This window comes from Cryptomeria japonica, chromosome 3 (genome assembly GCF_030272615.1).
Source record: "Cryptomeria japonica chromosome 3, Sugi_1.0, whole genome shotgun sequence".
NCBI classification, from domain to species: domain Eukaryota; kingdom Viridiplantae; phylum Streptophyta; class Pinopsida; order Cupressales; family Cupressaceae; genus Cryptomeria; species Cryptomeria japonica.
Genome location: NC_081407.1, coordinates 646,232,789 through 646,376,967, shown reverse-complemented (window position 1 = coordinate 646,376,967; position 144,179 = coordinate 646,232,789). Strand labels below are relative to the sequence as shown.

Genomic DNA, 144,179 nt, shown 5'->3' with positions numbered 1-144,179 from the left:
GCTAACCTGCATGACATATGCGCTAGCCTATTGTGCAAAAGCGCTGATTTTCTGACAAAAGCGCTAACCTGCATGACATATGCGCTAACCTATTGTGCAAAAGCACTAACCTACAATGCAAAAGCGCTATCAAAATTGGCATATGCATGAATCTACATTACAAATATGTTAATTTTATTTTTTTGCCAGATTTTTAAAGGTATATGTGAGGTCCAACCCCATGGTGGGTGCCAAAATGTGTGAGCTTGAATTTCATCCTTAGAATATTACCTGTAATAAGTTAGTTTCATAAAATACAATGGAAATGCATACAAAAAATCCAAAATCCACCAATTGTGTCCTAACTCCACTATTCCTGGTTGCAGATGGTGTGCTCTCAGACAATGCATTGTTGGCTTCCAAGATGGTATGTGAAGAATGGACTGATAACTTGTAGTTAACTGATAGTATGATATGCAAAGCTACATGATTATGCTAAATGATACTATATGATAATATTGCTAAAATGATATTTGTTATTTGCTAATTGCTTCAAAAACTCACGGATGCACAAGATTGGCTTGAAAACTATTTTTGAAGACTCACTCTCTCAACTGAAGCTCTTGATTTTATAGACCTTGAGAGGATTAGATGTTGTGGCTTAGATCAATGGTCTTGATCAGATTTACAATTTTGAATGGCTATGAGCAAAGGTGAAGGTTGAGAGAAAGGGGGAAGGAGAAGACAAGTGTCATTCATCTCACCTTGACTCGGTTGCTGACTGAGGGAATCTAGGGATGGTTGGAGGAAATTTAGGCATGAGAGGACAAGTGGACTCAAGTCCTTCCTAAGATGTAGGGGGTGTTGGAGAGAATATAGGAAATGGTTATGAAATATGTGTACGTACACAATTTCATTAATTTTGGAAGTTGAGGATTAATCATGAATTTATATTTAAGGAATATTAATTTCCTTAGCCACATGTTTGATGAGTTGGCAAAGGGAAGATGAAGTGGATATGGAGGGTGAGTTGGAAAAGGGATTTAAATAATTTAGAGATTATTTAATATTTCAGAGTATGGGATAGGAGAATAACCATTAAATATTGGATATTTAATTGTTTGGAGGAGATAATTAAATATTAGATATTTAATTAACTTGATTAGAAGGAATAATTAAATATTAGATATTTAATTAACTAGAGGAATAGGATAGATGAATTAATTAATAAAATATTAATTAATAGAAAGATATGAAAATGAATTAAATTAATTAATCTTTTCAAATTAACTATTTAATAGAAGAATATTTATTAAATAAATATAAAATATTTATTTAATTGCTCATAGCCAATTTTAGGTGCATACACATCCTTCCTTAAACAACAAGACATGATGACACATCTTTTGGCAAGAAGACTCATTGGTTTTTCGACTGCTAATAGTACTTTTGTCTTTTACTTATTTATATCACGTTCCTATGCTACTCAAGGATATCCACAAGTGATTAGAGTGGCCAGGATGGTTCCTGATATCTTTTTCTTTGGTTTATGTTTGCAAATTGTTCCAATGAAGTTCCGGTGCAAATACTAATGGTGTCTACTTGGGAAGTTCATAAAGCTACAAGATCCTATGCAAAAATACAAATTCATGGATCACTATAGCTTATTGACTACTAAGTATACCTCGACCATTAGTATGTGAACCAGAATGGAGGAGAATATTCCTTGTCTATAATTTAGCTGTTTACAGGTATACAAGATCAATACCAAATAATCCCAATGATTAAAGAAAACATAATGAAAAGCACAAGATCCATCCATTTCATTTCATCTAAACATATCCTATCGTTGCATTCCATCCATCCATCCATAAGTCCATATCACTACATATCATTCATACATCATAGTTATGACAATGGATAACTCTATTTTGATCCTCTTTCATACGAATGGGTACTAGTTCCTCCATACCTTCTATCTAACATTGACTCCCCCCCTTGACCCTTCCTATCTAGGTCATTATAATTGCATACCTTGCATCATTCCCCATCAAAACCGATCAAGCCAAGTACTCTAAATCGAGGTTGCCTATAGGTCCTCTTGTAAGCAAAGCAAGTTATTGTGCCTGCCTTTTAAACCCAACTGTCAATTGGTCAACCAATCAAACACAATCAAACCAAACAATTACATCAATTGTCTAAAGTCTTCATGAGTAATTTGACTCAAATACCTTGACTTCATCAGGAAATTGAATCAATTGTTTTAAGTCTCAACAGGTCACTTTGACTCAATTACTCCGACTTTATCTTGTTCGGCAAACAACTGACATGAATTGTCATGCTATGACTAACATTGGGGAAATTCATACAATTTCACTAGACTACCCAAACAATTGCACCAAGACCATATTGATCAATTGTATAGCATCAACCAAAGGCACCACAAAACATTGCATTTACACCGTCTTTTGTGCATGACCTAAAGGTACTTATCGACTTACCTTTATCTACTCTCTATTCACTCCCAACTTATCCTTTCTTCTCTACCACTCGCCTCCATTCAATCCCAAATCCTCTATTTTATCATCCCTCCAATTCTTACTATTTTTTTCGTGAGATCGCCTAATTTTTTTTCAAAATTTTGGCCCATCTCTCAAGGTGGCATACCACCTACTAAACTAACACTTCCCTAGGGCATTTCCCATGCCTATTTGTTTTTCTTTGAAACGACGCAATAAATTGCACCGTCTCGAAGAGGGGCAAATGTAGATACATAAATCTGTCCACTTAATTAAATAAATATTTTAATATTTATTTAATTATTTTACTAACATTCATCTATTAATTAAATTCACATTTAATTAATTCACTTAGCTTATACTCTTCTATTTAATTAAATGAATTTTATAATTTATTTAATTTAATTCACTAGTTATATTTAACTATTAGTTAAATAAATAAGCCTATTTATTTAATTAATCATATCCCCCTTCTTCTAATTTAAATAAATTAAGATTTATTTAAATAAATCCAAAATTCACATGCACTTTAAATAAATAAACATTTATTTAAATCCCCTTTATCCTTCACCCACTTGCATTTTCCAAAAAGGCAAGTTGCACACACATTTAAATAAATGAATATTTAAATCCCCATCCACTTGCATTCTCCTACAAATGCAAGTTGCACCACTATTTAAAATAAATAAACATTTATTTAAATCTCCTTTATCCTTCACCCACTTGCATTTTCCTATAAAGGTAAGTTGCACCACTATTTTAAATAAATAAATTATTTATTATTTTTTTTAAATCCTATTTATCCTCACCCACTTGCATTTTCCTACAATACCCACTTGTTCACTAATTTTCTTATAAACCCTTCTATAATGGTCTAATCACTTCCTAATGGGTTGCACATCCCTAAACTTGGGGCTAAGGAAGTGATCATTTTTCAAGCATTTATTGCTCTTACAAAGTCTTCTCCCCTTCAACACACTAACTCGCATGGGCTTGTCCCCTTGACCATGGGTAAACCTTGCACAAGAATTTACCCATTGGATAATAGCTTTATCATTGGACAAAGCTTTTATCCCATAACTTAACCACATGAGATTACCCTAATGTCTCTTCAAGCATTTAATCCCTCTTCGCTCTCCTCTCAAGCCCTCTCATGATGCCACTTCTGGAATGGGGATCATGCCTCTCTCATGCAATCCTAGCCACTCAATTGTCCATTTTGTTATAAAAGGAACCCTCACCCTCATTCAAAAAAGAAAGCATTATAGCATAGTTATTATAGAGAAATAGAGCTTTCTCATTAGCATTTCATAGCAATACTATAACTTGCACTTGCATAGTTATAGTTCATTTTCAACCACTTCCATCCTCCATTTGACATCCATAGCTATGTGCTAAAACTAAGAGTTATATTCAAGCAGGTTTTGGGTCTTGGAGAGGAGAAGAACAAGGGAGAGAAAACAAGGCAAGCAATGGGAGCATCATGAGGGGATCTTTCTTCCTTCTTCTACATTCCAATCTTCTATTTCTTGTCTTCATTCTTTTTTGGTATTCTTGTTTTGATTTTAAAGTTTATTGTATGCTTATTTGGTTGAAAGATAACTCTAACCTTGAACTTGTTTGTATATATATAATTGCACAAGCACATATATACTTATATATTTGCGCTCCATATTACATGCATGTGTAATCATATTTTGTTTAAAATAACTTGCAATTAAATTACAAATAAAATATTTATATTTCCATTCTTTATTAAACTTATTTTAGTGACAACTTTAGTCATTTTTATGATTTCTTTAATAAAGAGGAAAAACCCTAACCTTCAACCGACAACCTAAAATCATTCGATTAGGCATCTAGTCATGACTCCTCAACCTAAGTAAAACTCCAAAAAACTATTACTTACTGGTTCAAGGTCTCAGATGCAATTTGACTCTCATTCACTTACCTCCTATAGTTGATTATACTTTCCCTCCCTCCTTAGAGGATGATGAATCTCCTACAACCACTAGGTCATAGAAAATGTAGTTTTTTTTTTAAATCTTATCACAACACTAACATTTGCATACATTGATAAAAATTAACTCATATGTCATAATGATTAAAAACCAAATCATTTAACATCTGCATTGTGAATCACTATTCAACAATATAAAGTAACAAGCATCAGTGTATTTAAACATCGTCAAAATAATCAAAGCACAAGTGGGAGGTAACAACAATCCATGATAAACTACCCCCTGAAGTGACAAACAATTGAACAAACACAATCACAAAACAAGCAAAACATTGAGATTAACAAATCACGCAACAACAAACAAATCTATCAACCTAGTCATTAATCAAACTAATCACATGTCTAATCAAACAAACATCAATCATATCAACTATCAGTTGTCTTATACAGAAGATGGTACACTTAAAAACAAATAGGTCAGTCTTATATGGGGCATCCCACTTTTGAAACTAGACGTCATTACCATAACACCAATAATAAATGATAACAAAAGATTAGTTTGGTTGTTGACTCATTTGGTCAAGTGAGTCTTATCTTTTATTGATTTATCTTAGATCATGTTCATATGCTACCCAAGGATGTCCACAAGTGACTAGAGGAGCTAAGATGGTTCATGATTTTGATTTTCTTTCATTTTCTATTTGTGGTATGTTTTCATGAAGTTATGGGGCAAAAGTGTTTTAGATAACTGTATTGGCATATTCATTTCAACAAACATCATATGGAAACCAAAGGTCATGGATCAATATGCTTTTGACTGTCGCACATACCTCAAACTTTAACACATGAGCCCTAGAATGGATGAAAATATTCCTTGTCTGCAATATGTTTGTCAATGCAATGGGAAATAGTCAACACCTTGGTTATTTATACCATGGTGTCAACACCTCTAGTTGTCATATAATAAGGCTCAATGATAATATTGTCATAGACTAGTGAAAGCACAATACAAATTCAAGGCTAAATCAATCAAAATTTGCTCCATAAACCCATTCTTCCATAGATTGACTTGTAGCATCATAAATTGTCACTACACCTCATATTTTTGCCCCTACTTTAGCATGTCTCCCTCTCATCTCCTATCTAGGTCCGTTCAGTGCCTTAAATCCTGGAATGATGCCATATGCACCTACCAAATGACTATCTGGAGGGGTGTCTTCCTCTCTAGGCCTAAATTTTGGTCACTGATTGAGGAGAACTAGGGCGCTAGTGCCCTGGTCCCCCTTAATGGGGCCCATTTTTCAATTGGAGGATGGGACCTATCTCTCTACAGGAAATGAAATTGGTGGCTCTATATGACCATTGGAGGTTATCCTAATTGGCAAATTGACCTAGTATCCCCTATATAAATATATTTGATCAACTTAATTTCATCCAAGCATCATAAGTATCCATCTACATTTGATCTAAGGTATATGTGAAGTGTTCATCAAGCATTTTTTAGAGATCTTCAAGGTTACATACTCTTCATTCAACCATTGTAGAGAAAAATTACATCATTCATATGCAAGCATGTGTGTATGATTAGGGTTTTGTCATGTTCATGTCATTTCATACAACATATGTGATTACATTCAAGAAGCAAAGCATCATTATTAGTCATGGCAGATCTGAGGTATATCTTTCCATTGTTTATTTCAAGTATTTGCAATATTTGATTCAAGGTTAATTCCTAAACCGAGGTAAGTCAAACCCTTATTCCCAACCTATTTCCCTTCTCTAGTGTGCACAGGAATAGGTACAAAGTTGTGATCTTCAAGATTGGCTTTATTTACAATGACGAACTAATCCCCCATTGGAGTGTGAAAAGTGCAGAGGACCAGAGTGACCACCATCCCACTCCCAAAAAATCAAGAGCTCCTTCTAGGAACATGTTTGAATAATCTTATATTCCTCAAATCTAGATTTGTGGCTCAATCCGATGACTTTATCTCACTACTTGTGCATAATTACTTTAATTCTAGTGCCCTACTTTCAACATCTTCAACAATTCAATTCAACTCAAGGGAAAGAAGAGGCACACTTAAAACCCCTTGGAATTAGATCAGAATCTAGATCTATGTAATTCCTATCTTTTCCTAATGTAATTGGTCCCTAAGTATAATTAGTGGTTTTACTACATCTAGTGGTGGAAACCCTAATTTTCACCACATTACATGACTATTCTTCACTTTTCACTAATTCGTTCATCTTCCTAATAGTTATTCAATCTATCCCTCTAGTCATTTCAATATAGTACTCCGACACACAAAAATAAGTGCATCGTGCATCCACAAATATATTAGAGCCTATCATAGAATATAGTAATCATAGGCATTCCATATAATTTGCATTGCATTTTATACATATATGCATCTGAAAGATACAAAAACATATGTCAAATGTCATTTTGCACACATAATCATTTATGCATTAGGGAAGCATATATAAGCACCATAGGCATCAATGCATATAGTCATAGGTCATAAGTACACAACATTAAGTAATGAGCATTAACATATCATAACATCATATAAAACATCATAAATGGCATACATGTAGTAATTATATCAAGGACATCTATCATTAGGTCCTCATATCATAAACTACATAAGTAGAAACAATTATACACATAGGCATCATAGGCATCAATTCTTGTTGAGAGTCAATGATGATTAATATTTCTTGTAAACAAATGACTCTCAACAAGACATAGGTTTGGATCACGACATTCATCTCTAAGAGTAAAACTTTCCACTGAAACACTAACTTACTGAAATAATTAAGAAAGACTACTTTGATTCAGAGTTGGTTACTGAAAATGTATATAACAAGACCAGTGGATTATCTATTGGAATAGAGTCACATATCTAATATATTTGATACAAGTTCTACACATGATTCTGGATACATATGCCTTACAAATGCATCCCATTATCATACACATAAATAATACCTATCAAATCACCCAATCCTCCCAAAGCTATTGTAATACATAATCAGTATTTAATTTCTTCCTTAAAGAAAACCCAATTAATGCATCACATATTTACGATAAATTCGTAAAGGCAATTTCATTTGTCCTTAATAAATGAGATCATATAACAAAGGAGAATAAAATGGGAGACATTCTATAATAATGCCTTCATTAATTTTCTATGCCTGTAATAGTGCACTTCACCAGAATTAGACTCTATCAAACTTAGTAACTAAGAACATTCTATTTAATCACTATGTCCATACAAAACATTTCAGAACCCTTGCAAAATGACCTTGAATTCCCTTTTATAGAAATAAGGGAGCAACAGATCTTCAGGTTGATTTGCCACTTGTCACTTTTTTAAAACAACTGAATATGCCAAAGACATCTTTAAAGACTCAAAATTTTAGCACCTACAAGAGAAGAAAAAATAACCAAACTAACTAATCATTTATGATTTGATTCTTCATAACAAGGAAATCAGCACTAGGCAACTAATGATCAAAAGAAACAAGTGGAATGACAACAGAAAATAGAAGAAAGAAATAGTCGCTTAAGAATGAGAGAACATATGACCGGTCAAACCTATTACTTGAAGGAGAAATATATTTCTTTGATTCCTATGATATCTAGTGATCGCTGATTTGGGAAGGTCTTCTTTTGTTTATCCAATTGTTCTTTTGAGTTAATCATTCCTTTATGGCATGAGGTCAAATCCTTCAATTGTTTTAACAACACAATATGTTTCATGCCAAGTGTGCACTTTAAAACTCATGGGCCAATCAAATTGCTTGATAACGTTCATCCTATTAGGAGATTCCTTGTATTTGCCATCCACTATCAATTTCACATATGTGATGAATTTCACATATACAACATTTGTTGAAATGAATTTATCAATAGTGGTATAATAAATAGGTTCAATGAGGTAATCTCCATCCCCATTCTTTGAATAATTACATCAATAATAGCTTCATATTCTTGTTTCCCATCCTGGAAAGGTTTTAACTCTGAGTTTTCATTAAACATAGTGGGTATGGTCTAGTGTTGCAATTCCTCAAACACTCTCATATTTTCTTTCATCACCTTTTCCTTACCTTCAAGATAGTGAATTTCATTAACTATCAAACCATAGGTTTTGCACATGCTTACAATTTGTTGAGGGCTTTTGAAATATATTGAGCAACTACCCCAAGATTGTGAATCTTTGGTCCCAATAGTCTCCAAGTTTCATGAATTTATTTTAATTATTTTAAAGAATTATCAAGATGAGTTACTCCATCAGAGAGAATAAGAAAGGATCTATATACTTCCTCGGATTTTTCCAGAATAAACTTCAAAAGATGAGAAAGTGTTCCCCTTACTACTATTATTACCTTTTCTTTTTCCATCACATTTACTTGGACCACTTCATCCTCTGCCATCTTTAACTGTTGTTGCACATCCTACAACTCCCTTTTCAAATCATTCAACTCCTCTAATGTAGAGGAAGACTCACCTTGTTGAGTTATAACTAGAGATTCAAAAGATCTAGCTGCTAGAGCTTTCTTTAACCGCGCATTTTCTACAAGGGCCTTTGTATAATATGCATGTATCTCCATACATTCTCTCCAAAGGGTAATGAGTTCATTTTGTTGCTATTTTGTTGCATCTCTGGTTAGCATGGTTGGGTGTAGTGTGATTGTGGCAACTTAACTGCAGTTGTATCATGTAATGTATTGATTATAGCATCGTCCCTCCCCTTTTCTTCTACTCCAATGAGCAATTGAGGTCTATCAGTATTCAAGGCTCTTACCCATTGAGAAAGTTCTTTAAGAGTAGGGTGGTAACAAGACCTTGTAAAACTTCCATCTTTGTCAAATTAAAAGACAAAAAGTTGGTCCTTATAATGACTTATTTGATCCAACAAAAATACATCCTCCAAATTCCAACTAGGAATCAATAACATCCCACTCTCTTTCACAATTTTCCTTGCTTCACTTGGGGTAATAAGATCTAAGTTAATGTCTCTCAAAGTTGCATTCTCTAGAATTCCTTCTTTGGGTCCCTTCACCTTCAACCATTATGCTTTATATTCTAGCAACTTGATGAAATTGTCATCTAGCATGATAGCATGGGCAAAAATGGCACTTGTTCATCTTCACATTCATCAATGGGAATTTCCCTATTGATATCTACTACATGATTAAGTTCCTCACTTGCACCTTCATTCCTTAGGGGTGACAATAGTGATTGCTCCACTTCATAAACATTCAATTTCCCAATGACACTTGCAGCCTCACTTGTCTCTCCCCTTGGAGCATATTCTTCACGTTGCACTGATGGTGGCCTTATATCTTCAACCCCTGTTTGTACCTCAACAAGTGAATTATCCATTGATCCCTCAATTAATGGTCCTTGGGCAACTTCATTTGAACATAAAAGGGGGGCTTGAATGTCTTTCCTTATCTCTTCTTCATCAAACTCATACTTTTCTTCATATATAGTTTTAAAAAAAATCAACATAGTTTCTATTCTTTTCACCTCTTTTCTTTTTTTATTATAAAACTTTTCAAAGTGAAGATATCTTTTCCTCATCTCATCTTCAATCTTGAGCAAGATAGCCCACTTTTTCCTTCTTTGAACAACAAACGTAGTGTTAATACAATTTCTTATCACATCTTCATTGTAATATATATCATGTACAAACTGACCATTGTTTATATGTTTATCCTTAAGCCATTCCATGAAACCTTCGAAATCATGATTTCTTTGGCTCCCAAATCTCAAAGAATATCTTACAATGATATAATTCTGTAATTTTTCAAAGACTTTGTCACCAATAGAAAAGTCACCAAACCTGGTTAACCATGGAAGAAAATATCCTTTCCTCTGACCAAACATATGCATCTTTTACATCCAAAGGAACTGCCACATAAATTCAAGGAAAGCTAACCTTGGGGAAACATATATTGGTAGTTGATGAGGTGGTTGTGGGCACCCATATACTCTAATTGGAGTGAAATTGGAGAATAAAAACTAATAACCAAAATTAAATCTACCAGCATCATCCATCCTTCTATCTTTTGGCGTCAAGAAATCCATAACTTTTGTTGGTATCCTATCCATTTCATACCCCATCCAATGTATAGCCTGATGAATAAATGATGAACAGTTAGTACCAAACCGGCACTGAGGGAGGGGTCATGAATCAGTACAAACAAAAATCACTCTTCCTTAACCGGTTTGACTGCAAACAATGCACTTGACTGGCAATCACTAACACTGGCCTAAACCAAATTACTACTAGTTAAACACAGTGAGACTGTGAAGGACGTAAACCGGTAACACTTGGCTTTCCACACAATCTAACATCTTATTTCCACTTCACCCATATGCATACACTGGTATTCTACAATCATAAATATAATAACCTACTAGTTCAACATGATTTACCACTTGACAGAAAATAACAAAGCATCACATGAAAAGACATCACACATGACACACATATTTTTCACGTGGAAACCCAACTGGGAAAAACCACAGTGGTTATGAATACCCACAAGTTGTTCTTTGAACCCTTTTGAAGTCCACTCTGTTAGGAGCTTGGTTCGGTTAAAGATTGCTACAATAGGTTTTATTAGGAACCGATCCTGCTAGGGATCACCTAGTTAAGGGATGGCTAAATACCCGGTTAAGGGTTAAACCTTGTTAAAGGTTACCTTGTTAGAGGATTTCAAGAAATCAATGATTTTGAGTCACCCTATTAAAGGATTTATAGCAAGCTGGTTAAAGCTACCCTGTTAAGGGATTTTCCAACTGTTGAAGTGGTTAGAGATCAACAGGTATTACAATGATCTAGTAACAACACTCAAAGCCAATGCAGATCCACTTCAGTTCCTTCCTTCTACAATCACACTCTGCAGGTATCTATTCACTTATCTGGTCTGGAAAGAATCACGTATCTTTGCTCTTAGATACACACACAACATTTGCCAACAACTTCAACATGAAAAGAAGCATCGACCTTATAGGAAACAGATAGGTCGGTAGCATAAACCCTAAACCCTAAACATTTAGGTTAAGCAATTTAGTTGGTTCAATCCTGACCATTGAACACTTTGCATTGAATACAACAGTCTTGAACAGATCTCAAGATGTTCTCCATCATTCCTTTTTCACTGCTTCTTGGAGGCTGATAACCCATCACACGTTCTCCACCATTTACAAAGACTTTGCACATTCCTGAGGTAGATAGGATCAATCTCCTTCATGCAAGATCCTTCACGCGCACAAGGCTGACATGGCAACATAATTTGTTATTCATTACAATGCTAACTCATCGCATGTCATCAGTTGAATCACACAGGCTTGGAACACTTCAACCGGAAATCCTGAAGCTAAGACTACCAACCAGTAGTCATACCATATGAAGCCTTCATACAAAACATTCCATATACCGGTTCACATTCCAACATACCGGTTCACTTGGATAGACATACCGCTTCACTTTTTCACATATACCAGTTTACTACATCATACCGGTTCTTTTCACTTTTTCACATATACCAGTTTACTACATCATACCAGTTCTTTTGCAAGTTGCTTACTTCAATATATCGGTTCACTCTTCGGCATATTGACATCAATGACAATCATACAATATCAGCATGTCATCAAACTCTGCACATATGCCAACAATCTCCCCCTTTGGCATTGATGGAAATATACAAAGATATCTCTTCGCTTCACATCTTCTCTCCCAATACTGTAGATATTATACAAAGATATCTCTCTACTTCACATCTTCTCTCCCAATACTACAAATATCTTCTCCGCTTCACATCTTCTCCCCCTCTGATAACAATGCCAGAGTGAAGGCATATACATCTATGTTCTACTATGTTGCTCCCACTGAGGAGTAGCATCCTTCAACACACCAATCCTGAAAAAAGATATATCGATGTAACACCTGACTGATGTGGAGCACACACCTTTAGTTGACCTCTTGAAGGGGCAACACCCCTAATTCACCTCTCAAATAGGTAAAAGTAGCCTTTAGTAGAGGCTTGGTGAATATGTATGCTAACTTTTCCTTACTGGAAACATGTTCCAATGCAACCTCCTTGTTCTGAACCTTTCCCCTCAAGAAATGATACTTGAGCTCAAAGTGCTTAGTTCTAGCATGTAAAACCGGATTCTTGGAGATGTTAATTGCACTTGTATTGTCACAAAATATACTTACCAGTTTAGATACAGGAACTTTGAAGCCATTTAATACATGCTTCATCCAGATGGTTTGGGTGCAGTCCATAAAAGTTGCAACATACTCTACTTTTGTTGTAGACTCAGAGATACAACTCTGCTTTTTACTCATCCATGAGACCAGTCTACCACCGAGAAAGAATGCACCATCGGTTGTGCTCTTTCGGTCTTCCACATTACCAGCCCAATCAACATCTGTAAACACTCTTAGGTTGAAATAATTACTTTATGGATACCACAATCCATAATCAATAGTTCCCTTCAGATATCTAAGAATCTGCTTGACTGCAACCAAGTGGGATTCTCTTGGGATTTTCTGGAACCGTGCAGTAATGCCCACTACATGTGCAATGTCTGGTCTGCTATGTACTACATAATGCAACTTACCAATCATTGATCAATATTCCTTCTCATTTACCAATGCTAAGTTGTCCTCTTTTGATAATTTACAACCGATCACCATTGGTGTACTAACCGGTTTGCTATCTTCCATGCCAAAGGACTTCAATACCTCTTTGACATACTTGGACTGAGTGATAAAGATTCCATCTTTCATTTGTTGAATCTGTAGTCTAATGAAGAGCTTAATCTCCCCTATGAGTTACGTCTCAAATTTCTTCTTCATTTCATTTGCAAAGTCATGACTCATCTTGTCATCTCCACCAAAGATTATGTCATCAACAAATACTTCACAGATTAGAATTTGATCATCTTCTGATTTCAAGTAGATATTGCTATCTTCACTTGTTCTTTCAAATCCAATTATCACAAGATGGGAGTGCAAGCATTCATACCATGCTCTAGGTGTCTGCTTTAGTCCATACAAGGCTTTATGTAGCCTACACACCATGTCATTGTCTTCTGATAGAGAAAACCCATATGGTTTCTCTATATACACCTCCTCTTCAAGTACTCCATTTAGGAATTCAGATTCTACATCCATTTGATATACTTTGAATCCCTTAAAGGCTGCATATGCAAGAAGCATACGAACTCCTTCCAATTTGGCTACAGGAGCAAAGGTTTCTCCATAGTCTTCTCCTTCTTCTTGGGCATATCCTTTACACACCAGTCTGGATTTATTTCTTACCACTGTGCCATCTTCATTCAGCTTATTTCTGAAAACCCATTTGGTGCAAATGACATTTTTATACTTCGGTCTGGGTACCAAAGACCATGTACCATTCTTTTCTATCTAGTCAAGTTCCTCTTCCATTGCTTGATCCAGTCTTCATCTTTATGTGCCTCTTTAAATAATTTAGGCTCAAATTCAGAGATCATACAAGAATTTTCTCTGACCTTTCTTCTTGTAAGAATTTTTGCATCCTTATCTCCTATGATCTGCCTTGGATCATGATTCAACTTAACATACCTAGGGATGATCTTGACAGATTCCTCTTGCTTTTCTTCATCATCCTCATCTTCAGCATCTACTGGTGTAGGAACACATTTACTGGTACTGGGCTATTTTGCAACCGGTTCCTAGAAGGTTACTACTAGTTCATCTCCTACTTGCTCATTGTCAGTTTTCTCAGGTTTCTCAAAGGTTTCATCAACTCTAACATTGATGCTTTCAACAATTCTCTGATTCCTATTGTTAAAACACTTGAGAGCTTTACTCTTGGTGGAATACCCTAGGAATATTCCCTCATCACATTAAGCATCAAACTTGCTCTGATGTTCACTCCTCTTGATATAGCATTTGCTACCAAACACTCTAAAGTAGCTTACCACTAGTGTCTTACCGGTCCAATACTCATAAGGTGTTTTATCCTTACCCTTTTTGATGAGTACCTGGTTCATTGTGTAGACTACAGTGCTCACCGCTTCTCTCCAAAAGGTGTGAGCAACCTTCCCTTGGATCAACATAGTTCTAGCTGCTTCAACCACAATCCAGTTGTTCCTCTTTGTTAAGCCATTCTGCTGTGGAGTCTGGGGGCAGATAGTTGCATCTTGATGCCATTCTCTTCGCAGTATTTGTTGAATTCATCGGAAGTGAATTCTCCACCTTGATCAGCTCAAGGCATTTGATTCTTTTACCACTTTCTCTTTCTACCAGTGCTTTGAAGGCTTTGAACTTTCCAAAGGCTTCAGACTTGTCCTTCAAGAATGTGACCCACATCATTCTTGAGCAATCATCAGTAAGAATCATAAAATACCTATCTCCCTTCACACTCCTAGTTTTCATAGGACCACACAAATCAGTATGCACAAGATCAAGTGAATTGTCTGTAGTGAAAGATTTACCTTTGAAGGTTGAGGAAGACATTTTCCCTAGTTGACACTCTCTGCACAAAGGATTTTTTGGTTTGTTCAGCATAGGAAATCCTCTAACTGCCCTGATCTTACTAGCCTTCACTATGTTATCAAAATTTACATGGCAGAGTCTCCTATGCCGTATCTAGCGATCATCAAACTTAGCCATAAGACATGTACTGATATTTGCATTCAGTTGAAATAGGTTTCCTTTGGTCTACATACTGGTGGCCATCAGTTCACCATTCTTTCCTTTGATTTTGCACACTCCCTTTTTGAATTCCAGAGTGAGTCCATTGTCATTTAGCTAAGCAACACTCAAAAGGTTGTGTCTGAGACCTTCTACCCAATACACATTATCAGCACTGCTTTTTCCATTCAGAGAGATAGACCCTCTGCCTTTTACCATACATGGTGCATCATTGCCAAAACGGACCACACTACCATCATACTCTTCCAGAGATAGAAACTTACTCCGGTCACCAATCATATGGTGAGAACACCCACTGTCAATGATCCACTCATTGGAATTATCAAAGTGGGAGACAAGAGCCTTCTTGTCTGACACATCTTCCTTGACTGCCACAAACACAATATCTTCACTTTCTTCATCTTCTGATTCCTCATCAGTGACACCTTCATCAACTGCTACAAAATAGTTTCTCCGATTTCCTTATTGAACTTCTTGAACCTCTTCGGTTTGTCCTTGTTATCACCATTAGGGCAGTTTACAACAATGTGTCCTATCTGGTTACAAGAAAAGAATTTCAAAGGAAGCTTACCTCTGTATTTACCAGTTCCCTTAGGAAGTCTCTTGGCAAGAAGAGCTTCAAATTCCATCAGGATCTCCTCATCATCCATTTCTCTGGTTTGTCTTGGTTTACAACTGGTACTTGCTTCTTTTCCCTTTCTGGATGGTGCAGTAGATGCTCTAAAGGTTGATCCAGTCTTCTGAATACTACCATCATAATTATTTAGCTCATAGGCTGTCAACTTTGTAATGATGGAGTCCAGGGATACCTTTGTCTTGTCTACAGACCTCAACTCCTGAAGAGCAGCAACCCTTATTGCATAGACCGATAATATGGATCTCAAAACTTTGCTGACAATAGTGGAATCTTCTATTTTACCACCTGCACTCTTGATATCTCCTACCACCATTTTGATTCTTATTCCATATTGTTGAATTGTCTCTCCTTCAACCATCTGCATGTCTTCAAACTTTCCCCTAAGACTTTCTTCCTTAGCTTTCTTTACATGCTCATTGTCGCCATAGATATTCTCAAGTACATCCCATACTTCTTTGGGATTCTCTTTATCCTAAACATCAATAAACTCAATGTCAGATAAACTGCTGATTAGGGCTTCCATGACTTGTCCATTCTCTTGAATCTCTCTCTTTTGATCATCGGTGAGAGTACCAGTAGGGATTACATAAGCATTCTTAATATAGTTCCAGTGTTGAGCACCCATGCTTCTGATGTATATCTTCATTTTGTCCTTCCATATTTTAAAGTTATCTTTGTTGAACTTTGGACCTTCCCTCTTCATCATTAGACTAGGATCTTTCCCTCAAGTGGTTAAGCTTACAAAACAGAGGACCTAGAGGACGCTCTGATACCAATTGATGAATAAATGATGAATGGTTAGTACCAAACCGGTACTGAGAGGGGGGGTGGGTGAATCGGTACAAACAAAAATCACTCTTCCTTAATCGGTTTGACTGCAAATAGTGCACTTGACTGACAATCACTAACATCGGTCTAAACCAGATTACTACCGGTTAAACACAGTGAGATGGTGAAGGACCTAAACCGGTAACACTTGGCTTTGCACACAATCTAACATCTTATTTCCACTTCACCCATACGTATACACTGGTATTCTACAATCAGAAATATAATAACCTGCTAGTTCAACATGATTTACCACTTGACAGAAAATAACAAAGCATCACATGAAAAGACATCACACATGACATACATATTTTTCACGTGGAAACCCAATTGGGAAAAATCACGGTGGGGATGAATACCCACAAGTTGTTCTTTGAACCCTTTTGAAGTCCGCTCTGTTAGGAGTCTGGTTTGGTTAAAGACTATTACAATAGGTTTTGTTAGGAACCAATCCTGCTAGGGATCACCCGGTTAAGGGACGCCTAAATACCCGATTAAGGGTTAAACCCTGTTAAAGGTTACCTTGTTAGAGGATTTCAAGAACTCAATGATTTTGAGTCACCCTGTTAAAGGATTTACAACAAGTTGGTTAAAGCTACCCTATTAAGGGATTTTCCAACTGTTGAAGTGGTTAGAGATCAACAAGTATTACAGTGATCTGGTAGCAACACTCAATGCCAATGCAGATCCGCTTCATTTCCTTCCTTCTGCAGGTATCTATTCACTTATCTGGTCTGGCAAGAATCACGTATCTCTGCTCTTAGATACACACACAACATTTACCAACAACTTCAATATGAAAAGCAACATCGACCTTATAGGAAACAGATAGGTCGGTAGCATAAACCCTAAACCCTAAACATTTAGGTTAAGCAATTCAGTCAGTTCAATCCTGACCATTGAACACTTTGCATTGAATACAACAGTCTTGAACAGATCTCAAGATGTTCTCCATCATTCGTTTTTCACTGCTTCTTGGAGGTTGATAACCCATCACGCATTCTCCACCATTTACAAAGACTTCACACATTCCTGAGGTAGATAGGATCAATCTCCTTGATGAAAGATGCTTCACGCGCACAAGGCTAAAATGGCAACACAATCTGTTCTTCATTACAATGCTAACTCATTGCACAACGCCATCGGTTGAATCACACAGGCTTGGAACACTTCAACCGGAAATCTTGAAGCTAAGACTACCAACCGATAGTCATACCATATGAAGCCTTGATACAAAACATTCCATATACCAGTTCACATTCCAACATATCAGTTCACTTGGATAGACATATCGCTTCACTTTTTCACATATACCAGTTATTACATCATACCGGTTCTTTTCACTTTTTCACATATACCGGTTTACTACATCATACCGGTTCTTTTGCAAGTTGCTTACTTCAATATATCGGTTCACTCTTCAGCATATTGACATTAATGACAATCATACAATATCATCATGTCATCAAACTCTGCACATAAGCCAACATAGCCCTCATTACAAAGTGGATGAAATATCACATAATCTGCCACATTTGATCTCTTGTCCCAAATGTAACACCATCTCTAAATTGGGTACTACATGCCTTGGTTGTCATAGAATTTTAACTGAAGCTCTCCACTCCATTCATATTTATGTTGGAATAAAACAAGGTGACACAACAAAGGAAACTGCTTGAACCTAATTTCCCTAGGGTTTTGCACAACTCTCAACAGTCCCTCATGAATCGTCTAGAAATGTATGATAACAATTATATTCCAAATTGACATATTAATGATGAGTTCTCATGGCCATTAACATCATCTAGACGGGGATTTTATCTTCAGCATCTAGTTCCAATATTTGGCATAGAGCAAAATATGTTTTGACAAAGTATTGCTCAAATTTATTAACAGATAAGGGCTCATTCTCAAATGGTGGAACATAAAGAGTATTAAATTGCCAATCCTTGGGCCTAAAAAGAGGTACCTCTCTTTCTTTGTCTATTCTCATCTTCCTCTTGTAATCTACTTCAAATCAAATTTCAACTTGTCCTGACCTAGTTAAGCCAAAATAGTTAATGATTGACATCTCACTTATATCCACCAAGACATGACCTTCTACATCTCTTATTGTCCTTGAAGTTGAGTCATACTTGGTTGCCAAATATATAATAAGATCCACTTCAATAAAAATAACAAGTACAATAAGCCTGGCCATATTTAAAGTCCATAAATTATACTTGGGAACAACCTCATCCTTATTTCTGTAAAAATATGAGAATATTTTCTACCCCCTCTCGGGGATATATGCATCCCCATAGTGCAAACATGCGTCTTTGAGATCATCACTATCTCTGTTGGTCATGGTGGACATAGGGAGCACATCCAAAAGATCTTGACATAGAGTTCCCCTTTTGCTTGCAGGAGCTTGCGGGGCTTCCACATTTACTTTAGGCCTTTGAGCATGCTCCTTTGACCTTTCCATAGAGACTTCATGCTCATCATTCAAAGTTTCTACAACTTGTTCTTCTTCAATAGGTTTCACCTCTTTCTTCTTCCTAGGAGCTCTAGGATTTTTCTCCTTAGGTGTAGATGTCTCCCCTACCTCTACTCTTCTCTTCTTGGGGATTTTTGGTTTTGTAACCTCAACCTACGTGACATTTTTCAACCCTAGTACCTTTTGATTGCTTCGGTTCTTCTTGAATTATTATCACAGGAGGTGCTACTAGAGGTGTTTCTATTTTCTCTTTGACCTTATATTTCTTCTTACCCACAAAGGACTCTCCTTTCTTCAACATTTTACTAAATGCTCACTAGGGTTCCTAAAATCTTTTCTCAAGTCTACACAATTCTAACCCTTAATTATGAAAATGCAACTTTATTCTTTTGAGAAAATAAAAGAAGGCCTCAATTTTACTTACTCCTCAATTTCTCTAGCTATTGCAGAAATTTTACGTTCTTTGATACTTTATGCTCACGATTTCCTTTTTTCTCATTCCAAGCTTCAATTTCTTTTAGACTCCAGAAAGCAAAGTGAGAAATGTCATTTCAAAATTAGAATTTATTTCCTTGCAATTGGCACCAAAATCCTGTCTCTTCAGCATTAATGGCAAACGACTCCAATAGGCAACAAATAGTCATGCACAACTTCAGAATCTAGTTGTCGATATGCGCCACTTCATCAAATCCAATGGTAAAACCATCTTCGACTTCCACTGTGGATATCGATCTGGCACCTTTTGAATTACCTAAGAGGTAATTCGACATACCCGCACTACACATTCTCCTAGTTGCACTAACCTCGCGAGAATGCAGGGTCCTTTTAGTTCACTTTTCTTCACCCCCCGCACACCTGCACACTGCTTGATCCTTTTCACTAGACTTGCGCAGGAGTGCGGAGTCAGCATCTGCTAATGTGTTTTCTCTCCGCAAACTCGCACACTTAACTTGACAACAAATTGATACACTGTGGGGTAGCGGGGTCAATATTTCCTTCGGTGCCTTATTTTCCCTTTGTTTCCTACATACCTGCTTTGTTAACAAAGAAAACAGTTGACAACATCGTGGGGGTGTGGGGCACAATGCTTCAAGCCCTTTAAAACCAAACCATACCCAACAAAGTCGCATTGTAGTGATGTGAGAATTATTCGGACACATCACAGAATAAACAAGATGGACTCATAAAGCATGCCATTAACCATGTGAGGAATTTCAATCATAATAATGGGTCAAGGGGTTGTGTTATGCAACTTGGAAAATAAAGCTAAACCCTAGGAAAAGAAACATAACCCATCGGTAAAAGGCCCCAAAGAATATAGAGGGGGTCGGTTGCAAAATATGATCATAAACCCATGAAATGGACTTCCTTAGAAAATATAACTGGCTAAATAGGTCAATGGAAAAATAGAACAAAGGGTCAACCCTAGGCGCACAAGGCTTGAACACTTAGCCAATAAGTGCTACACTTTGAAAGACCTATCAAGGATGATTTTTTTTTGAGGAAAGTACAAAATTAATAGTCCTAACATCGTCATCAAACTATCTCTCTCTCCTATCCAAGCATTGTGCTCTCCTATCCATGCAACCCTATCAATTGCTTGCTCAACCTCTAATGCAGTAACCTTTTCCTATAACTCTGAAAACCTTGTCAATTGCTTGCTCAACCTCTAATGCAATAACCTTTTCCCATAACTTTGCAATTAGGTCCCTTTGAGTTCAAACCTATGCCCTCAAAACTTGGGGATTCAAAATATCCTCCACATCCTCATCAAGGCGTCTACACATTTGCCTCATAATTACCATCATCCCTATCACATCTAGAGTCACTAGAACTGGACTCATCTAAACTAGACCCGTTTGAACTGCTCTCATCAAATCTCTCATCCTTATAGCTCTCCTCTACATCTATAAACACATCTTTCACTGCGGACACTGCATCAAAAATTGGAATAGGGATAGCAATGCCTCACCCCCCCATCTCCACTACCTATATCTCCCCCACCAACAAGACCCGCATCATCACCTTTTCTCCCCAAGTCTCTAGCCCTCTCTCAACCGTTACCCCTACCTCTACCATGGCTTTGTCCTTGAACCCTATCTTGTCTCTATTGTTAGCCCACAGCAACTTGTATAGAAACAATTGGATCTACCAAAGTAGGCCTATGAATGGCCCACCATGTGTCATACTGCAGAGTTGTACCTATGTCAATTATAACTAAACTCCAAGCCCACTAAACTAGTCTCAAATGGTCAAAATCAACATACGCTACCTAAGGATCAATTACTATTTCCCACTCATTGAACTCTAGAGTAGATTGAGAAAAATAAGCAGTACCATCTGACACTCCTTGTTGCTTCCCAAACTATCGTAATATTTGGCTAGGTAATTGAATGTCAATGACCCTATGGCTTTGTACTATGTGGCCTATAAGATATCATTATTGTCAACAATAAGAAAGGTGTTGTGCATCATCATCCCATCCTAGTAGTCCTTGGAAGGCCTCCATGTGAAATGTTGCAATATGCCAAGCTTATGTCACCAACATAGTGTGTGTCCTACCTACCTCTATGTAACACCCCTAGAATACATGTTAAAATATGGCATTCATTCCTTAAACTATCTGTCAACAATCAGCTGACACATTGTTATGTACTCCCTTGCCCATATTTATAATAGCGTGAAGCCAAAGTTAATAAACTGTGCACCCATGTAGGCTATTAAATGTAACTAATAATTGAGCATAGCCAAAATGCAGGAACCCCAAGCTTATGCAATGTTGTCATATATCATGTCCTCTAACACCCAACCCCAACCCATTAGAAACCCATGACCTTGTTTATTAGGAGCCAAGATACTTGGCATGACAACGTTGAGTACAATTATATACTTGTCATACATGTCAACCATGGTGCCCCACTGGATCTTAGAATAGTCGTCGATGCCTAAATCCACCATCTCACACTTGAATAATCTATAGAGAGCCACTATTCCTAAATGATGCTCATATGTACCTTAGCACCATGAATCAGAATCTAGAGAATTTGTCAGACATCCTCAAGTGTCATTGATACCTCTCCTGTGAGAAAATGAAAGAGCTCTAGTCTTGGAATGCCATTGCTCAACAAGGGCAATAATCAAACCTCAGTTTGCCCTAATCTCAGGCATGAAGCACACATGATAAAGGTCAACAACATGTAAGTACTTTCGCTTAGAGTCATCTAATTGATAATGTAGTGATAAATAGTTAGGCCTACTCTCATGAGTGCTCAGCACTAGAGGGGTCATCAGAATTCAAAACATGCAATATGTCAAGGTATGACTTTCAATCGACCCTTATTGACCTATAAATTGACTAAATGCCTAGTTGACCTATCATTTAAAACCCTAAAAAGTAATTGTGACACTTATAAGAAAATGTCTAACACTTTTCAGTCACATAACATGAACAAAAATTGTAATATAGTTATAATAGATGCAGTATACTAATATCAAATGTGTAGCACATTTTTCATATGTGAAACATTTATGATAATAAACGTGGTCAAACAGTCATATGTGGTACACATCAATTGTGGCACATAATCTACAATTGTGGGACACAATCCCTAATTGCATACAATGTGCATGCAAATGTGGATTAGATAATTTTTAATGTTTCTAGATCCTACCAATTAACATGCACGAAATGTGATGAATTGACAAGATAGTTTTGATCACTTACCTCGTCACCTATACCAACTGCCCTCCTGAACGTCCAAACTCATTTCACACAATGGCGCTCATGTCTGATGTCTACCATAGCTCCACGATGATAACTCAAGTGCTCACCAAGCTCTCCAAGATCACAATGCACAAATAACCCAAATGAAGCCCCAATTTTCTATTTACATGCTAAATTTTCCCTACAGGGGACGATACATGCATTGGTTGGAGTCCCTTTTGGCTCTTGAACCTCATAAAATGACCCTACAAACCCCGTTTTCTCAAGTAGAGCATATTTTTAGAATCCTGATCATGCTATCAACAAATTGAACCTCAAATAAATAAAAAATTCTGAAATTTGCAAGCAGTGCCACAATACCTCTTCATCATTTGGGCAAAATTTTAACAATTTTTCTTTGAAACAACACTAAAAAATCACATTATCTCAAAGATTAGCAAAATGTAGACACCTAAAATTGACCTAGTGCTTACGACGCAAAACTTTACTTTCTTCTTAATTAATTAAATAATTTTAATCATTTAATTAATCTAACTTTCTTCAAATTTGAATTCAAAATCAAAATCTCCCTCTAATCCCATAATTAAATAATTTATAATTAATTAATTATCTAACTTTCCTCTAATCTTAATTAATTAATTTTATCATTATTTAATTAATCTTCTCTTATCCATTTAAAATTAAATAATCTTTATTATTTAATTAAATATCAATTTATATTCCCCTTCTCATAATTAAATATTTATTCTAAATTATTTAATTTACTAATTATGTCCTCTACAATTAAATAAGTTCTTTAATTTATTTAATTCATTTTTCAAGAATTAATTTTCTCCTAAATAAATAAAATATTTATTCTCCTACAACACATGTTTAAAATGGCTAATTATTCCCTTTTCTTAACTGCCACTGACTCTGAGTTCAACTCACAATCACCTTTTTTTATTGAATCAATCAATCCACCTCGCTCCCAATCAATTCAGTTGACAGTCTAGTCATGTCCTTTGACAAATCAATCAATCCAGTTGACAAGTCAATCAATTCTAGTTGTATGAGAAATCATCTCTCAATTAGCTTGTCTCAACAATCCTCCACCATTGATCTTTCAATCTTAACCATTCATTGAAATTCCAAAAATCTATAAAAGAAACCTAAATCTCCTATCAAAACAACCATAACCTTTGAATTCTTGTGCTATCACGCTATAGAAAAAGGTGTTACAATTTCGAGAGCAACCATCATATACAACACGAGAAGGAGAAGACCAATATGGAGGCACTTGCATGAATACAACATTTTGGTTTGCATTTAGTTAATTGATTTATTGCTTTTGTTGAATTTGATTGCTTCCTCTATTGATTGCATTTGATAATTTAGTAATAGATTTGGGTTTGTGGTTACTCTTATAGTCTATTATGGTATTTCCCAATTTTCAATGTGCAAACTAGATATTTTGGGGGTATGGTCTATTATTTATATGTGCTTTATTTGTTTGTTGTCCCCTTAACAGACCCACCAAGGTCAAACACCAAATGATGTGTAGGGGCATCCTCCTTATGTCTCTTGGTTATCCCATGATGTGAACCACCATGGGTATCAAATTCCTTGTGAGTGCTAGGAAATCCTTTTGTTTTTGTTTTCTTGTGAGTTAGTATATGCATTAGGTACACCATTACCTTGGTCTTTATACCCTAGTGCACAACATTTATAATTTTATTAAACTAAGGTTTCTCTTCACACATCAACATGAAAAATATATTCAAAATCTTCCAACCATTCCCTAAGCCTTATTTTTTATTGAATCCACATTCACATTATCATCTATATTTGTCATCGTCATCACCCCATTCATAATCATGCATCTATTTATTTATTTTTCTTCCATTATATTCCGTCTTTGACTTTATTTTTCTTCACATTTCTTCTCATTGAGAGGTACTTGTACAATTATTTCTTTCGTAACGTCTATAGAGGGCATCATCTATCACCTAATCTTTCATTATTGCTTCCACCCGATTGGGGCATATTACCACTTTCTTCATCTCTTCTAATCTATTCTTCTTAGCTACTTTTCTTTTCATTGAAACAATCCTACTTGAACATTGTTTCAAAGAGGGGCAAAATGTAGACACTAAAATAATTCTTATTATGATATTATTACTCTTCATTAGTATTTATTAAATTTATTTCTCATTTTTTTAAAAATCATTATCTTAAAATTTCATATTATTTGATCTAAGTGAGCTAAATTCACTCCTTTACTTAAATAAGTAAAAATGAATCGTCGCATTATCCATCAAATATTTAAATAAAATATACTAGTTCTACTTAATATTCTCACTCATCTATTCAATAAATCATTAAATTCTCAGAATCCACCTCATTAATTTAAGTAATCAACTAAAATTAGCTATCTCATTTATCTAATTAGTTCTCCCAATAAATATAACTAGCAATTACACCTTGGTGTGCAATGGGTACGCCAAATAGGTTGGAAGGTCAATTAGAAAATATGGTCTATTTTTTGCATACATTTGTGCAATACATGAGGACCATAGAAAGAGAGAGAGGGGGGGGACAAAAATAGAGAGAGGGTAGAGGATAATTATAAATATTTAGAAAGATGGAGTGGTAGGGAGAGAGATGAAGGGAGAGGTAAGATGATATATAGATAGGGGAGAGAGATACAGATAGAGATAGAGATAGAGAGGGAGAGGGAGAGGGAGAGGGAGAGATAAATGCATGGAGAGGAGAAAAAGATACATGTATTTATTTATTTGATTGACTTATATTTCTCATATCATATGACTCTTTAGAAGGACCAATTATCTTCCTACCATAGTAATGGCGAAGAAGAAATGTATCTAAGTGACAATAGTTTGCATGAAATTGTTGGTTCTAAGAATTATTATTACAATCACATTAGGACATTGATCAACTAAATGCACTTTGTAGACATAGATGATTAAGATAACTTTAATTGTTTTACATGACTAAAAATGTCTATCAATTTTAGATCCTAAATATCCTACATATAATAGATTAATAAAAAAATAATCATATACGTATTTATTAACAATATTCATCACTAATAATATGAAAGAATACAATCAATTGCATGTTTGATCCTTCTTTCCTAAACACTATCATGTTGAATTCAAGGTCAAATATGATAAAAATAAATAAAAAATTTAAAGTATGCCTTTGCTTGTTCTTTAAAATATACATTATAATATATTGAATAAATACTAAGATTTACATATTTATACTCATTATTATACACTATAAATTTGGATGCAAAAGTAGTGTAGAGTCAAGATAAAGTATGTGTTGTACAACCTTCATTGTAGGAAGAAAGGATGAATTACTTCGATCAAACATAAAAATGCAAATTAAATTATGTTTGACCATCCGGCCAAAGAATTATTCTAAAAAAAATATTAAACATAAATAAAATTATATTACGGGTTCATCCTATAGTGTCCCCGCAAAGCAAATATTTTTTACTGGAAAAGAAAATCATGATGAAGGAGAAGGAAGCAACGAGCCCACAAATCACATTGACGAAAAAAGGGTTGAAAGTGATGACGTGAGTAACAGATTTTTTAAAAAGTGACGACGAAACTGGATAGTCAAAATTCTCTTGATCGTCTTGCTTGCCTCTCTTTTGTTCATTGATTTGCAAAATCAACTCATCCATCTTAGCTAATGCAACTTTTTCAGCATAAATAGTCAAATCCTTCATGCAATAACATAACTCCTTTATATAATCAATTAACCCCTTCATGCAATCACTTTACTCTTTCATGCAATCAATCAACTCACCCATATATTTTTTGTGTAATCAAATAACTCGTAACTCATTCATTGATTCAATTGATTAATAATAATTAATTTAATTAAAAAATAAAATAATTAGCAACTCCTCCATGTTTACCACTTCTCCTCGTCACATACATTAATCATGGATCAAACTCATGATATAAGATCAAATCTAAACCATCCATTCTCTTCCCAAAAATATATGTTCATATTCAATGTAATGCCCCGCCAAGAAACCCCGAAGGGATAAAGCTAAAACACAAGAATAGAGTGCAATACTTTTTTTTTTAAAGTTAAACACAACATTAAGATACAACGAGATATCAAAATTCAGATTACATAGCGGAAGACATCAACTAACACCTAAAGGGTTTCCCAACATGATTACTTAATTCCATATTTCACTTAACTCACACTAATAAATCCAATAAGCTGATTATCTTATAACGAAATAATTCTTAAACAAGGATAATTTCTTTCAGTAAGATGAAAATATAGATCACAAGATAAGGTTCATCCATTAAGATTTATTCATACCTTTCGTTCATACTTTTCATTAGAATTTCAGTCAAGCATCTAATTTAATAACACACTTGAATTTCATCATAAACTAATGAGATCTTTCCATGCATACTTAATTTCCTTAACAATAACTGAATATATTCCATTATTATAATCTACATTCTTTCATGATCCAATTTACTGTATTTTAAAGACGATTGCATACATGCATCTACGATAAATTTCATATTATCCACTTTATACATCCTAACATAACGTCATCCATACATGCTAAAACTGAAAAAGGAAACATAAGAGCATAAGCATCACATAACACCAAATTGATATCGGAGTTCACCCCTAGAGGGCTACATCTTTGGGTTTGTTCAACTGCAAGACCCCTCTGATAATTAAATAAGTTAAGAATACATGAGGTTCTCATCATTTAGAATCCTACCATCAAGGCGAAACATAACCAATATACAAACGACCACGTCGGTCAATAAATACATAAATGATCCCTGAATAGAAAAGGATCCTATCTGAACATAATAGAAGCAAATACAATGGTCCACTGGAGCATCCGCAAAACTAAGTCATTGCAACCCAAGATCTAGCATGATATTAGGTTCTCACAAGGGCATAAGCAACAGGACGACTACACAAAAGTGCTCCTATCAAGACAATACAACAACACACTAGCGAATGTAGGGGACAAGTGTCATCACACAACCTGGTATGGTTACCAAGGCAGGTCTTCGTAGGTTCCAGCCCCATTCACTGGGTTACCCTGGCAACCTAATCCGAACCTCCGGCCATCCAAGCCTCATGTGGACCCACACATCCTTTCATGAAGACAAGGACAATGGTTTGCCATCTCAAGCCTTCTCACTGCATGTCGAGTCTATACTAGCACTCATTCCATGTGTGAGGCACAATTATCTTACTTAGTGATTCATTGACAATACTCTAATATACTATTAGGTTATCACTTATTAGACACACTTTCGATGGGTTACCCAGCAACCACTTTGGGCGCGGCCCCCAATCGAAAGCCACTTTCCCATATGACACTAGACTACACTCAAACGAACTCAAAAACCAAGGAATACACATGGTCAAGCATATAGAGTTCAAAATGGAGGAATCAACCATTTGGTCAAACACGACTTCAGAAGAGGTGCACTGACTGACGGTACTCTAACTAGAGACCTAACCAACTATGGTCAACCATAATTCATCATTCGACACCCACATAAAGGATATGACCAATTACAACACTACCACTAAACAACAGTCAAACTCGAGACCGAGGACTGAAACACGTACCCAAATCCACCATAGGACAGGGTCCAATCAACAAATCAAGGTTTGCCATTATTTTAAGCAAAAGCGAATACAAGAATTAAACTTGCAAAGGCAATAACCGAAAAAGACAATATTTTCCCATATTGATTTAAACATAAAAGTCGATCAAGTTTTCTAAATGAGCTAAGTTAGATTGCAGTTATCTACCTCATCTAGGTACATGTTGTTCTTGGTTTTCTAATTCACTAAGCTCGATGCATCCAAACATAACATAATTGCATCATTACGAGTTTTTAAACCAAGTTCACATGAATATAATTAAATAAACGTTAACCAACTAAATATGATATTTAATCTTCAATTAAAACATCATTGTCATACTGGTTCGAAAATAATTTTCTCCAAGTTCATATATCCAGAACCATGTTAAACTATACAGATCAAAGAAACATATACATATAAGGAACTCAAATAAAGATAGTTTGTTCCCAACTTAACAATTATTTCCTTACACATATATAGAGAAATACCAAAATTAACTATTAATTAATATATATTTATCAATCCGCGATTAATAAAATATAACAAATTAATAATTAATAACAAAATTAGCAATACATGTATTTAATTAGAAAAATATGCATTAATAATAAAATGAAATGTGAATATTAATTAATGTATATTTACCATTATACAATTAATTAACATCAAATAGATCATAATTATTAATTAACGCCAAATTAATCGTAATTAAAACTTTATTGAAAAAAATTAACATTTAAAAATAATATTTAACTTTTATATATATATTTTTTTTGTGATAAAAAATAAAGTGAAGGGGGGAGGGTACCCACGTGCGCCCCCCCTTGGTAGCTCATGCTGCTTATGGTAGCGCTGCTACCAAAAGGTAGCAGTCCACTACCAATGGTAGCGTTGTAGTTCGCTACCATTGGTAGCGCTGCTAGGTAGCGGCCGCTACCTTTGGTAGTGACTACCTCCCGCGTGGATGGGGTTATGCCCCTCCACGTGGATTATTATATTTATTTATTTTACTGTTAAAAAATAAAAAATGCATACACAACAAAATACATTATCTCCCAGAGACTTAAAAATAATTAATTTTTTTCCAACAAACATGGGTATTCTCCTATTTGCAATTTCAAAATACCCAGATCTAGGAAAGGGAAAATTTCTTCCAAAATCAACACCATATTGGCATAATAAGATTTATTTACACATATTTAAACCACAAATCTGCCAAACCCCAATCTAAATTTCAAATTAAAACTTATCAGGGAACCTTTAATGGAGATTTTAACAAAGTTTATTGGGGACAACCAAAATTCAATCTGGAGATTGGAAAGGAAGCAATGAGAATTTAATTTCAAAATTTCATCTACAACTTCTTTCATTTTCCCCAAATAAATGAGATTTTCAACAACACAACCAGATTTCTTCCAAAAAAAAAAAAAATTCTGATAAACAAAGTAACCAAAAATATAAACCAGAATCTTACCTCATATAGCAATCCTGGAAAAGATTTAGTGAGGAGCCCAACCTGCAGGCTCAAGAAATTTCTCCTCCTCCAAAACCCCCAAATTTTTGGATAAAAACAACCTCCCATATTTTTCCAAAAGCCTAGGTTAAATGGAAAAGGTTTGACCAAAATTTTATTTTTGGAATTAAAATATTTTATTTAAAATAAATCACAAAAATCATTCTTTTCAACAATTCAATACATTTAACTTGCTTTTAAATTTAAAATTGATTTTCTCAAATAACTGAAATTAACCTTTCTATTTCAAAAAGCCAACAAGATAAAATTAACTCTATTTCAATTAAATTTAAATCTTTCTTTTTCAACAGCATAAACACAATAAATTTAATATTTAAATTTAACCATTTAATTGAATTTACTACCAACCTGATTTGAGCAATTCAATTAACAATTAATCACATAAAAGGAACCTATTTAACTTAGTCCCCAAAATACTAATGCGTAAACACACATTAAATCCAACTAGATAATAAGGATTAAATACTCAATTTAACCACACACAAACACGCAACCCAAGAAAGCCACACGGGTAGACAACCTGCATACCCAACAAAAGGGAATACCGATGACGACTGACGACGCTCACTTGAGCACGACTATGGTCAAACGAGGGTCTTACGACCACCTAATCCAACTCTAAGGATTAAAGAGGTACACTCAAACTTGCGAATTCAGGTGGAGACGAACCTCGCACCCATGCGGTACTTTACTTGAAATCTCTTGCAACCAAGAGTCATACATGCATACATATATAAACTTAATGAAAGCATTAGCCCGAGATAATAACACAAAATAGAAGAACTAATAAACTTGCATACAAAACATCTGACTATAATATTATATTATGATAAACTAACCAAGGTCAAACCGAGATTAAAAATTGATTAGGGCAGGAGTACTACATTCAAACCCATCTTTTTAATTGACAACGTTCAAGGAAAACTTATGCTATCAAATAAATAATCAACAAATGCTAACATTATGCTAGCAAAGAGAGAGCACCCACATATCAACATCACCAAGAGCACATCTATTTGATGCTCTATTAAAGGTTTGTATATATTAGAGTAATATTTTTTGAATGTTGATTTTGATGCTTATTATTTTATTCTAGTTTTGCATGCATATGGTCAACTTTAGGCAAATATTCATCAACGAAACCATGAGAATACAAAGGATTGTCATCATTATCATTGTTAAATATGTCATCAATAGGTCATAAAATAAGGCAATAGATATAGGACTTTCACTACTAGTAAAAGGAATTTAAAAACCACAAAAAAAATCACTATGATAGTCATCATGCATACATGGTCCTAGCAAGAACATATCACAAAGGGGCTCACCAACATGAAAAATATCATAAACTATGTCACTAAGATCCTCTAAGAAACATGTAGCAAGAGAAAAATGTATATGAGAATCCATATATGCAAGATGTGAACAATCATGGGATGTATAAATAATAGACTTACTAGTTACAATAACATCACATAAAATGAAATTTATAGATGCATAGAGGAAAGGTAGGGCTACATCACTAACCATCACATTAGGGGAACAATCATCATGAATCACATATACAAATGAGCCAACTATGAAAATCCATATAAGCAACATTAAACACAAAATAAATATCACCAAAAAGAAAATGATCATCATGCACAAACAAAGGAATATCATTGAATCAGTCTCAACAACATCATGAATAGGAAATGACTATGTGGCCTTATTACATTATCGAATCATCCATCAAACAAATGAAGCAACACATGTGAAAGATAAAATGAGTAATACATATCACACAAGGAGTCATCATGTAGTAGTTGATAATGAAGGTGAAACTGTACTGCAATAAATTCTTCTAAAAGTATATGCAAATATAAAATTAATGTATAATGATGATTATCATATGATAAATATTATGTGATTGCAAAATAAAAAATAAGATATAAATCAACTAACCATAGATAAAATATGATTTATGTGGAGAAACCCTTTCTAGAAAAAAAAAACTTCACTTGAGAAAGAGGAAAAATATGTATTATTCTTGAAAGGATAAATAAAACCAAACACTAGCCCTTTATACTCACAACACCTTAATACCTATAAAACAATCTTATAAAACTACTATCTCTTTACTCTAGTTTTTCTAGAAAAAGGAGATCCAATACCATAAATAAATTCCTAAAAAAATGTACCATCAAAACCATGGGAAAATGTGAAAGTTCTCACATCCAAAATAAAAAGGCACTTCTAATGATAGTATAATAACTCCCAATGAACCATGAATAGAAGAAATGACCTTACCAATAGTAAACAACATCTTTGACTTGTAACTCCTACATAATGGCCCATATTTGAAGGTGGCGTTCAAAATCATCATCAAACATGTGGGACTCACTAATAATATTCAAGCTACTCCACAATCAAATATCATGCCCAAATTCAGATATTTTTTAAAAAGAGTTTGTTAATCACCATTTCCAACTCCAACTCCTACTTGTGTCCTATGTGTCCAACGAAATATTCTAAGAGTGTTGGAAACACATGAATAATGCATATAATTGCAAGGTAAATGGCACCTTAGTCATAACACTATCCCACTTGACATTATACATTACAAATATGTTCATAGGTAAAATAAGTACAATTAAGTAAAAGTGTCAAGTTCCATGACCTTCTTACACCAAGAGAACTTAGTTGTGGTCACTAGAGAAGGTTGGTAAGTGAATCTGTGGCATTCTCCAAATTTTCAACCTTGTCTAATAAAACCTTACCATCCTCAATGATTTCTCATTAACAGTGATATTGGACATAAAAATTCTTAGATGAGCATGATACGTAGTATTTTAGCCAAAAATAACACATTGAATGTTACATTTGATCTTAAAAATCATGTAATTAAAACCAACACTTTTGCTTAGTCATTGTAACCAAAGTAACTCCTTAGAGGCATGTGTAGCAACCATATAATTTTCTTTTGTACCGAAGAAAAATATTGTGGGATAACTTTTACTCATTCAAATCACTACACATCCAAAAAAGAGAAAACATGGCCATTAGTGGACCTTTGACTATTCAAGTCACCTACCCAATTTGCATCAACAAATCTACATATGTCTAATGAATTATCCATATAATGAATATAATTATGATACAAATATTAACAAAAAGTTCAACATAAATATCTAAATACCCTTTTAATGAAATTACAATGCTCTCTACCAAGGTTCAACACAAATCTACTAAAAAATACCATTGCTTAGGAAATAGTTGGTCTAGTGCAAACCATTGTATGTATCAAACTACAAACATCGCTACCATTAGAAATTCCATCAAAATCATCATCATATTTAGGACACATATCTAATCTGGGCTTAGTACCAATTGAAAAAGGAATGCTCACTAGCTTACATTCATGTATATTAAATCATCATAAAATAGTATCCACATACTTTGATTCAACTAAAGCTTTCTATGTGTTTAATACTTGCTAATCTCCATCCCAAGAATATATTTATGAGCCTCCAAGTCCTTCATGCCAAATGTGCCATAAAGTTAAGTTTGGAGATCCCTAATCATCACATTATGTTACCCACAAAAATACCATCCACATACAAGATAACAATCAATATTTTATCATCAATAATTTATATAAATATAATGATCTTCCTCACTCCAAATAAAATCCAATTTTAACGAAAATATATCAAAATTTTAGTACAACATCTTTGGTGATTATTTTAGACCATACAACAAGTAGTTCAAACTACAAACCAATCATTCATTTTATTTGATAACAAAACCATTAGGTTTTCACTTATAAATCTCCTTCTTAATAGACCCACATAAGAAAGTAGTTTTAACATCTATTTTCTCAATTTCAAAATCACAAGCTACTATAATTGATAAAAAGAATCTACTGGAAGATAACCTAGAAACACGAGAGAAAATTTTGCCAAAATTAATTCCCTCTCTTTGGGAGTAGCCCTTGGCCACTAGTCTAGCCTTATACCACTCTAACTAACCATTTACACTAAATTTATTTTTATACATCCACTTGCAATCAATGAGGTTTCCTCCCTCAGGAAAAATAATAAGATACCAAAGCTATCATCTTCTCCTACATAGCTTTAATCCAAGACTCATTGTCTTCTAAAGAGAGAGCCTCCTTGAAATATCTAGGTTCATTTTCAATACTCAATAAAGCAAATACATAATAGGAATCTAGTGGGATATACTTGTTAATTGGATTATGTTTCCTTATAGACCTTCTCAAGGTAGGAGTAATAAGCTCTTCCTATTCTTCAATGTGCTTATCATAGAGATCATAATATGAATTCCTTCAACCCTCCTCTTATTCTCCATCTCGTGATCCATCTAATTGTTCTTCCACGTGTGCATCTTCCTACTTTTCAATTATTGTTTCAAAGTGAACTATTTTTGTTCTTTCTTTTTCATTTAGTTTTTTTTCACTTGAATACACTCTTAACTCCTTCAAAATCACATCTCTTAGAAAAAACCATTTTTTTGGTTAGATGATGTCAATGTATAACATTTAACATTCTCATTGTAACCAATGAAGATTCATTAATGAGCTTTTGGATTTCATTTAGATGAATTTTATTGAGGCACATGAACATAAGACTTGGGAACATATCCTTAAATATAAAAATGAAGTATTTTTACATGTCCACGCTTCATAAGGATGTTTATCAATAAGAGATAAACAAGGATATTTACTAATCAAATAGTAATTAATACATATAACCTCTACTCAAAAGCACCAATCCAGCTTTATACCACTTAGCATATTTCTGGCTCTTTCCATTAAGGTTGAGTTCATCCTTTATACTACCCCATTTTATTTGGGAGTATAAGGTGTTGCATTCTATTGAATAATAGTTGTATGCTAACATAATTCATAAAATTCTCAAGCATGATATTCTCCATCGTTATTAGATCTCAACACCCTTATCTTATAATATATTTTCTTTAGAATAAGGCTTTGAATTATTTAGACTTGGTGAAAAATCATATTTAAAACACATGAAAAAGTTTAGGTGTATGTATCTAGAGACATTATTAATGAATTTAACATAATATCAAGATTTACCCATAGAATCAACATCCACTAAACCAAACATATTAAAATGAATAATTTATAATAATCTCTTAGCTCTATTGCTTCCAACAAAAAATGAAGATCTATTTTTCTTTTTAAACACACAATTCTCATAAAAATCATTTTTACCAACAAAATGTTAAAAAAAAAATGCAAACCAAACTTATATTAATGATGATATTTAGACCTTATTCATAGATATGACCCAAACCACGATACACATCATACATGTATTTTTAGTTGTAGTTTCATTGGAAAAATTACAAGAAGTGGAGGCATTAAAATCTTAATCAAAGTCCCAATTTGAGATCCTCTAGTAATCACCATATTATCTCTTAGTAACTTGCAAACAAACTTGCCAAATATCACATGCACACTAAAATAATTTAACTTAAATATAAAAATGTTCTCACAAGACCTTAAATATGCAAAATATGATCAAGGATTTTAACCCTTTTATCATTAAAACACATATATATCATTCACCAACAATCTATTTGGTATTGTTCTCTCCAAGGATAACCTCCCCTCCATCATAAGCTATATATGTGGAAAACCACTCCTTGTGAGGAGTCATATGATAGGAGCATAAGCCCAGCATCATCTTTTATAGTGTTAGTAAAAATAAATAAATCATCATTGTTATTATCATTAGATGACTTCTTTGTTAAGGAATTTGGACTATTTTTCTTATTTTTGCATTCCTTCTTTACATGACCCCTTTTTACCATAGTTTTAATATTTTTCTCTTCACTAATATTATAGAACACCCTTTAGATTTTGATCTATCCTTCTTATCCCCTTTAGGCTCTCTTTTTTGTTGGACCTTCCTTATATATGCAAATCATCTTTCTAGTATTCATTCCTAGATATTTTTCTCAATTCCTTTAAACAAAAAGTATCAATAATATTGTCCATTTTTAGCTTTACACCACTATCAAAATCGGCAACAATTATTTTTTTCCACTTGTATCATGTCACAACCCTCCTTTATCACCTTTGGATTTAAAATACAAACTCTGTTATATTTTTTGATAAACTATTTAAATGATTGAATGAATATTATAAAAGGATGAAATAATAAAACACACACACACACACATGGAAAATATACATTTTTCTTAATTATTTATTTAGTTTTCCTCATCCAATTATGGCACATGTTGTAGGAAGAATAAGAAGCTTCTAGAGGATTCTCCACCACCTTGCATGTAACTCCTCCCACTAAGTCTAATCAATTTGCATGAAGTCCAAAATTGGGAAAGAATCTCCTTTTTTTTTTAATTAAAATTATAGATAGTGGAATAGAGGGATTTTTCTTATAAATGATATGCAAGTTTTCAAAGATGGGAGTTGGTTAGTCCATAGAGAAATTCTTCTCTCAAGAAATTCTTTTTGTAGTCATATTTCATTTTTGAAAATAGCTAAGATTGCTTTGGAGGATTTCTTTCAAGTTTGAAGGATCAAGGGAGGCTAATTGAAGGATTCATAGGGGATTCTACATCAATTGCAAGCATCCAGGTTCTTTTTATTTAGTTTTATTTTATTTTGAATCATGCATTTTGTTCTTGCTGCGAATTAGTATTAGATCAATTGTTTCAATTTCTTGATAGGAATTAGATCAATTTGTTTTTCTTGATAAGAATTAGATCAATTTCTTGCTGAAGAACTAGATTAGATCCATCTTTATTTCCTCCCTCTAAATTCATCTCTTTGGTTTTTCGAATAGAAATCTGAATCTCATCCTTTAAATAGATTTTCGCTGTGATTATTTCCTCTGTGATATTATCATATGATTCCATTATCTAGTTCTATATCTCTTTGTAAAAATTAGTTGAAATGAAAGGATAGATTTTCGCTTTGATTATTTCCTTTGTGATATTCTCATTTGATTCCATTATCTAGTTATATATTTCTCTATAAAAATTAGTTGAAATGAAAGGATAGATTTGGCTGCGAATAATCCTCTGTGATATTCTCATTCGATTTCATTATCTGGTTATATAAATTCTCTGTGAAAATTAGTTGAAATTAAGGATAGATTTCACTGCGATTATTTCCTCTTTGATTACTCTAAATTTCTCTTTGTAATTATTTTAAATCTCTGTGATTATTTTTAATCTCTATGAATATTTCCTCTATGGTTATTCTAAACTCCCTCCCTTTGATTATTTTTGAATCTCCCTGTGAGTTGAACAAAGACCTCACTGTGAATATTAGATGAATAAATCCTCCTGTGAACATTGGAAATGAATCCTGGAAATAAACAATTTCCTTGTGAAGTCTAGAAATAAACTCCCTCCCTGTGATGGTTGGATAAAGCTCTCTCTCTCTCCCTCTGTAAATGATAAACACCTGTTTACTATGATAATCAATTAAAAAAAATACTATTATTTGATCATCTATTTTTTTTCTTACTTTTATAAATAAATCTCTTTTTTTTTTTTTCTTTTAAGGAAATATGAAACCATATATATATATTGATGTCACATTATAAATATAATAAACTGCATTAAATGTCAACATATATTAATGTTCGGCTCGGACTTCGAAAACGTTCAAAGGCATGTAGGGCGGCCGTATTGAAACCGCCGGGGGTAGCGATACCCCCCACTACCCTATGGTCACTGTAAGTGGCCGCAGGGGAGTGGAGGGGACCACGAGGCCCCCTCAACCCTGCGGGCCTACACATGCAGGACCATAGGGGGGTGATGGGACCGGTGGTCCCCACTCCCCCCCATTTGCAAACAAAACATTAATTCGTTATTTATTTATTTTGTTTTGTAAATAGTTTTTTTTTATCTTTTAATTTGTAAATTAGAAATTTTTAGTAATTACTTTGAGATTGAAGTTAATTGCTTAGATTTTTTTTTAATTTTTAATTGTTAAACTTAGAAATATTAAATTCCTTCCTTAGTATAAATTTTAGGAAAGTATATAAATATCGGGGATTATTCATGATTAAAGTATCCTCGGAAAATTTTATATTAGTAAATTATAATGGACCAATTCTTTAACTAGAATCATTCATTCCATATAAGATCCATTCGACACTTAGTTGGCCTTTAGCAACTAATTCACATTAATATAATTTGAATCGAATGCCTAAATTAATCACTATTTTTTGATTGCTTAATTATGCACGCAAGTTACACTATTCTTATATCATGCAAATTTCTTATAGATTAACTACATTTATTTGACGATATCATGCAAGTACACATGTAATTATTAATATGCAAGTTTTTCATAACCAAGTTATATTTCAAGTTATGGTTTTATTCTACGTAATTCATCAAGTAGTTATTTCAATCAATTAGAAATTATGCTTGTTCAATTAGTAATTGTTTTCAAGCATGATGTTTTCATAGCTTCTTAGTTAGAAAACTAAATAAAGGAAGATGGAAACCTAAACCTAGTAGCGTTCTGTATATACGGTGCCTCTGGGTCACGCTTACAGGTAATGTCGCTGTGTTGAACTACTGCACTTAATGCCTAATAAAGCTACATCAACGACGTTTGTGGCATCGTCCCTATAAATCGTCAGGGAGTAATAAGGGACACTTGGAAGTTAAAATCCAAGGGGCGGGTAATCCCCCTTGGATCGATAATCTAATAAGATAATTTTTAAATGATTTTTCATCCGTTGAGAGAAACCATAGTAAACCCCTTTTAGGGTTGGATAAGTAAAATGCTTTTATGAAATTAGTTTTTAATCTTGAAGGGGTATTGGTGATTGACAATTTGGCCAAGGGTGACGCTCATGATAGGTGTTAGGATGTAGTTGTTAGGCCACAAACAATAGGCCATCTTGAGCCTTTGTTTAAGTGCTACCATCGTGGGTAGCAACCACAGAGAAACTGTCTAGGACATTGACCCTAGAAAGGGTTGCGTACCCACTAATCAGTTTACATCAAACCATAGAATAGAAAATAGAACTACATACTTTACGCCTTGATCCCGTGCCGAAGCGGGTATGTAGGCAGTCTTGGGACGGAGTTGTCCCTCGTACTCAGGTGTTCGTGGGTGGGGTCTAGGCTTGGTAAAGGAAGGATTGACTAAGAATCCTATTTTGAAAGATAAAGATAATTAAATTGGAAAAAGTAATTCAATGCATACTCGGAAGGAATCCCGTATGGATTTGCTTGACTTCTTGAGGCTTTAAGCCAAATTCTGAGGCAAAATTCAAGCTTGTATTATGTTATTTAATTACTCCTAAGGACAGCGACCTCGGTGCACTTCTGTTAGAAGAGTGTAGTACTTAGTGAGTGGCTCAGGACCCGAATGGTCCCGATGAGTCTAAGTCTCTGGCCAGAGCACCTCCTATCATGATTGGATAGATGCCTACCTCGTATGGGTAGATGCCTATCCCGTATTGGATAGATGAAATCTTATGTCTCGTATGGACAAATGCCTAGCCTGTATGGTTTGATGCTCATCCCGGATGGATGAATGCCTGATCCAAATGGATGGATTCCCAGAGTATGCAATTGAATCAAACATAATGATTAAATTAAACACAAAAAAAAGAATACTCAATTTTGTTGAATTAATTATGGTGGGTTATTACATATCAGCTGAAGAATAAAGAAATAAAATGAATCTATCTTCCTCTTCCAACTTAATAACTAAATAACAAGTTAGCTTAAAATCAAATTCAAAACGTAAAATTACAACCTTTCATATCTAATGAATCTAATGATCTTTTGAGATATATTTTATTTATAAAACTTTTAGTTTGGTAGATATCACCCATCCTCTTCTATAAATTATGTGGTAGAATTCTCAATGATATTTAAGAGATCAAAATCTATAAGGCAAAACCTTATAGTTCATTATGTCTTCTTGTTTAATTTTGATCAATTTTCATTAGACATATTAGATAGACTTTTTTTTTGTGAAATAGTAACAATCAACCTCTTTCTTCAAGGAGATATTTCATCTTCAACTTTCACATTTTATATCATATATTGGAGGTAGAAGCTATGGTTTTAATCCTTTCCTCAAATTTACAAAACCATGTAATATAAAAACTCCCATTATAACAAAAAAACTTTCAACATTTAATAAAATTTGTCCCTTTTTATGCAAAACTATTAGCTTTGATACTAAGTGTTTATAATCAAGGAGAAACTATTAAAATAAAATCTTTTGAAAGTGTATGCAAATATAAATTTTATTTAAAAAGGATTATTGTTGTCACAAAAGTTTTCACCCTTGTTGAACACTAGTGCTCAATAACCTTGTGAAGCATCATGGAAACAACCTCCAAGTGTGGGACCTTGTGCATGTGAGGTTGAGTCTCCAGAGAAGGCTGACTTCCTTATCAATCAGGGTGTGGTGTTGGACCAACCCAACATCTATAAAACCTATTCTAATGATCTAGAGGGGAAAAGGGGAGAAAGAATGATGAAAGGGAAAAGAGGTGATACACCTAGATTGAAATATGTTTCTTCCCCTACTTGTGAATGCACAAGACATAAATAAACCACCCAAAGATATACACAAATATCAATCTTAACAAGTATCTTCAAGAGAAAATAGGAAGGTTATAACCTAACTGAATGTTGAGAGGGACTGAGAGATATCCACAAACAACATATGTAGGCAATGATTAACACTTGAACTAAAATTTGAAGACAAAAGAAAGAAAGATTGCCAAATAAGAGGTGAGAAAAACACACAATGTATTCGACAACTAAGAGAAGGTAAGACAAATGATTTATTAACATGAAGGCAAGGCGATTTATAGTTGCAGAAAACATAGAAATTCTACAAGAGAAAAGGGAGAAGAACCCTTAGAAATAGCTACAAAATTTGCCTTTATAGATCAGGCATAACTTAGATGGAACACTAGGTTCAGAAACCCTAACCAACTAGGGTTAGGTTACAAAAAAGAGAGGATTAGATCAAATAGATTGATTTGATGGTTGTGTGTCTGAAAAAATTACCCAGAACTAGGAAAGAGAAACAATCCCTTAAAAAGGGGATAATCCTACTAAGAATAGTGTCTGATTGTCCTCTACTAGGCACAAAAAGTCTTCAGTCTATAATAAATGAGCATGGGCGGCCTGAGAAAAGCGTCTACAAAGTCACAGTGGAGTAATGGTGGTCGTCCTTTGGCCCTTTGAAAGTGGTTGAGATAGATCGGATTTGATTTGGTTAGCCAATGGGGTCAGAAACTGATTTTCAACCCATTAAGTCGACAACCACTACTAAGAAGTTGTTTGAATTCCAACGATCATCTCAAGTCTAAATTTAAGCCACTTGATCATCATCCTTGTGCGCAGGTGGATGGTCATGATTGCGCCTTGAAATGAGCGGGTCCCACTAGCCAAACAACCCATTGCAGTATCACAGCCAAGGGTGGGACCCAATTCCTAATCACTGCAAAAAAGAGATAACAACCCTCTTCCTCTTTACCACATCACTCGTCACCGCATCATGCGAAAGTGGAATAGTCACATTGTTCCTGTCTGTAGGGAAAAAGTGATAACCACCTACCAAGCGATAACAACTTATAACTCCCGCCAACATCACTCATCGCCATGTCGCACGAAAGTAGAACAGTCGCAGCAGGGAAAAAAAGTGGAAGTTCTTGACCAACGCGACATAACGATAAAAAAACTCCCACCAGCCGGTAGTGGGTGAAAGGGGTCGGTCCTGTTATGAAGAAGGGACCCTCCAGCCGACAAACTTTAAGTGAAATGACTACCCGTACTGGTCAACAAAGGAAAAGAATAAGACCAAAAAAGGTTAAGGCAAAATCCTTAAGGGTTTAAGGTTTTAGGCCTTAGGGGTTTTAACAGGGTTTTTAGCTAGTGAAGATATCTCAGATTGGTTGTCTGCATGGCTAAGGTTGACAAAAAAATGGTCAAAAATCCTGGCAACTCAGAGGATATGGCAAGCTTGCTTGGGACATGTTTAGTAGCCTGTGAGATCCATTGGACAAAAAGTCAAGATTAAAAATAATAATAAACCTCTACTCCTGCAACCTACAAAAATTAAAATCTTACCATTCTAGGGAAGAATGGTCTATACTCGTGCACTTCTTGGAAAACAAAAGAACCTAAACTAACTATGTACATTATTAAAATTAAGAGGCAATAGATGTCTTTGCCTCTATCAAAGATAAACCTTATGAAGGAGCTGATCTCCCTCATACTATGGTCACAATCACCACCTGGCTGCAACAATTGAAGTCTCCTGATGCATACATCAGATCATGCATGTTGCTCATGTGGTGGAAGAAAACTTCACCATTCACTTTGATATTGTAAGGGATCCACAAAAAATAAGCCTCCGAGGCACATGGAGGTGTGTCAAGTGAAGGCACAACATCATAGGGGAAATATTCAAGAGGTAGGTCAGTATCAAAAGAACTAACCCCTATAGAAGAGAACTTAGAAACCTCTTCACACAAGGGAGATTCACTACTATCACAACTGTCTTTCTCTTGATATGAATTGAAACAAAAGGAAAAGGCCTCAAACTCACATGAGGATGGAAAGCATTCCATACCTCCTTCTTGATCTACATAAGGGAGATCCTCAGGAAAATCAAAATCACATGTGTTGACAACCAACTTATCAACACAAATTCAGGCTTATGAGACACCTCACAAGAAGATCTAAAATCTTCAGGTTGTCTCTTTATTTTTGTCTCTTCTTCTTGGCAACTAACTGCAATAACCTTAGGTTCATGGCATGACCCATCTGCCATGCCATCTACTGCAAAAACATCACCCCCCGCGGCCTCACCAACATTAGCTTGCTGCTCCAAAGCAACCACCAGGGAAGGTGTAGATATATCCTTCTCCACATGATCAATGAAGAAAGGAAGACAATCGAATGAGAGGACTAGGCCCTCCTCCTCATTGTTAACCTTATCTTGCCCGATGGCCTAAAGCAACTGATCATCCTCTCTTTCCAAAGGTGTCAAAATACTATCAAGGTTGGAGCAAAAATTCTCAATGATACCTTGGAAATTTGTGCCTTGATCCTCTTGATTTGGAACCTAATGTTCCTCATCTATAGCCACCTCTACCTCATGTTGTAGATCTAATTTATCATTTTAAACTTCATGCACAATCATAACAACATGTTAAAGATCTATCTTTGTCTCTTCAAACATCTCTTCTTGTCGTTCTACAACCTGATGGTCTTGAGAAATTACAACTTGTGCAGTCTGAGAATCATGCAAAGGCATGTACTTCTAAAACTTGGGAAGGCATATTGATTAGCTTCCTCCTTTATAGGCTTATCAAGAATATAAGGATCTGGTTAGGCTTCTTGAATGGGCTCCTCATAAGGATGTACTTGCTCAAGAGCAAGCTCTTGAAATGAGGGAGGACTCCTAAAACTTGGGCTCCTCATAAGGATGTACTTGCTCAAGAGCAAGCTCTTGAAATGAGGGAGGACTCCTAAAACTTGGAATTTTAGACCTCTGAGATGCATAAGAACCACCTTGTCTAAAACTTGGAACTTTAAATTTGGGGCTCTCTTTCCTTGCAAGTGACAACTTCATCTCAACCTCTTTTGTAGTGATGTATTGTTTGAGACTCTCCCCAAACTATCTCTTTTGCATTTCACATTACTGATCTTGAAGATAAGCTTGACAATCTCCCTGCTGCAAATCCCACGGTTGTTGCTATCTTGGGGCCTCCAAATCAATTTGTTGTTGCTGAGCCTGATAAAATATCTCATCCTACTGTTGAAGTTGAGCCTGATAGGCCATCTCCTCCTTGAAATCATCCATTAGCAGTCTCAAGCCTAGAATCATATTTTTGAGCTCTGCAATTTGTGCTTTTTCATCATTCTGAGGTTGATTAGGCTGCCAAGAAGGTCGAGCAGGGGTGGGTGGGTCATAAGCATTAGGAAAATACCCATCTACTGCTAGAGAAAAGTTGTTGGGGTTAAAGCTAGGAGCAGTCCTAGTTTGGTCTTGCTGGTAAGCAGGGGAAAAATGGCTTGCATTCTCATAGAATGGGGGTGAATAGAAGTTACATCCATGATATGAACTCATTTTAAAGCATTTGAAAGAAATAGATCTTGTTTAACGAAATGCTTAAAAGGGGAAACAAATATCCCCAATCAAAGATAGACAACATACCATAGATTCACCAAATGATTGCAAAGTTGCCAAGTGCTTGAAAGATGCTGCCTCCAAAGGCTTGATGAATTGAAGAACACACCAAATCTTCAGTTGGTTTGGGCTTAGGACTGCTTAACCAATATATTTCTTCTTAGATTCACTAGGTATGTAAAATGTTGCCTCCAAAGGCAAAACTTGCTGACAGACACCAACTATCAGTAATTTAGTAAGAAAAATTGAACTAGAGATAATTCAACTTGTCCCACCGGACATGCCAGATACTATTGTCACAAAAGTTTGCACCCTTGTTGAACACTAGTGCTCAACAACCTTGTGAAACATGGAAACAATCTCCAAGTGTGGGACCTTGCGCATGTGAGGTTGAGTCTTTGGAGAAGGCTAACTTCCTTATCAATTAGGGTGCGGTGTTGGACCAACCCAACACCCATAAAACCTATTCTAATGATCTAGAGGGGAAAAGGGGAGAAAGAATGCTGAAAGGGAAAAGAGGTGATGAACCTAGATTGAAATATGTTTCTTCCCTTGCCTATGAATACACAAGGCATCAATAAACCACCCAAAGATATATACACAAATCTCAATCTTAACAAGTACCTTCAAGAGAAAACAAGAAGGTTAGAACCTAACTGAATGTTGAGAGGGACTAAGAGATATCCAAAGACAACATATGCAGGCAATGAAAAACACAAACTAAAATATGAAGACAAAAGAAAGAAAGATTTCCAAATAAGAGGTGAGAAAATCACACAGTGTATTCGACAATTGAGAGAAGGTAAGACAGATAATTTATTAACATGAAGGCAATGCGATTTACAACTGCAAAAAACATATAAATTTTGTAAGAGAAAAGGGATAAGAACCCTTAGAAAGAGCTACAAAATTTGCCTTTATAGATCATGCATAACTCATATGTAACACTAGGTTCATAAACCCCAACCAACTACGGTTAGGTTACAAAAAAGAGAGGATCAAATCAGACAACTTGATTTGATGGTTGCATGTCTAAAACAATCACCTAGAACTTGGAAAGAGAAATAATCCCTGAAAAATGAGAGAATCCCTGCAAGAATAGTGTTTGATTATCCTTTGTCAGGCCTAAAAGTCTTCAATCTGTAATAAATGAGCATGGGTGGCGAAAGAGAAGTACTTGCAGAGTCGCGGTGGAGTAATGGCGGTCGTCCCTCGACCCTCTGAAAGTGGTTGAGATAGATTAGATTTGATTTGGTTAGCCGACAGGGTCAGAAACTGATTTTTGACCCATTAAGCTGACAACCACTACTGGGCAGTTGTTTTAATTCCAAGGATCATCTCAAGTTTAAATTCGGGTCACTCGATCATCATCCTTGTGCACAGGTGGATGGTCATGATTGTGCCTTAAAAATGAGCTGGTCCCAGAGCCAAACAACTCATCGCAGTATCGCAGCCGAGGGTGGGACTCAATTCCTTATCGCTGTGAAACAACGATAACAACCCTCTTCCTCCAAGACACATCGCTCATCACCGCATCACATGAAAGTGGAACAGTCACATTGTTCCTATCTATGGGGAAAGAGTGATAACGACCTACCAAGCGATAACAAATTATAACTCCCGCTAGCATCGCTCATTGCCATGTCGCGCGAAAGTAGAATAGTCACAATAGGGAAAAAAAGTGGAAGTTCCCGACCAACGCGACATAGCGATAAAAAGAACTCCTGCCAGCCGGTAGTGGGTGAAAGGGGCTAGTCCTGTTATGAAGAAGGGACCCTCAAGCTGGTAAAATTTAAGTGAAATGATCGCCTGTGTTGGTCAACAAAGGAAAAGAATAAGGCCAAAAAAGGTTAAGGCAAAAGCCTTAAGGGTTTAGAGTTTTAGGCTTTAGGGGTATTAATAGGGTTTTTAGCCAGTGAAGATATCTCAGATTGGTTATTTGCATGACTAAGCTTGACACAAAAATGGTCAACAATTACCATTTGATAAATATAATGTGATCGAAAAATTAGTAATAAGAGATAAATCAACAAACCATAGATAACATAAGGTTTACACGAAGAAAGTATTTTAAAAAAATCCACACAAGAAAGGGGACAAGTATGCATTAATCTTCAAAGGAAAGATACAACCACACACTAATGTTGTGAACTCTGACAATAATCTACCAACACCTATGTACCTATGAAACAATCTCATAAAATTACTATCCCATGCCTCCAATTTATAGAAAAGAAAGAGAGGAATACCACAAATAGTTCCCAACAAATCAAACCATGGAAAAATGTAAAACTCTCACATTAAAAATATCAAAGCACTTCCAAGAATAGTAAATGTAAATCCCAATGAGCCATGAACAACAAAAAAACCTTTGTATTAATTTAATAAATGCTATCTTTGTCTTGTAACTCTAAAATGATCATATCACAAGGCAAACATCTAAAACTATCACCCAACTCATATGGGACCCACTAATAACACTTTAGATGATCCACTACTCAATTCTCATGCTCCAGTTGAGAGCTTTGCTAAATATAAATTTTACTCGTGAACTTCACCTTCTTCATGAATGCATATGACAACTAATATCAATATTTTGAAAGAATCTAAATTATAAATTAATTCTTAGTTACACCTTATATGTCCAAGGATACATTCCAAGAGCATTAGAAACACATTAATAGTACATAATAATCCTATGTAGATGACACTTTAATCCTAAATATTTAATTGCCATGTCATGAAGAAAAGTGCTCAAAGGTAAAACATTATGGTGCTAATCAATATCACCATTCACAAGAAAATTATGATCTAGATGAAGCTCATAAATAAGTGAAGTGAGTATATTTAAAAGAGAAACATGACTTAATGACTAACTTTATGAAGAAGGAAATATCACAAGCATGATGAAATCTCTCCATAGAAAATACATCCCCATCCATAAGACATGAATACATGAAAACATCGAGAATGGAAGGATGAAATAACATAAAATATAGAAACACATCAAATTAGTATTGCATGCATGAATATAGGTCAAAGGCAAAAGTCTATGAGAATTCGTGAAAGATGATCTTTCAATAAGGAACAATCCAAGGGTGGGAGGGTAGAGATCAACTAGATATCAAAAATGAAAAAATGAACCCTGAAGAAAAAAATGATATGAAAAAGGTCTAAGATTTGAAAAAAAATCAACATGTACTCAAATCTAAAACATAAAATTAGTAATAAAGCCCCAAGTTTTAAACTAGGTAAGATAAGGTAAGGATCAAATATATATCACACCACAAAAGTCCAAGCCCTAACATCAAAATTAAATCTGAAATAAAAAATATACAATGAAAAAAGTTTAGATTATAAGATCTTGTGTGTTTGATTCCCATAAGGGTTACCAAGATGCATAAAAAAATAACACTCTATACAAATATATCTCAAGATAAATTAATTAATCTACAACGAATAACAATCTAATCTAGGATAAAGAGTTGAGATTGATAAATGTACATACCTAAAATATAAATAAGTAAAAAAGTATTTGGTTTTTCAGATAAATGATATCGTAGTAGATGTTGCAAATTGATTTACCAATATGTCAAAATTCGAACAAATTAAACAAATGCCTCTAGATTGAGAAAAAATATGGTTTCCTACTTTGGTTCATTTTCTTGAATGTGAAACTAGACCTTGTGTGCAAATTTGAATTTGGTTTAGTGATTTAAATTTCAATTATTTAGATTTATGAAATGTGTTGTCTTTGATGTCTACACTCATGTTTGTCAAGAGGTGGTGTTAGTAAACACAATCTATTGTTTGTTACACAAGGAGTGTTCCTCTTTGGTTATACTCCTATCACTAAATCAATGGTATGAAACAATGATCAAAGATAACAAATGATCCTGCAACATACACAAGTGCTAATGTAATATTGATCTCATGTTTTTATGAAGATGAAATGTATAATAAAGCTCTCTAATGATTTTTAGATATGTAAAAGTGAATTATAGTTTGTTCTTGAATACAACAACATAACACACAAGTTAACACTTTTACATCCAAATCAACTCATAATAGATAATTGATAGTTAACTCTACCCAAATTTAAATTTAACTTTTTCAAATTCAAGAATCATTTTACACTTACCAAGTCAACATAAAATAAATCTATATTCATAGATTTGACACATATAAACAAAAGAAACTAAAAGTTAAAGTAGTCCATCAAAATATATGAATCAAATTAGATAAAAATAAACTATATTATTATTTTTTAAAGGAGGATTTTATATCATCAAAAAAGAACTTTTCGCTATTCAACATGGAAGTATGAGCAATTGAGAGCCAAGGACTAAAGGGTATCCATTTTATCACATTCATTAAAGATGTGATCTAGCCTCATCTATCATGACACTAGGCCTCCCAATCAACGCGTGATAGAACTCATTAGAACAATTCAACTTCGTCATTATATTTTTTTATTTTTTATTTTTTTTTAAATTACAAGAATTGGGTATAGCACCCCTATAAATTGCAGTGCGCTAGGTAAACTTTTTAACGTGACCGGTGACGTTGGTACTATAAGAGTTGAGAAAATACAACACCACAGGAGCCTAAAGATCTTCTGCAAGCCGAATAACCTGTTACAAGGAGAAGCAATGAAGCAAAATCTGAAGAACATACAAAACACAGAGAATATGCTCAAAAAGAGAGAGCTCAATATTCACAAAAATATGTAATGTTATTCTTACAATGAAAAGAAAGAACTCAACCTTTAATAGGTCAAGAAACCCTAAAAAGGGAAAACCTAGGTTTGCACATAATAATTAATTAAAACAATTAATTATATGCACCTAAAGTTAGCTTAAGTGTAATAGAGATAAAGGGAACTTAAATAATTAAACAAAGAATGTTTAATTAATCAAGTAAATACCCGAATACTCTAACACCCCCCCTTAAGCTAGACTTAGGGAGAAGCTAAAACCTAGAACAGCTAATGAAAGCAATAAAGATGGGTCCCGGCAACAAGGTCTGATCAGGTACCCAAATACAATGAAATCTCTATGAACTGGAGAAATAGAGAAAACCACATGGGAACAAAACTCTACTCCAAAAAGAGATGGAAAAAAATATCACTGAAGCATGAAGACCCTGCAAACTTTGTCGAAGAATAACTGTTGATCTGAAGAACATCCACTGAACTAGAACATGACCAGGTAGAGAAGACTGTAATCTGCATGAGTGCCCTCAAATGACACTACTCGAATCAGGAGGCAAACAAGGCAAAACAACTGAAATCGAAGATACAGATGGCATGAGAAACCAAAGCCTGAAGAGCTGATCAATCGAACCACGGAAGCATTAGAACCAACAGGATAAACCTCCCCATAATGCGGAAGTAGGAGAGGGACAGGAACACTGAAAAGGACAGCCAAAAACAACTGCATGACGAAGAACCAAGAACATCAAAGGTGCTGAGACACATCATCATGAGGTGAATGTCATGGAAGGAACACTCACTTGACAAAGGAAGATGGCAAACAAAGGCAAACATCAACCCCCTCATGGCACTTGATCAACAGTGCATGTACAACAAGACACAAGATATGCAAGATTCCAAGTAAACAATGCATGATGGCACTTTATCTCAGTGCGTTTGCATAATTACAAACTACAATGATAAGAAGACTGGAAATAGAAATGAGAACCAAAACAGAGACACCCTACTCAGAAAAGAGATCCCAGGACCTGAAACAACCACGATATCCACCAGAGTGCTGAAAAGAAAAAAACTGAATAAAATATGCATGGAGAAGAATCTGGAAAAAAAACTCATTTTTCTGGAAAGGACACAAAACACGCTTTCCGAAAATATAAAGTTTTCGAAAAACGGAGGTTGGATGCTCATTCTACGTCTCCCGGAGTGCAAAAAAGAGACCTCACTTTGACTGTAAAAAAAACACAGTCAAACAGCAAAATTGGAATAAAGTACCAACACCATGAGGTCGGCCTCGGAACCATCTTTCCGACGCCTATTCGTTCACCAAAATCCGACTCCGTATGCCCAAGATAGGGCCAAAAAACCAAACACCCCCTTAAAAGGCCCCAAAAAGGGGTCTGGTGGCCTGTTGGTGGTCCGGTGGCCAGGGAGCAGAGATCCGGTGGCGCACCGGTGGCAGTCGGAAAAAAACTGCGGCCGGGGAGCGGACGGAGCCGGGCTGCCGGCAGTGCTGGTAGGCAGCGGCCGGAAGGTGAGCGGCGGCCGGGCGGTGACTGGCCGGCGGCGGCAGCGCAGGGAGGCGAAGACGGCGGACCTAGCCGGTGGGGGGCCGGAGCGGCGATATGCGGTGGCCGGAGGGGGCAGTTTGCGGGCGGCGGGAGACTCGCCGGCGGAGGAAGATCGTGGGCGGCGGGAGCCGGAGGAACAGCGGCGACGTCCGGAAAAGGACGAAGGGGCCGCCGGCGGGGGCCGCAGGGGCCGGACTGACAGGTCTGACAAGCCTGTCAGTCCGGTACCCTGCGGTACCCACAAACCCCAAAAAAAAACTTTCCCAAAAATTTTTTTTTTCTTAAAAAGAAACAAATCTCCCCTTTTTTTTTTTCACCTTTTTTTTTTCAAAAGAAAATTTCGGCCTGCATGCCGTAAAAAGGCAAATTTTTATTTTTATTTTTTTATTTTTTTTCTCGATCTGCGTGCTAGGGCCATACGGCTTAGATCTGAGAAAAAAATTGCTCCCAGAGGCTCAGGAATCAAAATAGGTCAAATTTTATATGACCATAGGGGTTTTCGGGCCTTCTGAGCACGATGGTGAGGTCCGTTTAGGCCCAAAGTGCTCAGAAAAAAAGCTCAAACCCTAGGTACACAAAAAAAATTCCTGAAACCCCAGATCTACTTCCAAAGCCAAAAATCTCAAAACAAGAACAGGCAGCTGCAGATCTACCGCTCTGATACCATATAAGAGTTGAGAAAATACAACACCACAGGAGCCTAAAGATCTTCTGCAAGCCGAATAACCTGTTACAAGGAGAAGCAATGAAGCAAAATCTGAAGAACATACAAAACACAGAGAATATGCTCAAAAAGAAAGAGCTCAATATTCACAAAAATATGTAATGTTATTCTTACAATGAAAAGAAAGAACTCAACCTTTAATAGGTCAAGAAACCCTAAAAAGGGAAAACCTAGGTTTGCACATAATAATTAATTAAAACAATTAATTATATGCACCTAAAGTTAGCTTAAGTGTAATAGAGATAAAGGGAACTTAAATAATTAAACAAAGAATGCTTAATTAATCAAGTAAATACCCGAATACTCTAACAGGTACGACACGTCCTTTGGTACCATGGGGGTTGGGGCAGACTAGACCTCGTGACCTCATGCTTTACCACTGGAAGCTCTCGCCAATCGAACTAGACCACAACCTAACTTGACCATTACATTAAAAACCCATTAACTTATTTATTTATTTATAATATTTGAATCAATTTTATTGAGCCGATAGGCTCTTTGTATGGGGTTTTTTTACCCGGAAAAGTGTTAGTATCTCAGTAAATTCCCGCTAGTCACATTTTTTGGCCACCGTTTTCTTTGGTGAGCAACTTGTGTTGCATTGGTGTACGGCGGAGGCCATTGCTGTCAAATCCTTCGTGTCAGTGGGCTTATGCAGCCCGATTTGGGCCCACACCCCACCTCTCTCTCTCTCTCTCTCTCTCTCGCCGCATTTAATAAATTTTTAATTATATTTTTCAAAATTTTTAATATATTTTTTCTATATTATTTTTTAAATATATATATTTTTAATTGTATTTATACTTATTTTTATTATTTAATGTATTCTATTTATATTGTAATTTTTTATTTTTTTAATATATCTTAAATTTTATATATTTTATTTATATTTTACTTAATAAATTTTTCAAAAATTACTTTAATAATTTTTTTTTAATTTTTTAATTTTTAATATATTTTTATATAATGTACAATATTTATATTATATTTTTTATTTTTCAATATATCTTTATAGTTAATATTTATGTTAAAATATTGAATATTATTTTTAAATTTAAATTATTAATCTTTGGTTGTCATTTTATTGTCATTTATTTTAATATTAAATATATATTTAATTTTAATTTAAAAAATAGAATTAAATATAAAATATTAAACATGATGTTAATTTAAAATGTAAAATTTAATAAACTATATTAAACTTTAATATACTTTAAAGTTTAACATCATAATATAATTTAAATATTATAATTTAAAGTTTCATATTTAATATATAAAGTTATAAAACTTTATAAAATCTGAACTGATTTGGAGCTGATGTTGATATCTCTTTGGCCCTGTAGATTGTAACTTTTTGTTGAAAATTAATATATCTAAAATTACTGATAAAAAAAAAAAACTTTATAAAATCTATTATTAGGTATGTTTATAAACTTTATAAATAATAAAACTTTATGCACTTTTAATTTATACACTTATAATTCAAAAGTGTATAAAGTTTATTATTATAAGTGAATAAAATTTATTATAATTTAAAAGTGAATAAATTTAATAAATCAATAAGCTTTCACTTCAAGGTGAAACAAAGTTTATTATAATTCAAAAGTGAATAAACTTTAAAGTATATAATGGTTATATTATAATAAACTTTATGCACTTTTGAATTATATGTGTACAAAGTTAATTATACTATAAAGTATAGAAAAAATATAATTTAAATTATAATACATAATTAAATGCAGAATATATAGTTATTTATGAATTATATAATATAATTTAAAAATTAATATATAAAAAATTATATTAAATATTCAATTTTATATTATATTACATTATATAAAAATAAATTATATCTCAATATTTAATATTTATGTTTATTCATTTTATAAGAAAAATTAAAAAAAAAATTAAAAACAAAAAAAAAATAATATAAATGAAATATATGACATCAAAATATATGACAGGTTTTAGGTAATTCTATTTTCACCTAAACCCTGCAACCAAAAATAGATGCACAACAACAAAGAGAATTCCCATGCCTTTCTTAAATGTAAAAAGTATGAAATCATTGTAAAGGCAATTGCTCATTAGAGTTTCACCCAAATCTTCCACACCCACATCAATAATTCCCAATTTGTTAACCTCTCCATGTCTCCTACAGGTGCTATTTAACTTATCTTAACAAATTCATTATACCGTTTTCTTTGTGCATTTGTTTTTATTTTCTTTTGTAAATTTTGGTAATGTTGAATTAGTTATTTAGTTTTTTATTTTTATTTGTTATTGTATACAAGAAATTCCTTGAAAGAATTTTTTTTAAATTTTTTACATAGAATTATTCATGTTGCTTAGTCTATTCTTGTCACATGAACTATGCAACAAAGATGCAAATATAACCCTATCTCGTAGAAAACCTTGTGTGGACATTTTGTGCTTCAATTTGAGAACCAATTGTGATTATTTCCTGACACAAAGACCTATGATAATTATATTATAGTTGCACAACCTTACAATCTCTATCATCATGCAAAATTGTGCTTTTTAAGGCTTTGCTAAATGTTGTTGTGTATGTTTAGGATTTGTCAAGTATCACCAATAGTGCTCTTACAGATCACTTGTAGATAACATGTAATGATGGAAACCCCCTTATTTTAAGGGGGTGCCAAACCCTTATTAATTAAGGATTGTCCAATACGCTTCTCTCTTTCACTGATTTTTTTACCACCACTGTTTTTTTTTTACCTCCGTCATGACTTTTTGTATTTCTCCCATCCACATTGGAGATCAACTTTCCTTGCTGTGTAGCTATATTTCTTTGGTCTGTTTCTATTTCAAACTATATTTTCTTTTTTGCCTTTCCACACATTTGTCACTAATTTCTTCTAACCTGAACAACAACTTATGTTTCCTTCACAAGTTTCACGCTATGGGCTCCTTTTACATTTTCAGACTTTAGCATTATATTGAGTGATTGGTTGAAACATAACAAAGCTTTTCGGTTGACACCCAATTTGGTAGATAAGGAATATAATTTACATTGATGAAATTGTTCATTGAGATCTAGATAATAGATCAACAATTCGGCGAAAGGATTCCAATGTTACCAAACCCAACTATTCATTGACATTCTGAATCACAATTTCCAAAACATGGAAGCAAATTGTATATGTTGGGTTCTAGAAAATGTGTTGGCCTCACACTCATTGAAAGTCATCATTCTCACAATCAAACCACAACCAAGATTTCTTTAAAAAAAGTCTAACCAATACCATTTTTCAAACAAATTGAGATGCTTATAACCCAAACCATTTTTCAAACAAATAGATTGCAAAATCTGTCCATTTGCAATGGGTGATTCTTTGGAATTCTCAGAATTGCTTGGCTTGTGCATTCCAAATAGACATTGCACGCTTTGATATAGACAAACAAGTTATTACGTTAAGATTTTTGTGGTCTACCAGCAATCAATCACAATTGTACTGTTTGAATTTTTTTCCAATAAATTCATCAAGTGATTGTCATCACCAAGAGCAAACCATGTTCTTATAAATCTATTGTGCAGTGATACTTTCTATGCATATCATCTGAATCTATATTAAGCAGGGAATATGTACATACTTGAAATTTGACTGCTATCTTCTCAACAATGAATTAGATTTTGAGATATAGTAGAAGTATTGGTGACAGTAAGTCACTAAATCTCAACCTTTATGAAATATATACATACAAAATCCCACTGATGTTGGAACTACAGTTTGAAGATCTCATTAAAAACCATTGCTGTTGAAGCACAATTCTTCATTTTTTGTTGCCCAAATCTTGTTTATGAGTGCTCACTATTGATTAATATGCATACAATTTAGAAATATGATATTTATTTATGATTGCTTATATATATGCCAAAATATAAGACTCTCTAGATATGTTTTGCTTAAATGTTCAACCGTATGCTACTAGATCTTGACGACTAATTACTCTTTCCAAATATTGGAAGTTTTGATATCACATTGCCTATAAAAAACTGCATAATAATGGATGCTATATATAAATTCACTTGTGAACATCCCGCTTTTGCATTGTTAAATGATATTATGTCAATTTAACAAATCTATTTGCAGATCACACTGTTCATCCATTTTCAACAGCATATGAATTTTGAAGACTAACAAATCTAACTGTGAGTTGTGCAGCTGTAGTGCATACCTATTCAGAAACCACCTAATTGTGGATGATACTTTTTAGTGTTCTACATTTTTTTATCAATGTTATTTTGTCAATAAATACACAATAATTGGAATTGACAATTGATATTTGTGTTCATTTTTGAAAAATGTTTTGTTAATGTTAATTGTTATTATATATTTTGTTTTCGTAAAATTCAAAAGCTTTTCATTGTATGTTACCATATCACTTCCCATGCCCTTAGTCTTGCATACTTGACCGCCTATCGGCTTCCCGTTACACGAAAATAAATCATGCAACCGCTAGTCTTAAAGAGTGTCAACGGCTAGTCTTAAAGAGTGTCAATTGCACGATGAGAAAATTGTAAGAAAATTAAAAAAGTGTACGTATCCTAATCCAAAAGAACCTTGTAAAAAGAAAACTGAGAAAATTGTAAGAAAATTAAAAAAGTGTACGTATCCTAATCCAAAAGAACCTTGTAAAAAGAAAACTGAGAAAATTGTAAGAAAATTAAAAAAGTGTACGTATCCTAATCCAAAAGAACCTTGTAAAAAGAAAACTTTCTCTTGGACCGAATGGAACCGAATCCCCTTTGAGAAAAAAGAAAAATGCTCCTCCATTTACTTTTCTAGGTTTTTCCTGCTTATTCTTTCTTCTCTCAGGAATGTAATTTGGAAACGGAGGTATTTCCCAATCTGATAAATAATTTTTGTTAGGCACTTTGAATTGAATTAAACTGAAAAATGATGGGGGAATCGAAGCCCGAAGGCGAAGTGTTCCTTTCCCAATCTGATCTCTCCCCTCATGGAGAGAAATATGATGAAGGAAACAAAGAAGAAGATACGATACTTGACCTCACAAGCTGTCAGCTCCACGATTTAGAGGAGGTTGAACTTCCGGTGCAGTTGACAGAAATAGATTTCAGTGCAAACAGGCTCAAGCTCTTGGATGACAGAATAGCTCACCTTACACGCCTGAAAAAACTTAGTTTGAGGCAGAATCTTTTTACCGATGATGCCCTTCAACGCCTGTCTCAATGGCCAGCTATCTACGCCCTTCAGGTCTGCAATTCATAACTCTTATGTTTATCTACTTGAAGTGTGCAACTCATAATAAGTATGAATTTTACCAAATTCAAAAAACAAAAAAAAAAAAAAAAACAAAAAAAAAAAAACGATTTCTTATTTTTTCTTTTATCACGCCGTGGAAAAATTACTGATTATTTTTCATTTTGATTTTTCTTTGATAAATTTAATGTACGGGGAGTCCCTGTGATACAAACGGGTATCTCTTTCCTCAAATTGACTAAGGACTTGTATCTGGCCTTGTTGAATGTGATTTGTTACATATGGGGCATTTCTCCTGTCAATTACACCTAGGTCTCGTATTTGACTTTGTTGGGTTATGCCAGACCAGGTAGCTTACCCATATTGAAGATTCATCGTATGTCCATACTAGCATACAATGTTTTTAGGATATTTAAACTTGGGTGTTCAAAATACGAGCTCTGATGATTTACTACTTGAGCTCAACCCTTTGAGCAAATACTCTTCTTTTCTTTCATCATGTTGAAAGGACTGAAATTTTGTATAATGGAAAGCTTCTAATGATTTCCCACTCGTGCTAATCCCCTTGAACCTATAGGCTTTATTTTTCTTTCATGACATAGACAGAATTGGAAGGACTGACAATGGAAGTTATGCTGCTGATTTCATCTTGACTAAACCCATTCCAAAAGAGGACAATTATTGGTATCTTTGTAATCCATAAAATCCCTATATATTATAAGTGGCTTCTATATTGCTTCATCATTAGAGACGACAGAGGACATATGTTATGGGGAGGCTCTGTCAAACTGCTGATCGGTACAAACAATGAGGCGGAATATGCCGCCCTGTTCAAAGGACTGACATTGTGCAAACAGGAGGGACTTTTGAACTTGGAAATAGAAGGTGACACACTAAATGTAGTACGAGCAATCTCATCAGGTATATCACCTAGCTGGAAGATGAAAATTTGGACAGAAGGCATTAGAGAGATTTTAGCAGGCTTTGAGTACGATATAAGGCATGTTTTGTAGAAGATTTATAGCTGCGATAGAGATCTAAGATAATATCTAACTCCTCCTCTCCACCGTGGAGTCTCTTCACTTTCCTGTTGGTGACTCTACCTCTCCACCATGGAGTCTCTTCACTTCTTTGCCGGTGACTCTTCATGTCTATGTGGCTGACGGTGACTCTTCATGTCCATATGGCTGTCGGTGAAGATGTAACTGTTGGTGTCTCTTCTTCTTCCTTCGTGGTGTATCTTCACTTGCAATTCCGATTCTTTATATTCATTGCTCTTCTTCTTCGGCAGATGGATAGATATATATTGCTGGCTTCTCTCGTTTGTCTGCAGCAAGTTGAAAATATTGTGCATGTGTAGTCTGGCAGATCAGTTATATTACATGTTTTCTGTGTTCACAGTTTTCAGACTTATGAGATGAGTCTTTTGAGATGTATCATTTTGACTTCATTGTCAAGATTGATTTGTGGAGAATCAAACTTATCTTATTGTGATTGATAGTAATCTGAAACTATCATTAGTTGTATTCATTTTCAGAGATATAATAAAGTTCATTTTTGAGTGGGCTGGGTTTTTCACCCTCAGGTGGAGGGTTTTCCCAGGATAAATTCTGTGTATCTTGTTTCAGATTTCTGTGTTGCTAAAACATTAACATGGTATCAGAGCCAGGTTCCTTCTATAGAGCCTAACCGCTTGAAGGTAGATCCTGTCTTCAGAGGGAGTCTGACATATCGTTAGAAGTAACCTTGGACAAAGAGGTCAGAAGATTGATTTCAGCTTCAGAGGGAGCTTGGCATTTCAACTTCAGAGGGAGCTTGTCATTTAAGTTTCAAAGAGAGCCTGACATTTCAGCTTCAGAGGGAGCCATGTCATCATGAAAATTTGGTTAATGCATTTTTCTCTGTGATGGAGAAATTTGAGGTGAAAGCCCTTGTGAATGATTTCTTCTCTGCGAGAGAAGTTCGAGGTGAAATCCCTTGTTAATGAGTTCTTCTTGCGAGAGAAGTTCGAGGTGAAATCCCTTGGTTAATGAGTTCTTCTTTGAGAGGGAAGTTCGAGGTGAAATCCCTTGTTCCATCCTCTAGGAGTAGCCATGGTGGAAGTCATGTGTGTGACTTCATGACTTTATTTTCTGTTTTTTTGATTCACCCTCTAGGAGTAGCTATGGTGAATATTGTTATGCTCAGATAACATTTTTTATTTGAGAAAATCTGTGATGAGATTTTTTTTGTTGACATTCTTTTGGTTGCAGCTATGTGTACTTGTCATGTGATGACATTTTGAAGATCTCTCTTTTCCTAAGAGGGAGTGTTGAAGATTTATAGTTGCGATAGAGATCTAAGGTAATATCTAACTCCTCCTCTCCACCTTGGAGTCTCTTCACTTTCCTGTCGGTGACTCTACCTCTCCACCATGGAGTCTCTTCACTTGCAATTCTGATTCTTTATATTCATTGCTCTTCTTCTTTGGCAAATGGATAGATATATATTGCTGGCTTCTCTCGTTTGTTTGTAGCAAGTTGAGAATATTGTGCATGTGTAGTCTAGCTAATCCGTTATATTATATATTTTCTGTGTTCCTAGTTTTCAGACTTATGAGATGAGTCTTTGAGATGTATCATTTTGATTTCATTGTCAAGATTGATTTGTGGAGAATCAAACTTATCTTATTGTGATTGATAGTAATTTGAAACTATCATCAGTTGTTTTCATTTTTAGAGATATAATAAAGTTCATTTTTGAGTGGGTTGGGTTTTTCACCCTCAGGTGGAGGGTTTTCCTAGGATAAATTTTGTGTATCTTGTTTCAGATTTCTGTGTTGCTAAAACATTAACAGTGTTTAGAGAAGCGAATACAAAAGTAGATTTTTATCTAAATATGCAGTCGATCAAGATGAGGATTCTATTGTATCGAAGAATCCTGAGGCGTGGGCCGGTTTGATAGTAAATTCTGACTTGAGTGCAGAAAGAGTAGGAGATCCGTAAGGAAAGCAGACAACATCCCACGACACAGGCAAGCCAGATAGGATTGAGTTGGGATACGCTTAGAGATTCCTATCTTCATAGAGGGAGAGCTGAAATGGTGGTGGAGTATTGGGGAAGAGTGCAGGACCCCGCTGTTAAAAAGGGAGGGATTAGCCGATTTCACCTTACTAGAGAATATGGCTAAGCAATTCATCAAGATCATAGATGTTGAATGTGAGTGTGGTCAGGAGTCCATCATAGTGCAATTGAAGGAAGTGTTCATGTTTGAAGGGGATGTTGCAGAGCAGGCAATCAGAGACATCATCGGAACAAAAAATCGGGAAGGGGAGCATTGCCACAACGAAGAACTGCTGGAGCTCTTCGTGTATACTTTGGCAAGGATAACAACAACAGGTTATAAGGAAAATGGTGGCCCTCGATTTGGTGAACCTTGCGATCTCAGCCTTGGAGGATCTTAATCCCACAACCTATGAAGGCTTAGTTGCAGATGCTTTTGTCATTGAAGAGGTGATCAAGGATGGAGTCAAGGTGGACACCATCAAAGTGTTGAGGGATGGGATCATGAGCAATAATCTGAAAACCTACAAATATGTGATGTCTGAAAATGGGAGCATGTTCTCATCTGATCAGATAGAGAGATCACAGGAGTTCATATAGGCCATTAGAGTCTTGCTCTTCTCTCTGTGTGTTTGAATGTAACTTTTTTTCTCTGGAATTAATGGTAGATAGCTACCCCTAGGTAGCAATTTGCATAAAATAGAATAAAATAAAATAAGTGGCTTCTATATAAATAATCTGCAGAGTAGAAAATTGCATCTCCCTTTCCAATTCCACCTACACTTTTGTAGCCACTTTAGTGTCCATTCCCCTAGCATTTGAGTAGGCTCATTTCAGCCCTTGCATCAGCCTTTTCCCTCTTAGGATGCTTTGGACACCTTTTCGGCAGCTATCCTTTTGCTTCTGTTTCATGTTAGTCGCGCATTTCTCTTGTCGCTTGTCGTTTTTTAGTGTGATTTGTCCTGACACTAGCGCGCTGTGTGGACGTCCGCGTGTCACGCATTCTTCCCACAACATCTTAACGTTCAAATGTCGATTATGCGCATTTTGGCACTTGTCACCTATCTTGGTTGGTGGAAACGGTTTGGAATCTTCTAAATGGCTCGGCAGCCCTCTTTTTCCCTCCTCTCTTTTAAAGCCATCTTTCCTCACCATTCAAGCTCTCTTGGTTCTTCAAGCAATCTCTCTAGATTTTGGACACAATCTCTCTCTTGGTTCTTCAAGCAATCTCTCTAGATTTTGGACACAATCTCTCTCTTGGTTCTTCAAGCAATCTCTCTTGTTCTCTTGGCTCTCACAACTTTCTCTTGCTCTCTCTCTCTCTCTCTCTCTCTCTCTCTCTATCTTGCTACAACAATCTCTAGGTTGCTACAACACTCTCAAGCTTTCACAATGATCTTTTGCAACTCTCTTGGCTTTCTCAAGCCTATTTGGTAATATCTATTAAGTTATCTTGTCTTTGAGTATCTTGGGGATTCATCACATCCCTCATCTATCAAATCATTTATCTTTTCTATTTACATTTTGATCTATCTCTCTATCTGGCTGTTGTGGAGGTGGAAACACCAAAATAGGAACTTGATTGAGGCAAGTCTCCAAATAGCCCCAAACATTTTCCCTCTTTTGTATGTGTGCAGGTTTCTTAAAGATTCATCCGCACAGAGGTTTGCTGTATTATTGATTTTGTTCCTCTCATTCAATCCCTATAATCTTGTTATTTATTTTATTATTTTATCGCTATGTTTGTTGTTATGTGTCTAACTCCTAGGTTTTGTAGGTCATTTGAAATATATAGTTGGGTTTTCTCTATTTTTTGAGTTTTCTATTCGCGGTTCGTATGAGACTACAGCGCGCCGCGCTGGTGTCCTTGACCGAGATGCTTAGACTTAGAACTAATACTCTTTGTATTTGCTCTTTCAATTTCTCTAATCAGATATCTTCACCAGTTTCACTAGTTGGAAATATCTGAATGTATGTTGTGAAATTGGCTCTCAAGGGAACATAGTTTCTTCCCTTTGCAGGGTCACTTTTGCACCATTACATAAACCTAGCACGTTTATGCTCTATATGTTGAGCCAAAGTCCTCCAAATATTGTTTACAACAACTTTTTGTAGTTCCATGGTAGGGAGGTATTATGAGAATCTCACACAACATGAGGCATGATAAGAACAAATTGTCATGGATGATAAACACATGTTCTAAAACATTCATATCCAAAATATTTCATTAGACAGATTTTATCCATGATTGATGCAAAACTCATACCACTAATACTCTGGAGGTGTGCTCTAGTGGTGGCTAGTTGTGTGCATTGAATGTATATTAGCTATGCTTCCCCAAGTTTCAGGGATGGGGAGAGTAGGGGATGATTGAATGTGTTTCCGGTACAAGGGTACTTTTGAGCCATTTTTTAGGGGATGACAAGGGATGGTTGTTTAAAAATAGGGAAAATTTAAAAATATAGAAAATTTTCAAATATTCATATTATAACATTGATAAAGCATTCATTACAAACATTACAGAAGCTTAACACATAACATTAGACTTGAATTTAGATTTCACATGAGAATTAACAAACAAATTAACAAAATTCAAATGCTTTCATTGTCAATATGCATACATATTAGATAAAAATTATAACAAAATGCCCAAAGGCTCCAAGTTTCAATTGTGAAATGACATAAACATAGAAAATATATGGCTATCCCTAATTGGTAGTTGCAATTGGTAGGTTTAAAATAAAATCAAAGTTCGAGTCTGAGTCATTGTCAGTATAGGAGGCTACCTTAGGCAATGGAACCACAACCAATCCCCCCTATATAGCATCTTTGGGATTGACATCCCTATGAAGGCTGGTGTTGTGATGTTTTCACACATCGTCCCATTGCAAATGGAGACCCCCACTTTTTTTTTTCTTCTTAGCTTACTGTTTTGTTTTACTTGTCTTTATCTTGGCAATAGTCATAGTTTTTACCTTTTGCTGGTGAGAAGCATATGTCTTGTTGCTTCGGGTTAGAGTTGTTGATCAACCTTTGGAATGTCTTAGGGGTTTAATGCCTTGTCTTTAGGGTGTAATCAAGTCAAGAACTCAACTCTCGAGTCAAGAATTCGTGAACAAACATCAGGTTTAAGGATTGATAGAAAAGATGTCAAGAAAATTGAGTTGAAATATTGTGAGAATGAAAGAAAATTCAAGGAATGTGACATCTTGACAAGGAAAATTCCTTGTTTCCAACCTTGACAGGATAGGAAATTAGAGAAGACTGTGAAAATCCTAGTGCAAAAATCAAGTGCAACAATAAAGTTGTCAAATGTTGCAAAATGTTGTCAAAATTGTCAAGTCCAAGAAATGTTGCCCACATTGTCAAAGGAGTTGTCAAGGAAGGTGAAGTTTGGAAAAATGTTAAGTTTGAAAAGGTGAGGAAATCCACTTTTAGATCATGGAATGTAACTTAAATTCCTCTCCATGATGATTCATCACTCAAAGATTTTCTTTATTTAGTGAAAATCCATTCATAATTCCATTTCAGGACGAAGATTTCCATTTCAATGCGCTTAAATTTCCACTCCTAAGTGGAAATCCGACCTAAATTCCTGGTCTAAACACACAACATGAATGTGAATAGTCCAAAACCGTGAGCACAATAGCCTAGTAGGAACATAAGGCCTGTGAGCATACTCACCTAGTGAGCATCTGGAGCACAAGGTGCTTGGCATGAATGGTAATATCATCAATGTGAAGGTTCAAACCTGCAAGCACATTCAATCAATGAGGGCACAAAGCCCGTGATCACAATAGCCCAACAAAGATTTGAACCTTGGTGGCAACAACAATGCTACAACTTAATTGTCACACTATGGGATGAACCTTGTCTATGAGTTCAATTTTTATCTTTTATGAACAACTTAGTTTTATGAGTACTTTGGTTTACAATAGCGTGCACCATTGCATTTCAAAGGGCTGAAAAACCTATAAAGTGACTATGAATTTAAAAAAATGGAGCAATTGACAATTTTTTTTTAAGTTCAAGCACATAGGTTGTTATTGTACAATTTGTGTTAGTAGGTATGTAAAATTGTTTAATTGTAAAACTTTATTTAGTTTTAAAAAAAGAAAAATATAATTTTTAATGAAAAAAATCTTTAAGACTTACCGGTATTTGTTTAAAAGTGTGTGCCTTTAATATAAGGTACTTGTTATCGTAGTGCCCCTCGCCTACCATACATGCATAGTTAGTATTGCACCTATTCAACTTTGCCATATCATCAAGCATTGACATTGTTGTTGACATCATCATTTTGCCTTGCACAAATAGACTTGGTTTCATAAAGTTTTTCCATTTTGAGTGCCAACTTTAGAGGCCCTTAAATTTTTGATATGGGGGTATATTTTCAAGCACTTTTTATGAAATGGGCTAGAATTTATGTGGCTTTGTAGTGATGTAGTCGGTTTATGTTCACAATGCCTAGTTTATCTATAACCTCAATTTCTTAGATACTTAGTTGTACTATTCTCGCTTTTGCAACTTCAAATGTCTTGATCATTCTCACATAGATTTCAATCAATAAACTATTTTTTTTTGGGAAATTGTAGATTTTTTGTGTACTACACAATGATGCCATTTTTTTAATCTGGTTTTGCATCAATATTATACTATCAACTTTGTCTCTTCTGAAATTGTAAATGAAGTAATTTAACCACTTTGGATTAAAGTGCCATAAACTATACTTAATAAGGGTGTCTTAATTGAGCTAATTGAGGGGATATTGATACAAAACACAAATATAAAGTGCCATCATATGTACTTGTCTCGTGGGGCTTATAAGTCTCAGATTTTTAAGGATTTAAAACTTGTTTCATGCACTCTTCAATAAATAAACCATTAATTTTTAATAACAATATCAAATAGAAGCTAATTTGAATGTGGAGTTTACAAAATTTAATTTGAACTGTTTGGAATATAAGTAGATTGGAGTCTGGACTACAAATTGAGCTTCATTGTCTTCAAAATAATAATCATAGATGGCACACAAGGAAATAATTTCTTCTTGAGAAGTTATGGATGCCAACTTGTCACAACCTCTAGGAATAGTTTGGTCACACACTTCGCAAAATGAAGTCTTTGCAGACCACATGTATAAACACTCGAAAATTATAATAACAATCTTAAGGCCTAAGGGACTATGTAAAGTTACCTCTCTGTATTTTTCACTTTTGCTTTTGCGATTGGGTAAATAACGTAAACGAATAGCTATCAATCATAGTAATATTGTTTCAAGGCTATACATAGGCCACTGTAGTAGGATAGGATCTTGTCTCGAAGAATCCTTAATTATTCTGCCACATCTTGCAACTCCTGGATAATCTCTAGCACTGACTGGTGAACATTTGTTGTCACCAATGTCAAAGGAGTGTTTGAGATGTGATAGAGGAGATTGCAGATTGTGAGGAGCTCACTATGAGGTCAAATCTGCATGTAATTGTATAGCCACAATTTTCATAATATCTATGTTTGAGCATTTGAATTCTAGAAGAAAAGTGTCAAGTTGTAGTATTAGTTTTTGCATGACTGTAATGTCATCTTGCATTCATTCCTAGTGTTGAAGGTGATTTGGAAGTCTCTGAGGTTTGTTTCTCAAATAGTGTGTTTTTCATTGGCAGAGTGTTATACTCCACATTCTACCTTTTGATCTGTGGTTTGGAAGGAGAGTATGCCTACACTTGTTCTATCAGATTCTAGAGTTTCTGGAGTTGATCTTTTATGGTTAGAGAATTTGAAGTGACAGAGTGGTTATTGTGTTAGTTATTCAAGTGGGTTGCTGTTCCGGTTTGATGCACTAGATGTTTGTAATGTGTGCTCATAGGAGGTAGCGTGTGGATGACCATTGGGACTAGATAAGGCTACATTGGGAACCACATGGTATGTGCTTTCTTATGGAGTAGCATGTGGGCTATTAGACCTGGCCTATTACATATTTGGTTAAGGGTTATGTTTGTGGTCGACTTGCAAATGCAATAATCTTTATTTTAGGCCGACATGTGGATGTAATTGTAATTTTAATGCACACATATAGTGATCTAGGATCTGTCCTGGAATGTTGGAAAGCTATGTAATTTGGGCTTTGATGTAATAATCCAATGTGTTTGATGTGCAAATTTGAGGGTGATACCATGTGAGTTGCATTCCAATCATTGTGTCGTTTCATTAGAAGACCATATGCAGCGTGGGAGAGTGCTCTGAAGGTTGATTAGATCAAGTGCAAGCTGAGTTTTCAGTTTGAAGGTCGGCAATTTAGATCTCTGTATTTCGGTGGGATTGGTGTCTCACCAGCTGAGTTGGTGCTTAGATCTTGGAAGAGGGGATTGGTGTCTTTTGTAGGTTGGTGTCTGCAAATGTAATAGGGGATTGGTGCCTATTTTATATTGTAAGTGATTCATATTTTTGTGAGGTATGGATTTGGGCAGTAGACCCAAGTAGCTATTCTCACCGTGGTTTTTCCTTTCTAGGTTTCCACGTAAATTTGGTGTTTATTTGTGTGAATGTGTGTTCATGTTCTTTTTTTTATTATATGCTGCTAGTAGATGTTTTTAATGGTGAATCTGGATGTGATGTTTGGAGAAGTTATTAATAGTAATTAATGTATAATCTAGTTGGAATTGGCATATACTGGTACCATTGATCTAGAATGTTATAGACTTCCTTGATTATCATTCTATATTATGTCTATCACAACATGTATTTCTTGGTGGTACAATTGAGGAAATACCATGATCCATTGTTGCAGTTGGTGGTAATGGAGTACATTCATATTACTCGGTAGATGAAAGCTGGAGAGTTGCTCTTCTTATCTATATGAACAAGGAACATGGATTGAGAATATTGGAAGCTTTCAGAGGTCTACAAACCATATGTTCCTATTGACACCTTTTTCTAAAGAATTTAATAGATTGTGTCTTCAATCAATTGACGTAGGAGATAATGTTGTCGCAATTTTGACAATTTGCAAGAAAATTTTGTAAAAGGTCCTACATCTGCACTGTGGGGCAAAGATATTCAAGGAGGGGGGATTGTTGTGACCATAGTAGCAAAAATGTTTTGGGGAAAAAAATGGATTTGAAAAAAAAAAAAAAAAATGTTGAAAAAGAGAAAAAACTACTTGTTTTTGAAATTTAAAGGCATTTTCATAACATCTAGATATAAGGAGCAAATAAAGTAGAGAGTTTAGCCCATGAGTTGTCTGAATAATTTTGTTTTCTAAAATAGCAGAATCCAGTCTAGCATGTAAGCTTTGCTACTTAATGATTCTTGGGTAAGTTCTATATGAAGTTGATAAAGTTATTGCTAAGTTAACAATAAAACAGTTCACCAAATGATATGTGAGTAAACCTCTAGTCTTGTTGTATGATGTGGGTGGATGGTAAATTGTTACTAACAACACTGCATTCTAAATTATTATTAATATCTAAAGAATGTTTAATCATATACTTAATGATTCTTTGGTAAGTTCTGTAGGAAGTTGATAATGTTATTGTTAAGTTAACAATAAAACAGTTCACCAAATGATATGCGAGTAAAACTCTAGTCTTGTTGTATGATGTGGGTGGATGGTGAAATGTTACTAACAACACTACATTCCAAATTATTATTAACATCAAAAGAATGTTTAATCATAGAGATTGCACTATCATAACAAACTTTGGAAACTTTGAAAACTTATTAAGACCTCAAAACAACTACAATAAACATGTTTGCGTCCCAGTAGGATAAAAGGAAAAAACAATTTATCACTAACTTAAAAAAATATATCATCCAAATAAAAATATAATCAATCGATAAAAGAGAAGCTGTTTCTCATAACAGGTAAAGTCAAATGGGCACGAATTGTGCATTTTCAAAAATTCTAGATACAAAACCAATTCAAACTCAAAAGCTTTGCTAGTAAATCAAACCTTCAAATTTAGTCAAAGTATAGACTCATTGTCATGCCCCCGCCAATCTAACAAATTGTATAGACTTGTGATTTTTCGTTGTCTTAGTAAATACAAGTTGCAATCTGTAAACCTGGAAAAGAGCTAGGGCCGACCTAGTCAAGAGAATACCCTAGCCATTCAAACCAAGGCCGACTAGGGTAATAAATGATAAACAACAATTTATACTCAAGGGCAACCCCTCTTGATTTGGGCGTCCAATTTAGAAGGTAAATTAAATCAATTTTTGGGCCAACCCTATCACGGTGCCCAAGTTTGTGTTAAAAAAAGGATTTAAAAATAAATAAATTAAAAGGAGGTTGACTTGGTTGAAATGCCACCTCTCTTGGGTGAAGTTGTGCTTGTGTGGGGTATTTAAGAAGGTAGATTGGTGGAGTTAGAGGGAAGAAATTATGGAATATTATTCCCATTTTTAGAGCAGACCTTAGGGCAGGCCCGAGGTGCATTTATGATAAGATTTTAAGGTGAATTATTGTAGATCTATAAGCAGAAAATATTGAAGATTACAAACAGATTTAAAGAAGCAAGTAACCAAGATAGGACATCGAAGAGGATCAGAAATTCTCATAAAGTGATCAGATTAGATCTGAACCCGTGATACTCTAATTCCTTGTGGTATGCAGAAATAATTGTTTAAGACACACACACACACACACACACACATAGATGCATGAATTCTTATATATAATATACATATATCTCTCCACTTAACACCATGAATAAAAGACATAGGTAGTAATATGATTTCCAATTTGCAACAATCAATCGTGGCAGGGTGAGGAAGGGAATGCAAGGAGGGGGAACGACTATAGATTCCTCACCAGGCACACCACCTCTTATGACATGGTGAAAGGCCACATGAGGCCAAGAGGGATAGGGTGTCCGCTCTTGGGCCTAGGGTAGAGGATCACTTTGGGGCACTGTTGTGTGTTGCACACTCTCCCTGTCGCCGACAGGGTCCCCCTTCCCTTTTTTTTGAGCCTTTTGTCCTCGCCCTGTTGAGTTTCACGCAGAGCATCTCGCGTCCTTTTGAGCGAGTCCGCGACTGGTCCTTGAAGTGATGATGTTGAAAGAAAAGAGCCGATGATTCCATTTGGGCTAGTCTAGCCCTCAGGCACAATGCCAAGAGTTTGTTCAAAAATGTGAAATCGCCTTCGATAGGCGTATGGTGATAGAAGTTGGCGAAGCCCACCAAGCAAAGAGCAGTGCGTTTGAAGGTCGCACGAGGACCCAAAGTCGCCGTTTTTCTTCTCATAAATTGGGCCCTTGTACCTGTTGATGTTATTGTAGCTTCGGTCGGTATCCTTCTTAGGTCTTTACGAAGTTTATGGGATTTGAATGAAGGATGATTTTCGCCTGCTGGTGAAGGAGTGAATTTCCTGGCCAAAATGCCAAGGCTAACAAAACTTGCCCAAGTGCCCAAGCTTGCGGTTCTCGAGGAGAAAGTTAAAATCGCCAAAATCGCTCTAGGAGTAAAATTTTGGACTTTCAGGCCAAATTGAGAGAAATTTCAAAATTTGTTAAGATCGCCATATGGGCCAAGGGTCTGAAAATGCCTTTAAATTCACAAAACCTCCAAAACGTCCGAAATTGCGAAACTGGCAAAAACTGGTCCTAGGTCCAAAATCTCACTTAAGTTGCCAAAATTGCCTTATGGGCCGAATTTTGGACCCAGAGGCCAAAATTTTAAAAAGGTTAAAAAGTTGCCAAAACCACCTAGGGGGCCGAATTTCGGACCTTGGGTCAAATTCTCAAAAAATTCAAAAGTTAACAAAACTGGCAAAAGGTCCGAAAATGCCTTTAAATTTGCAAAAGACCCCCAAAGGTCCGAAATTCACTTAAGTCATCTAATTTCGGACCCTGGGCCTGAAATTCGAAAATATGATAAGTTTGCAAAATATGCCCAATGGTCCGAAATTTGGATAAGTTGCTAAAATCGTGAAAAGCTCCAAAATTTGCAAAAACGTCTAAAACTCTGAAAATCTTTCAAATCGCAAAAATGCGCTTAAGGTCCAAATTTGTTTTGAAGTTGAAAAAGGGGCCATAAGGTCCAAAAATTACCTTTCAGTTTGCAAAAACTCCCCCAAGCTCCGAATTTTGGATAAATCGCAAAAACGTCTAAAACTCTGAAAATTCTTTAAACTTGCGAAAGGCGCCTTAGGGTCCAAAGTTCGTATAACTCGCAAAGGGCGTTAAATGGTTCGAAGTTTATCTAAAATGGCAAAAACGTTAAAAAATCCGAGAGGGCAAAGGTCTGAAGTTCGCACTTAGGGTTTGGAAAACGCAGTTTAAGTTCGCAAAACCTCCATAGCTTTGAAGTTCACAAGCTAAAGGGAAGGACGCGAAGAAGCAAGGGTGAAGTTTGCAAAGCAGCGCCATAGCTCCGAAGTTCGCCATAAATCCTCAAAATTGCAATGCATAGGGCAAATAAGGAATTCGAATTTGTAAAACCCCTCCATATTGCCGAATTTAGCGTAAGGGAGGATCACGTTCGATTTTGAAAGGGGAGCCAGAGAGTATAAATTGCATTCTAGGTAAAACGTCGACACAAACCATTCCAATCATTCAAGTTCAGATTACCAATTGCCCAAGGTAAAAATCGCTTAGTCTAAAATGACAAATTCTTTTCAAACAACAATCGCGAAAATTTGAATTGAAGGATAACCGTTGAAATTCCAAAATTTGCAGAACTATCCATTCGTCTTTACGCAGCAAGGTCGGGCAATTTCTCGCCATCCATTTTCATCAGGTAAGTACGCTTTGTCTTTCTTAATCGTCTGAAATATTTATAAATTGGATGCATGCCTGTGCAAGACTGATTAAAATGCTTAAGTCTTCAAAATTCGCATTTTTTTTCCGATTATTAAAGCATCTTTCAAAGTAGTCGAAAATTAGAATTTGCTCCTAAGGTTTAACTAGAAATTGCATTTTCAAACTTAAGAGAATTTTTCGAGCTTTGTCCCTTTTGAAAATTAATCCAAAATGCTTAAGTATAAATTCGCAATCGAAAGTGTCATGAGTAAGTGTTTTGCTCAATCAAGCTCTTAGCTAGCAATATCACTCTGTTTCCAATCTAAATTTCGAATTAATCCTTGAATGCTGGAGTGTTCTCTATCTAACCTGCCTCACTTCTTTTGTATCACCTCGTAATCCGTGTCCCACTGTGCAGGATAAATGCCTAAATTGGCGGTAGAATCATCAAAGACGCCCGCTACAGCCGAGACATCGCGAGCATCCAAATCAGATATCCCACACAAAGTTGAAAGGATGAAGAATCAGTATCAAAGAGGAGGATTGAGGGAGTCAAAAGTTCAGAGCATCTGGGACAATGTCGGTGATACCGACCTAGGCCATATTGACATCTAGGACTTCAGGAATCAGGTCTTCTCCCCTAACGCATATGGCAACCCTAGACAGATGGTGGAAAGTGGCATCGCCCAATCGGCGGGATTTCCTCCAGCAGTACAAAACTATGAGTTAGTGGTAGAGGCTACCTGGCATTATCAGCCAGGGTCCAAATTAGTGCTCCTCGAGAATATGACTCTCGCCAACTTCACTCCCGAGGCCATTGGCGATGCATTCGACATTCCCTTCCCAAACAACCCCATGGCCACGACTATAGATGAAGCACAGGGGGCATATGATATGAATCCGGCCAGATGCAAAACACTGATCAATGAAGAGTGGTACAAGGAGAGAAGGCTTCCAAGTGCCAGAATTGGGAAAAAGACCCCCAGGAGTGACTTTCACAACGAGCATGGGGATATGGTCACATTACTTAGCCGGGTTATGGGACTTCCTAAATCCAACTACTTTGAGGAGTGGATGTTTTATTTCACAGAGCAAGTCTTTGCTGGGAAGTCCAAGTTCGACTGGGCCCAGATTATAAGCGACAACATCCATACTCAGCTGATAGAGCTTGAAACAAAGAAATACTTCACTATGACCTCTTACTTGGTCTACATGGTCGCCAAGAACCAGCCGCTGCCAGGTTTGATAATGAAAGGTGAAATCGGGAATTGGCCTGGTCAGGTAAAGGTTTATGATTGTTACCCACAGCTGCACTACCAAGATATAGCTTAGAGAGAAAAGAGCAGCCCAGCTTATGCAGTTGGCCAATATGAGCGCGTCAATGACGCCTTCACAATGCGCCTGGTCAGGCTAATGCAGGGAGGATTACACATAAGGCTCTCAGAGCAAGCTACTATTCTAGTACAGAGATACGGGGCTTGGTTCATCCAGTTCCCAAGGTTCTCCTATATCCGAATAGCGGGCTTTGACGGTGCCCCTCTCCGACTTCCACGGTACCCAACCAACATAGTAGTTCTCATGGAGGTCGCAAGGCAGTCACGTTCGGTCAACATCTTACTCAGAGAAAGCAAGCAGGCTGGATTCGCGTTCCCCATGATCATAGGCAACCAGGACGTCCATCTGAAGACCTCCACCCTAGCAGAGGAATCCCTCGTAGAGCTGGCCTCCTATGGCCTACAAGAGCATTTTTCGAGAAGATATTTCGATCACGGCAATCTGGCAAAGAGAGCCTATGGCAGGCGGTACAGAGCAAAGGAATCAGTTGAAGACTATTGGAAAAATTGCTCTGATGACTACGAAGTCCAGAGACGTGAATATTCTAGGCTGAGTGCGCAGCAAATGCGGCTCTTTGAATATTGCCTGGTCCCAGATCAACTCATAGATTCAGGGAATTGCCTCCAAGTCCGGGAATTTGAGGCAGCAAGGCATCTTTTGCCAGGCGTTGATTGGTCCTAGGACCCGATCACTGATTTTGAGGCAGTCATGGCAGCCCCAGCAAGATATACAGACCAATGGTTACATTAGCAGATTGAGAGGCTAATTCATGAGGGAGTCCAGTTCACTTACCATCTAATGGGCAGCCTCGATTCTCAGTCTTCCGAAGATGAAGGAACGTCCAATGCACCCAGGGAAGAAATCGAGAAACCTGAGAAGAGAAAAAAGGCTAAGGCTTGCAGAGGGACTTGAACGTCCAAGAGAACAAGAAGGGAAAAGATTCCTATAAGAAGACCAGAGGTCACTTCATCGTCAAAGGACCCTAGTTCATCCGACGATGTAGTAGAATTAGATTATATACCTGCTTCGCCTTCTCAAAGTGACATTGATGCATTTGGAACTGATGATCCTCCCGCACCTGACATGTTAGAAGCTGAGCTAAGGGCCATTGAATCAACCCAACCGGTTAACCAAACAGAGGAAGGAGAGATTCCATCCATTCAAGAGATCGAAGTCAATGAACCCACCCAACAGAGCCGCCATGAACTGCTGCTCCATAATACAACCAAAGATGACTCTACCGTTGAAGGAGAGCAAAGGGCAGAGGAGACCCACGAGCTCGAAAGGACTGAAGAGCAACCATCACACGAAGGTGCCAGACAACTGTTCAGTGAAATGGGAGAAAGTTCAGCTGCAAGTAAGGAACTTGGCACCTCCTCCACCCCTCCGGTAACATAACAACTGCAAATCTGTGATGAGTCGGCTGAAAACCTCAAAGAACAGAATGCAAACTTAACCATATCATCAGCCCAAACAGTGCCTCAAGAATGGTTAATTGCCAGAGCCCAGCGTAAGGCCGCCACCAAACCACCTATCGACCTCGAGGACATATTCTCACGCATAGATCAAGCTAAAGCTAAGGGGAAGAAGAAGCCCAAGGCGTATTCCAGAATGACTAAAGATGAGCAAAGGAACCGTACCCTCCACATTGCCGCCCCGCCTGTAGACAAGCTAGCAGATCAGATTACACTGGCAGATTATAGCATCACGACTGTCCCTATTGGATGAGCCACTAAGGAGCAAGAAAAAGAAGAATTCAAGGATTCAGTGCAGAACATACTCAGGCAACTTGAAGAGATAACAACTGAGAAGGATATGTATCGGGCCCGTGCTGAACAGGCCGAAGGGTACATCGATCAACTCCTAAGACCATTACACAATGCCTCCGAATCCCACATTCCCCCGACAACATTGGCACAGAGGACCACAACAGAATTTGAAGGAGTACGGGACACCGCGAGGGCTGTCAATTTATGGATACAAGGCATCAGAAAAAGGGGAGAACGAATCCTTGAGGAAGTGAAGGAAATGGCTCACCACCGAGAAACCACTTTGGTTAAGTTATTAGAGGTAAAGAGGGAATCCCTCCACATCCAGGAAGTGGCTGCCACTACTCTTCCCCTCATGAACGCTCTTTTCTGGACCCATGCACAGATTCCTACATTACCCACCATCCTAGATCCTCATAACATCAACACTCTTAAGGAATGGTACTGGACTATCAACATGAAGAATGATGCGAAGGAAATCATCGATAGAGAACACAATGCATGCGAGGTAATTCTGAAAACCATGCAGGAACTTGGCAAGATAATCCTTTGATCAATGGTTTCGGGATGGGTAAATGACCAATCCGATGAAGTGATACCGCCAGACTGGGAGGAAAGATTGGGAACAAATAAGGTCACTTATTCCACTAAGGACCTAGGCTTTGCCGGTCAATTCCACTCAGACATGTTGTGCTTTGAGCGTAATCATTCCTGTTGGCAAGATGGTCTAAAGCAGGTAGACCAATACTCGAAGGCATGCAATATAAAATTTGCCATCCTCCAATGCCTCCATTCAGTCTGCTTTTCAAATTATGTATCAGGTTCCAAGAGTATGTTCGTGAGGAACGTGCAGTAGGTCGAGATCTCTGGCGAGAATATTTGCATGAAGAAAGTCAATTTTTGATAAAAGGATTTGAAACTGGAAAATAAAAATTGCTTTCCTAAAAATGCACTTTTTTCCTTTTTAAATTTTGAAAAGTGCACTTTTGGCCAAAAGGGTCATATTTGACTTTCAAGTCAACTAAAATGTAAAACTTTATGAATGCACCTTTTTGGATAATTTTGGATGAGTTTTAATTATCCTTTTTGGGTAGTTATTACTCATTTTGGGGTGGTTGTTGATATTTGCCTCCCATTTATGGGTATGGGCAGCCATGTTTTATGGATGAATCTGGGCCACTTGTTTAGATTAGATCTGGGCCATTCATCCAATTTTGGAGCCTATTTAAAGGGGACAAGTTTCCCTTGTTTTAGAAGAAGTTCTTGAATTGTTGCAAAAGCTTTGACGAAATTTACAGGATTTAATGCAAAGTTAAGACTGTTTCCAAATTTCCTTGTGAGTGCATGGTCTCCTCCTTCATTAATTTAGAAATTTTTCAGTTATGTTTATTTCCTTTATAAAGCATTCTCAAACAAACATCCGATAGAATCCTCGCAGTTCACACCATTGGGGAATGGCTGATTGCCTTTCTCTCTGCATGGTTAAACTGAACCTTTTATATGCTCAGTTCGGTTATTGAATACTCACTATGAATGTAAAAGTTCTGATGTTGTAGTTGATAACATGAAAATCCTATTTTCCTTTGAAGATTGCACTAGATTTATGCAAACATTGTGCTTAAGTAGCTGGTGATGCTTAGTCTAGTTATTTGGAGGTGCCCGTCTGTTTGCTGAATCTGCTATCTTAGTTAGAATTTACATTTCATGTATCTCTCTCTCCCTATCCTTCCCTCCTTTTTCCCTTTTTTTATCAAGAGAATCCGCAGTCCCATTGAAAACAGTATCAACTCAATTGAAATCATTTGACAAGAAAGATCATAAAGATTCTAGGGAACTAATCTATCAATCACCCATCTCACCGTAAGTCCCCCTTGTGTTTCCAGCATAAACACATCAAACCACTAAGAAATCTCGCAGTCAAGACCTGACAAACAAAACCTTGAGGTTATCCCCTTTGATCAAACGTAGAAAACAGCACTAGGGATTTCCTTATCTCAAGAGAGGATAGGATACTCAGCTGGTTTATTCTATTCTGTGTTGGCCGTATGGAGTTTGCAGCAATGCGATTCCAGACACGTCAACAGGCACCCTATTGCATTTTCTCCTTCAATCTCTACACTGATTGATTGTTGAAATGAACTCAAGGGAGTCTCAATTATAAGAGGGTGAAGAAGGATGGCATGATGAGGGAGAATGGCTGTGGATGCCTCACCGGGTATGCCACCTCATATGAGATGGCAAAAAACTACATGAGGCGAAGAGGGATGGGATATCTGCTCTTGGGCCTAGGGTAGAAGATCACTTTGGGCACCCTATTATGTCAACTTATCCAGGCTCCGTTATGATTGAACCCAAACAATGAATTAGAGAGGATACATGACTAAGATAATTATGAATATATGATTAAGATAATGTTCCTAACCCTAGTAGGAAAGATCGATTTTAGATCTAATATGATTGCAGGGTCTAAATTAGGATCTAATTGGTAAATGATATCTCTATTTCATTTCTTACTTTACTTGGAATTGTGATTTTTGGGCAAAAGGTATATTTCTTACTTTGACACAATGAGGATCTTCAAATAAAATCAGATTGGCAGTGGTGGACAACAATTCCATGTAGCATATACATGGAGCTGTTCCTTCACTTTGATTGGGCTTTCCTGGAGTAGCAGCATGCATATTGCATTACAATAAAGCTCAATATAGAGTATCAAAATGAGACAATGTAATGTCCCCATTTGGGATTTGCCTTTAATTTAGTCCTGACACAATAATTTCAATTTAATATGAGAATTGTAATACATTTATAATTGTAATTTACTAATTTATTAATTCTGAAGGCAATAATATTTGACTTACGAATCTAAAACTAATTTGGGAGATTTAACTTATCTTGATAGTGTAATATTCCCTTATGTACCCTTTAGGTATTGAGACCAACTTCTTATAATTTCAATCGACAAGAGACTACTTCTAGTAAGACTAATATACTAAATGAATCTGGTTAGTAACCATATACTTATTGCAATCCTCTGCTTATTAAGGCAATGGTAAACAATAATGGACATGTTCTTTGGACTGCATGATTATCCTGATACCCAAAGGCCTTGGACATTAATAACAAAAAAATAAATATCAGATAAGGAAACTTATTCAACCGAGCTGGATGTCTTTCAAGGTGTAAGAACCAGGGAATATCATTATCAACATATTGATTAAGTACGTATACACTTTGCTCTTCCTGATATCTTCTTATTATGAATGCAATCTTAACTATTCTGAAGGATATATACATAAATATGCTGACTGCTGTTTCTGACATTGCTTAATGTATATGCGAAGGGTATTTGCTTCAGTCTGAAAATATAAGCTGTTTCAGCAATTAGTGTGGACACTGTCACTACCCAGTGGTTCCTTCTTAACATACGCTAAAGACCTTATTGAATGGCAGAGTCACTGCCTCTAGCAATGTCATAGGACTACTTAAAATATTTTTTTCTTAATCCTTCCATATTTGATATCTTTTGATGATGTAATTTTAATTATTTTTCTATTATCTGATTTTCCTTTATTCTCCCAACATATCACTAAAAACACAATGTTACTGCCAGTGACTTAATAACAGTTCTGGTCTGATCTGATCAATGGATGTATTTGTACTTAATGCAATGATCACATGCTGTATCTGTAATGTCCCCTTCTCAGGCGTAATGTTTCAGTTGACCGATGGCCTATTTCGGAGACCCTTAGGCTACTCAATGGGTGAAATTAGGGTTTCCAATTTTGGAGTTTGTTGTTGCTCATGAATTAGAGTTTGGATCGCGGATTCTTTCTAGGTTTTCAAAGGGCTTCGCAGTGGTATGTCCGGCTTTGCGTTCCGAGCACTTTTTGGAATTTACTATTTTTAGTAAATTCTATTTCTGGCAGTGGTCCTGATTATTTCGACATAGTTGGTTCTCTTCTTCAGTTGGTTCAGTTGGCTTTGTCACTTTTGGCCTTGGGATGTTTTTGGAGAGATAAGTTCATTTCATTTAAATAATGTTATGTTTTAATGTTATATTTTAAAGTTGACCCCTTGGCCTAGCTTCATCACTTCAAGTTGTTTTAAAAGGTGGTCTTCAAGGGTGGATGCATCATGGAAGGGATTTAATATTTCCTAAGGTCTAAAATCTTGCTTATGAAAAGGGGTGCCAACTTTATGAAGATAAGCGAATTAAAATAAAGGTTAATTAAACTTTTAAAAGTGGCGCCATCTCTTGGAGGAAAATTAAAATGTGAAATTAGGGCGCACTTTCTAGAAGCCTCTAGAGATCCCTTGTTAAGCTTATAAATGGAGGCCTCTTCCCTTCATTTGGCATCTTATGTCTATTGTAATGTTACTCTGCCGGAATGGTATTGGGGTTGCTTCGAGGAATGAATGCCTCCTAGCCTTGGCATTGCTTCTTGCTTGAAAGATAGCAACTAGTGGTGATTTAGTGTAGTTGTGAGAGTTTGTAGTGGGGATTGCATTGTAGCTTGAGTTGTGCTTGAAGTTCAGTTATTTGCATTTCATTTCATTTTCGGAAGTCGCGGTTAGCAAGGCAGATTTGTAGTTTCACTCATATATTTCAAAATAAAAACGTATTCATTCTGGGTATTGCATATTTTCTCTTGTTTTGGCTGGGTGCTCCTTTGTGCAAATTTGCAGATTCTAATATGAAGTGTTTTATTTTATAGAGAAGAATCACCATTCTTGCCTGGCGTCACTGCTGGGAATTGCCCTGGGGTTTGTGATAAATAATCTGTTGGGTTAATGTCTGATTTCTTGGTATTGGTTGGGTCGCATCCTTCATAGGAAGCCATTGCGTTTGGTTTTGGGTCATTCGGACTAGTATTGAGAGAGTAATGAGCATTTTAGTGATTCCATGTGTTGCTGATTAAGCATTTCACGTGCAGGTCTGTCATAAATCAGAATATTAAGATTGATCCTTGAGTAGAATTTCTTGGACTTATCATTTTTGTTAAGCCCGGGAGAGCCTTCTATATTGTTACAGCATTGTATAGTCTTAATCCTATGATCTTGGCAAGCATTTACTATCATATTGTAAGCTAAACAGTAGTACTGGCAGCATTTCTTCTCATTTTCATTTCACACTTGTTATTTACATTTAATTCCATTTCTAAGTTCTTAGCATCTCCGCCATATGGTAGCTCCATTCCCACCCTGGGTTTGAAAGCACATGCTTGGTGTCGAGTTTTCCTTTCAGCAGTTGTAATTGTAAAGATCCTCTGACCATATGTTAGTCCATCTTGGGCACATTCTTGGTTAGAGTTGCTTTCAGCATGCACCAAGATCCTCTGACCATATGTTAGTCCATCTTGGGCACATTCTTGGTTAGAGTTATTTTCAGAATGCTTTAAGACCCTCTGACCATATGCTCACGCCTTGCCCAACCCGGGATCTTGGTGTACATTCTTGGTTAGAGTTGTTTTCTGCATCGTTTTGGTTTAAGTGCTAACCCTAACGGATGTGTGTTGCATTACTCTTTGTAATTGAAAAATTGAAAAAAATTGGTCTTGGATATTTTAGTATCAAGTAGTGGGCAATGTAAATATATGCTGAGATATAATGTGATATTGCTTTTAGCAATATGGATTGCAGTCTCTGCTATGATTACTTAACCCATGCAATGTTTGATCCGTATTACTGCCTTCCACCTGACCATTTCCCTCTTTGAATAATCCGTAACCCTCAAAAGTCAATGCTCCCGTCAATAATCCAATACTGGGATGTATATGTCATAATACCTCCATGAAGAAATGGTTTGGTATCATCTCTGTAAGTTGATTCTCCTATCCATTCTTGTTGTCAATCCTTCCCTTCCTGTTATATATTCCAAAGCTAAAGGATCGCACCTTATTAATGGATGTCCTTCATGACAAATCATGCCTTTTGGTCTATTGATTTGGTAACTTGTGAGACTGCAGTTAATTAATGATACCACAACAATTCGGTTCATAGTTGTTGACTTGGAAAATTATTATTGATAACTCTTTATTTGGCAAGACACTATTTATTAATACCGATCGACTAAATCTTGTCCTCACCTTATATCGATTAATCGTAAAAGTCTCTATATCTTAATTGATATTTATCAATACTCCTGACTTTGCTGTCAGGGAGACTTTGATTGCTTTTCTGACTGCTGCTGAATTTGTCCGATTCTTTCCTTGAATTGGTTTTCCCTTCATTTTTGCTATTTTGTAATGTCTATAATAATATTGATTTATTCTTATTTGAATATTTTCAGAATATTAATTAAATAGTATTAATGAATATCAAGTACTTAGTAATTTCAATTAATCTTTCTTTAATAAATATCATATTAATTAATAATAGTTACTTCATCTAGGTTTTATATATATAATGATCAGGGAGGGGACATGACATACAAAGCATGGAAATGCATTTCATACAATAATAACAGAGTTGCTGGGGAAGCCAACCATTCTCATTGGGTCCACAAAAAGGTGGGATTTCCCAGAAATATCCCCACACCAGGGAACACCCAGGACATTCCCTAAAAAGCAATTGGGACTGGTAGGCAAGGTTCTGTCCACGTCCCCGTGTGAAAAATGTTTTATCCCTGAAATGTTAGGTAAACCCCAGAGATGCATCCTTGAGGCACACTGGTTACAAGTACATCAATTTATTATACAAAAGTGGCAAATCAAGATAATGAACCATTGGATAGTTGAAACGGTTTAACTTGCATTATAGGCATGCAGGCAGCAATGGTGAAGGATGGTGATGATTGATGCCAATCTGTAGGCTGATTACTGGCACTAGGTTACCATGGGGATTAGCCAAAACATCAATATTGTAGATTGTAACTGATGTTGCAGGGTTGACTTTGGCACCAGGTGTGCATTGATGTGGTTGACAGAAGAATGGATCATAGCACAAATGTGAAGATCAATCCAAGGAGTGCAATGTTAAGGTCTGTACAAAGAGTTTAAGATTAAATTTGGATCAAAGATGTGCAAGAGTTGTTAAATAGAATCAGCAAAGACATCACTCAGATGCCAATGCAGATGTTGACTTGAGGATTGCTAAAAGTGAAATGTTATCTCATACAGCTAGGTACATAACAATATTACGTGTAAGTTGTAACATGCACACTGTACACGATGCCTACTAAAAAATATTATAGAAGACTTGAAAATGACGAAGTGTTTGCAAGAGGTCCTTACCCTCCTTAGTTGAAGATCAGTGTTGATAAATGAAATTTTGTAGGCTGAAACGGCTTGGAATCAATCTACACTTGAAGAGAACAACTACCTTCTCCAGCAATCAAGAAACACATTTCTCTGCCCAAGAAATTTGACGGATGGCTGAGAAATGGCCACTTGTCTTAAGAATTAGGCAACAGTGGGGAATGTGTTACTTGCCTGTATAGATTTTGAGCAATTAAAAAATAAATTATTGCCATGAATTTTTAAAGGTTTAATGCTTTGTTACTAGTTTGATTAAAAAATGATTCTGATCTTAACTTTAGTACTTACTTGGCTCAGATCCCCTGTGGATACCAACAAGGGCTTGCAAGTTGGACTTCTGTTCATCAGTGTATGTTGTAGAGCTTACCCAAGTGAACGTGTGTCTATCTGCAGAATCCAGGCAAAGCATGGTGCCTAAATTGGTTTTTAAAATTTTAAATTTTGACTTCATAGGTTGACTATTCAACCAAAAAATTCTATCCTAAACCAAAAGTTGACCTTAAAACACAAAAACAAACTCACTTTTTGAAAATAAAAAATACAAACCAAATACACTTGCTGAACTTCCATCCTTAACAAACTCACTTTACCTCATTTTGAAAATAAAAAACACAAACTAAATACGCTTGCTGAACTTCCATTGTTGCTTGTCATTTCACTAAAGAAGACAAACTGATTTTGTTACTTTGGAATTGTTTTGACATGATATAGTAGGATCCAAGTGGTGGAGGATATATTTAGGGTTGTAGGGATGTAGAGTCAAATATAAAAGTTCATATAGCTGGGTGAAAGCACATTTGTGTGGTATCCTTTGCATGCGCACCAAAGCTTGTCTGTGCAAGAAGGATGCATCTGTGCCAAGTTTGAGTGTTGGAATATATTAGAGAGTAGGAGCTAGTAGATAAAGTAGTTGCCCTTAGAACAAGTTATCTTTTGGCAAAGAGAAGATCAAGTAGGTCCCTTATTTCCCAATATCTTTGTGTTGCTGAAGTTGTGGTAGGGAGCCACCCATTTTTAGCCACACATGAACCTACTACAAATAAGAGAACAAAGGGGCCATTGGAAAAGACATTCCAAATAGAATCTTGAGAGATTGCTTACACATTGCAAGATGTGTTTGCAAATTGTTTGAATTCCAATGTTGTTTGGTCACCATATTGGCAAGAATGGTGAGGATAAACCTAGATGATTCTTGGTGGGATTAGGTGGAATATGTTATTAATTTCACCAAGCCCATCATGAGTATGATCCATTCTATTGACATGGATAAGCCATGCTCAGATAGATATATGAGGGGATCAAATCAACGATTGAAAAGATGAAGATGATTATAAATGAAAACAAGTAAGATCTTGAAAACACTTTCTTCAAATAAGAGGACATACTTCTTGTTAGACTGTTGGATCAAAATGACCACCCCATTGCATCTTCTTGCCTTCACATTAGCTCCAAGATGCTATAGCACCAAGATCCTTTCTTTGCCTGGGAGGGTTGCACTACACAAGGATGTGGAAGTTTGGAAAGGGGTTCAAGGTAGTGTTTGCTATACTCCTCCCAAATCTTGATTTTGAAGATGTGCTATGAGTGAGTTTGTTGATTTTGTACAAAGCAATGATCAAAATATTTCTTTTCATTTTTTTTATTTTTCTCAAGTTTGCAGTTTCATTTTTATTTTAGAACTTTATCTGTTTAACTTTGCCTCAATAGGCTGCTAGCTCTTCATTTGAGTGGAATTGGAAAACATACTCCATCGACTCAGTAGAGTGCAATTGATTGACTTAAAAAAAGTGAGAGGAGATTATTTATGTGCATTCCATCTTGCACCCACTGTCACACAATCAAAATTATTACAAGGGGAAAATAGGTTGTGTCATGCCCCGGCCTATTAACAATCCCTTACCCGTCTTCAAGCAGGAAACAGATAACACATAAATCAAAAGATACCATTGATCAGAAAATCATCTCATTTATGAGACTTCGCAATTTTCTGCATGGATTAATATGTTCAGTCAGTAATTATCTTCATAAGGAAGCAGCGATGATTCCTAAAACCTCCTCGATGCAAAGTAAGACTACAATCCGAAGGCAAGATGGCATGGCAACGAAGTTACTAAGGCATGATTAAGAATTATGTTACATGTCACTAATAAGCATTTTGAGGAGGTGCAATCACAGCAGCTAGCATTAGTTAAGAAGACAAAGGATATGGTCAAGAGTCGTCACTTTTTGAAAGATGATGTCCATGAGAAAGGTCATAACCTTCCACCCAAATGGAGGGGTATATAAACAGCGTATCGAACACTAAAGAAGGCATCAGAGAAGAGGATCAGGGATCAGGCGAATTAATCTGAGAAAAACAGATTGGGAACAAGAACAGATCTGTTATGGAATAGTCAGATTAAGGCATAAAGCCCTTGAACATTGTTCAAGTGATCTGGTATGAATGACATATATATGCAGCCTAATGATATTATGTCATTATATAATTATATATGGAATCTAAAAACAACCATGATAGGGATAAGCGAGGGAATACAAGGAGGGGAAACAATTACGAGATCCTCTTCTAAGCACACCACCTCATGGTGGTGACTGATAGTCCCATGAGGCCAAGGGGGTGCAAGGAGTGCCCCGCGCTTGGGCTTAGAAGGGAAGGATGTCCTGGACACCCTATTGTAATTTCGCTTCAAATCCCAACCATGGTTGACTATTGGATTAAGGGACCCCAATCATAGGGAGGAGAATAAGGGTGGCAAGAAGAAGGGAAACGCTTATAGGATTCCTCACTAGGTACACCCCCTCATATGGATGGCAAGGGCCACATGGGGCCAAGAGGGATGGTATATCCGCTCTTGGGCCTAGGGTAAGGGATTGTTTTAGGCACCCTGCCATGCCTCCTTACCCTAACTCTCCTACAATTGAATTCTATTAATGAATTAGATATATCTTATGATTAAGTTAATTTTCCTAACCCTAGTTTTTTTTAAATCTATTCCATTTCTTGTTTTACTTGGAATTGCGATTTTAGGGCAAAAACCAGGGCATTTACAAAAGGGGACATTACATTGAGGGATGTAAAGCCAAAGCTAATTGACTTGGATGCTTCTGCTGCTCAACAATTTTCATTTTTTGAGAAGTCAAATAGTTAGCATGCTTTTAGTGCAAGTGCCAATGGCAGTTCTAATCGTCCTACATAATCTAATGTTGTTGATGATGACGATCTCTATGAAAATCCATGACACTAATTTCTGATTTAATTATTTTAATATTGAGCAATAAATATCTATCATGAAGTTAAAGTTTGATGAGTTGACATAAAAATATTAAATTTAATTTATATGGTAGTTTTGTTCATTATATGTATGCTATCTGGTTTTCTGAACATAATTCCTTTTTTTAGGCTGCAAATAAGTATATATTGATGATTCATATGTTTTCTGTATGAATGTGTCCCGAGAAAGCCCAACTTGGGTTATGTCAGTGTAAGTTCCTAACCCAAGTTGAACATTAATTTAGGTTTAAGATTTTTTTTCTTTATTGTTTTTAATTGTTCCTGAAATAAAATCTTTCTGAAGTTTCAAAATTACTAATCTTGATCATCAAATTCCAGAAAAATAGTAAAGGATAAGGCCTTTAGAGTATTTTCATTACAATACTTTTCCGGAACACAGATCATCAAGATAGGATTAGAAATGTCTGTAAGCCGGAAAATTAGTAAATTAGACTTTTTAAAATAAAACAATAGTATTAAGTTATAACTACGGGGTAGTTGGTTGTTTGACGGTTGATGACCTAGCCAACCGCAAACTCTTTATATGTAAGCTTGTAGCACATTTGGAGGTACGTTCGGGTGGAGATTAATATGATATACATCTGTGTTACATTTGATATATTTCCGCATACTGTATTGTGTGTTGTTGGTTCCATGACTGTGTTCTATTATGCCATGGTGTTGTAATTCGGATCTCAATGCTCTGTATACTTATAATTCAATCCACTTAGGCTACTAACATTTTGGCGCCGTTGCCTAAGTCGACTCCGGAGGTCTCAGGAGGGAGGGCTGGTGGGATGGAAGCATAATGGGTCGTCCGTTCGACCAAAGCATCCTGGTAACAGACAGTGACGTAGAGGATAATATGGAAGTAACTAGGGAGGATCAGTTGACACAAGACTTGATTCATGCGTGGGACGTTTCCATGGACCGGTACGCATAGCGAGAAGCGGTACTAAGTGCTGTCTCGGCTGGTACGGTACGGGCGGAACTCAACTTGAACCAGGCGGTACATGATCTCCTGGGTAGTCTTCCACGGTTGTTGGCACGTGTACTCCTAGAACTTGACGAGGAATGAGAAACCGTACGAAGGGAGCAACGTAGGTAGCAAGTGCTCCAACAGTACAAAGAAAGGAATCGAAGGGAAGAAGAGCAGAGGGACTCAACACGGTGGCGCAACCCCTGTAGTTCCAGTAATTAATGCCAAACACACTCAACAAAGATCGAAGATGACAATCCTGGGAGGAGCAAGAAGGGAGCCAAGAAGACATAGTGAGGAGATCCCTGCGCATCCAAGAGCAATTGGAGAGGCGCCTGAAACTCTATCGGATAGTTGAAGGAGGGAGCCCGACAGAAGGTTCTGAGCAACATACACAAGAGTGGGACAGGAGTCACAACAACCCGCAGGCAATAGCGAGTAGTGATAATTGGGAGCAAACAACCGCACCAATCGAGTCATTCAACAATCCCCAGAGTAACCCAAGGAGTACGAGAAAGATGGCACATAACCCTGAAAAGCAGAAACTCCCCAGATTCAATGGAGTAGGATCAGAGGATCCCACCCGTCACTGTAAAACTCGCGTCACCATATGGCAGGCCAATGGCGAGGATGATGAGGACTACTGGCTGAAAGCATTCCCAGCCACCCTCCGTGGGATTGCCATTGACTGGTACACGGACCTGCCCACTACTTCAAAGGATACTTGGAAAAATCTTACTAAGGCGTTCTAGGAGGAGTTTCGGTTACTTCGGGATGATGACGAGATCGTAGCAGAAATATGCAACACCAAACAGGGCAAGAGTGAGACGGTAAGGTCCTACTACCGCAGGCTGAAAGAATTGATTGGAAAAATGGACAATACCCCAGCCGATGGTTTGAAGAAGTGATGGTTCATCGAGGGACTGAACCCATCCCTGTGAAGAAAGATGAAGGTAGTACCCCCATCTACTTTCATGGACGCGTACATAGAGCCATGGACATTAAAAGCGAGAACAAGACGTCGAAGGGTAAGAAGCACACAAGTGATGAAGATAGTAGTGATGGAGAAAGCGAGGAGGAATCTAGGATGATACAAGCACTCTGGAAGGATATGAGGCGAATGATGCGGGAAATGCGGACTCAGAAGGAAGAAAGTAGGGAGGGCATGGAAGTCTGGTGCACAGAGTGCAAACTGGAAGGGCACACAAAAACCAATTGCCCGAAGAAAGCCTTCTACGATATCTGTCACGTGTTGGGACATTCCATTAAAGAATGCCCCTATAACCTGAAGGCAAGGAGCGCCTAGGTACTCTACATGCAAAAACAAGCAACACCACCAACTACACCTTAAAAGAACACAAACTCAGATGCCTCACTAGGCAGCTATAGGAATAGTTGGAGGGGGAGTAACAACAATAGCAATAATAATACCCCATGCGGTCACATCCAATATGATGCAAAAGGCAGACCAATGATACAATGCCGAAGGTGCAATGAATGGGGACATTTTGCACGCGACTGCCAGAGTGGTGTTGGACAAGGAGGGCTACTTTGCAAATGGTGTGGGCCAGGCAACCACGAGGATGCAGAGTGCCCAAGATAGAAGGGCGTGAACATGCTAGAGGTAGCTCGGCCAGAACCAAAAGTACTGGCCATTACCCGATCTCATACAAGGAAACTAACGTACCTTGACCCAGGTACAGAAAAGGAAAGACTGAAGGGGGCACAAAAGGAAGTAGAATGGGAAATGAGTGAGGAACGATGGAAGACAGTATCCAACAAACCCACCAACACCATACGAGCTGCCTCTGAAGCAACCATAATGAAGCAGCTGCTACAAACCACCGTGTCGGTCCGAGTAGCGAACTTGTTGCAGACACTGCCACAACTGCGGATAGCCATAACTCAGGCGGAGGGGACCAGAAAGGAGGAAAATACACCAGGCGACAAGGAGGAAGTAGAAGAAACAAACCATTCTAAGGAGGCCGTTGACCCCATGTTGATGACAGTAGGTGTGGGCAGAACACCAACAGTAGTAGAAATGGAAATCATGGGCTACGAACTCACCAATACGATTGTGGATGGAGGATCAGCAGTAAATGTGTTACCGGAGGAGACATGGAAGGCCTTGGGGAAACCAACACTATGGCCACCCGCATTCCACCTGGTAGGAGCAGACCAGCATGGAATAAAACCAATTGGCACACTCATGGGACAAAAGGTAACCATTGGAACCCAACAGTTCTTTCTGGATTTTATGGTTATATCTTTAGAAAGGAAGGGATATGATGCACTCTTGGGAAGAGGATGGCTCATCATGGCCAAAGTATTGGAAGAAAAACACTCTCTCAATCGAAAGTGAAGGGAAAAAATATATTATCGATCTTTGGAACCAAGTAGTGAGTCAGGAAGTGGCTTCAAACTCTGGGTCTGAGAAAGATGCACCGGGGGAGGATGGTGAGATGGAACTTGATAAAGAGGGAGTACTCCGCTTAGTGAATTGCTCAGAGGACGAGACAAGTTCTATCAATGGGCTATTCCACTGGCAGATGGAGGATTACAAAATCTTCCACCCAGAGTGTAATGTGTTGGAGATCCTTGAGATTGAGGAAGACAATACCTACCTGCCACAATTTGCCGAGTACCAGGAAGGGGAGGCACGGGTAGATGGGGCCCCGGCTCATCAATTTGGAGAAAATGAGGTCGTACAATATGTGGAACCAGAGGTACGACAAGCCAACCTTGGGGAAGAAAAGGACCCAAAAGTAATACTAGTGGGGGATGATTGGGACCCCGTACTGAAGGCAGCAGCATTTAAAATATTCCTTGAATATAAAGATGTGTTCGCTTGGACATATAAGGATTTGAAAGGGGTACCTCCAAAACTATGCGTACATCGCATACCATTAATACCAAGGGCCAGGCCGGTACGGAAACGCCCCTACCGCATGAACAAGAATTATGCGGTGAAGGTGCAAGAGGAAATAGAAAAGATGTTAGAGGCCGAAATCATATTCCGGGTACAAACCAGTGAATGGGTCTCACCCATTGTGATTTCGCTCAAGAAAGAAGGGAACCAGATCCGTATCTGTGTAGACTTCAGATGTTTAAATGCTGTAACTATCAAGGATACGTTTCTAATACCTTTCATTGATAGTATACTAGAGGAAGTGGCGGGGCACGAAATTTATTCCTTCATGGATGGCTTTTCGGGCTACAACCAAATCAGCATAGCAGAAGAAGACAAACTGAAAACCACATTTACTGTGGAGGATGGAGTTTACGCATACAACCGGATGCCATTTGGACTATGCAACGCCCCAGCCACATTCCAGAGAATCATACTGCATATCTTCGACAAGATGGCAACTGGAAATTTTAAAGCATTCCTTGATGATTGGTCAGTATACAGCAAGAAGAAGGATCATTTGAAAATATTGGGGGAGTGCATAGAAAGGTGTTGTCGAGCACGACTTGCCCTCAATCCAAAGAAATGTCGGTTTCTTGTTCCACAAGGAAGGTTACTTGGCCATATAGTCTACAAAGCAGAGTTGAAGACTGACCCAAATAAGGTAAGAGTCATCATTGAAATGGAAAACCCAATGGATGTTACAAGAGTAAAATCCTTCCTTGGCCATGTGGGGTACTATTGGCGGTTCATTAAGGGATTTGCTGAGGTCTCTCTTTCGCTGGAAAAACTCACGAGGAAGGGGGAGCCATTTGTATGGCACAGAGAGCAAGAAGAAGCCTTCAAGGAACTCAAATCCAGACTTGTAAGTGCATCCATCTTAATATACCCAAATTGGGACAATAAATTTCGTGTGCATGTAGATGCCTCCAACTTTGCCATTGGCGCCACTTTAGCATAGGCAGGAGCCACGGGCTTGGATCACCCTATATACTTTGCCAGCTGCCTATTTTCAAAAGCAGAAAGAAACTATAGCACCACAGAACGAGAGGCCTTAGGGATGGTGTACGCAGTACAAAAATTCCGTCACTACCTCCTGGCCACACCCTTTACCTTCTTCGTGGATCACCAGGCACTCATGTACCTGGTTAATAAACCGGTCATCCAAGGGAGAGTAAGTCGATGGCTGATCTTACTTCAGGAATTTACCTTCAACATTGTGGTACGACCAAGAAAAAGCCATGTAATGGCTGATCACCTGTCAAGAATAAAATCAGGTGAACAGGCAGAAGGGGGAGTGAATGAGGATTTTCCAGATGGCCACTTGTTCCAAATAGCAGTCTTACCATCTTGGTACGAGAAGCTTGGACAATATCTCTCCAGAGTAACATTCTCGAAGGAGATGCCCCAAGTGAAACGAGGAGGATGGCACTAAAAAGCACGACGTTCCCATTGATCCATGGGCTTTTGTACAAAATGGGCCCTGATGGGATACTACGAAGGTGTGTCTTGGAGGAAGAAATTCTTGGGGTTCTTAGGGAATCACATGAAGGACTAGCGGGAGGGCATATGGGCCCAAATGCTACGGCAAGAAAAATATTGCTAGCAGGGTTGTGGTGGCCTACACTCTATGCAGATGCGCGGGAATGGGTGTCAAGTTGTGACACTTGCCAAAGGGCAAGTCAGCCACTCAAACGAGATTTTATGCCTCTTTTTCCATCCCAACCGCAGGAGTTGTTCGAGAGATGGCTAGATTTTGTAGGGCCACTCAGGACAAGCAATGTGCACAGATGCCGATGCATAGTCGTGGCTACAAAATACCTTACAAAATGGGCCGAGGCCAGAGCTCTCCCAGACAACACGATACTCAGTACTGCCAAGTTTCTATATGAACAGATCATAAATCGGTTCGGAATACCAATACAAATCACTAGTGATAGGGGCGTGCATTTTGTGAATCAGGTGATACGCACCATGACAATAGAATTCAAAATTTTTCACACGCTGTCAAGTCTGTACTACCCAAGGGCAAATGGGCAAGTAGAGTCAACAAACAAAGTATTGGTATCCATTCTATTCAAGATTTGCGGAGTAGAACAAGGGGACTGGGAGGAAAGGTTGGGTGTTGTGTTGTGGGCCTATCGTACTACTTACAAAGCCACTACGGGGTGTACTCCATTTCAACTCATGAATGGGCAAGAAGCTGTGATGCCAGCGGAGTATACTGTACCAAGCTTGAGAATAGCGGTCCAGAACCGGTTAGGAGACGAAGAGAGCCTAAGGGAACGACTAGCTACATTAATTCAGATGGAGGAACATAGGACAATGGCACAATGGGCCATGGAAGTAGCCTAGAGAAGAAGGAAATTTTGGCATGACAAGCATCTGCGATGGATGGAATTCTCGCCGAGATAGTTGGTGCTCAAGTACAATGGCCGCAATGAACTTCGACCGGGGAAGTTTCGAGTCCGATGGCTAGAACCCTATAAAATAAGGGAGGTAGGGACAAACAAAGCTATCAAATTATCATATCTAGACGACAATCCTATCAAGGACCCAGTAAACGGATCGAAGCTTAAATTGTATAGAGAAAGAAATCCTATGGCTATCAACCTGTTGGAATGTGACGAGACAATAGAACAGATTGAGGGACAAAAGAAAAATCGAGAAGTGAAAACTAGTAGCAAGAAAATGAGAATTAAAAAGCTAAGAATGGAAAGAAAAATAAAAGGAAAATTCAAAAAGGAGCAAATGATGGAAAAATTACAAAGAATAATAAGGGAAAAAGGCTTGCAAGTCAAAATAAGAAAAAATGATAAAGGGAAAATTATATTCGCCGAAAAAGTGCATCTTAAGGGAAAATTATATTCGCCGAAAATTATATGGCGTACGCATCAAACAGAGGAAGGGCGTAGGAGGGCAAGCAAGGCGTACGAAGGGAGGGGGTGAAGTGTAAGAAGGTTGCACGATGAGGGAGTTGACAACAAGCGAAGGAAAAGCGGCAGGAGTAAACGACGGGTAAAGAGTGGCTGTATGCAGAGTACGCAAGGAAGAGGTGGTGTGTGGATCGAGCGGGGAGTGCAAGTCGGGAGGAAGCGTACGCAGGGGAGAAGTTCGAAGGAAAGGCGAAGGGTGGAGGAGAGGTGTTAAGCACGTACGCCTTACGCAGCACAAAGCCAGGACGTACGCCTTCGCCATAGCATACACGGCGGCCTAAGTCGGGGCCACGACATGCACCACTACGGGACTGACATAGGTGTACATGGCCATGGCCACGACGTGCACCACGAAGGGACCGGCGTAGGCGTACACGGCCATAGCCACAACGTACACCATGACAGGACCGACGTAGGCGTACACAGCCACAGCCACGACGTACACGGTCGAAGTCGCAGCAGAAGCACAACCAGCATACAAGGTGACTGCGTACGCACAGCCACGACGTACACGGTCGAAGTCGCAGCAGAAGCACAACCAGCATACAAGGTGACTGCGAAGGCGTATGCGTACGCGGTGAAGGGGTAAGCTTAGGCAACAGTGAAGGTGTCTGTTCCAACAGCCGCGAAGGGGTCCACCACAACATTCACACAATAGAAGAGAAGCATAAGCCAGCAAGGCACAACATGGTGAAAGGGAGTCACGGCAACCCTAGAACGGGAAGTTATGAGATAAGCTACAAAGCCCGTAACTCTAGCAAACAGGTAGGTAGAACGACCATGGCCACCCCAGATACTAGCAAGAAAAGTCTTCAAGGACAAGTGATTGTCGAGAACCTGACATTTGAAGGAGTTACTGGAACGGAGTGCAGAAGGTGGTGGGAAAGCAATGAAGATCACCCCTTGAAGATTTCATTAAGAAGAGCAGAGGTTTACAAAATTATTTTCATGCCTATCTTCAATCTACAAGAATTTGAGCCCATATTGCGAGCTATGGTCCATGGATATGAGCAAGACAAGCATCGATCAGTAATTGACTATTTGGGACAAATGGTGGTCATTTCTTATGCACCCAAGGAGTTCAAGAAAGCTTTCGGAGTTCCAAGTAATGGGGATTCAGCAATGAAACCATCAGCCAGAATGTCTATGGAAGAGAAGAAGCAGCTACTGAAGCACATCTGTGGTAATACGCTAACAGAAGAGCAATGGGACAGTTTGTGGCAGAATAATAATAGAAGAGGCTGAAAAAGTCCTACATCACCTCACCAGAATGGAGATGCGTAGTGGACGTCTTGAAGAGCAAGCTAACCGCAACAAGCTGAGCATCAGATGTTGCCATATGGATGCTATGCCTCATGTACGGCCTGAACAATGGCCAAATATATAATTGGGGTCGAATCCTTTCCAGTCGGGTAAAGGAGGCTATGCTCCTGAAACATAAAACATTGTATATGCCACATCATATCATTTCCCTCTTCTTGGAAGCATTGAGGACTCAGGTGGCGCCAGAGCACAGAGGGGTTTTTGTGGCCTCGAATCGGGTGGAGCCTTACAAGCCAGCGATGTACTATTGGCTACACCTGGACACTTTTATAGTAGTACCCACAGAGACACCCAGGAAGAAAGCAAGGCAAGAACCTACAGGGAGCACGAAGGATGGAGGGGAGGAAGATGACAACTCTAAGGAAGAGGAAGAGACGGGGGAAGAAGAGACATATATCTTATCTTCATCTGTTGAAGACGAAGGAGAGTTCTGTATGGAACAAAGCCACACTATGCACGGATCAGAAGGTGATAAGGAGGATAGGGTAGGCCCAGAAGTTGCAACATTGGAACCAATGGGCATGGCACAGGAAGGGGGGCACGTAGGAGATCTGCCGCGAGTAGAGCCAGGAAGCCATATGTTGACGGGAATAATCATTATGTTATGTTGTTATATTATGTTTATGTTGTCGTCGGTAATAATAAGTTATGGCGGTCAGTTAGTTAGCCGATGGGTAGGTAGTTGGAGTTGCGACGGTTGTGTCGCACCCCTTCGGGTATTATATATTGTGTACCTTTTCTTCGAAAGGATCATGTTAGTCGTGTCAGATGTAATGTTATAAGCACTTATTGTACATGGACTGTGGAGTTAATACAGAGGCTGGTTATTTAATATATTTCCATTATGTTCTGTGCATTTACTTTCTGCATTTAACCGTTTACCCGAGAAGGCAAACATTTGGCGCCGCTGCCTAGACGTACTCGGGAATGGAAGACACGGATGGCGCACAGACACAATGGGCCTACCCGTTGGTGAAATAAACCCAGAGGCCGACGACGCCCGAACAGAACTTTACACAGGAGAAGACACGACAACGCGAGAATTTTCAATTTTGCTCCAGGTAGCCATTCAGACCTACATCCGACGAGAGGCGGCGGAGGCAGAAATCCCACCAAGTGCCGTGTGGACAGCGCTGGAGGTTAGCCCAGCAGTAAACCGGTTGATGAACCACCTCCCCCGGTTGCTTGCACAGGCATCGCTGGCACAACAGGCCCGCCTGGAGGAGATTGCCCAGGAAGAGCAACGACAACAAATCCTGCAACGGTACGAAGAAAACAGCCGACAGGTAACCGAACGAGATGGCGCCAGGCCAGGAGGAAATTGAACCTTGTAATAATCCCGACACATTGCTGATATAAATTGTGGCCGAAAGGCAAAATAAAAATAAAAATAATAAAAGATTTTTTGTGTACATGGCGTGTGTTTGCTGTGTATGGAAGTGACTTATGCCCAATAGACTAAATAAGGACAAAAATAAAAAGATACAGAGTGATGAATGGGAAGTGGCACAAACCGCGTTGAATCTCAGACAGCAGATAGAACGAAGGTGTAGGCTAAGGCAGCTTGTCGAGGGACGACCGGCTGAGGGGTTGCCCGAAGGGAACCCAGGAGGTGTCACGGAGGTTGCGGAGGCAGAGATAGACGGAGAGAACTACACTGTCTACACTGTTGTAGGGCTGCCAGAAGGAGTCACAGAGGGTGCCGAAGGAGAACTCTACAGTTCGCCAGAATACCACCATAGGGTAAGAAGCCGCGAAGAGTTGGTGGAACAAACAAGGCGAAGTCTAAACCTGATTGACGCTACCAGAGACTTGCTAAAGAATTTGTCCATTTCAGAGGACAACCGGAGGGAGACAACCAACCAGAGGGAGACACCGGAAGGTGACGGTACGACCGAAGGTGCCAAGGGAGCACAAGGGTACCATACGGGAGGCAATTTGGTTGGTTCGGTGTCAGCAATTTTTTCCGGAGGACCCACGAGTGGAGGTTCAGTTGCAGGAGGCGGAGGATCGCCAGGTACAAGCACACAAGGAATTAGAGGAGCGAGACCCAGTGGTGGGATGGCGAGTAAACAAAAATTGCCAAAGTTCACAGGGGAGGGCAAGGAAGACCCCTTATGACACTGCCGTACATGTGAAACCATTTGGTCCGCCAATGGAGTAACAGACCAGGATGACTGGGTGCAGTAGTTCCCAGCCACGTTACGAGGAGTTGCCATAGATTGGTACTCCGATGTGGACAAGCAAAAAGTGGCCACATGGGCCAATCTACAGAAGGAATTCACGAGGGAGTTTCGGTTGCTCCGTGATGACAATGAAACTATAACGGAGATATACAGTACCAAACAAAGTACCAGGGAGACAGTACGGGCATACAGTCGGAGGCTGAAAGAACTCTTGGGTAAAATGGAAAGCCAACCCGCAGATGGATTGTAGAAACGATGGTTCGTTGAAGGGTTGAAATCCTCCCTACGGAGGAAGATGAAAATTGTACCCCTGACGTCATATGAAGACGCTTATAATAGGGCGATGGACCTGGAGAGCGAACACAAAACATCAAAGAAGAAGAAAAGTAATAAATCCTCATCCGAGGACGATGACTCTTCATAGGAAAGCAGCAGCGACGACGAGGCTGGCAAACGGGTGCAAGCGCTCCAGAAAGACATGGAGCGAATGAGAAAGGAATTCAAAATAATGAGAAGCACTGGTCAGAACGAAGGGGACATATGGTGCACTGAGTGCAAAGAGGAAGGGCACACAAGGGGTACTTGCCAAAAGAAGGCATTCTGCGAGATTTGCCAAGTGATGGGACACTCCACCAAGGAGTGCCCATACAACATGAAAACCCGAGGTACGCAAATGAACCAGGTGCTATTCACGGAGCAGGCCACAACATCCGCACTAGCGGGTACTGGCCAACATACTAACACAACGACATCATCTGGAGGATACCGGGACAACAGACGCGGCGGCGGAAGGAATAGCAACAATAACAATAACGAAAGCCGTATCCAGTATGACGCCAAGGGCCGGCCAATTATCCAATGTAGGGCCTGTAATCAGTGGGGGCACTTCGCCCGTGATTGCACAAAGGAAGCCACCCCTCAGCACCTCTGCCGTTGGTGTGGGCCAGGCGACCATGAGGACGCAAATTGCTTGCAGGCAGGGGTTAATCTCCTCAACATTGAGAAGGCTGAGAAGACTAGTGAGAAAGAAGTACTGGCGATCACCCGCGCCCAGACGAAAAAAGCCACTCATCCTGACCCTCGTACGGAGAAGGAGAGATTACGGGAGGCAAAGGCCAATATTGAACGTGAGATGACGACCGAATGACGGGACAACGAGGTGTTGAGTACATCATCCCGTACGGAAGCGGAAAATAACATCATTGGGCAAATCTTGCAGATAGAGGTGCCGATAAAGGTAAAAGACCTTCTAGACTCTATGCCACAATTGAGGACTACCATCCTCACCAATGTGCAAAGCACTGCATCATCGAGTGCACCACAGGTAGGGGTTCCCGCCACCGCATTGTCGAGTGCACCACAAGTAGGGGTTCCCGCCACCGCTTCGAAGAGTACACCACAGGTGGAGGTTTCTGTCAGCCCTTTGATTGACCCGATGTTACTAGCTGTGAGCAGTGGTAGACACCCAGCTGTGGTAGAAATGGGTATCCGTGGGACCATTATGAAGGACACCATTGTGGACGGGGGATTTGGGGTGAATGTACTACCAGAAGAAACATGGAAGCGGCTGGGGAAGCCCACCTTGTGGCCACCCACATTCAACCTGGTGGGAGCGGACCATTACGACATTAAGCCACTCGGCCTGTTGATGGCCCAGCAAGTGACAATTGGTACGCAACCATTCTTGTTAGATTTCGTGGTTATTCCCTTGAAGAAGAAAGGCTATGACGCCATCCTGGGGAGAGCGTGGTTGATCAATGCAAGGGTAAACCACAACTGGAAGAAAAATACACTTTCCATGGAGAAGGGAGGGCGGAAATATACCATTGACCTACACACCCAAGATGTCGGTGAAGAGCTCGCCTCTTCAAACTCGGACTCAAAGGACTCTAATAAAGGGGAAGGGGGTCCCGATGAAAGCAAGGGCAAGAACGCGATGGAGCCGAACAGTGAAGGGGTGCTCGAATTGGAGGGATGTTTTGAAGATGAGGTATGCTCACTTAACGGGCTCTTCCATTGGCAAATGGAGGATTACGAAATGTTCCAAAGCTACAGGCTCGAAGTAGAGGAACCAGAGCAACCAACAGAGGTGTACTTGCCGGAATACAAAGAATATTGGAAGGGAGACGCCCCAAACCCTGGCGACGTAGATAATCTGAAGAGTGTTGGCAACGATTGGTACCTTGTATGGAAGACTACAATCTTCAAAATCTTTATTATCCTTCTTCTTCTTATGTACGGGAAGGAGACCGTGGTCCCTGTAGAAATTGTGGTTCCAGGTCTTCGGATGGCTATTGAAAATAGATTGGCCACCAACGGGCCCAAATTGAAACCCTACCACGCGAAGCGCGCAGGGAACCTGAGAGGCCGGACGAACACTCGAGAGCCCGGACAGACACCCGAGAGGATGGAAGGGGACTTGAGAGGCCAGGCAGGCAACTCAAGAGGCACAAGACCACAACAGGCGACTCTCGGGCGAGGAAAACCGAGAAGGATGAAGGGCGATCCCAGAGACAGGGGACCCGAGCCGAAGACTCTCTAGACAACTTAAAAAAAAAAACACCGTATGGTCGTACGAGACAGTTAAGTGCACAGCAGGAAAAAAAACACCACCGTACAGGGCCGTATGGAAGATGATCGTACGGTTGGAAGAAAGAAAGAAAGAAACGTATGGTCGTATGACAGGCGACCGTACGATAAAAATTTATTTAAAAAAAAAATTTGAAAAAAAATTGCACGGTCGTACGACAGCGACCGTACGGTCAAAAAAAGAGGGAAAATGGCCACCGTACGGTGGGACCAAGGTGACACCACCGTGCAGTGGAACCACCGATGGTGACACCACTGTGTGGTAGAATCACCGACGGTGACACCACCGTGCGGTGGGAGCCACCGAAGGTTGTTGCTGAGACATGAACCCACCACCGCACACCGCACTGCACACCGCACAGCCCGACTACCGCACAACACCGAACACCGCCGCACAGCAAGGGATAAAGGAGGAAGACGCACCGCACGGCTCGACCACGCACCGCACGACCCGATCAACACGCACAGCAAGGGTTATGCGCAACAGCCGCAAAAGGAAAAAGAAAAAAAGAGACCAAGCCCGCACAATCCACACAGCCACGTAAGGGCAAAACGACCGCCACAGGTAGACCAAGCAGCCGTACGATAACAGTGCCTTAAAAAAAAAAAAAAAAAAACGACGACGACGGATTGAAAAATGATTCGATGACATCTGGAGCCTAGACACTGAAAATATTGGAGTGTAGAAGAAGGGTTTTGACATCATAAAATATCACAGAAATGATGCGCGCCATGGACTTTCGTGGGGTTCTGAGGGTTGTAAATTGGTGTTGGCGTTGGGGCGCTGCCCCCAGACCCCGCGAGGGGCGCTGCCCCTCAACCCCACTGGGGGCGTTGCCCCCAGACCCCCAGTTTATTTTGAGCTACAGAAGACCACGGGAAGTGTTGTGGTTGTGCGTATTGTGAGAAAGAAGCCTGCAGCTAAGCATTGGCGGGGAAGCCATAAGCTGTAGAGGGAGACGAATTTGGAGGTTGGGAACAAACAGAGTTTGAGGGAAGGCATTGCAGGTCCGCGCAGTTGTATGACACCAGGGAGTTATTCAGTTCAGTTTTTAGCCTTTGGGGAGTGTGATGGAGGATTTGAGGTGTCTCCTAGCCTTTGTGCCAGCGGGTTGTGGCCACCTCCAGGCAGGATAGGTACGCTTTGAGGAACTCGGAGTATGTCTCGGCTGGACGTGAGGTTGCCGTGGTGGATGCACAAAGGGCTCGGGAGGAGCTGACCACCAGGTTGGAGGCAATAGTCGCGTGAGACTTAGTTTAGCGTACCCAGGAGTTGGATGCCGGGAGAGCAGCACGTGTGGCTATCGAGGACAAATTGGCTAGGCAGACAATATCAATTGAGTAGCAGTTGGTGGAAGCTGAGACTGAAAAACGTGTTTTGCAGACAAGTTTGGGTTAGGCCCAGGAGGACTGTGATGGCAAAGGAAGCAATATTGGTGAAATCCGCACTTGAGCATCGGATGGTAGCAGAAAAGGGTTTTCAGGCGAGGACGCAGGAAGTGTATAAGATCCGGGCCCGACTGGCGTCAGTAGTTCTTGCCGTTCATCTCTATTTTGTATTAAGTCGTCGGAGTCGACTTCTTTTCTTGGGGGGGATGATGTTGACGGGAATAATCATTATGTTATGTTGTTATATTATGTTTATGTTGTCGTCGGTAATAATAAGTTACGGCGGTCAGTTAGTTAGCCGACGGGTAGGTAGTTGGAGTCGCGACGGTTGTGTCGCACCCCTTCGGGTATTATATATTGTGTACCTTTTCTTCGAAAGGATCATGTTAGTCGTGTCAGATGTAATGTTATAAGCACTTATTGTACATGGACTGTGGAGTTAATACAGAGGCTGGTTATTTAATATATTTCCATTATGTTCTGTGCATTTACTTTCTGCATTTAACCGTTTACCCGAGAGGGCAAACACCATATGGGGGGCATACCAGCCATTCCAGGATGGGGAGTAAAGAAAAAGGTACTTTTCAAACCAACATAGATTCCCATCACGACACTTGGTGCAGGGGTCGCAGGGACCTCATCTTAGTTACTAGACTTGAGGAGACATAGTATAGGGGCCCACACCCCTTCATATAAACACACCAAGGGGTGTGGAGGCCGCTAGAGCCGTTGCATTGGTAGTGGCACCAATAACTGACTCTCTTGCAACTATGGATGGAGGGAACATAGAACAAGAAACGCATCTCGTTAGAGAAGAGCTAGAAACAGGTGACATGGGGAAGGGTACAGAGGAGAAGGACATGGAAGCCGAAGCAGACAGTTTGCTCGCAAGGTTCCAAATGGACATAGAAATCCCGCCACCATCACCATCATTAGGGTTCGGCCAACAAGGGGAAAGCCCAGCAGAAACGAGAGAAAGGGAAAAGGAGCACAATACGTCTTCTTGTAAGGAGGGCGCTATGGGGTTTGAGACCGCTGCTCAGCATTTCCTTTCAGAGCTAGAAGTAATGAGAACGACCACGCAGAGGATGATAGATCACCCTCGGGGGTTAGATATGGACATGGCAGTGAGGGTAGCTGAGGCCCTATTGACATTTATGAGGGAAGGATGTGGAAGAGAATTCTCTGAGCGCCTTAGAGCCCAGGGCTGGCCGGAAAGGGAGACTCTGGAAATGATAGCAGATTGGGGTGTGCCACAGATCCTTAGGGAGCACACAGGGGATCAGAGGGTGATGGATGCCCTCACCACCATGGAGCAGATCTTCCGCACAACATTTTTGCAGCTGGAAAGGATGACTTGGAGAGCTGGCAAAGTGGCAGAAGAACACACCTTCTCATTGGATAGGGAGGTTGCACTGAAGAAAAGAATAGAGGCTCTGGAACAAGAATTGGCACAAGAAAGGACCATGAGGATGTGTATTTTGTACACAATCATACACAGAATAAAATACCCAAGGGTACCTTATCCTCTCTTGAATAAAGCCTCTGATTGCTGAAGATGTCGCAAAAAAGGATCAATCAGGGTGACTCCAATGTTCTTTTATGTAGGGTCTCTATGTGTGGATAAGCACCAGTGGTCGTTGTGAATGCTGTTTCATCAAGGGGCCTTACGTCCTCCAAGCTGTAGGAACAAGATTTCTCTTAAACTAACAAATTCTCAAAAAGATCAAAGGGTAGAGTTTGCAAGGGATAAATTCTAATCTAATCCTATGAATGACCTAATGTAGGCTAGACTTGGCAAGATTCTACCAATTTCAATATTGCCATGAAATAACAACCCAACTGAAATTGATGCGATCTTCTAAGGTAACAAATGATTTTTCAATTCATCAAGGATTATGGACACTACCACAAAGGCACATATCCAAAGCTCAATGACGATTGAAGGTTTAAGTAATTCAAGTCTCTCCAGTTGACCACACAAGGCGTTCCCACAATCAGTAAGAAGCTAGTGGTTTGGAATGTGAACCTCACCAAAATCAAGCCCAACACTTAGTCCTTCAAACTTAAATACTACTTCGACTGAGAATGATTCAAGAAAGTAAACAACCATGAAGATAGCCACAAGAATTGCAATAAAACACCATAACTTCAATATTTTATTGATCTCAAAGCCAAAATAGACAACAATTGCTTGAAATTCCTTCTTCAATGCTCAATCTTTCTACAAAATAACTTTCTTCTCTCCAAAACTCTAAACTTCTAACTATCTCTTATTTTCTAACTACAAAATGAAAATGAGTGAGGGTATATATAGCATCCTCAATTACAATGAACGGCCCAGATCAAAAGAAGATCAACGGCTGAGATTCTGACACGTAAACCCTAATTAGGGTTTTATTACAAAAGTTCCTTTTTTATTGCACAATATTAAATGCATAGCCAAATATTTAATTTGGCACAAAAATCTAGGAAACATAGACCAATGATAATTAAAGTGCCATGTCATCTATAACAACCTCTCTTCTAGAACCTTGTTCCCTTTCCAATGCTCCTTTTTAGCATATGCAATGAATCTGGACACGATTCCTTCAATCTCAGCCATAGGAATCTCGGGAAGATTCCTCATTCGTTCCTCCAAGTGAATAATCTGATCAAAGGCCTTGAGAAGAGCTGCATCCCATTCAGGCTCGAGTTCCTTAATTTTCTCAATCAGGAGCATAGTAGCAAACACTTGATCTCTTTGCTCATTTGTAATCACATTCTCATCTTTGCAAAAGATGACTTTGACCCTTTCTTCTAATTCTTGGAGATCCACATCTGTTTCAACTTCGATCCTTCTGCCAAGAATAGTGCATAAAACCCCAAATACCTTGTCCTGGATTGGATGGATGACCTCCTCCACTTGATTGCATTTGGCGCTGGTGTCCTCGAAAAGAACTTCCTTCATCTGGAGTAAAGTAGACCACTGGAGTAAATTATGAGCTCCTCCATCCATTATCTTTTCTTGTGCTAAGGTCTTCCTCGATGTTTGCCTGATTACTTGAAGGACAGGAATGATGACATCTTTAGTATGAGCAAAGGCGGCTACTGTTATCATTAGGTTGTGGATGATCTCAAGGACCTGGATAGCCCGATGAATGGTCTGCATCATTCTTGTTGCAAACTCAATGGCAACTGTATGGGATTTGTCAATCCAAGAGCTCAGAAGCTGGACCAAGCTCTTAACTTTCTTTGCTTCACCAATTGATTCAAGGGGAAGTGCTTGCATGGGAGATACTGCTGGATCTTGACGTCCCAAGGGCTGACTGAGGTGGCTAAAGTAGCTTCTCCAAGCACCGACCTCTCTCTCAAGTTTTCTACTCTTTTCCATTTCTTCCTTAAGTTTATCTTTAAGTGCCTCAAATGAATCAGTTGCCTCATCCAGTGCCTGCTCGGTGGTGAGTGGACCAAGCTCAACGGTTTCTACATCATATTCTTCTGCAAGGATTTCACCCTCGTACTTGTCCACTGCCGGTGTAGCTATCTGCAACTTCCTGGATCCAGTCTCATCTCTGATCATCTTGGACATTTTGGTGGCCTTCTTCTTTTTTGTTACTCTCTGAGAATCTCCAACAAGGCTATCTAAATCAATCACATTATCTTCATCTTCGATCACAATTACCCTTGTTAATCTCTCCTTCAACCAATCTGGAATGGCGGACCTTGTCTCTCTAACTTGTATTTCTTTAGGTAGTGACTCTTCTTTCCGGAGAGGAGATGTCGCTTCATCGTCATTCTGGTCTTCATGTAGCTCATTGACCTGGGGAGATTGACTTGATGAACGTTGAGATGCCTGTCCTTCTTCATGTTTATCATTCTGAACCATTGACTCCATAGATTCCTCAACTTCAAGTGTCTTCTTCTCTTGTCGAGAAGATGTGCTGGATGAGCGATCTTGATTGGCCTCTTGCTTCTTCTCGGAAGATTCTCTTTTCTCAGGTCTTTCCTTCCTCTTTGCACCTCTATGATGGGGATTGCCTTCACTTACGCTTCTGGGGTGAGGATTGCCTTCGCTTGTGTTTCTAGGATGAGGATGGCCTTCACTTACGCTTGCTCCTTCTGCCGACCTTTCCTCCAAGGTAAAAGTCATTGATATATTCTGCTCTCTCAACTTTTGATGTTGCACATCAACCCATCTGCGAGTACAAGAGAAAACTGGAGCCATCAAAGTTTTCAAGTCGACAACCTCAGGTTCATTCCAATCTATCTTTACTGCCTTGTCCTCTCTATCATAAGAGGATTGGAGGTGCCTGCCACTGTCCTGAGCTTGATCGGCCACTCTGTAAACTTTGCATTTCCTGATGAAATCCAAAGGCAATCTGGAATGTATCTTTCTTTTCACTTCTAAATCATCTGAGAGATTCATCCAAAAGTCTTCTACCTGACATTCATGCTTGTATTTTCTACCAACTGTCTCTTCTATATGCCCATAAGGGTCAAAATTCTCTCTCAATGAAAAGAATGAAAACGAATACAAGGCCAACTCCCTTTTTGCATCATCTAAAGCTGGAACATTAGGACATACCTCAACTGAATTTCCTAATATGATAGGTACAGGAATTCCATTTCCATGCCTGTGTCTGAATGCCTTCGCATAAGCTGCCAGTTGCCTAGTCACCTCAAGTAGTACTATCCTGTCTGTCGGATATCTTGGCAACATATATGGAGGTGAAGGACACCCATGAACTCTAATATATGTAAACTTCTGGAATTGGATAAACCAAGCACCATACCTCTTTACAAGTTCTTGTGCCTCCTGAGATAGCCGATTATGAATCCCGCCTTGCAGTGTCCTGGTGATGTTCATTGTGAAGGTATCATTGACTAACTTGTAATTACTCCCAGGTGGATGATGCAAATGAACATAAGAGTCACAAAATCTGACTTCTCCAGGTCCTCTTCCAATCCTGTCTGTCGGATATCTTGGCAACATATATGGAGGTGAAGGACACCCATGAACTCTAATATATGTAAACTTCTGGAATTGGATAAACCAAGCACCATACCTCTTTACAAGTTCTTGTGCCTCCTGAGATAGCCGATTATGAATCCCGCCTTGCAGTGTCCTGGTGATGTTCATTGTGAAGGTATCATTTGACTAACTTGTAATTACTCCCAGGTGGATGATGCAAATGAACATAAGAGTCACAAAATCTGACTTCTCCAGGTCCTCTTCCAATTGCTCCTCTGTGAGGTAATCCTGCATATTCAAAACTCCTGATTAAGGCATACATGATGTACGAACTCATGTGGAAGGATTTAGTAGCCTTCAGTCTTCTCAACTGTACGTCCAAGCAATGGCTAATAATTCTAGCCCAATGAATTGTTCCTTTTCCTTGAACTATCACTTGGATGAAGAAGAACATCCACTTCTCAAAATAGAAGGCTTGAGGAGCGCCTGTAACTCGATTGAGTAAGGTTATCAAATCTCTGTACTCCTCCTGGAAGTTGATCCTATGTGGTGTGTTGGGAATCTTGCTCAGGCGAGGACGACTTTTGAGTAGCCAATTCTTGTTGATGATGCTCAAGCAAGTGTCTGGATCATCTTCGTACATGGATCTAGCTCCTTCCAAGCTTTTGTAAATCATGTCTTTATGTTCTGGTAGATGAAGAGCTTCACTGATAGCCTCATCTGAAAGATAAGCCAAAGTGTTTCCTTCCTTGGACACGATCGATCTTGACTGTGGGTCATAATGGCGGGCACATTCGATCATCAACTCATGGCACTGGACTGCAGGAGGGAAGCCGGCCGCCTTGATAATGCCACTTTCAATTATTCTCCTTGCGACAGGTGATGGCTTGCCAATGTAAGGGACCTCTCGAAACTTCTTCACACTGAAGTTTCCCAAGTTGGTATCTCCAATGTTGCTCCATTTTGACACGATCTTGGTCTCCATCTCTTCATTCCTTTGATCTTCCTTCATGAGGGCTGGACGACTGGTGGATGCTCCTGGCTTTGGGGTCGCCATCTTGACACCTACACAACATTTCATAATGAGCAATATATCTTGGAACGCAAAAAATCTAGATTAAGTTTTTAAATTTAGGAAACTTCATGATAAGTCCTTGAATTATCATTTCCTAAATATGACGATGCAATTGGAAATTCAAAATTTCAAAATTTAAACAAGGCTAGGAAGATCTTCACCATACCCTTCTTTGAGAACTATCTCTAAAAAAGATGCAAAAATTAGGAAATTTGCTAGGCAAAATGTGGATTGAAGTCTTCAACGTGAGCTTCCTCTAGCAATTTCACCACCCTTAGCCTTCAACGCTTTGAGGAAAATTCGCTCCTCCTCTAACCTCTAGCAAAGCTCGCACTTCTCCTTGGATTGAAAAATCGCACCCTCTCTTTGGATCAAAATTCGCACCTTCTCTTTGGATCAAATTTCGCTCCTTTTGTTGCTTCTTCAAATCGCACTTAAACAATGATTGAATGATGGATCAAAATGTTTCACAATACCTTCTTATATAGGCGCTCACCATTATACTCTCCCATAGGCCGACTTGGTGGAAATGAAGCAAATAATAAACAAGATTAAATAGAAAGGAGGCCGACCTTTATAAAATATTTAAAATAAAACCCCAAGCGCACTCCTTTCATTTAATAATTTAATTAATTAATCAAATGCCTTTGCAATTAAATTTCGATTTTTAAAAGGCTAAATTCAATTATTAAATGCCTTATGCGAACTCATTAAATGCCAATTTTAATTAAAAAATATTTCAAAGTTTTATCGAATTTGGCATTTAATGCAATTCAAAAAGTGTTGGCGCCTAGTATGGGAGATATTTGGGACATCAAAATATTGCTCTGGTCCCTGGGTGAGGGACAGGAGCGCCTCATGCATTTTAGCCTTGCGTTCTTGTCTTTTCCAACCGCCAGATCGAGTCGCGAGGCAGGGAATGATCTTTATTGTTTGCTTCATGCATGTCCAATTCACCTTTTCAAGACTAACTGAGCTATCGCAAGGATTTTCGCCCTGGTCCTCCAGTGAAGGACAGGAGCGAACTTTGCATTTGAGCTTGAAATTGTTGACTTTTGGGGGCAATTCCTTGTTTATCGTCCTTCAAAAGGCATTTTGGACTCTGCATGACCTTGCCTTGGCATGGTTTTGGAAGGAAATGACTAATTCTATAGAAATCGCCCTGGTCCTCCAGTGAAGGATAGGAGCGATCCTTAGTCCATGGCGCAAATCTTCAATCAACTTGATATCAAATTGTCTTCAAGGCGTAAAATGTCATTGCTTACTCCATCTTGAATGTTTGAAACGAAAGCGGCATCTTAAAATTAGGTATACTTGAATATTTCGCTTTGGTCCCTTGGAGAGGGACAGGAGCGCCTTAACCAATTCCATCAAGTTCTCGTGGTCTTCGCAACTTTGTTCCTCTTCGAAGCGTTCCTAATATCATCTCCATCATGCGCCTAGGCTCGGACTTGTCCAAATTCGGAGAGGAAGGCTGGACAATCTATATTTCGCCCTGGTCCCTTGGAGAGGGACAGGAGCGATCTTGCATTTATAAGCTCACTTGTATTTTGCCAACTTTCAAATTTGTCTTCAATGGAGCGATTAGGCCTTGCTTTACTCATCCAAAACATGAGATTCGTTTTAACTTTGCGGGAAATTTGCCTTATGAGGAGATCGCTCTGGTCCCTTGGAGAGGGACAGGAGCGCCTTGGCCATTATGGGCTTACTTTGCGTTTTGCAACCTTCAAAATTATCTTCAACGGGTTGATTGTGCCTTCTTTCCTTCATCTCAAGCTTGAAATTCGCTTTACCTTGGTCCAAAACTTGTCTTGAGGGAAAATCGCTCTGGTCCCTGGGAGAGGGACAGGAGCTACCTTTGAAATTCGCTTTGGTCCCTTGGTCAAGGACAGGAGCGCCCATTGCAACTTGGGTCGATTTTCAACTTTGTAGATGGCTCAAGTTAAATTCAATAAGCAAAACGAACTTTCCTTGTCCTCCTCAAATCGCGAAATCATTTAAATCTCGTGAGGACAATGCAATTTAGGAATTCAAGCTCCGGTCCTTCAGTGAGGGACAGGAGCGATTTTGTCATTTTAGCATATTTCCTTACTAGTTGGTCGCTCAAATTATATTCAATGGACAAAACGTGCCCTCCTTGACCTCTTCCAATCAAAAAAATGTCTTGGCCCTGCAAAGATAGTGCAATTCTGAAAAACAAGCTCCGGTCCTTCAGTGAGGGATAGGAGCGATTTTGTTCCTTAGGGTCAAATCTTCGCAATTTTCATCTCAATTCTCCTTTGCTGGGAAAGATATCATCATTTTGCAAGCTATGACCAAGAGTCAAAATCCAAAAAATGTCCAAGGAGATGTGTTTGAGGAAAATCGCTCTGGTCCCTGGGAGAGGGACAGGAGCGAACTTGCCTTGAATCTTCAAAATTCATCATTTTTGAGTCTTTGAAATCTTCAAAATATTCAATTTACGTCCAATTTGTCCTCCTGGAGACCCTGCATAAAACAATTTAAACAAGTCAATAACCAATATGCACCAAAATATCATTTTCGCCCTGGTCCCTGGGTGAGGGACAGGGGCGATTTCACCTCTGCAGGCCAAAATATCCACATTTTGATCTTCAATCACTTGACAAGGCAAAATTAGGCCATTTCCAAGGCCAGGGGCAAGTTAGTAAACTTTCCAAAATTTGGTCAAAATTCACCCGGACAGAATTACATAATTCCATCATTGAAATGCTAATACTTTAGACCTAACTCGAAATTGCCCTCAAAATCTTAACTGGACCCGTCCTGAGACAAACTTGACTTCCTGGCAGGCTCATCCTATTTCAAAATTGCAATCAATGCGAGGGTGCTTAATAATCTGTCAAAATTGGACTGGACTTCAGCTTGAAAATAACAAAGGAAACCCTAAGGCTTAACCCTAATCCAGACGACTCACTCATTCGATTCAAAACCCTAAAGGCAGAGAGAAGAACAGGCAAAACAAGAGCGAAAAAGAGGGGGCCCCCATTTTAATGGGGCGATGTGTGAAATGGTCACAACAGGACGGGGAAGGAGCAGGAATTGGCTACCTTCGAAAAGGATTGAATGGATGCACTCAAGCTCCTTAAAGCAACTCGAGGGAAACAAATCGCGGCTGAAAGAGATCTGAGGACCTTCCGAGAGCGTGCCACGTTAGGAACAGGGACGCCCTCTTATCCATCCTAGTAGATAGTTTTTAATCTCTGCTGTTGTTTTGTGTCGTCTGGAAGACGACAAGTTTTTGGGGGGAATGATGTAAGCCGGAAAATTAGTAAATTAGACTTTTTGGAATGTATTAAAATAAAACAATAGTATTAAGTTATAACTATGGGGTAGTTGGTTGTCTAACGGTTGATGGCCTAGCCAACCGCAAACTCTTTATATGTAAGCTTGTAGCACATTTGGAGGTACATTCGGGTGGAGATTAATATGATATACATTTGTGTTACATATGATATATTTCTGCATACTGTATTGTGTGTTGTTGTGTGATAACCCTACGGTATCGCAAGATGTAAAATCACTTGCGGGGATGAGGATATTGTAAAGGAATAAATTAACATAAATAATCCAAAGGAAATATATTTATTTTATTTTAATAAAGGGAATGCTATTTAAATAACTAATATTACAATGGAAAGGTATTTAAATATATTCGAATATATTTTGGATATATTAAAAAAGGAAATTATACATAATATTTTTTATATATTTAAAAAAAGAAATGTAATTAACTAAATATTGTATGAATTGTAATTAACATTTAATATATTAAAAATAAATAAAATATTGTATGAAATATAATTAACACTTAATATATTTTAAAAAAAAGAAATAAATTGCAATTCATATATTAACATTTAAATACTTAATAAAGGGGGAATAAGGCAGTCCCAAACAGGCTGGGTGACCCCCGAACGAAGTGGTGTGTAGGTAACCGCAGCCTAAGGCTGCGGTTACCTCTGCACTCCTTCATGCAGAAGGGGGCCCGTGGAGGGGCACAACCCCTCACGGGTATAAAGGGAGGCAGCGATCAAGTTACGGGGAAGAAAGGAGGGCAGCAGAATACGGGGGAAAAAGGAAGGGAGCGGACTGCAGGGAAAAAGGGAGAGAGATCAGTGGACAGCAAGGTAAGAACCCTGTCTTATATTAATTAAGGTGAAACATATGAAGGGTTTCCTTATTATTAATATTAATAAGTAGGATTAAGGGTGAAGGCTCAATAATATTAATTAGTATGAATTAATGAACAATGGGAAATGGGTAAGTCCATTGATAAGTCATGTTCATAATTGTCTAGTAAGAATGTATACACATTGTAGGGTGTAGCATTCACTAGATATAAATAGGAAAAAGGTAATCTTGTAAATAATATACACATAAGTTGCATATCAAGAGGGACTTAGGAATACAAGGTATTTTAAGAAACATATTGCAAATATGAAAGATGAAAAGTAATGTTGATATATATATCTATAAGTTAATTATATAATGCATTAAGAGTTCATGTTAACATAAAGGAATATTTATGAACAAAAATGTTATGTAAATACAAGGCTTGGTTGGGTCAAACTTAACCAAGAAGGAAAGGATCGAGTCAATCCCCTTTGAGGACTTGGATGATGAAGGCATCGTCTAGGGCAAGGAAAGGCAAGGGTCTTCCTTGGCTGGCTTGGGTATAAGAGGTTATACTCAAGACAGGACTCAAAGGTCAGGCCGATCCCTTCTGAGGACTTGGATGATGAAGGCATCATCCAAGGCAAGGAAAGGCAAGGGTCTTCCTTGGAGGGCTTGGGTGTAAGAGGTTACACCCAAGACAGGATTCTAATTCATCTTCGATTTCTTGGAGGGCTTGGAACCAAGGGGTTTCAAGAAGGCGAGCTTCATAGCCGCCTAAGGACATACATTCGTATGGCATTCGTATCCTTTTTATTAGATTAAAATTATGATTATGTTAATTGAGCATTGAAGTTAGGTTGTAAATTTCGATTACTTACATATGTATATATATGTTTGTGGTGTTCTAACCATCTGTTTTGCAGGTTAATGATCTCTAAATAGTAGGGACATTACATGTTGGTTCCATAACTGTGTTCTATTATGCCATGGTGTTGTAATTCGGATGTCAGTGCTCTGTATACTTATAATTCAATCCACTTAGGCTACTAACAATGTCCCTTTAAATCAAAGAGGAAGATGAAACATTTTCCTTGCTAGGGGGGAAGGAGTCAAAAGGAGGAGCACAAACTGCTTTCTCAACTAAACCATTACAATTCTCTTACAGAGAAGAGCAATTCTCAAAAGACTTAATGTCCTCAATAGGACAACCCATAACTCCCCAACCAATGAGAGGACATTGGGAACAAAAGGAACATGTTGGACCTTAGGATGATTGTGGTCACCTGTGGAAATGTCACACAGTAACATTGTGGTCCATATTATGACAATTGTTACATGTCACAATGGACACTCGTAAATATGCTAGACCCGATTGAATCTCCAAGCCTAGAAGGAGTAATCGAAGAATGGAGCAACTTGCCAAGATCAATGTTGACACAAAATCTAGCAAAGAGGAAACACTTTCTAGATCTGGTAGCCTCATCAAACATAATGAGATCACCTAAAGAGTAGGCAATGGCAGTCCAAACTTCGTCATCCCACAATCCTAGCAGAAGGTCAAGAAGTCTGATCCACATAGGGACTTTATCAATGCCAACTTTGCTAGATCCAACCTAGATTCCCACTTCATAAGGAAGAGGCTCTATTTGGCAAGAGACCAAGGGCCTCCATGCAATGTATGAAGGCAGTCATCATGAAGACAGAAAGAGATGATAAAGAAGCCAGAGAGAAGAACAACAATCTCCAAAGCACCTTTGGTATTCCACTTCCTTCTCACCTAAGATCTGAAACTATCCACATTAGGCTTAGCACTCACAAACTTCCTCACAAAAGCATTCACTCACTTGGAGTCCGTATAGTCAATAATCTCGTCTGGAATTTTAAGACAACCTCCCTGAAGGAAGCACAGTCCTCAAAGATAGGGGGCAAATGATTTACCATTACAGAATCAAAAGAGGCTCCGTCTGAACACACAGCTTTAGAAACTCTAGAGGCAGCCAAATCCAACCCCAGAAGAACAGATGGCATTGAAACAGGAGCCACAACAGGAACTGAATCTCCTTTCAGAGCCCCCAAAGACTCCCTATGGCAAACATATCTGGGAGGCTTGGAATAAGTAGCAGATCCCACACTCCTGCATGCTTCCCCCCACATATCGAGGAGTCTAATATCCTCATCAACAACAGAAGCAGCAACACCTTGAAGAGGAGCAGACATTGCAACATTAGGCAATGGATCCTCATTCAGCATGGAAAAGCCACCAGTTGTAGGTTCCAAAGAGGGAACCTCAGACAACAGATCAGATCAAACCATGACAGCACTATCGAGAATTGGCTGCAAACTAGAAGGGGAACCAGGAGAGTAATCAGAAGAAGGCACCTTGATAGGGGCAAAACTCACACCCTTACACTGAAGCATCCTCACAAAGAGGCCCATAAAAAATAGGGTCCCTATCACAAATATCCTTTGCATTCACAGGCCCAAACATACCAAACTTATCTGGAGGAAGTAGCGCCTAGGAAAGGGAACCCTTTTGCAAGTCTGGTTCAAAACCAGTCAAAGATATCTCACCAGTAGGTGATGCATGAACAGCAAGAGCATTCATCAGTCTGGCCTGTGGCAAGATGTCAAGAAGAAGCGTTTCATCGTTTGAGTTGATGCCTCAAAACTCCTCCAATACACTGCCAAATTGCCAATATCGATTCATCTCCATCTTCGTCTGAATCATTCTTTGAGTACTTGCTTGCAAACCCCACTTGCAGACTCATCACGTTTGCTCGCCCACTCCCACTCCCACCCATTCAGAAAATAGAGATAAAGATTAAATTTTGATGCATCTCCCCTTGGGAATTTAATTTCCTTGTTTCAATTGCCAAAATCATGGAAAATCGGCCTTGGCCTATACTACTTCCAAGAGTTTCTTTTGTTTTTCTTTTGCGATAATTGGTTAGCAATTTCAAGTTATCCTCCACATGTAATATTGAGAACAAAGCCATTCTTGCTGCCTAATGATGTCAATAACTGTTTTGGTACCACTTAAATGACATTGTGAAATACAATTGAAAAAAGAAAGCTAGCTAATCTGAACTGAATTTTTTAAAAGTCCATAATATCTGGGAAAACAAGAACAGTGATGAATTATCTGAAAAGTTAGTAGGAGATTATCCATGAAGTATAGCTAGCTAATCTGAACTGAATTTTTTAAAAGTCCATAATATCTGGGAAAACAAGAACAGTGATGAATTATCTGAAAAGTTAGTAGGAGATTATCCATGAAGTATTGTAGGTGCAATTCCCCCCCCAAAATGGAAAGTTTTTAAAATTCAGCCTACCTATAATGAATCTAATCTCAACTGATTTTTTTATAAAAATTCCTATTATTTAGGGGATCAAGGACAAGAACAAAATATCTGTAACTGTTGGGAAGAGACTTAACCTGAAGTAATTTAAGTGCGTTTCTCCAGATAAAACAGAAAAAAGAAAAATATCTGGAATACTTTCAAAATGAAACCTTATTTTATTGAATAATAAAATAAATATATATGCAGTGCATATGAAAGGAAAAGAGTAAACACAAATCCAACCCAATGTTATTCCAGTGTTTATGTCCACTGCACATTTCTAAGATTTTCACAGGCTACCTGTATAAATATTTCTAAGTTTATCATTAACTACCTGCACAAACTTTTTAATATACATATCTACTTTACGGCTTTTGGGTCTATTGGAAGTTCCTTTATCCTGATTTTTTCGTGTCTTTATAATGTGGATGAATAAAATTGTGTTGTGAACTGTATGCCATTGAATTTTTACCGTAATATTGAATGCTCTCATTATTTGAGGTTTTAATACCTCTTAAATTGGCCACTTGACTCTGATTAGTGCCTTATAATGAATGTTTGAGTCTTTCTTTGAGTCAACTTTTCAAAGATTCGACTCATAAATGTGTATTTGTCCAGTTATCCTTAATAAACTATGAGTTATTAGAGATTAGAATAATCTTCATAGACAGGCCCTTCCCCTGAATTAACATCCATGATCATAGGGTGGCCTAAGGTTGTACCAAAATACAAACAATATTTTAACACTTTTGAGTAGCTATGAAAGTTTCTTATGTATTCAAAATTTGCCTCTAGTCAATTGTATCATTTTTCTTAACAAGTGTTATTAATGAAAGTTTATGCTTTTATTTTTCTGATGTGGCACTTTCTTTGACATTTTTAGGAATTGGTGCTTAGGGACAACAGACTCAAAAAGATACCTGATATTAGTAAATTTAAGGATCTTGTCATCTTTGATGTGTCATTCAACGAGATTTCTTCACTCAAGGGAATGTCAGAGGCTTCTCCAGTGCTTAAGGAACTGTACCTTTCTAAGAACGAGTTAACCAAGATAGAAGAACTTGATCACTTGCATCAACTGCGAATACTTGAACTTGGCTCAAACAGGTTGCGTGTAAGTTTCATACCATCTGATATACTATGTGGTTTACATAGGAGGCATGTTAACTAGTTTTTGCTTTATAATAGATGCATGCTGAAATAACTTCAATCAAAATTGTGGTTATATTGTAAGATTCTCCAGTGAAATATTTAAACATGTGAGCTTTGGGAAGATGAATTTAATGAATTAAATACAATCCATTTAGTTGCAGTATTAAACTATTTTAAAAATGACTGCCAAGGACATTTTGTTGTAATCTATCTTATTTTTTTTGCTTGTAAAATTTATTTCAGCTCGTTATTTAATGAGATTGGGTGGTTGATGGGAAGCTTTGTATTGGTTTTGGTTTTACTCCGGGGAGCTCAGAATCATGGCACCATAGTTTATCTTCTTTTTCACTTCACTATAGAATAACTGACAAATTGACAGGTTGTAATATTAGGTGATGGAGGGTTTGGAAAAAATGGCTGTACTGCAAGAACTCTGGCTGGGTTGCAACCGTATTCGTACTGTAGATCTCTGTGGTTTGAAATCTCTTATTAAAATAAGCTTGCAAAGCAACCGCCTCACATCTATGCTTGGTTTCAATGTATGCTTCCATTTTGTTGTCTTGTAAAATGGTGATGAGAATCCATTACTTAATAGTTAATACTAAAGTAATGTTAACTTATAAGAAATTTATAGGGATTCCCATGTCGTCTTATTTATATAACAATTAATCAGATATAATCTGTAATTTGGCTTTCAGAACTGGAACTAATAAAGCTGATGGCATGCTTCACAGGATTGCATCAGTCTAGAGGAGCTTTATTTGAGTCATAATGGCATCTCAAAGATGGAAGGGCTTTCCACTCTAGTCAATCTCATGGTGTTAGATGTATCATCAAATAAATTGACTTCTATAACGGGCATTGAAAATTTAGCAAGGTGTGTGTTTATTTTTAATATAATTATGAGATCGTCATATTCTTTGTCACCATTTTGTGTCATGAAAACCTAAGGTTTGCATCCCACAGGTTAGAGGATTTGTGGCTAAATGATAATCAAATAGCATCTTTAGATGGCATTGATTCTGCACTTGCTGGTTCAAGGGAGAAGCTTACTACAATTTATCTTGAGCACAATCCATGTGTATGTTGTTCTGTCCAATCAAAGCAATATAATAATAGATTCTCAAATTGATGTTTTCTTCATGTTATTAGCTTATTTGTCAGAGAAATTAGTATTTCTAATTTGAATGAATTTAGTATTTAATTATAGGTAGGCAGTGAGACATATAATGTTTTTATATAGACTCTTAACATATTTGTTTGATTCGTCTGGTTTTATGGTTTTCTTAATTTGTTTGTATCTAAAATTTGAGGAGTTATTTGTATGTTCTTGTAACATAGGTGGAAATGGCTGTTTGCAGGCAAAGGACCCATCTTATATAAGCACACTGCGACTCAACTTTCCAAGTATTCAGCAGATTGACTCCAACATTTTTTGAGGTTGAATACACTGTTTGCTTTCATAGGGTTGTATAGCATCAATCCTAGATCTCTTCATGGTTTGTATATTCAATTTTTTTTCTTTTAATACACAAATTTATGAGATTACCATGCTTTATCATTTATTTTGAAAAGCATGCAATCAATTTTTAATTTTGATAAGATATTAAATACCAAATTCTTCTAAAACATCTGAAGGAAACATGCCTATCCCAGTTTACATTCAGGAAGCTAACTCTAAAAGTCTTACATGATGAGTTATTTAATTTAATAAAAAAGTAGATGAATCATGAATTCTAATGATGTGTCTGACATGTTTGCTTAGGCTTTTGAGCTACCATATGGGTCTAATAAGTGCCAGAAATTGGAGAGAATAAATGCCCTTTAGTTAGTTGAGTGCCTAAATGGCTTTGTTCTGCCTGGATTCTGTGGGTTATTACCTCTGGAAAGGGGTGTCCCTGGTTGCTATGCACCAAACTTGTTCCATGAAGTTGAATTGTGAGCGAATTTTTATTTTTGTATTTTCTGGGTCCATCGAAGTCACTGGAGAATAATACAACTTTTGAGTGTAGAAATGCTGCCGTTCCTTTTTCATAAAAAAATCATCATACTACATTTGCTCTCATAGTTTCTAATGCTGTAGACATGATTGGCAAGTGTTTTAGTAAATTGTCAGAGAATTTTTTATCATCTTTGCCTATGACATTATGTTTTGCATAGATCTTTTAGATTTTCTTTGTAATAACTCTGCCCTACTTTGTCCATTATTGCTACGTTTCATTTAATGGTATGCAGTGCCAGGTGGCTAGGTGCCCTATAATATAAAGATGTTGCTTTCTATAATTATTATATCAGGGTTTTATATATGGGGTGCCAACCCAACAACAATTAGAAGAACGTTACTAACAGTGCCACCACCATATATAGCAAAAAACTACATGAAGAAGATAATCACTTGACCCTATTCTGTTATCTGAGGGATGATTACTGTACTAAAATAACAACTATTAAACAAAAACACCACCATACGCTGCACTCTGAAGCCCCAATAGACCAAACAAAACTTTGCTGGAGACCTGTTGTGACCTTTTCACACATTGCCCCATTGCAAATGGGGACCCCCTCTTTTGCTTGGGTGTCTAGTTCTTTTTAGGGTTTTGTTTGTTTGGCAGTAGTTCTTGATCTCGGAAGCAATTCACTTTCAGAATTTTGCTTAAAGTTTGCACTTCCAGCTAGCTTGGATGGAGGGCGAATGCACAATATTGACAATTTTCTAAATGTTGTCAATATTGTTGATATGTTGTAAAGTTGTCGTTGCAAAGTTGTCAGGAAGGGAGGTCAAGGTGAGCAAAAATTGGAAATTTCCTTCTAGGGTTTGTTTTCCACCCTTTGGAGAATAGTTGAAATCAATTGTTAAATGATCAAGTTTGTTTCAAGGCAATCGAAGAGTGGGATCTTCCTTGTGGAGGTCGATTTTCCAAAGGGAAAATTTACAAGGCAAAATTTAGTGCGAAATTGAGAATTTCCTTCTATATCATGAATTTCCACCCCTTCCTTGTGTGGGTTGGTTTTCCACTCTCCAAGCAAATTGATGAACAATGCAAGTGAAATGGAATGAAGAAGGATGAAAAAAAAGGAAATCAAAACCTTCCTTCTAGAGGTCAATTTTCCACCCTTGGTCAAATTTGAACAATGAAAGAGGAACGTGAAATTTTAGGTCAATGGAAGTAGAATCTTCCTTGTTAGGTTCAAATTTCCACTCCTAGCCCAAATCAAGTGTTGAATGAAAAATGAGAGGGGGAAATCTTCCTTGTCATGTGCAAATTTCCACTCCAAATCTTGGCGATTGAAAGATGATTAAAAGTTTAATTTTGAAAAAGGAAATCTTCCTTCCACCTAGTGAATTTCCATTCCAGTCCTTGTCATGTGTGAATTTCCACTCCTTTGTGCTGGTCGTTTTTCTACTCCTTCCTTGTCCAAGTCAAAATTGCACTCTTGAATGGCAAGTAAAACATGGATTAATTGAGCACTTCACCTTGATTAATAATTATTTAAATGCAAAATTGCTATGAGGTGGGCCAACTTAACAAGTAAAGCGAATTCAAGTTTTAATTGCAAACAAGAAAATATTATAAATGCAAAAGCTGGCTTTATTAAAGGGTGCAACTTTTACTTGTAATGCCTATAAGGCAAAAGAAAGGTGTGCTGCTCAATTGCAATTCAAATTCGAAGTTCCCAAACAAGTTCACACCAAGGAAGCATTTCTAAATTTGCAGTCAGGCAGTAAGGTTTTAGAATTTGTAATTCAATCAGATTTTTCAAACATTGAAGGGCGAGTTTCAAGCAAATATCGAGTTATTGGAGGCAAGTAGAAAAGGCTGATCGAAGATCAAAGCATAAATTGTTTCTTGTCAAGGAAATCAATCGAATTCCAAGGCATACATTCAACATTCAGATTTAAATCAGACCTTGTCAAGTATGGACTATCAGATTTTTGGCTTAATTTGTGGCAAATTTCATATTCAAATATTGTAAATTGCATGGTTGCATTCCTAGAATTAGCATTGAAAGTGGGAAATTCTGATTTTAGAAATTTAAATGCGAAGTTTATAAGTGGAAATCAGAACTTAAGTAATTCTGGATTTGGTTTCTTGAAAACATTTCTTAGTCATTATTCATTTTCAAACCAAGTTCCTTTTTACTCTGAGTTTCATACAGGAACATGTCGGGAGCAAGGATTGAAGGTAGTGCAAGGAAAGTTCAAATGAAGACCGTGCTTAGAGGTTTCTTCCCAGAGACTTGGATTTCATCAAGATGGAGGAAGGTTGGAGATGCCAACTTGGAATAGTTGGATTCGGTCAAGCTCAAAAGAAGGGTGTTTGACACTCAAAACCAAATTCCATCTACCTTAGCAAGCAACATGGTTAAGAATGTAATCTACCACGCTGCTGGTTTCCTGCCAGCAGTTCTATGCAACAAGTTGATGGTTGAATGTGCAAGGCATTATGATCCCCAAACAAGGACAATACTAGCACCTAGTGGAGTAGTTCTTGCATTTCTCTCAGAAGAAGCAATTCGAAAAACATTTGGTATTCCTCATTATGATGGGATGTTGAATAGAACAAAACAAGAATCATCGACCTTATTTGAAAAGGCACTTGGAAGATGTATGGGCCTTGCTACTTCGGATTGGATGAGCGGACCAAAGAGACCTTAATCCAAGCTACCAAAGAAACTCATGCACACTGATTTCAAGGATGAGTATAGTGATATGGTGCTCATGTTAAATAGAATCATGGGGAGCCCACAAGGAGCAGTGTTTGAAACGTGGATGTTCTACTATGTAGAAGAGGTTTCGCTAGGTTTGAAGATGATAAATTGGGCTAAGATGATTAGCGACAACGTAGATGTATAGTTGAGAAACTTAGAAAGGACAAGAACATTTTACATGAGTTCTTATGTGATATATATGTTGGCTAGAAACATAAGGTATAAGGGATTGATTGTTATCCCCAATTGCAACTACATGGTAAGGAGCATTATAGAAGAGTAAACGATGCATTTTCAATGTATCTCACTCAACTACTATAGGGAGGAACCACAAAAGGTTATTAAAGGAAGCTATGGCACTAGTAGAAAAGTATTGTTCGTGGTTCATCTAGTCTCTGACTTTTACATAAGAATCTAGGGGTGCACATACCATCCATACAAGCTTCCAAGATATCCGACTAATAAGATGGTATTACTTGAGGTGATAAGCAATTATTTGAATTTGATTACATTCAAAGGGAGAAGCATAGACTCGAGGTATCCTTTCCCATTGCAATTGGTAAGATGTTTGAGACATGTCATACAACCCAAGCAGCTGAGACAACTAATACAAAATTGTAGTTTTATTAAGATCCAACATCATCGATTATCAATCATCTTAACGTAGAAGAGAGTTGTAGGGGAGGATTTGGGAATTTCTAACCCAAACACAAACGAAGAGCTAGATGAGGTCATCATTTTGGCCTTGAGGGGAATCAATGATAATGGTTAGCTAGAAGATGGAATGGGGCTATCTACAACACATGATTGGTTGAGAGAAAGAATGAATAAGAAGCTACTAGAGGAAGTTCAACCCATTGAAGACATAGATGATTTTTTTGCAAGAATTGGCAAAGCGAAGGAGCAAAAGAAGGCAACAAAGTTCTCCCATATCACAAGAGACAATTTAGGATCACTTATTCTGCAAGTGGCAGTTCTGATGATTGACAAGCCAAGAGAGGTAATCACTCCAATGGACTATAAGGTTACACCACTTATCTTGGGCCAACAATAAAAGAGCAAGAATTTCAAGAGTTAAATGATTCCGCTAGGGCAATCCAAGAAAGACTCAACAAAATAGAAGAGAATAAATATAAGTTGGAATTGGAAAATATGAGATTGAAGGAGTTCATACAATGGTTGATGAAACCAGCAAGGTAGGAAGATGATATGTTTGTCCCACCAATTTCCATTCAATAGGAATCGTTTGGAAGTTTTGAAGCCACGATTAGCACAAATCAAGAAGGAAGTGGGTTGAAAATATTTCAAGACAAGTGGAGGAGTTTTTACAAGGGTTTGTTCAAATATATGATGAGATAGTATTGTTTAGGGGAAGAATCCAAAGTGTGGAAGACTAGTGGGAAGATTTTCCAATGGCATAAGATAAGACAATTCGTCACCTTAAGATATTGAAGGGGACTCCTATGCAAATGTTAATTCAGGAAAATGTAATTGAAGAAGAGAACATCTATTATTTCAACAGTTGGTATAGTTTCTTGATGATGACTAAAGCAACACTTGATAGAATGAAAAGGGACTGTGAGAAGATAGAAGTGTTCATCAAGGAGATACAATCAAAGATCCTTTCGTCTTTGGAGGAACTATTAGGTTAGGAAATGAGTGAGGTTGATGGTTTGAATCTAGAAGAATTGAAGGAGAAGGTGAGGGTCACTTATTTTTAGGGGTTAGAATCTATCAAGGAAAAATAGTTGAACGACATCCTTTCTTTTGTGATATTCATGAATCATCTCCGGAGACATCAAGCAAAGTGGGAGAAGACCTTTGAAGCATATACTGAGAAGTTGGATGTGATATAGCTATAGCTTGATGCCCTACCAAGTGTCGACATGGAAGAACTCAAATTGCTTATGACCAGATTCATTGAATATGGTATTGAGGAAAGAGATAAGGGGAATTTCATTCTAGAAGATAGTTTGTTAGATGATTAGGTGTCATCTAATTTTCTTATTGGCTCTTGCTCCTTGAAGTTTGTGATGAGGAGAATATTCCATTTTTATTGCATAGCATTTAATGATTTTTACTTTTTAGTAAACCCTAATTTTTGGGATGATCTTTGTCATTGATTCTAGATCAATTTGGGTCCTTCATTTGTGATAAGAGCTCTATATAAGCTATCTCATTTCATTTGTGTCAGAGGAGACTTATGTGAAATTGTTGCAAAAATACTACCAAAGTTGATACAAACTCGTTGAAGCTTGGTGAGCCTATGTTGATTTTGGATGTTAGCATGGTTTCATATCTCTCAAATTTAGATTGAGTTATTGTTGCATTAAGTTAGTTGAGTGGAAGGCATTGTTGATGATTTATGGTGAAACCTACATGTTCATACCATTTGTGGTTTGTTGATTGCAACTCACAATGCATGGTTAGACTGAACTTTATTCATGCTCAAGTTCAATTGCTTTACTATCATTAATTCACATTTCTTTTAGTGTTAATGTGTGTAAGCAATTTGCAAATCTTGTGTATCTCCTTAGAAGATTGCATCGACTTTGTGTAGTTGTTGCTAATTGCGAAACAAAGTTTGATTGGGTTTCATTAAGTCATTGATAATTTCTTGCATTTATAGAACTAGATTAGATTCCTAAACCTTACTCCTTTTGCATTTTATGTCAAAAAGCATTCTTAGAGGTAGTTAAAAGAGTTGAATTGCAAAATCTTAAGTCATCTTGGGAGACATGATTGATTGATATCTTAGAACAATTACGTAAGTCCCCTTGGATTACCAACAATCACATCAACACAACGAGTCTATCCCACATAAAGTACGGAGTAGGAACCTTGGAGTCACCTCGTTTGATCACATAGCTTAGCATTCGAGAGGTCTTTGTTCAAGAGAGGATAAGATACTCTATTTTATTGTGTCGTAAGGTGTCATAAAACACACATCAAAAAGACCAAGTAATATCATGTTGTAGACCAAAACCCTAAATAAAGGAAAGGAGAAGCTGCTACATATCAGTACACACTGCTCAAACCATCAACACGACCAATAATGGACTATATATGCCCACAAACACTACTCCCAGGAAGCATACTTTTCCACCTCAGGCACCCAATTGTAAACACCATTTCCTGAGATCTTGGTAACTTCCATTAATGATACAAACAAATCAGCCACTGTCATTGCACCGTGAATCTTGATCCCCTTAATCATATCTGCCCTTCTCGCTTACCTTGTCAACAAACTATTCTCAAGAAGTGGCATAGTGAAACTACTTGCAAGTTCCAATTTTTTGTTATGGAATGAGACCACCATATGTTGCATGGCCATACACCAGCCATGACAAAAGTCTTCTAGCTTTTGTTATCCACTTGAAGCCCATGAACCTGCTGCAATTGCATTACAGACACTTCCAAAACTACTCCTGGGATTTGGAATCTTCATTTGTGAGACGCACAAGACAATTTGCCTTAAAACATTTCACGTTCCCCGTCCATATCAAATGTATCACTCAAGACCCAAAGTGTTATAATACTATCTTGAATTCCCACATTCTCTACAACCAATTTCAGCTTTTGCTTTATGTCCCCTAAAATAATTGCCTGCATTGCAAACCACTATTAACTGCTAAGCCTTTCTCTCTTTAAACTGCCTTCACCTCTCTCAAATTGGCCCTTCCCTCACAATTGAAAATCCTCTTTAAATGGTGATCAAATACAGGGCCTTAATGCAATGAGTCTCTAGACAACTTGTCTTGTGCTATCAAAAGAAAGACCCCCACACAGAACAACATCCGAAGACTTGCACCTACCTCCACTATAGCCACTGATGCATACTAGCACAAAACTACTTCCAATGACGATTCCTTGCATGATGCATCACAAAAATTTTGTACCAAGTACTGGAGCATCCAAGCAACTAGCATCGCTATAACAAATCCTCATCTCAACTTCGCATTCTTGTATCCTTCATACTGACCAAGAAAATAATCCCCTTAAGGTGGTGGCCGATTCATTTCAATAATATATGCAAGATTATCTTAATCTAACATATTCCTATTGTCAATTATAGTAAAATCTTTTTGTGATACCCCTTGATTAGCCATAAAGTAAGCAACTTCTTGTGTCCTATAACAATGAGAGATTGAAGACAATAAGGTTTTAATTTCAACACTAGAACTTATTCTCTTTTAATTTCCAATTTGGTCAATACCCTTTATTAACTACATTTAAAACAATCTGAGAGTCCCTTGCCTCATTCATCTCTCGATACCTTGCCCCATAAGTGGCTTTCAAGCCAACTAATAAAGCTTTCAATTCCACACAGTTGTTTGTTATCCTAGGAATATTGAACTTCCTAGCACAATCTCCCTTGTTATATTGCAAATCATAACCTGCTCCTTTGAGGGGTAGATTGCCTTTGAGGCCTCATCAAAATTCAGTTTTGCCTCCCTTCTGAATATATGCCATCTTAACTCTACCTAATACTTGCTTTTCTTTTCTTTTCTTTTATCTCCCTTAAACGGATAATCTAAAGATATTGTTATATCTGAAACACATCTTAATGCAAAATAGAAAATTCCTCAAGACTATAATATCAATTTATTCGGAGGTAAATTTAACAATACACTGAGGGAGACAACAATTAGCATTAGTATTATATAGCATGCTTTAGTCTCCTATAATTTTTTATTTTTTGTTCTCACAAATGGTTACTACAGTTTTAGGCCAGGACCAAGGGTAATGATGATTATTAACACTTTAAAGCCTTGATTGGCATTCTAGTTACTTAGAAGGGAATATAGCCAACATACAATTGTTTCAGAGAAACAGATTAACACACAAAAGAGGTGGTTCTTATTAATAACTGGGTAGAAATCTGTCTTAGAATATGTATAAGTAAACCATACAACTGACATACGATGTGTATCTCTAAATTGCTTGTTTGGTTGATATTCTTTTTACATTCATAAAACATTGTAACAAGATTACCTTTTGATCTTGGTTGTATGTTCTTTTCCAATGAAACTGTTAGTTCAATTCTTTTTGTCGACCCATTAAATCGAAATGGGCAATGCCTATTGGCATGAATGTAAGTATTATTGTGAAATAGATATGTATTTAGTATTTACAAAATATTTGGTTATGGTTTTCTTTGATTGGAGTAAAAGATGAACTTTAAACCAGTATTCAAAACTATGAGTTTATAGAAGATTGAACAAACATCGTGCACTATTATTAGAGAAAAAGTTTTGCCATGCTAAGAGATGAAGTCCAAATGTTGTTGGAAATGATGATAATTTACCAACCAAAATTATTATCATAACGCCATATTTGATTTAATAACCTGAAGAAGGGTCTCAAAGGACGCAACACATTAGAATAAGTCAGAGTTTGTATTAGGTCAGACAAATAATATTATATTTACCTATAACTAGTATTCATTTTTTCAAGAGTTTTATTGAAAAGGTCCTTTGCAGCCAATGTTAATCACTCCAAAGATTTCATATTAAGTTCACTCTTACAAAAGCACTTACACTTCATATTAAAATACGGAAAAAACCAAAGCTAGTAGGACATCTATTAGCATGATAAACAGTCTCGCACTTAATAAATTCAATAGTATATTAATTATACAATCAAAACCAAATATTTTAAGAACATGCCATTAATTAGTGGACACCTAAAATTGTCTCGTCTAATTAATTATTTAAGCTTAATTCTTCTATTAATTAAATAAATCTTTATTTATTTAATTAATTCATTTATCCTCGTCTAAGCCTTTTTCCTCATTTAAATAAATACATTTATTTATTTAAATTGTTTTTTTCCTAAATTAAATAAATACTTTTATTTATTTAATTGAATCTCACTTCTTCTATTAATTAAATAAATCCTTATTTATTTAATTAATTCATTAGCCTTTTCTACCTATGACACGCCATTCATCTCTTAATTACTACTGCCTACCCTCTCATTATTTTCTTATTTCTTTTACCTACCCTCTAATCCTAGCCGACCATCTATCTTTTACACCTCTTAATCTTATCCATCCATTTTTTACAGTGTCTTTTATATAAGAGAATGTTTCTTTTATTATCAACCTTTCCTAGCATTCTAATCAATCTTATGCAATCAAACTTTTTTGCAATCAAGCTATCAACCACATTTTCGTTTTTTGTTGAGCTCTTGTGCACACATAAAATTTGAGAGAAAATATATCAAACAAGATCAATGGAGATAGGAAGAATGGAGATTCAAACCCCAGTGGACATGTGATGGTATAATCTTGTCATTTTGTTGATTTACATTGTCTTAGGTTTAGGTAATCTTCATATGTTATGGTGGATCTTTGTTGTTAGGCTAGGGTTTTGTGGTTGAATTCATTTAGTCTTTCAATATTGTTGTTTCCATTATCCATTTTTCACCATACACATTTTGGCACGCCTGGTGGGACCCTTGTCTCTTTTGCTTTTAACATTGTTTGTTGAAGATTTTGTGTTTTTTAAGTTGCAGATATGACATTTCCGACAACATTTCGACTTTTCGCGTCTACACATTCTGGAATCGCGTTTTTGATTTTTTGTCGCGTCTGTGAACCTTTGAATCGCGTATGCGTTCTCGACAATATTTTTCATTTTTTCAGATTACAGGGTTTCATTATAGGCGCATCTATAGGGAATATAATTGCATCTGTGATCATTTTAACTGCGTCTGTATTCTGCAGGATTTTTTTGTTTTGCTTTTTTTTTTTTTGCAGAAACGTGTCTGTGGGGTATTGAAACGCATATGTGTTGCTGAATCGCGTCTGTGTAGGGCATAATCGCGTCTGTGTTTAGTTTGTATCTTTCAATTTTTTTTCGTCATTTAGGGTTTCGTTTCGTCATTTTGGCTTGCATTTAGGGTTTTAGATCTAGTTTATTTGAGCTAATATCTTGTGATCCAGCTAACAAAGTTGTGTAACTTGTCTTTGGAAGCAAATCGTGTGTCAAAGGCACCTATTTTTCACAATTTGTTTTGAGATTTTGTTAAAATAAACCTAACTTGTTTGCTTGCAGGAAGGGGTAATCATTTGAAACAACCCAAATTACTAATAAATCTTTGTTGCAGGACCTTGGCAAGGGTTTTCTTTTGATTTTGCATTGTGTGCCTTGTTTCCATAGATTAACAAACACTTCAATTGGTGCACTAAAATTGAACCAGTGTTTTTTGTGTCGTGGGCAATAGGCTCTTTGTGTTTAATCTTTAGAGGGTCCGCCTCCCCGTGTGGTCATTAGGACTATTAGTGAGGAGGGAACGACCCAAGTGGTAGCGAGGCAAACCCTCCTCTTCCGAACCACTATAAATAATTGTATCCATGGTGAAAGCCATGGGTAACGTGTGCTGATTAGTTCATACCGACACTATGTCTCCCCATAAACCCGTTTGATCAAATTTATTTGATCAATAGTAGGGCATAACCCCTACCGGCTGGGAGCCTTCTGTATTTACAGAGCTGAAAGTGCCGCATGTGTGGCCACATGAGTGGATGCCCTTACTAGCACCTTTTTGTTTTAGAAAGCCAAAATCCTTCTAGTAGAGATACAAAGCTCGCCACAGGGAGTTTTTGTGGGGACTGGTGCTTGGTTGCCCCAGAGAAGTGAGTGCCGAGGGTGGAGCCAGTGGGGTCAAGCATCTAAGTATCCGCTTTGAATAGTGTAGCCTCAGGGGAAACCTCATGTGGGATTAACAACTATTGTCCTGACCAACCATAAAAATTGTGCTTGTCTTCTTTTAAACATTCAAACATTCAAAATCAAACATCAAAACATTGTGTCTTTTGTGTCTTCAAGTGTATGCAAAACATTTTTACATCAAACAACACACTTTCTTCTGAGTCATTTTGAGTCTAAATACCTGCAAACATAGAGTCCTCATCAACATTATGTCCTCTTGTCACGAAAAAACGGTCACACATTCATATTTGGTCACCACAACTTCACAAATTGGAAAAATTGCAGTCAAGTTTTAAAACGCGTCTATGTCTAACAGAAACACGTATGTCTACTGTAACTGCATCTATGTAGGACATAAATGCGTCTGTGTCATTGTATCAAATTGCATTCACAAGATTCTCCGAAACGCGTCTGTGCAGTATCTGGTCAAGTTTGTGTTGGGGAACTGCGTCTGTGAAGTATATAGGCATGTCTGTGTTCAGTATTGGGAAAATTTACAGTCCAACAAACAAGAACAATCAGTTTCAACATTCTTAAGCTTCCTAGGTTATTTGTCCGGGTTTTCATCTAGAATTCAACCTATTTTTGGGTCTCACAAAGTTCATCATTGCCTTACACCTTGCATTACATTCACATTGTCTAAACATGAGTCAAAAGGTCACTTGCTTGTCCTCATCTTGCTTTGTCAACACAAATACATACAACAATATTTTGCTAAGTGGTCCCTCATAAAGGTCTATCACCTTTGGGTCTCATTTGGTCTTACTTGGAGTCAAGGTCAACTTACCTCATCAAGAGATCTATCATCTCTTTGGAAGTCACACCTACTCTACTACATACATACTTGATCTTACATTTTGGACATTGCAAGTACACCTTAGGTTCATTTACATTTCATCCAATTCTTGGTCTTCCATACTCTTTCCATTTTCATCTAGTCTCACACATCTTGGTGAGTTCATGGTTGAAACCCGTTCCCAAAAATCTAGGAGGGAAGATAAAGAGGCTCAAGAGTTTGCAAACATGAGTGGCTATGAGTATCAATGATATATTTTTTAATATTCATCATACCACATTACCTGACATGGACATCTATAGAAACATTCAAAATGTTGAGAACATGGATGATACAAACAACAATGATGCACAAAATGACAATGGTGACGATATTTTAGTACATTCAATAGAGGTGGAGGAAACTATCATGGATCCCCATTCTAATAGATTGGTTGAAGAGATCATGAGAAGAGAGACAATATTTCTTGCAAGTGATGGCACAAAGTGGAGCTAAGATACCTCATGATTTTGACATGTCCCAAATAGTGGAAAATTGACCTAGTCAAGAAAGTCAACTCAATATGGATCAAAGGAGACCTAATAGTGGAGGTAATAGAGGACCACATTTCGTGCCTGAGTCACCATCATCCTTGTTTCAAAAATTTGAGATCCCCAATACACATGGTCAAGCTTATTATACTCACGAAATAACATCTCATGAACAATTTCGTCTACGTAGACCTTTATGGAAGTCTTATGCAGATAAATACACTCAATCACATACCAATGCTAAGGACCAACCTCAAAAGCAATTGGATATTCAGAGGCATGCTCAAAATTTGGACACAAGAAAACCCCATGTCAAATTTGGGGGCAATACGCAAGAGCAAACTCATGACATGCCTTATGAGCCTATATCAAGTGGTCCCTACACACATTATCATTATAGACCTCCTCCATATGAGCTTTTTTATGTTCAATACCATCCATATATGCAATATCCTCCTCCTCCACTTGGTGGCTCAGGCATGGGATATGGTCCAAGAGGTCGGTTTCCACCCAAAAACAATTTGGAAAAATAGATAAAGGACTTACAAAAGAAGATGGAGGACATCAATACACCAAAATCGACTTACACAATGAGAGATATATGTCCCTATCCATTTGATAAAAGCATTCCAATGCCTCCATTTCCTACACACTTCGTAACACCAAATTTTGATAAATACATGGGCAAAGGAGACCCTAAGGCACATATAAAACATTTTTTCACAGCTTGCATTGAGGTGGCAGCAGAAGAAACATACTTGATGAGATTGTTTCCACAAAGGTAAGGTGAACAAGCTATGGAATGGTTCTCCCAACTTCCACCTGGAATTAAGTCATGGGGTGATCTAGCAGAAGCTTTCATACAACATTTCTCATATAACATAGAGACAAATGTATCAGTTACCACTTTGTGCAACACCAAACAGAAAGATGGGGAGTCATTTTCATCATTCTTACAAAGATGGAGGAATTTAGCTAGCAGATGCTCTTGCGAAATTCCACAAAAAGAAATGGTAGAGATGTTTACACAAAATGTCAACAGAGAAATTGGTTATGACTTGAGGAAAGCTTGTTTGTCCACTTTCAAGGACGTCATTGAGAAAGGCTTAGCAATAGAGAAGGTCTTAATTGAGCAAGGAATCATCAAGATATTCAAAGAAAATAAAGAGGATTTTAAAGGAAAGGACAAGCCACAATTTTGGAACAAGAACAAGAACACAGTAAATGATGGCGTTGTTGATGCTAACACAGTGAGGCCAAAAATCATTCTTTTGGGATCAAGTTCTTCTACAAACAACCAAGTAAATACTCAAGCAACTTCAAAATCACGAAGGAAATACACCCCATTGGGAGAACCACTTGAGTTTGCTTTTAGGAAGCTAGTGGCTAATAAGATAATAACAATTCCAGACAATCCTCCATATGAGCCAAAAGTCAAACCAAATTGGTGGAATGATGATGAGTATTGTGAATATCACAAAAGCAAGGGACACAAAATAGGAAATTGCCATCGCTTGAAGAACATTATACAAGATCTTATTGATAGAGGTGAAATTGAGATTGAGGGACATACATCTAATCAAGAACATGAGATGTTTAAGGAACCATTCCCTAAACATGACAAGGGAAAATCCAAAGCCACAGATGAGCAAGCTAACTATACCAAAGTGTCCTATGATTATGATTCAACCGTTAACCACATTTCGATGGACAACTATGTTTCTACTATTATCATAAAGGACAAAACGCCTGAAAGTTCTACCCAAAGAACCAAAGTTGTCCTAAAAGGCATTGAACCTTCTTCTAAATCTACCTCCAAATGTAATGTCACAACTCGTCAAAGTAAGGTCACCTTGCAAGGTGCTCTAGCTAAAACCACCATTTCCTCATCAACCAGACCTGAGTACGACCTAGTGGAACAATTAGGGAAGACATATGTGCTTATCTCAATCCTAGAACTATTGCGTATCTCTCCTTCGCATAAAGCCATACTTGACAAAGTCCTGAGAGAAACCTCTGTACCCACTGATCTGAACGTCGACCAGTTTCAAGCCATAGTGGGATACCTTTCTATTTCGCATACCCTCACATTTACCAAAGCTGACGAGGCCTCTGTAAGACAACCACATAATGCACCTTTACACATTGAAGCCTTCCTACACAAACATCGAATAAAATGAGTCTTGATAGATGGAGGAGCGGGTCTGAACATTTGTACATTGAGCACTATTAAACAATTGGGATATTCTGAAAAAGCTATGAATTATACACATGCAATAACCATAAAAGCATATGATGACAAAGAGCGTTCATCCAAGGGAACAATCACCTTACCTCTAAGAGTTGGGCTAGTTACGAAGGATGTGGTTTGTCAAGTCCTTGATCTAGATCTCACATACAACATACTCTTGGGACGCCCATGGATTCATGAAATGAGAGTTGTTCCCTCAACATATCATTGATGTATCAAGTTCCCACACAATGGAGTTGAAGTGACCGTCAAAGCTTATCCAAATCCATTCATATATTGCAACAATCTGTGACCTAGATCAGAAATAACAATCCCATTCAATCGAGAGGTTGTTCCTTCATTAGCATATGTTGATCCAAAACTCTTGAAAGCTTCTACATCAAAACAAGCAGGGATCAAAAAAAAGTTCAAGATTAAAGAAATGGGATGTGGTGAGTATATCTTTCATGTTGATCAACTCCCACTATCTCCTAAGATATTCAGTCGACATAAACAATCTATAAATAATTTGCAAGGAATTGGGTGTGAACCACCTAGTGTTGTGGCTACTAAGTCTGAATGCAAATCTCCTCTAGTGGTGCAAGCAACTCTTGATATCAATAGTTCTAAGAGTGGTTCCAGTGAAGAATCTATTGAGCGTATCGCCAACCCTCTTGAGAACTCACATAGCTTTACCATTCCATCTGTTCATTCCATTTCCACTCCTCTCCCAGACTTGGATCAACAAGAATCAGAAAAACCCTTACTTATTAGGGATAAAAAATCAAGCTTTGAAAAGAAAAATCTAAAAGTAAAAAATAAAGAAAAGTCCTTTAGTCGAAATCAAACTCAAAGGCTATTGGACTCAGCAAAAATCAAAGTCAAGGATAAAAATCCTATAAAGAAAAAAGAACAAGAGTTGATCTCCCCTAATATCAAAATAACTGGAGGCAAAAGTTCTAAAATTTCAAGTCAAAAAGCATACTTGTTGATCCTAAGTCTCCATCATGCTATCCTACTTTCACTTCTTTTCGCAATCATAAGCCTTCATTACTCATCCACTTGTTCGACACATCCATACTTTTTTGGCAATATATCACATCAATGGACCTTTAATGGAACTTCCTCGAAGGACTTTGTTATCAAGGATGCCCAAACTTCTTTAGGTGACACACATATGGGCCTACGTAGTTCACACACTAGTAATTATATTTCAGTTCCTTCATCAAGGAAGACAATCAAGGGGGCAACATATCATTCAGTCAAGGAACAATGCAACTACAGTCATAAGGTTAAGTCTTGTACATTTGAGGTGGGTGACTTAGTTCTCAAGGAAAATCCTAAAAATCAGCAAGACAGAGAGAAGAAGGGCAAGTTCGAACCAAATTGTCTGGGTCCTTATGTCATCACAACAGTCTATGGATCAAGTGCATATCAACTTTTGGCCCTAGATGGCGAACCTTTGGAATATCCAATCAACAACATGCATCTTCGCAGGTTTTACACACAGCTCTTCGGTATATCCTAATTCAAAAATACAAAAAAATCAAAAAATTCAAAAATACAAAAAAATCATAAAAATAAAAAAATCGTTACTTGGTGAAACCCTGACAACCAGGCGCCTTGTGACACAAAAAATTGAAAAATCAAAAAAAGTAAAAGGAAATAAATTCGTCCAACAGTGAAAACCACTTCGGTGGTGCCCTAGGTAAGTACCATGGTGAAAACCGGGTCACTGGCGCCATGTGTAGAGACATTGCTCCTCCCTCCTTCATGGTTCAATCTCATCCTTTCACTTTGCACACACTCACAACCTATGCATCCATAATAAACTTATCCAATCCCATCATGGCTTGTTATTGATCTACCTAAGATTGGTTAGCCATTCATAATAATCTCTCATTTTCACCCCTTTCCATCCATAATAAATCAGCTCCCATCTGTGGCTAAGGCGAATCCTAAGTCTAGTGATGGGTGTGGAACTAATAGCATCACATGTTTTGAGGAGTACAATTCCTTGCAGTTTTCTTCAGTCTATCAAAGCACAATCCACAATAAAGCAACACTTGCATCACAGATCCGCAATAAAGTTCCGTCTTCTCCACAATAAAGTATCAGTTTCATGGATTTAGTTAGTTTCAGATAAGACACAAGCAACAACAGGCTTCAACAAATCAAATCTTTCAACAAACTCAAACAACATTATGGTTCAGCGCTATCTATCCTCTTTTCTGAAGGAAAACATTGTGACCACAATCAAATAGACTTATACAAGCGACAAGAGACACTAAACTTGAGGACTACATTGGGTGTTGGTCGAGTCTTGGTTTTCTTTTGATTTTCTCTTTTGGTGACATGTCTTTTAGCTTTTCTGAGATGTCTCTGACTAAAGATTATATCTCTAGGATGTCTTTGACTAGAAAGGCGAGGATGGGATATGATTCACCTCCTTTTGTTTTGTTCTCTGTGGATTGTCTCTTAGTAATGCTATGACTTGTCCAAGGATATGAGGACATTGTGAGTCTTGTGTGAACTAGGGAATTCCTTGTTTGCGATTGTCTGATCTCCATGCAAATGGGTACAATGACTTTCTGGGTCAAACCTATATTTGGATTGTCATAACCTATTTGCCATAATAAAGCTCAATGATGATAATAGGACAAGAGGCTCTTTCACTTCCATATCTTCTATCTTCCATCCCCTTTTCTTGATTGACCTCCATCATCCTTCTTGAGTCCGTGTAGCCCACTATAACATGACTGAGTATAATGACACACCAAAAATATTTGCATTTCATGTAGTTTGCACCTGCATTACCACATATTAGCATTTCATACATACATATAGATATCACAATTACATCACATTCTGCGCACACCACTGATTAGTATATCACATTCTTATCATGCATCTCATCCTGTACATTATCATATTCATTTGCATTTCATACATTCACATATGTATAACATATTAAAAACATAAAAGAACAAAAATATATTGCATTTTATCATGTACATATTTGCATCCATATCATAAGCATCACATAGAAACATGTATATCACATAGAAGCAACATCACATAGGTACACATGCATATAGCTGCCACAAGGATGAATCATCTCATATATATATATATATATATATATATCTCAAAATCATAAGTGTCATAATACAATGATGTCAAAAATACGTGTGGATACAAAATCACCCGAAGGTGTCTACATCAGCATACAAACATGGTACAAAAACTGATACATAGAGAGCCTTCTAAGGCTATGATGAACTCCCTCCCTTGGAGCCAACTAGCCTCGACGGAGTTTGAGCCCTGGAAGTCCCCGCCCCATGATCATCTCTCCTACCCTCTCTATCTGGTGGTGGTGGATGACCCATGACCCCACCACTAGACGCATGTCTCCTGTCTCTCCCTCCAGTGGTCGTCGTAGTCCGCGATGGTCTCCAGAAGCTCCTAGCCCACTGATCTGGTGGCAAAGCTCCATAATATAGGTCTCTCTAGTAGGCTATTTGCTCCCCTTCTTGTAGAACATAGGTATATCCAGCCCTAGTGTCCTCTGTTGCCTACTTGTCTGCCTTTAGTGCTGCCTCAGCCTCCGTGTAACGCTGAATAGCCTAATCTCTCTCCCACTTAGTGTACCTCAACAGTCTCCTAAGCCTAGCCCCATCCCTCTCTAAGTCCTGAATCTCATCTCCCTTTCCCTGACAGATCTCTCTCAAGGATAGTAGCTCATCCTCTTCCTCTCCTCCCTCCTCCCCCTATCCCTATGGCTGCTCCTATGGCTGTCCCTGTCCCTGTCTGGGAATCTGTGTTGTTGGCACCTGTAAAGGCAGCCCACCTCTACCTTTGACTACATGAGTCGGTCTCTCCTCTCCTCCATCTCTCCTCTGAGCTACCCTCCTTTCTACTACTGCACCCCGCCTCCGTCGTCTGCCTCTGCCTCCACCATCCCCAATATCATCCCCACCATACCCCTCTATCGACTCCCCTAGATCTATCAGTTGTGGAAATAGATGCTCTGCCCAATATGCGCTATACTCCGCATCCATCCCCGCGTCCTCCACATCTGCCCAAATATCCCAAGGCATGGGAACCATTTCCTGCATCTATGCCACTGCCTGATCATAAGACAATAACAAACCTAAATGTGCCTGATCTCTCATTGTCCATGCATACATCCCTGAGCCACCTGGCATCCGTTGTATCCTACCAAACTGCATGCATACTCTATCAATCAACTGCCGCTCAATAACATATTGTGTCCTCCCGATCAGATACCTACTCCTGAATGCATATGGTAGGTCGGCTGCATCATCCTCCCACTCTTCACAATCTAGGCAAGGCCTCCACACTACATTGTCTACCTCATCAATCACTTGACGCCAATACTCTAGCCTCCCAATCTGTGGTTGGGAAGTAATCATATCATACAAATGTACATAACTGCGTCCATGTCCCCTACCTTTTAAGTGTATAGGCCATGTAACCAGAAGATGCTCATATGCCCATACCTGCAGTAATGTCACCCTGCACCCCAATCCCATTGATCCATGATACACAAACTGATGCAACTCATAATACAAGTGTGTCAGCAGACACGACCCCCATGCAAACCTGGTGTGCTCCGTCACCAATGTCTCCAGTGTCCTCCCCCATCCCACAACCAATCCTCGTGTCGCCCTATCCAGACAGAGAAACTCACTGATAACTCCTGCCAGCACCGCTGGTAGAGCCAATCCTGTAGCTGTCATGGTGTCCCAGGTCACATGTCTTGCCCTCATCTTCAGTCCGGGATCCTGGAACACTCATCTCAGTGCCTCCCGATCTCCCTCGTGATCATAGGGAACCAACTCCCCATCAATCGATATCCGCAATATCCTGTACACATCCTCTAAGGCGGCTGTCATCTCACCCATCGGTAAATGAAATGTGCATGTCTTTGAGTGCCATCTCTCAACTAATGTAGTCAAGAACCCCATGTTCACTCGAAACTCAGACATATACATAATATATTGTAATCCCATGGCTTCAACTGCTTCTCTATCCTCCAATGTCAGCTCTGGTCATAATCCTTGAGTCGAAGGGTATCTCTCATGTGACTCCAACATAGGTAGGTCCTCCTGCAGTCAAGCAAATCAACTGTGTCAATCCTAGTAGTACTTTGTGTTTATCACAAAGTGCTGCTTTTTTTATTCTAGTGCTTATATTTATTATATGGCACTATATCCTAGTAGTACTCCTTGTTCATCACAAAGTGTTTCTTTTATCTCATCTTTTAGGGCACCTACTTGAGTGTATCCTCTTGAGTAGCTTATCCAATTGACAATGTATGTTCTATCACATAATTGTCAATTTTAGCCTAATCCAATTGACAATGTATGTTCTATCACAAAATTGTCAATTTCTATGGTACTCCCTATTCATCACAAAGTGTCTGGCTCTTTCCTATCCTAAGGCCTCTACTTGAGTGTATCTTCTTGAGTAGTTTCCTGATTGGCAACGTATGTTCTATCACAAAATTGTCAATCCTATCCCTATCTGTTATCCTAATCTTCCCTAGAGGACTTGTTTGAGTGTATCCTCTCAGCACCTTATCCAATCGATAGCATATGTTTATCACAAAACTGTCGATTTGACCTTGAAGACATAAACGCACATTCATGACACAAACATGCTTACATGCTACACACAGACATTCTTGCATTTCACAGATGCGCCTAGATTACATAGACGTTTCTCTGTCATGCACAAACGCGCCTGCCCTGCGCAGACGCACTTGCATTTCACAAACGCGCTCACATTTGTCATAGACGCCTTTGAAACCACAGACGTGTTTCAATCCAACGCAGACACGCCTAACACCAATGCAGACACACCTTACCATCTTTTGACCCGCTTGAGAATTTATAAGACATACCTAATATGCATTTATTGACCTGCCTAACATGCATTTATGACAACAATTAATGCACCAAGGTACAAGGAGGTTTTGTGGTACTCACTGGCTCTCCTGCATCTGCTAGCTTGTAATATCGACAAATGCGATCGAATCTATGCACCAATGCCATCGTTGCTGACTGCTGACTGCTTTCTGCTCTCTCTGCACTCTGATCCTTTAGGTGTGTGGATGACAATGAGGATGTTTTCCCTCATAGTCTATTTTGTAGACTACCCTAGCCCTAGTCTCCTGTGTCAATCTTCTTTATCCCGTGACTCTGTCACTCTATCTTATCTTGTCAGTCCTTTCTAGCCTTTCTTTCTTATCGAGAGATTGTCTGCGATCTTTTCAGACATTTTCATTCAATCCCTCGAGAGGGCATATCATTCCTGTCTTGGGGCAACTTTGTATCAGTTCATCTTATCTTCTTTGAAATAACGCAACAAGTTGCATTGTCTCAAAGAGGGGCAAAATGTAGACACCTAAAATTGTCCTGTCTAATTAAATAAATAATTTTATTTATTTAAGCTTAATTTTTCTATTAATTAAATAAATCTTTATTTATTTAATTAATTCATTTATTTTCTTCTAAGCCTTTTTCCTCATTTAAATAAATACATTTATTTATTTAAATTATCCTTTTCTTAAATTAAATAAATACTTTTATTTATTTAACTGAATCTCACTTCTTCTATTAATTAAATAAATCTTTATTTATTTAATTAATTCATTAGCCTTTTCTACCTATGACACATGTCATTCATCTTTTAATTCCTACACTACCTACCCTCTCATTATTTTTTTATTTCTTCTACCTACCCTCTAATCCTAGCCGACCATCTATCTTTTACACCTCTTAATCTTATCACTCCATTTCTTACAATGTCTTCTATATAAGAGGATGCTTCTTTCATTATCAACCTTTCCTAGCATTCTAATCAATCTTATGCAATCAAGCCTTTTTGCGATCAAGCTATCAACCACATTTCCGTTCTTTGTTGAGCTCTTGTGCACACATAAAATCTGAGAACAAATATATCAAGCAAGATCAATGAAGATAGGAAGAATGGAGATTCAAACCCTAGTGGACATGTGATGGTATAATCTTTGTGATTTTGTTGACTTGCATTGCCTTAGATAATCTTCATATGTTATGGTGGATCTTTGTTGTTGTTAGGCTAGGGTTTTGTGGTTGAATCTATTTTAGTCTTTCAATATTGTTGTTTTCATTATTCACTTTTCACCATACACAATTAGCACATCGCATTCATCAGTTCACATGATTTTATAGCTACGTTTATAGTGTTAAAAATGATAAAATTTTGCATTATCTTTGAAAGCTGCCCACAAATTGTTTGTGTCGCCTCTTAGTTCTATCTTTCTGGAGGGAAATAACGAGTGTCTGATGACAAGATGTTCAAAGACATAGTGATCTATAATAAAGCAATCAAATAACACTAGTATAGGTATTTTAACATCTATCTAAAAAATGTTAAGATATATAAATTTGGATCTATTTTATTTATTATAAATATGAAGACAAAAAATAATTTACTACTTATTTTGCAAATATTTTATTTATTATTCAGAATTAATATTTTGACATATAAAGGATTGTCAAATTTTAGATTTTTTTTTGTTATCACAAGCCATTACACTCCACACTTGTTATTGTGAAATGCCTCTTAGTATAAATAAGAAAGAGTATGGTGAAATGCCCCTTAGTATAAATGAAGAAAGAAGGTAGTATCTTCTTGTGTTTGATAATGAAATGTAAGATCCATTCGTTAAATGCATATCATATCTAAGCTCAATATTCAATAGTCATCTTCGAGCTAGAAAAAATTAATTATGCTCGATTGAGAGAAAAACAACATTAGGCATAGGGATGAAAAATGGCAATAGAGGGCTCAATACATAATGAAAGAAGGATCTCTAAAGGGTAAACATGAAGTGTTGTGTTTAGGTGGCAAATAATAGGCTCTTAGATAGGACAACCATAAACATGTGATGGGATATGTAGTGTGTAATAAGTCCCATAACAAAATTGTGGGTTTCATCTATTGTTCACAAAGTGCAGGGATAATGCCTTAGAGAATGATACAAAAATATTCTAAAGGGAATAATATGGGTGAACTACTTAAAATAAGGATACACACCTTGGCCTAAAGAGTTGTGTGCACTAATGTACATTTGATGGCTTAGGATGGTCATATGGAGGACACCATTATAACCAAGGTAGTAAATTATTGTAGTATAACAAATATAAAAGGCAATTGAATGCAAGCATCAAGAAGACAATAAAGTAGAAAAATAATGCTCTTCCCTTCATTGTGGATAAAGATAATGCATATGGTTATAAAGTTTCAAAAGTTTAAGAATGAGATTCTTATGATCTAAGGCTAGGGAAAAGTGTGCAAGTTAGATTGTTCTAGTTGGATAAGAACTCTTCTTCTTTTGTACTTAATGTAGGAGTTAACGGTGCTTCAACACCTTTAGGATCAATTGCTAGACCAACATATCTTCTACAAGAGAGAAAATGGCAAAAATGGTTTGCTTCAACAATGCAAGATTGATTCAATTAATTTGAAATATACAATGGGATGACCTTGCTTATAAAGACAAGGTTGGGGGATTTGATTAAGCAAAATTATAACGTGTCTTAATCCTATGTTATGAGACAACTAAAGTGTCAAATATTAAATGCCTTAGGTAACTAGAATTAAGTAAAAGCCATAAAGAGAAGATATGATAAGATCTTATTTAGGCAATACAAACTTTTAAAAATAACACCTTAAACCTAAGTGAACTTAAGAAGTGAATAAGTTATTTACTAGGAACTAGCTAGGTACAAGACTTTACTAGGTACAAAACTATATTCACACCAACACCCCCCCTTAAGTGCACAACCTAGAGAGTAGATTATTATGTAAAGATGGGTCCTGACTATTAGGCCATTTAAGATACTTGTGTAAAATGCAAATCTCTCACAAATAAAAAAAGAAAAGAAAACCTAGTGGAATAAAACTCTTCTCTAAAATAGAGAAAAGATATAGACAAGGATGATGTATAAAGTATTTAACACACCACATGATTGAGAGGGGGGGGGGGGAGGTGAATCCGCGTGAACATAAAACTAAATTATATTTAAGCTCGTAAACTTCATACCACAATAATCTTATCTCTTCAATAATGAAACATGAAACCACAAAACATAACGCACAAGAGAATATCAAATATACATGAAAAACCCTAAGTAGGGAAAAACCATAGTGAGAAACACACTCAGAATATGAATAATCGATTACAGTGTTTTAGGCTCAAGGCCAAGGTAGCTCACTGTTCCTGAATTGGATTTATAAGAATAAGGCGCACAACCTTAGGGAAAGATACAATGGATTTGCATTATTGAGATGCACAATCTTAGAGCAAGATACAATGGACTTGCACTATTGAAGTTTGCAGTTCTAAGGCAAGATACAAATCTACACAAGCTACCAAAAGGACATACTATCTTTCGACAGACTCTGGGAAATGATGAATTGAAATGAACAAGATCTCCCTATCATGAAATTGCCCTTGAAAAACTGTGTCAAGCAAATAATATAATGGCAAACACAACTCACACATTCATTGTCTCAAAACTCTGTCACACTAAAGGATATGATCATCAAATCTCAACACAAACCGAAATTCAAACTTCTACTTCTCCACATATGCTTTCACATCATTCACAATCAATCCACATCAATCCATTGTTATATTTCACATATCCACAAATCTTTATATACTAGCTTATTCATTAAAACCCTCAACTAGGTTAGCCTAAAACAAAATATACATGAGTTACCCGAAGTCAACCACAAATAGAAATTATACCAAACACAATCCATTGAAGGTGATCAAAGGTACCCAAATACATCACAACAAGTCTTCTAAAGTCGATTCCAACAAACTGCACACACTAACACATCCTTCAAAGTTGGCATCAAACATAACGTGTAGATAAACAATAAAGCACGTTAACTAGATAGCCCAAAAACATCACCCAATGCAAAATACTCAATCTAAATCTTCACACACCATGGTAAGATCCATAACAAAATCTTAATTCAACTTTCAATGTATATTTGGACCAAAAGAGTATGGTGCAAATAAGATAAATCGAGTCAGCCAACATCCCATATAACTAACCACACCAAACAACATAACTTCACTTGTCGGGCAAACCAACACATCAAATTTGAATTGGAATGCAAAATGAAACATATGAACATGTCCTCCAAGTTGCAACACTTCAATCATCATAGTGGAGCAATGTAGAGCATTCTCTAGACCAATCCCGACAGACAACTATATTGTCAACAAACTACAACTACCAACTTCACCATCTGAGCAACAAAGGATATGAAAACATGATAGTGCAACATCCATAGTTGGTAGACATTATATATAGAACCACAAGCCATCAATATTCAAAAATCAAAGGAAAGCAGAGGATCCTACATAAAAGGCATTAAATACTCTTTCTTGCATATTGTAACTTCCACTACTATCATCTTCTGGAAGCACTCATATTCACTCAATGTCACCTCCATACAACATAATGACATTTGAACCCTCATTTCTGGACCACATACCACAATTACACAATTGAACAACTGAAACTTCTTCTTCCACAAACACAGACAATACAAAATCATCTTCACTTGTGACATCAATGACAACACAACCATATTTGTAGCAATCTCCCCCTTTAGTATTCATGGCAACACTTGTACCACCAAACCGAAACTTCCTCCCCCTTTGACATTGAGGACAAAGGGATCACCACTACAAACCTGGTCTCTGTAACTCTTTCTTCCCCTTCCGTGTATAACTCTGATATCCACAACACTCCATCTAACAAGGATCTCTCATTTGCATCCATTTTTTTGCAACTAGGAAATCACCACCTTCACTGCTCCCCTTGAGAGCAACCACCACATCAATCCAAGATGCAAGGGATAAACTTTGATTCTCACCTTGGAATGATGCACCAATCTCATGCATGTAGTTTGAAGGAGGGGCAATAATGCTCAACTTCTGTCGGAGATTCTTAAAGATATCTTTTGATAGTGCTTTGGTGAAAATATTTGCAATCTGATCCTTTGTGGGCACATATTCCGGTCTCACTTCCTTCTCTGCAACCTTCTCTCTTAAGAAATGATACCGAATAAAAATGTGTTTAGTCCTTGAATGTATCATCAGAATCTTTTAAATGTTGATGGCACTTGTATTATCACACATAATAGGGATTTCCTCATCATACATCACCTTGATATCTTTAAGAGTTTGCTCCATCCACATTACTTTTGTGCGACAAGATGCTACAACAACACATTTTGTTTTTGTTGTAGATAATGAAATTGAATCTTGCTTCTTGCTCAGCCAAAAGATCAATTTGTCTTCCAGGAAAAGTGCTCCACCACTTGTACTTCTTATGCCATCAACACATCTAACCCAATCAACATCAATGTAAGATTTCAAAGAGAAATCATCATCCTGTTATACCATAAACCAAAATCCAGAGTCCTTTTTAGGTATTTAAATATACTTTTCACTACTTGATCATGAGATTGCTTTGTATTAGCTTAATATTTTGCAACCAAATAGACAACATGCATAATATCAGGTCTTGGGGTAGTCAAATACAACAATCAACCAATCATAGATCTATATTGTTTTTGATCAACTTCTAGTGATCCATCATCCTTGCTTAAGTGACAACTAGTAACAATGGGGGTTCCAATCGGTCTACAATTGTTCATACCAAAATTATTAAGCATCTTCTTGATATACTTGGGCTAAGAAATGAAAATACCATCATCTTACTCTGTTACTTGAAAACGAAGGAAAAATGACAACTCACCAATCATTGACATCTCAAATTCGTTTTGCATCTCTTTTGCATAGTTCTTGCAAAAACAATCATCTCCACAAAAATGATATCATCAACATATATAATTGCTACCAATAATTTATCTTTTTCAACTTTAAAATAGAGATTATTATCTACTGTACCTTTTTTGAAGTTTTACTGCAACAAGTATCTATCCAACCTTGCATACCAAGCTCTGGGAGCTTGCTTGAGTCCATAAAGTGCCTTCTTGCGTCTATAGACCATATTTGAATCTTTTGACAATTGAAACCTATCCGATTGTTCAATGTATACCTCATTTTCAAGCTCTCTATTCAAGAATGTTGACTTGACATCCATCTGAGATACCTTAAAGTTCTTGTAAGCTACAAATACAAGAAACATCCTTATATATTTCATCCTAGTTATCAGAGCAAAAGTCTCCTCAACTCCTCAAAACCTATTCCTTCAACTTTTGAATAGCCTTTACAAACCAGTCTTTCTTTGTTTCTTTTGACTTCTCCATCTTCATTTAGCTTGTTCCAAAACACCCACTGTGTTCCTATAACATTCTTGTCCAACAGTCTAGGTACCAGTTCCCATGTCTGATTCTTTTCTATTTGATTCAACTTTTCTTCCATTGCCTTCATCCATTCATCATCTTAGCTAGCCTCTGCAAAAGTCTTTGGTTGCACCTTAGATAAGAAACAAAAAATTGCTTGTTCACTGGCCTCAACAAGTCTTCTTCTAGTCTGAACTCCTTTATTTTTGTCTCCAATGATCTGATCTTTTGAATTATTCTTTTGTACTTATTTGTAGATGTCTTAGTTGCTTGTCCACGTTTCTCTTCTTTTGCATTTAACTCTTCTTTATCTTCTGGAACATCCTTCTTTTTAGCAGTAATGTGGTTATCATCTACCTCAATCTTTGCCTCGGGTGCAACTAGATTCCATTTATTACTTACTTAGATTTGTACTCTCCACAATCTTCTTCAACTTTTTGTTGTAAAATGAATATGCCTTGCTCTTTGTAGAGTATCCTAGAAATATTCCTTCATTTGATCTTGCATCAAACTTTTCCAAATCTTCTTCATCTCTTCTTATGTAACACTTGCTTGCAAAATTCTAAAATATTTGATTGTAAGTGATCTTCCATGTCACAGTTCATAATGTGTTTTTGTGTGATTCACTCTTATTTGTACCTCGTTAAAAATATACACAACAATATGCACAACTTATTTCCAATACACATTAGACAAGTTAGCATCTTTCAACATAGTTCTAGACATTTCAACAATAATCCTATTCTTTCTTTGAACCACTCCATTTTGTTGTAGAGTCCTAGGTGCAGATAATTGCCTCCTAATGCCATGCTATTCACAAAATCTAACAAATTCATTTAATGTAAATTATCCTCCTCTGTCCGATTTTATCTTAGCATGTATTTGATTTTCAACCATAGATCTGAATACCTTAAATCTATATAGTGCTTTTGATTTTTTTAAAGAAAGTAACCCATGTCATTCTAGAATAATCATCGATGAACAAACATAAAATACCTTTCACCATTTAGTTCTCTTGACCTTGTAGGTCTGCATAAGTCAATATAAATCAGCTCCAAAGGTCCTGTGGTAGAATAATCCTTGTTCTTGAATCTTTTCCTTGTCTATTTTTCCATTTAACATTCCGTGCACATTGTATTGTAGGTTTGATATTTTTTAGCAAATCTCTCATAGCATGAGTAGAACTTATGTTCACCATGTTATTAAAGTTAATATGTCCCATTCTTTGTGCCATAACAAACATTCAATGCTTTGTGCCAACAAACAACTACTTCCTTGGTTTTCTTTTACATAATAGACATTACCATTTATTTTTATACATTTTGCAACTAACTTTCCAAAACCTTCTTTTATGATTTCACATCTAGACCCATGAAATATGAGCTTGTAGCCTTTACTAAACATCTAACTCACACTCAAAAGATTATGTCTCAAACCTTTAACATAATAAACATCATCTGACTTATGCTTCCCACTAGTGGATATGGTTTCTGTACCACATATAGGTGCAACCTCCTCATCAACAAACTTCACCAAGCCACCATTGTATTTTTTAAAGTATATGAAGTTCCTTTTGTCACATGTCATATGATTTGAGCATCCAAAATTAATTATCCAACCTTTAGGTTCTACTTTTGCATGTAGTGCAATCTTCACAGTCATTGATCTTTAACTGTTCTTCTCACCATGCAAAGAACTCGACCTTTCATTGTCCTTTTCTTTTATTGTCAAAAATAATGATTCATGATTTGAGTCATCACAATCCTCTTCAAAGGAATGGGTCTCCATTAAACAAAAACTCTTTTTAGGCTTATCTCTATCATCTATACTTTTGTTTTTGTCACCTCTCCTATAATTATCCTTTCTCTTGTTATCATTGTCTACTTTCTTATAGTTGTCTTTCCTAAAAGTACATCTAGCAACATTATGACCAATTCTTTTGCAATTAAAACATTTGAAGGGCAACCTACCTTTGTATTTTCTAGATCCTTTATTTAGTCTCCACATAAAGTTCACTTCAATATCATCCAGATCATTGCTTGTTTTAGGTACATCTTCCATCTTCTCGGTGGCTTTGAATGCAATTGTTTTCTTCTCATTGTGAAACTTTAAAATTTGATATCTCAAAGAAAAATAGTAATCCATAAAGCTAATCCAATGTATATGTATCCATGTTATAACTTTTTTTCAATAACATACAACTTAGATTTCTATGATCTAGGCAATGTCCTCATTACTTTTCTTAAAACTTCATTTTCTTCAATTCTCTACCAATACTTGTGATTGCACTTAATACCTCATTTACTCAGTGCAAGTAACCTTCAATGTTCTCATCTTTAGAAATTCCCCAGTGTCTCAAATCCATATTTTAGATTCTACATCTTGACTTGCTTTGTCTTCTCATCTGCTTCATAAGTGTTGCTCAACTTATCCCAAATTTGCTTTGCAATTTTGCATCTCGTGACCTTCAAGAACTTTGAGTCACTCAAACAACTAACAATTATATTGCTTGCCTCAGCATTATTTTCATGATTCTTGACTTCATTCGGAGTAGTAGGACCACCGGTCAGAGCAATATAACCATAATAATATCTCATATTCCACGCAACAGTGAATTCAGATGATATTCCATTTGCACCTTCCAAGCAGAATATGCCATTAAACTTTGGTGCTCTAAAATTGATCTCCTGCACCATCCTGAACCTTCCTCAAGCAGTTAAGCTTATCTTAGAGGAACCTCGCTTTGATGTTGATTATTGAACACACCACAAGACTGAGAGGCGGGGGGGGGGGGGGGGGGGGGTGAATTAGCTCAAACCTTAAACTAATTGATGCAGGAGCATCCCCAGTCGATGAGCAATCTTGCGTCATCCAAAAATATTT

The 144,179-nt window shown here is 37.5% G+C and overlaps 1 protein-coding gene across 3 annotated transcripts; it reads left to right on the top strand.

Annotated features, from left to right (window-relative positions):
• Positions 1–55,956: 55,956 nt before the first annotated feature.
• On the top strand, positions 55,957–115,031 carry LOC131027809 (protein phosphatase 1 regulatory inhibitor subunit PPP1R7 homolog). Of its 3 annotated transcripts, XR_009102539.2 has the most exons (7): positions 55,957–56,509; positions 112,633–112,863; positions 113,294–113,440; positions 113,636–113,778; positions 113,868–113,982; positions 114,263–114,400; positions 114,667–115,031. XR_009102539.2 is itself a non-coding variant. In XM_057957902.2 (6 exons), exons 1-6 carry the CDS (start codon positions 56,192–56,194, stop codon positions 114,338–114,340), a joined length of 1,032 nt encoding a protein of 343 aa, XP_057813885.1. In that variant the 5' UTR covers positions 55,957–56,191; the 3' UTR covers positions 114,341–114,641. The 3 variants fall into 3 exon arrangements, 2 of the variants coding, with proteins under 2 accessions (XP_057813885.1, XP_057813886.1); XM_057957902.2 differs by lacking the exon at positions 114,667–115,031 and having other exon boundaries at positions 114,263–114,641; XM_057957903.2 differs by lacking the exons at positions 113,294–113,440; positions 114,667–115,031 and having other exon boundaries at positions 114,263–114,641.
• The last annotated feature ends 29,148 nt before the right edge of the window (positions 115,032–144,179 follow it).

Excerpts from the sequence above, each read along its gene's own strand:
- LOC131027809 (XM_057957902.2), top strand. The coding sequence starts at position 56,192 with ATGATGGGGGAATCGAAGCCCGAAGGCGAAGTGTTCCTTTCCCAATCT. Across the intron at positions 56,510-112,632 it reads CAGCTATCTACGCCCTTCAG|GAATTGGTGCTTAGGGACAA; the intron begins GTCTGCAATTCA and ends TGACATTTTTAG. Across the intron at positions 113,779-113,867 it reads GGCATTGAAAATTTAGCAAG|GTTAGAGGATTTGTGGCTAA; the intron begins GTGTGTGTTTAT and ends TGCATCCCACAG.